The sequence below is a fragment of the Protopterus annectens genome, chromosome 6.part0, assembly GCF_019279795.1.
Source record: "Protopterus annectens isolate FY-2018-M chromosome 6.part0, PAN1.0, whole genome shotgun sequence".
Lineage (NCBI taxonomy): Eukaryota > Metazoa > Chordata > Ceratodontiformes > Protopteridae > Protopterus > Protopterus annectens.
This window is the reverse complement of record NC_056737.1, coordinates 675348311-675492489: the sequence shown is the minus strand read 5'-3', so window position 1 is coordinate 675492489 and position 144179 is coordinate 675348311. Positions and strand designations below refer to the sequence as shown.

The 144179-nt window shown below is 39.7% G+C and overlaps 1 protein-coding gene across 1 annotated transcript; it reads left to right on the top strand.

The window, feature by feature from the left end:
- The first annotated feature begins 42516 nt into the window (after nt 1-42516).
- CDCA4 (cell division cycle associated 4) lies at nt 42517-113701 on the top strand. The gene is made up of 3 exons (XM_044074360.1): nt 42517-42736; nt 63577-63648; nt 105941-113701. The coding sequence occupies exon 3, from the start codon at nt 105946-105948 to the stop codon at nt 106699-106701; it is 756 nt and encodes a 251-aa protein (XP_043930295.1). The 5' UTR covers nt 42517-42736; nt 63577-63648; nt 105941-105945; the 3' UTR covers nt 106702-113701.
- The last annotated feature ends 30478 nt before the right edge of the window (nt 113702-144179 follow it).

Sequence of the window (144179 nt, the reverse complement as noted above, 5' to 3'; positions counted from 1 at the left end):
AGGTAAAATACCCCTCCACATCATCTCTAGGAACCCTACTATGAGCCAGGAGAAGCACACCACCTACCTGGACTTGCTAGAGTCACTCAGTATACAGCTAAACACCTTGGTCATGGGAGATTTCAACTATCCTTCCATTGAATGGGTGACTTTTATATGAGCACAAACATGATCACTATGAGGTTCCTGGGCTCTGCTAATTAAAATGCCCTGGAACAGTTGGTCCACACCCTCACAAGGGACTCAAATGTCCTGGGGCTATTGCTCACTACATAGGGGTCACTGCACTACCACATGTGTGTTTCCCTCCTTGGTATGGTCAGACCTTAAATCTGTTTTGTCTGAAGTCCATATCAAACCCGACACCCCCACAGAAATAAAAAAAACTGAAAAATTTCTCCAAAGCAAACTTTTGCCTAACGAAGTGATGGTATAAAAATTTCAAAGCCCCTGCTAACATTGCCAACAATGACTCCTATGCACAGGAATACACAAATGCACTATATACACATTTAAACAAATGCATTGCCTCGGCTGTAAACAACAGGAACAAAAACAGGTCTTCCCAAAAAAAAAAAAAAAAACAAGCCACCCTGGTAGTCTGTAAGTATAAGTAAGCTATACAACAAAAGAAAGAAACTGATAACTAAGAAGAGGAGGGAACTTGCTCAACAGAGAAGAATACCCTCCACAGCTTGAACAAGCAAATCAGATGCCTTGTTAAGTCCTCTAAGGCTAGCTATGAGTCTAAATTAGCATCCCTAGCTAAAGACAGTCATAAGGCATTCTTTAGCTATGTCTAAAACCTAAAAGGGAATGCCCAGCTGTGTACCGAACTTATTGTGGATGGTACCACTCACACTGAGCCTGAGGAAATTACTAACCTGCTAGCTGACAGATTTGGCAATAACTTCACCCCCCCCCCCCATCCCCACCAGACATACCCTGAAGCATTCCTGACACCAGTTCTGTACAGAGTATCTCCACAGAACACATCATGCAGGCACTCTCCAAGGTCAAAAACATGGCCTATATGAGAACATATCCCAGGCTGCTTATTAAACAATCTAAAACAGGACCTAGTGGAACCACTCTGCACTCTCTTTAACCATTGCCTGAAAACTGTCTTTGTCCAAAGGGGGTCCATCAATTGACCCTGGGAACTATCAACCCATAAGCCTAACCAGCCTTATCAACAAGGCAATAGAAAGAATCATTATGGGCCTTATTTAAAAAAGATATAGGTGACCTTCAAATCCTTGACCAGACCCAGTTTGGTTTTGTCAAGTGTAGAGCTTGCTTATTAAACCTAGTGAACTTCTTTAAGAATGTCAACAAAGCACTGAATGAGGGCAAAACAGTACATACCACCTATCTTGATTTAGCCAAGGCTTTTGGCACAATTCCCCATTCAGGTATCACAGAGAAACTCTCCCAGCAAGGGATTAACCCATACTTTACTAGATGGGTAGCAAACTGGCTCACCAACAGAATGCACACTGTCAAAGTTGGGGAGTCCACCTCTACCAGTAGACCAGTTACCAGTGGGGCACCACAACGATCTATGCTGGGCCCTCTATGGTTTAGAATCCATTTCTCTGAAGTCCAGGCAATGGTAGATGGCCTGTGGCTTACCAATTTTACAGAGAAATGTGAACTGGGCACAATCAGAGATTCCCCCAAAGATGTTAACACATTACAGAAAGGGCTTTGGACTCTGCTTCACGTGGATAGGAAGCCTGTTCCAGAGAGTGGGAATTCTCTGACAAACATTCCGTCTCTCCAACAATAATGATTGGTGCCAAACTCACAGACTAAAACTTAATGCAAAGAAATGCTTCATTATCCTCTTTGGCAAAGAAGGAGCCCCTGCTAATTATGATATAGATAGAACCCCTCTAATCTTTTACTCAGTGGTGCAAGACTTGAGAACACAGGTTGATACAGTGTAAACCTCGATCACCATGTGTCCGTAGTGGTAAGAAAAGCACTCTACATTGTGCATCTCATAAATAAGGGTATCGCATCCAAGACCAGGAAGGTTATGGCTCTGCTGTACTCAACCCTTATCAGACCACTAATTGAGTACAATCCTCCCTTCTGTATATACTTCAGCAGACACCTGCAGCAACTGGAGAGACCACAGAGGTATCTAACCAAGAGAATCCAGTCCAAAATATAACATACATGGAAAGACTGAAAGCCCTGTCACTGTACTCTGTATCAGACAGGCTGCTAAGAGTTGACCTGTGCCTGGCCTACAGAGCAGTCTCAGGCCCTGCCCTAATGGAAATGCTGCACATCTGCAAATCAAATGGGACAATAATAACTTGCTCTAGGCATCTCAACCTAGTCTGTGACATTAACAGAACATGCTGGAGAGACAGATATATCTTCCAGTGATTGCTGCTCCTTTGGAATAAGTTCCTACTCCATGTGAAGCAGAGCTCCTCAATGACCCTATTCAAGTGCAGCCCTGACAACTTGATGGGTGACTGTAAATTCACCCGAGGGTGGCACCTATGTCCCTCATGGACAGGGGCAGTCAGTGCTGATCACAGAAGCATTCTGCTACCAATGACCATGTAACTATGGTCAATAAGGGTACTCAGGTTATTACACAGCTAGGCTTGTAAAGGCCCTAGGGCCATTAGACTCATAATGTCCTATGAACCTATACAGTGCCTATGTCCTTACTAAGTAGCTGACATACATTACAAATGCTAGAACTATGACTGGGGATCCCTGCTAGCCTTCAGACAGCACTGAGTTAAACCAAAGTACTCACTGTGGATCATACCAAAGATTAAGCTATAGATGGGACTTCCAAGATGACTGAACACACTGACTAACAGCTTACTTTCAATGTCCCCAGTGTGAAAAAAAGAAAGGGAGAGATAAAGTCTAGTGGTTCTGACAGTTTTAGTAAAATCCATTCATTGGCTAGTAAGTATGCTGCCTGGATGCCAGTAAAGAAGAAACTCTTGAGAGCCTGAAAGAAAATAAACTAGAAAAGGTGGAAAAAAAACACTAACTAGGAGGAATCCTGCAACTGTTCATCAAAAAGGAGTTCAATCTCCAACTTTGGTACAAAAGATGGCTTCCAGAAATTTTGAGGAAAATAAATTTCCTTGCAGATCAGAGTCATTTTATGATGAAGAACAGGCTAAAGAGGAAATGCAAAAGTTTGTCCAACAGAAAGTGAGCCATTAAACAGAAGTGGACTCTGTTTTTCATTCTTCTGATAATAAAGCTCACAGACAGACTTGGAAGTGAAACTTTTCTAATGTTCCAAAGGAAAATGCTTGAGAGTCAGAAAAAAAAGCACAAGAGTTGACTAGAAAAATTGACGTACCTTGGACTTAAACCATAATCTGAGGTTGGGAGAAGGAAATGAATAGAAAGAAGCAATATTGAAATTAGTGAGCAAATGTAAAATTACAAGCATCAAAGTGTTTGTGAAATATAGCTTAACAAGAAAAAGTAGCTCAGAAAGACTGGAATTTTGTTGACTTTGTTAAAATTGTGGGGGACTAAAAAGCATATATACCGTTCATGCCATTAATGTCTGGAAGGACACTAAAAGGAAAAAAGAAAGTAACTGTAAATAAAACAATTTTTTGTTCTTAACAGTATTTGCATAAAACATTTCATAGTATAAATGGCATGTTATATAATAAAGCAGTTTCATTAATTGTTATATATGATAAATGTACTAAACCAACAAGTACTTTTTGGTTTTAAGAAATGTAGGCATCATAAGTTAAAAAGTGAAGAAAGACTGGATAAAAGCATGTTTAAGTTAATATGCTGTAATACTGGGCTGCTAGGGTGGGGGATAGGGTGTAGAAATGCACTGATTATAATATCAGTCAAGTTAATATTTTCTCTTGCTTTTGCACATGTGAATATCTGGATTTATGCTCTTGACTTAATCTAATAACATGTTTTGATGTAAGCATGTGGGCTTTAAAAATAAGAGGACACTGTGAATATAATGAAAAGTTTTCCTTTAGCAAAGGTCAATATATTCTGCAGTTAACAAAGTCTTGTAAAATGTGACATAGGTTCAAACTGAGATGATTTTTTTCTCATAAATATTTACTCTATGTAACATTTTTTTTTTTCTGAATGTGTCTATGTTGGAGCTTTTCTTCTCGGGCCTCCACTGAAAACGGACATGTATCCAGTTGGACTATCCTGGTCAACAAATGTAAAATAAAAACTGTACAAAGGATCAACCTACCAAACAACTGTGGGCTCACATAACACAAAGACTGAAAATAGACATTTAAAAAAGCTGTCAAATATGATAAGTGGTAATAACTTCTCATCATAATGGCTACACAATTCATATTATTTTACAATGTCTTCACAGGTATAGAGGAAATGTAAAAGTATTAAATTATACAAAGCAATGCAGAATACAGATAGCAATGCTACAGGAGACACATTTGGAAAGAAGTGAGCATGTCAATTTTACAAAGAAAAGATTTCAAGGTGGGTATTTAGCAGAATATCATGGACAAAGGAAAGGGGAAGTACTTATTCTATTTGCTAGAGGCACTCCAAATGTGGTAGAAGAGGGAAAAAATAATAATGATTGATAAGTGGCAGTAAGGGGATGCTGGTAATGGAAAAGGAATACACTGTTGTGTAATTATATTTTACCCAAAACTGGTATTATAGAACTTAAGAACATTTTGGGAATAGTTCAGCATGGAATATTACTTATAGGTGTTGACTGGAACTTTATTTGCAATGGTGAAGGTGAATCTGGGGGACCTGGAAGGGAAAATTTAACAAAAGAAGGTAAACTTTTGAAGAAATATATGAAAATATTCGATATGGAAGATGTGAATTCAGTAATTGGAACTCTGAGATAATTTAAATATTATTCCCCAAGGTACAATAACTGGGCTAGACTAGGCAGAAATTATATTTTACAGGATGATGTGCATTTAATTGAAAGCTCTGATATGCATCCATTAACTATTTCAGATAATGCTTCAATAACAAGATAAAAATATAGGGTAATGAAGTAAAAATGAGACAATGGCACTTCCCACCTAGGAATGGATAGCGGAAACTTTTTAGACTTATTAGGGAAGATAGACATTTCTTCAGAAGCTATAGCTAGTGAGTGAGATAAAATAAAAGTAGAGTTTAAAAATAGGGTAGAATAAAAAAAAGAAAGATATGGTTAAGAAGTACAATAATCTTTGTTACCCCTTCTAAATAATTAAAGTATTGTACAATTAGAGAAATCTCACAGAAAAATAAGAGGTGCAACTGTAGAGTTATAATGAGAAAATAAGGGAGTATCTGGATAATATGCAGGAGTTTAGAAAGATTGCTGTTAAGCAATTGATGTTGATATTAAATCCAGAGTACAAAACCTTTAAGCACAATTATTTGGGTGACAGAAAGCAGAAAGGGTTGTTGCCAAACGTAAGGAGTTTAACAAGAAAAATAACCAGATCCTGTAGAGATATTAGAGAAATTTTAGAAAAGTTATGAATATTTGTCTAAAGCAGAAAAATGTACAAATCAAGAAAGAGCACATATGGAAGTATTTATGTAAGACTTAAGTATGCCAAGGTTAGAGGTAGATGACACTCAACAGTTAACAGTTAAGACAGTAAGAGATAAGATAAAAATGGTGGCATACAATCAATTTGCAGGAAAATCTCCAGGAATATATGGTATTCCTGTGGAAGTTTGGAAATTAGGAGGGAAGAAAGTGATAAAGATGTGGAAGATTTTTTTTAACAGTATTTTAAAAGAAGGGAAGAACCAACAACCTGGAAGAAACCTGTGGTGGCCGTTCATGGGTGTATACTAGGCTAATGAGCACTGGGGCCCTTATATGTCTAACTGTGCAACCAAAATGTGGCCCACAAATTTGATTTATACATATGGTCATTTACCAACTGCCTTGGTCCATCACAGAGATAGCAGCCAGACCAGGGATGAGTTTCAGTTTACCCATCCATTGGTCCAAGTTGTGCTTAAATAGGGATGGGGAGGAACTCTACTTCACATGAATGGGGAGCCTGCTCCAGAGAATGGGAATTCCCTGAGAAACATTTCTGTCTCTACAATATGTTCAAATTATGTCACAAGCAAAATGTATGTCTTTTAGTCTCAAAAGCACAAATCTTCAGCATCACAGTAAATCAAGTGAACACGTAAGTAGAAAAAGACACAAGTAAATGAACATGCCCACTGAACCAGGTGTATCTTAATTCATTAAAACAAAAGAATCATGATATTTAAGTCACATATACTAGTAAATTGATTACTTTTGCATAAATGTTTCTTCAGGCAATAAAAACAGCTTTAAAATCCAACAATTAAATACAAAATCATTCTCAGATTTCATTGGTTAAAATTAGAGTACTAAAATAAGATTGGTCAGATCTTTATCCAGCAGTAATAAATGAATAACAAATTCAATACATCTAATAGAAATAAAGATCACACTATCCCCATTGACTTAAATTATTCAAATTTCGTCATGTAATTCCTTCAAAATTGGTTTAATGCTTAGTGTCCCGTTAAGCCCTGGTGATTGGTGGGAAAGGAATTTAGTATCAAATTAAGTTTGGCCTTTTCCGTGAGATTTACTAAATCACCTCCTCTTACTGGATTTAAGACATTTTGTAAAATAGAAAACTTGAAATTGTGCATTTCATCATTTTCTTTTATATATATCTATACAAAGCATTAGTATTTATTTTCCTTGAAATCTCCAACATATGGCCACAAATACGCTCTTTAAGTTTTCTGTTTGTTTTGCCTATATAATAGGCAGAACAAAATAAACATTTCACCATATATATCATGTCCTTACTATTACAATCTCCAAATGCATTAAGTTTAAAGGGCTTCAGTGTAACAGGATGAATTATAGTATCTCTAACAAATATTTGAGAACAATATACACAGTTATGGTATTTATATGGTCCTTTCCTGCTAGATACAGTTCTACTAATTGTTTTGGGTTGTTCCTAATAGCACAAGTGACTTTTTAAGTCCTGTACCTTTTTATATCCAAATGCCAATTTACATGTAGTATCAATTTGAAGTTTTAGAATGTGTTCAATAATGGGCCAATATTTCTTCTTAATACTTTGTATTATATGTGTACATCTATCATATGTTAGCACACGCCTATAATTTATATTTTTACAATTTTCTGTAATATCCAATGATACTATTACTGGGGCTGAGAATATAGGTTTATAATGTGTCCCACTTAGACAATCTATCCTCTTTAATTTCACTAATTCTATCAAAGTTATAGCTCCTGTTCTTAAGATCTACAGTTAAATTATCCATTTGGTGATATAAACTGTTCACATTAGTGTTTAGCCATTTGACTGGTAATAATATTGTCAAAGACAAATGGTGGGTGCATACAAGATGTATACAAATAATTGTTGTTTTATATCTTTCTTATATAAAGATGTACCCAAAGTATCTAGATGCTCCTTATGTATAGTAATATCCAAGAAATCCATTTTATTCTCATCTATATGCTTTTTAAAACATAAAAAGCTAATAGTAGACAAAATAAAAGTATAAAAATTTTCAAATAGGGAATGTCACCAACCCTATATGAGAAAGAGATCATCCACAAATCTGTGATAAAATGCTATATGCTGAAAAGACGGATTATGTTTTGCATTAAGAATAAAATGTTGTTCCCAGTTGTACATTACAATGTTGGCATATGTGTTGGCCATTGGTATACCCATAGCTCCCCCTCAACATTGCTTATAAAACTTATTTTGCAAAATAAAAACATAATTGGTTAAGACAACATCTAATAACTCACAAATAATATCAATGAATGATCCATCAAAATGCGCTGTCGACAATAGCTGTGTATGAATCCTATCAATACCTTCCTTATTTGGAATTACCATAAATAAAAAAGCTACATCTAGAGTGATCAGGAAATATTCACTGCAGTTGTTGGATTGTGACAATTCATAAAGCTGCTTCAAAAAGTCTGGGGTATGTTTCACGATTGTGGGAATATTATTTAAACTCACTTTCAATGCTAATCTAGAAACTTAGATATTTATTCAGTAATCCACCCTCAGGCCGATGCTGTGGGTCTAAAGGGTGGTGAAACAATAGATTTAGGAATTTTTGGATTACCATAAAACGAGGGTATTCTAGGATTATCGACATGAAAATAATTGTACACATCCAAAGTTTTTAGGTTTTGCATTAGCATATCATACAGCATAAGTTCAACATGTTTAATAATGAACATTTGTTTATCTATTTCTTCATAATCTTCTGTTGTTAGCATAAATCTTGTCTAAATACAAGTCACTATCCATCACAACTAAACCTCCACCTTTGTCAGCAGACTTAATTACTATTTGTTCATTATTAGTCAAATCATGAAGTGCTTTCAATTGTTCATCAGTCAAATTATAAAATGAACATTTCTTATTCTTACTATATAAATCATAAATATTGTGCTCAACAGCTTTCTCAAATGCAATATTAAAGGATGTAGTGGAGGCAAATATACTTCTATGTTTGCATTGTGTTTGAACTATATCTTCCTGCTCATGAAAAAAGCTTTTAGATGTAAAGTATAAACAAAATATGTAAAGTCTGTCAGCACCTGTGATACTTCAACATTGTAGGGAGGAGTAAATGATAGACCTTTGTTGAGAACAAAATGTTCATGTTCCAGCAACATGTATTTAGAGAGGTTAAACACTAAAGTTTAAGATTCTGCTACTTCTTGCTCTAACTTCGCATCTGCAGCCGTCGATCTATATGTTGTCCCTTCCTATTGTTCCAGTAACTCTGTTGTACTTTTGGTTGTAGTAGTGGTAAGGGAAGTTGTTGAACTGAGGAAGAATCCACTGGATCCAGTGCTGATAAAGTGTTGGCATCAACAATTGTGGTAGGCTGTTGGACAGGAACTGAAGAGGTGATAACAGTTTCCCTGTTTGCTGATGGGTCAATGGAATACTCATTTCTAGTATGAAAGAACCAAGTAAATACTCATCCAAATTTAAAATAATTTAGGTCACGTTGGATTTTTCTTTTCTTTGTCTCTATTAAACGTTGCTCTAAAGTCAATAAACAGTTTAAAGTGGCTTGTAGAGCAGCAGTATAAGTGTTTTGCTCTATATGTTCTATCAATTTGTTATATAACTGCTCAATCTCAGATGTAAGACTTGCCTCAATGGGTGCAAAAAAGCATTCATGATTGTCATATATTCAAAAGACATATTCAAGTTGACTGTTTGAAGAGGTCAGGGTATTTTGTACAATAAGTTGGCATTTTTAAAATAAGTAGACCTCTAGGGACTATTTTATACTTAAGGTAAACATCAAAGCTCAGACGTTGCCATTGTAATCATTTATAGGCAGTCATTTTCTATTAAAAGTTTTCAAGTTTACCTGTAAAATATTGTAAGTCATACTATCGTGCAGATGCCTCCTCAACACCCATTTTTTTCAAATCCATATTTCATTGAACAGTGGATTAGAAGGAACATCCATAACTTCACATTCACAATGGTTATTGAATGTTCAAATTACTTGTAGAGGGTAGGGCCATATTCTGCACCTGCTTTCTCATGTCCGCAGTGCCTGGGTACAAGGAACTATCACAAAAGAACAAATCCTCAGCACTGCTGTAAATCAAGTATCCATATATGTAGAAAAATAAACAAGTAAATGAAAGTGTCCACTGAACCATGAGTATCTTAATTTATTAAAACAAAAGACTCACAATAGTAAAGTCACAAATGCTAGTAAATTAATTACTTTCACATAAACATTTCTTCAGGCAAGAAAAACAGTTTTTAAAACCCAACAAATTAAATACAAACTCAGTCTCAGATTTCATTAGTTAAAAATAAGGTTCTACAATAATATTTGTCAGATCTTTAACCAACAGTAATAAGTGAATAACAAAATTATATGCATCCAGTAGAAACAAAGATCATACTATCCATTGACTTAAACTATTTAAATCCTGTCATGTAATTTCTTCAGAATTGGTTTAATGCTTAGTGTCCCATTAAACCCTGGTGATTGGTGGGAATGGAATTTAAGTATCCAATTAAGTTCGGCCTTTTCAGTGAGATTAACTAAATTTCTTCCTCTTATCAGATTTAAGACATTTTGCAAAACAGAAAACTTAAATGCGTGCAACTCATCATTTTGTTTTACATATTTATACAAAGCATTAGTATTTATTTTCCTTGAAATCTCCCACATATGGCCACAAATACACTCTGTTAAGTTTTTATTTGTTTTGCCTATATAATAGGCAGCACAGATTAAAAATGTTGCCATATATATCACTTCTTACTATTACAATCTCCAAATGCCTTAAATTTAAAGGGCTTCAGTGTAATGGGATGAATTATAATATCACCAACAAATATTTAGTAGCAATATACACAGTTATGGCATTTATATGTTCCTTAACTGTTAGATACAGTTCTACTAACCATTTTTGGGTTGTTCCTTACAGCACAAGCAACTTTTTAAGTTATGTGCCTTTTTATATCCAAATGCCAATTTACATGTAGTGTCAATTTGACGTTCTGAAATGTGTTCAATAATGGGCCAATATTTCTTCATAATACTTTGGATTCTATTTGTACATCTATCATATGTTAGCATATACCTATAATTTATATTTTTGTGTTTTTCTGTAACATCCAGTGGTACTGTTACTAGGGCTGAGAATATAGGTTTATAATATGTATCCTGCTTAGAAAATATATCCTGTTTAATTTCACTAATTCTATCAAAAGTTGTAGACCCTGTTCCTTAGATCTTCAGTTAAATTATCCAGATAGTGATATAAACTCTTCACATTAGTGTTTAGCCATGATATTCTAGCCATTTGACCAGTAATAATATTATCAAAGACAAATGGGGTGTGCATACTAGATCTATGCAAATAATTGTTGTGTTTTATATCTTTCTTATATAAAGATGCACCCAAAGTACCTAGATGCTCCTTATGTATAGTAATATCCTAGAAATCAATCTTATTCCCCTCTATATGCTTTTTAAAACATAAAAAGTTAGTAGTGTAAGAAATAAAAGTAAAAAGCATATTCTTACAATAGTGAAAGATACCCCAGACTTTTTGAAGCATCTTTATGAATGGTCACTATCTTACGATTGCAGTGAATGTTCTCTTATCACTCTAGATGCAGATTCGTTATTTACGTTAATTCCAAACAAGGAAGGAATAGATTTGGTTCTGACAAAATTATTGCCAACAGCGCATTTTGACAGGTCATTCATTGATATTATTTGTGAGTTATTGAATGATGTCTTAACCAATAATGTTTTTATTTTTCAAAGTAAGTTTTATAAGCAATGTCGAGGAGTAGCTATGCTAATGCCAATGGCCAACAAATATACCAACATTGTAACGTACAACTGTGAACAATGCTTTATTCTTTATGCAGAACATAATCTGTTTTTCAGCATATAGCATTTTATCGCAGATTTGTGGATGATCTCTTTCTAACATGGGATGGAGACATTTCCCTATTTTAATTTTTTTTTACTTTTATTTCTTCCACTACTAGCTTTTTATGTTTTGAAAGGCATATAGATGGGAATAAGATTGATTTTTTGAATATTACTACACATAAGGAGCATCTAGATCTTTGGGTACATCTTTATATAAGAAAGATATAAAACGCAACAATTACTTGCATACATCTTGTATGCACCCACCATTTTCTTTGATAACATTTTTACTGGTCAAATGGATAGAATCTCATGGCTAAACACTATTGTGAACAGTTTATATCACCAAATGGATCATTTAACTGAAGTTCTTAAGAATAGGGGCTATAACTTTGATAGAATTAGTAAAATTAAAGAGGATATATTGTCTAAGTGGGACACATTATAAACCTATATTCTCAGCCCCGGTAATAGTACCAATGGATATTACAGAAAAATACAAAAATATAAATTATAGGTGTATGCTTACATATGATAGATGTACAAATAGAATCCAAAGTATTATGAAGAAATATTGTCCCATTATTGGACAAATTCCAGAACTTCAAATTGACACTACATGTAAATTGACATTTGGATATAAAAAGGCACAGAGCTTAAAAATTTGCTTGAGCTATAAGGAACAACTCAAAATGGTCAGTAGAATTGTATCTGACAGGAAAGGAACATATAAATGCATAACTGTGTATATTGTTCTCGTATATTTGTTGGTGATACTATATTTCATCCTATTACTCTGAAGCCCTTTAAACATAAGACATTTGGAGACTGTAATAGTAATAATATGATATATACAGCAAAATGTTTAGTCTGTGGTACATATTATACTGGCAAAACAAATAGAAAACTTAAAGAGCATATTCATGGCCATATGTCAGAGATCATATAAAAGAAAATGAGACGCATGCATTCATGTTTCTATTTTGCAAAATGTCTTAAATCCAGTAAAAGGGGGCAATTTAGTTACTCTCATGTAGAAAGGCTAGACTAAATTAGCTACTTAAATTCTGTTCCCACCAATCGCCAAGGCTTAATGGGACACTAAGCATTAAACCAATTTTGAAGGAATTACATGACAAGATTTGAATAGTTTAAGTCAGTGGAGAGTGTGATCTCTGTTTCTATTGAATGTATTGAATTTGTTATTCACTGATTACTGTTTACAGATCTGACCAATCTTATTGTAATATCCTATTTTTTAACCAATGAAATCTGAGATTGATTTTGTATTTAATTGTTGGATTTTAAAACTGTTTTTATCACCTTAAGAAGCATTTAAGTGAAAGTAATTAATTTACTGGCATTTGTGACTTTACTATTGTGAATCTTTTGTTTTAATAAATTACATTTGTGGTTCAGTGCACCCGTTCATTAACTTATATTTTTTAATCTAGTAGATCTGATGCTGTTTATTTTGTGGATGTATAAAAGGTTCATCAAAACAGGGTTCAGGGATACCCTGTATGCCCAGCAGAAATCATCTCTCGCAAGTCTGCATGATACTGAGTAAACAGACAGGTCTTTGAGGCGATCTGCATAGGACATTGTGGTTACTCCCTGTATTCTTTTTGCAAGGAACCTTAGTAGACACACCAGCTGCTGCATGTGTCTAGTCAGGTACATACTGAAAGGGACATTATACTCTGCGATGGGTCTGAAGGCCATGTACAGTGATATGATGACCTCTCTGGACCTAGATGCCTTGCCCTTGCTTATAAGTTGAGCAACATAGAAGGATTTTCTTACTACCTTGGACAGAAGTTGGTCAATGGCTAGGTTACTATCTACAAAAGTTCCCAGATCCCTGACTAGTGAATCAACTTTTAAGGGTGTTTTATTAATGGTGCAGTTACCCGGGGTGGCAGACTTCCCAAAAGGTACTGTAATACATTTCTTGTTATTGAGTTTTAAGCCATGACTTTTGCACCACGTTTGTCTGTAGTAGGCCTTCCTGAAGGCTGTTCTCATCTTGGGGTGATTCAATGACTGCTTCCAGTTTGCAATCATCTGTGAACTTGGTCAACCTAAGGCTTTTGTCATTGGCTATGACATCTGAGAAGTGATGCCAAAGAGGTGTGAGCCCAGCACAGTCCCCAGTGGGACTCCACCAGTGACTGGACTCTTTTATGGAGGTAGTCTCACGGATTCTAACCTCCTGGGTCCTATCAGTGAGTGAGCTAGTTCTCCAGCATTTTAGAAAGGAGTCTATACCTAGTTCTCTAAGTTTGTCGACAATGCCTGAGTGGGGTATTGTATCAAATGCTTTAGCCAGATCTAGATAGGCAGTATGCACCATTTCCCCCTCATCCATTGACTTAGTGACCTTTTCAAACAAGTCCACCAGATCCAGTAAGTATTACCTCCCTTTGAAATAGCTAAACTGAGATGAATCCAGTGTATTGCAGTCTCCTATGTCCTTGTTGATAATTTCCATGATAATTATTTCCATGGCTTTGCAAATAAAACTAGTCAGACTAACGGGACCTGTAGCTTACAGGCTCTGGTGAAGGTCCTCTATTATGAAGGGTGATGACTGTTGCAGTCCTCCGATCACATGGCACAAAGTGTGTTTTAATACTACAGTTAAATAAGGACTCCAGGGGTCCTGACAGGTCATATTTTAGACTATTCAGGAGGCATCCTGGGATGTTATTGGGGCCTACTGAGTCTGCATTATTGGCCTTAGTAAGTATAGCCAGTACTTTCTCCCTAGCATGTTTGCGGGTATTTTTGAAAGAGATGGTTGGAGGTGAGAGAGGGTTAAAGCTGGAACTGAATTTGTCTGCTAACAGGTTTGCTATATTGCCAGGCTCAGTGAATGTGGCACTATTAACCATCAGTTCAGCACATTGCTGTGTGCTGCCCTTGAGGTTTCTGACATATTTATCTTTCACTTGGGAGGCTATCTTAACCTCAAAGTTGGATTTGCTTGACCATAATTGACATATGCATTATGAGCTTGACATTGGGGGTGACCTATGGGCTTATATGCATATGGATGATATGGTATTGGCTGTCTCATGATGGAGGGATGATTTTTGTCTAATCTCGCTGTAATCTGGAGGAACTCCAGCTGTCAGGTTTGACAACCCTGTTTGACTAGAGTATGCTTATTGATGACACATCTCCTTTTCTCCTTTAGCCCATGTCTCTGTAGCTACTGGTCTAAAAGTGAGGAAGACACTGTAACCTTGCACTGCCGGGTGATCTCTGCTACTTTAAATTATGTCTCAGTAACTCTGACACACTGATGCTTATATTTGTTAGAGTGTTAGGGCTTGGATGATGGTGTTTTAGTTTTTTTTTGGCTCCCTGGTATTTAACCAGCAGAGTCTTGAGAGGTGATTTTTGATTTTGCTATGTCAGTAGGTTTGTCAGTTTGGCATTGCCTAAAAAAGTACTCTGGGGTAGATAACATTTTACCCAGTATTCAAAATTTAAGAGGAGAGAGGTGCAGACTATCCTTGGCAAAGCAGCATAGTCTGTTAACCATGTCCTGCCAAGTTTACAAATATTGGTACCCCTTACAATGACACCAGAAAGACAACCAGTTGTTGAAATCAATCATTTTTTGCTCAAATTGTAGCACCATCTCTCTTCTCTTCTTTTAACACCCCCAGTACAGGGCCTCAATCCTCACCACTGGCACCAGTAAAGAAAATGGGTCTAAGAGAAACAGGAGGGATAATAATATTCTTCAGATTCAGCTCTCTGCATCAAGCACAATTCATATCTAAGCCAAAGAATAACTGTTCCCCAGCTAACTAGTTAATACAGTGGGAATTCAGAAGAAATGCTGAATGCTTTACAAGACAAGATAAGGGTACTGACTTTTTAACTAAAGACCCACACAACTCCAAGAACTGCTGCTGACCTAGATCATCTTTTCATCAACTGAAAACAAAACAAAAAAACTGCTGTAAGAGTTCCACCTTCTCAGATAAACTTAACTGAAATCATCATCACCTTGATCCTGACTACATTACAATACACCTCAGAGCAAGAAACTATCTGTAAATTCATTGGTTAGTTATAGAACAAATAATCTCAAGTGGTATCGGTCTCAAAAACAACCAGACAAAGTAAAAGTGGAAATAAACCAGAAAAAAAACTCTGTGTGGAAGATCTCTTCAAGTTATATTTCTAGTTAATCACTGTATATTAAGTAGATCAGTTAACAGTAGTAGAAATGTGACGATAAAGTCATGTCGTAAAAATATTAAATAATAGAAATAATATAAATTCTCATGTATTATTAGCATATTCGAACAAGTAAAAGTAACAAGGTTTCCAGTCGAAAATAGTCGAAAAACCTTTACAAAGTAATTAGACCGACATGAAAAATTAACAAAAATAAATTAATATAATCTGGCAGAAAAGAATCTAATATATATAAACTTTTTTATTAGTTGTGGGTTGTTTGTGTGCAAATAAACAAAGTGTTATTATTTAACCACAAATTCACTCCATTCTCTATCAAAATATAATTAGACTTTTTGGAGAAAGTGGGACTAAACTATTTAAAACAATTAAAAATGCACTGGAACTCACATTGAAAATAAATTGTTTACATGACTAATTGTTTTTTTCTTTTATTTTTTTTTTTCTACTGTTTACAATGATACCATTTTTGGAAATTTGAAATTTTTAACATATTTTTTTTTCCACCATCATTTTTTTTTTTGATTACATTTTTTTTTTTTTTTCCATTTCTTTTTTTACTTTATTTCAAATTTTATTCATAACAATACTAATTTTTTATATTTTTATATATAGAGTATTATTTCTTGTTTAGGACATCATAGAATTCTATGAAAGAAATAAGTTAACTAATGTAACAATAGGGTTATAAATGCGTTGTGATTTTTGTACACAGAAGGACATAAAAATATATTATATATAATATTTATATATAAAAATGAATAATTATTGATATATTTCCAGCCATGTAGTATATTGCCTTGGATAAAATCATAGACCCTAATATTCTACTTATTAATAATCATAATAATAATATTCATTAAAATATGTATGTTAAATCTATTCTTAAATTAGGCTACTAGGTGACTGGGACCAAATCGAATTGAACAAAGATGTATTGAGGGATGAGAATTTAACAATTAGGCTGGACACACTTTGTTAAAGGCACAACCAACCACTCCATGCTTTATAAAAGAGATAATAGAACTTTATATATGAGGAAATTATTACACTATTTTTGTTTGAAAGGAATTAAACTTATTGTGTTTTTTAAAATAAAAGGATTTTAGAGCTGGATACAGGTTGCTTGGATTACTTGGATTATTAATGAATACTTTGTATTTTATATATATTTTTCTATGTCTATTATTATACTTTGACCCAGCGAGTTTATTAAGAATGATATACATCTTTTATTACTTCTATTAAATATACATATGGTTGGAAAATCTTCCACACAGAGAAATATTCCACAACTGTTTTGAAAGTACACAAAATTGATTCTTTTAGAAAAATTTCAGAATCTTTTGTTCTTTGTTCAGAATAATTTGTTTAAAAATGTTGTTACATTCCTTGTTGTCAGCTTGTTTTAGTCAGTGTGACACACAAATGTAACAAACAAATTTCACAAACTATTTGACACTATGCTGACATCTGTTACACATGCACTGCCCTTGCTATGCTGATTCTGCTTTATTCTGCAATGCTGAGGCCTTACTTTGGCTTACTACTCATGTAATACTGGATTACTGGGTGGAAAACAAATGTCAAGGAAGAGTAAACAAATGGATGGGACAATAAAGTTAAATAGCTTAAGCAACAGTCTATAGCAGTTGGAAGGGTAAAGGAGGGAATTTTATTATAAAACACACAGCATTATGAGACACAGCATTATTATAAAACAATACCACCAAAAAAGGTAGAGGCTATGGGAATTACAATAAGCTAAGCTAGAATTACAATTAAATCAAAAAATATTTGCTTTCATTCTAAAAACCTTTATTTTTTCTATTCTACCTACCCTATACAAAGACCTACCAGACCCTTTCAATCATAATTATTATTTCAATTTTAAATCAAGATTATAAAAAGTGTTCCATATTATAGCTAAAGAATGGGGAAGTGTTTGGGAATTTGGGATTAATAATTGGGGAGGGGCAAAATTTTGACAACATTAATAGAACAATGTGTTTTAAGTTTTTTTGTTTTTTTTGGAACAGCGATTTTTTTCCAAAAAAAAAATCACTGTTCTGAGGTTTCGACGTTGTAAGCTTTTGCTTACATGGGGTCGAGTATTTATCGTTCTCTTTTGTAAGCATGCAATAATATAATATAGACCCTAATTTTTATGGTATCAAGAAAAGACGACTTTACTTGCAAAAGGTATTATATTATACCTGATAAAACCAGAAAAGGACATCACAGGGTTGTAAAACATTTTGAGACAGTTTCAGTTTCTTTTTGGAGTATAAAATTAATGAAGATAAAACAAAGACTATAGCTGTAAACCATGAACTGGTTCACCAATATCCATATTTATGGGGACATGATAAAATGAAATATAAAGGCGTATGGATTAAAATGATTCCATTAAGGTAGCTACGGATATGTGGGAAGAGATTAAACAAACAACAGTACAAAAACTGAGAAACTAGAAGCTCTTATTTATTTATTTACATTTGTTTACCGAGAAAGTCCGACTGGGCCAGACGCCCATTTTCAGTGGAGGCCCGGGAAGAAAAGCTCCACAGAAATACAAGCAATATACAATAGTTAGATGGTACAAAAGCATACATACAGTAAGATGCAGAATACATATCTTCTAGTTAGTCTATACAAAGTAGTATTCAGTACGGTTTCTAGTAGATACAGGCTCAAAAAGAAAAACACAAGCATTTCAGTGACGATCACTGTGAGAAAAAATAAAGTTAGTGGTGTGTACATATGAAACAATAGTTATGACCAAATGAAATTTCCTTTATATTTATTTTTGAGTAGTAATAAACACTGAGGAGAGGGAGAAAATGAGATAAGGAGTGGACAGTGTGTAGACAGAGTTATAGATATCTTTTGTCAGTCAGGTCTGGCACAGGAGCAATGCCAGCTTTTGGATAGATGTTCAAATAGTAGTTGTTTAAAACTGGTAGATTCAAGTGTGTTTTGGAGGGTGTGGGGTAGACAGTTCCATAATTTGACAATTTGATTTGAGAATAGGGCTTCACTGTGAGTGCTGTTAGCTTTGTTTACTGTGAGAAAGTTTCTGTCTGCAGATCTTAGAATTCATATGTATGAGTAGGGAACAACACGTTACTCAAGGGATGGACAACTGTCAGAATGGAAGATGATATTGTGTGTGAATTTAAGTTGGTAGCGACGAAGAAGGTTAGGTAGCTTGAGCCGATTTAATTTATGTAGAGCAATGCAATGGTGGTTTGGTGGGGAAGGTTAGCTATGATACGGGTTATTTTGTTGTAGCAAGTTTCCAATTTGGTTAAGTCTGATTTTTTTAAGTTGGGAAAGAGGGGGAAAGTATACAGGAGTGTAGAAAAGAGGAAGGTTCTGAATATGGCTAGTCTGGTATTGTCAGTGAGGAATGGCTTGCTTCTGTACAGTGAGCTAAGTTTGATGTGAACTTTCTTAATTGTGGTGGCTATGTGTTGGTAAAATCTGAGTTTGCTGTAAATTGTCACTCCAAGGAGTTTTGTGTGGGGATGAGGATTAGTTGTGATTTACTTAGGTTTCTAAATCATTAAAAGCTTGTTGGGCTACTATTTGGAGGTCGGGTAAGGTATCTGTTGAGCAGATTAAAGTTGAATCATCCGCATACTGAACTACTTTAGTGTGTGTTGTGGATGAGGCTAGATCATTAGAGAAGATGGTGAAAAGAAGGGGTCCTAGTATGGACCCTTGGGGGACTCCAACTGAGACAGGCAGAAGGGGTGAGAGTTTGGATTTCCACCATACCGCTTGTTGTCTGTCAAAAGATAACTTGGAACCAGGAGAAAGAAGACTTTGATAGGTTTAGTGAGGCAAGAGTACTAAGGAGTTTCTGATGGGAGACAGTGTTGAACACTTTTGACATGTCTAAGAAAATTGATGCTACTTGCTGATTTGAATTTCTTAGGTGGTTGATGGTGTTAGAGAAATTAATTAGGACTGTGGTGGTGCTATATTTTCAATGAAACCATGTTGGGAAGGAGTGAAAGATAAGGTTGTGAGATAACAGGTATTGTAGTAATTGAGTGTGGATACATTTTTCCAGAATTTTGACACAGGGGGAAAGGATGGCTATGGGTCTGTAATTGCTTAGTTCTGTTGATGTTCCTCCTTTATGCAGAGGGGTGATATAGGAAATTTTCCATAATTTTGGGACATATTGTTCTGCTATAGACCTATTTACCAGAATGGAGACAGGCAGAGCTGTGGCATCAGCTGACATTTTGAGGTACTCAATGGGGAGTTGGTCAGCTGTTAAGGAAGAAGGTTTCAGTTTTTTCAGCATTGTTCTTATGGTGTTAGTTGGGACAGGTCTGAGGTCAAAAAATTTGCCGTTAGTTTCCACATTAGGTGGAAGAGACAGAGAGGTGCAATTGTTCCCTGTAACTAAGGAGAGGATGGTGTTTATGAAGTAGATGTTGATTTGTGAAGCAATACTCATGCTTTGGTTATTGGTTGTTGGTTCTGGGGTTGTAGCTCTGCCTGGGTAGAGGAATGAGTTAATTGCTTGCCAGAACTGTTTGGGATTGTTTTTCTGTTTGTTTTGCATAGTTGTATAGTATGTTTTTTTGTCTAGTATGAGTTGTTTTTTTGTTTGATTGTAGAGCTGCTGATATGCTAGCAGAGTTTTAGTGCCTTTTGTTTTTTGGTATTGATACCAGGTTTTGTCCCTTAGTTTTTGAAGTTTAATGGTTTCTTTTGATATCCAGGGCACTCTCTTATTTTTAACACAACATGTATGAGTTTGTGCTAAGCTATTTAGAATAGCTAGAAATGTGTCATTGAAGTATGTTATGGCCTGGTCAAGTTGGAGATGATGGAGTGGTGTCTAGTTGCATTTATTGAGCATGTCTATGAATGCTTCGTTGGAGAAGTTTTTGGTATTTCGTACAACTTTGTAAACTATGGTTCTGGGTGAGTTGAGCTGACGACAGATTAAGTAGGTAGGTTTATGGCCACTTAAATTATTTGGATGGCATCTGGAGAGAGAGTTGTGGGTGGTACTGTTGATACGGGACCAGTCTAAGATAGATTCCCTTTTGCTATGTTTATCTATTTGTGTGGGAAACTGGATTGATTGGGAGAAACCATGTAGATTTATGAAGGCAGAAGGGTTATCACCAGTGCAAGTGTTCCAGTCTAAGTTGTAGTCACCTATAATAATGGTTTCATGGGTGTAGGTTTAGGCTGTCCAGGCTATGAGTTCCTCAGTGGCAGTAGGAGTATTATTGGGAGGTATGTAAGTGGCTATTCTGGTAATATTTTTCTTTGGGTTGATTCTGAGCCGTGTTACTAGAACTTCAAAGTTGTTATCATAAGGGTATTTTATGGGTAGGTAGTCTATGCTTAGGTTATCTTTGTAGAAGATTGCAACCCTGACAACATTCTTCCTGATCCTGTCTAACCTGTGTACACTATAACCTTGTTGGAGTATGTCTGGGTCACTTATATGGGGTTGTAGCCAAGTTTCTGTTGCTATAAAAATGTCTGGTGAGTATTGTGCATTGACTGCATGAAAGTCTGTGATCTTGTTAACTAGGTTTCATGTTAAGAATGAGAAAGTCTATAGTTTTAATGTGAGGAAGGGGTGGAATGGTAGCCATGATTGTATGTTGTGCACTATGTGGCCTGGGATTGGGGTGTATAGCACCACTATGGAGAATCTATGATAATAAACATGCATGTTTGTGTGACAATTTGGAGAGTATGTAAAGGTGTTTGCGGAAGTGGTTAGTGGTATTACTAACAACTACATGTTTGAAGTGGAAGTATGCAATAGGTGTGTGATTGTAGAGCTGGGAGGAGATGGCAAGGTAGGAGAGTGAGGAGTGGACGGTATTAGTGTAATATAGTGTGGGGCTATGGACATTTTGTATCTGTAGATGACTGTAGGATGTTAGATAGTATGCAGATAGCAGTAGGGTAATAGAGTGTGGGCAAAAGAAAGAGCATGGTGTGTATTCTTTTTAAAATGTAGGTTACCTGGATGCTGTGATGAAGCTATAGGAAAAGAGGGGTGTTGGTGTAGTGTGGTGGGAGTAGCGTGATTAAGGACTGTTGCAATTAAGTTGTGTGAGGAGAGGGGAGCGTTACAAATAGTGTGATTGGTTAACTGAGGTGTGACTGGTGGATGGAGGCTGATTCTTGATCGTGGAAAGTTAGGGGAGTAGTTAGCATCGGTATGTCTAGGTGATGCAGGGGTGGGTGAGAATGGGTGTAGGGTAGGGGTGCAGAGTGAGCCCAAGCGTAGCGAGGCTAAACAAAGCAAGCTGGCTCCCTCACAAAACAGTGCAAACAAAAACAATCAGTATGAGAAGTAGAAGCTGAGGAGCTATAAGGTAAGTGAAAGCAAGGAAGAGGTAGAGGCAGAAAGGTAGGAGTGTAAGCTGATAGTTGCAGACACACTTACATTTATGGCCTTGGTGTGTAAGTAAGACAAAGGAAGGCAAATCTATCTGGGGACAAAATACACCAAGTAAATGGTACTAGCCTTACTTTACAGGAATTCTAATGGGGAGGCAGATTTAGTTGAGGCAAGATACAGCAAGTATATTGTTAGTTGTGCCACTTAGTGGCAAGAGACCAAGCTATAGTTGCTGGGGGTGGGCGTGGGGGTGGGGCACCCTTGCAGGTGTGCACTCTGGCCAAAGCAATGTTTAAAAATAACTAGTAAAAGTAACAACTATGCTATAAACAGAAATGTAAACAGCCAGTCATAATGTTTAAAACGTAACTATTAAGGACCAAATCTACTAATAACAAGAAACTGCAAACATCCAGTCACCTATGCAGACTTGTCTGGTTGGTGTCCTTATTAAGAGGTGTTACTGTAGTGTAGCAGTGGTTCTATTTGCCAATGTTGTAGTTGCTGTGGGGGGAGACCCGAGCTGTGCTGATACAGGCAGACCAAGTGCGCTGTAAAAGAGATAATAAGTGATGCTAGGAAGATGGCTAGTTATTACAAAGTGCACAACACCTCAGTGAGCAATAAAGTACGAGGAGTGAGGGTGAGCTGACTGAGTGTGGATGTGTGTTGTTAGGAGAGGTACAAAGGAACCTAGAGAAGCTGTAAGGGGACCTTAGGTGTCTGTAGAGTGATTGTGCAATGAGTGAGACAGAGAGAAGTTCAACAGACTGTAATGAATGGACTGCTGACCTCTGGGGCTTGTAGTGGATTAGATAACAGGCAGAAATCATATAATAGTAACAGTAAAACACATATGTATGCAATCATCATTTCTCAAAATAACAGCGCAGTAGGCAATAATTGGTTAGAACACATTTCAGGATAACACAACACACACTTATGCAGGACTGCAATATTAAGTAATACAGAATATAGCACTGATCACTAGAGGCCAAAGAAGCTTACCTGTTGCTAACAGGGAACAAGCATTTCTGTCTCTTGTAATTTAAAACACTGCTTTAGTAAATGGAATATGTAGAGTTGCAGCTTCTACAAATAACTAGGGAAAGGATACTGTAGGTAAGTACACAAAACAGTCAAAACCAGTTAAGGAGCATTACATTACACAAGTCTCCATCCAAAATCCAGTATAAGCATATCAGCATATTTAACAGCAAACAGTTTATGTAGTAGAAGCAGTCACTACTTCAGTTAGTTCCCTAGACTACATAAATGTTATCTAAGTACTTCAGTTGGAAAGTATAAAACTGCCTATTAACCCAGGTGCACCACAAATATTTGAGAATAACTTAAACAGTTGCAGGCACTTACTTGCAGGTGTGCACACTGAAAAGGGGCTGGAGAGAGCTTCCTTACCACGAGCAGGCCAGAAACAACTATTTCAAAATGGCACCACTCAAGAAGACACACTAATATAGACTAGCTAATGTGCATGGGGGAGGGGTGAGTTTGAGGAGGAAAATACAAAATGGGAGAAGATAGAACCAGAACAAGCAGCTAGAGATATGCTCCACCCCCTCACAGAAGAGTGCAAAGATAAACAATCAGTATGAGATGTAGAAGCTTTGGGGCTATAAAGTAAGTGAAAGCAAGGAAGAGGTAGAGGCAGAAAGGTAGGAGTGTAAGCAGATAGTTGCAGACACACTTACATTTATGGCCTTGGTGTGTAAGTAAAACAAAGGAAGGCAAATCTATCTGGGGACAAAATACACCAAGTAAATGGTACTAGCCTTACTTTACAGGAATTCTAATGGGGAGGCAGATTTAGTTGAGACCAGATACAGCAAGTATATTGTTAGTTGTGCCACTTAGTAGCAAGAGACCAAGCTATAGTTGGTGGTGGCAGTGGGGGTGGGGAGCCCTTGCAGGTGTGCACGCCAGCCAAAGCAATGTTTAAAAATAACTAGTAAAAGTAACAAATATGCTATAAACAGAAATGTAAACAACCAATCATAATGTTTAAAACGTAACTATTAAGGACCAAATCTGCTCATAACAAGAAACTGCAAACATCCAGTCACCTATGCAGACTTGTCTGGTGGGTGTCCTTATTAAGAGGTGTTACTCTTGGCTTGCAATAACTGTAGCGTAGCAGTGGTTCTATTTGTCAATGTTGTAGTTGATGGGGGGGATCCAAGCTGTGCTGATACAGGCAGACCAAGTGTGCTATGCAGACTTGTCTGGTGGGTGTCCTTATTAACAGGTGTGACTCTTGGCTTGCAATAACTGTAGCATAGCAGTGGTTCTATTTGCTAATGGTGTAGATGCTGGGGGGGGGGGGGGAGCTGTGCTGATGCAGGCAGACCAAGTGTGTTGCAGGTGTGCACACTGAAAAGGCGCTGAGGCGCTGGAGAGAGCTTCCTCACCACGAGCAGGCCAAAAACAACCATTTCAAAAAATCTTGTTTATGGATATGGTTAGCAAGATAAAAGCAGTGAAAATGTTCTAGTCCATTTAGTTTTATATACAGGTCAGGCATATTTTTATCAACCAGAGGAGAAGTTGTGGACAGCAAATAATAAAGTGTTGAAGGATTTTATCTGGGAGTGGAAAAGGGCAAGGGTCAAGTGAGATAAGCTGATCATTCCAATAGAACACGGAGGTTTAGGGTTACCTGATTTGACTGGATATTTTAGAGCTACACATTTAAAGCGTATATATATATATATATATATATATATATAACACAAGCAAAAAGTTATAATTCAAAATGGAAAGGAATGACAAAGAAGTGGGGTCAGGAAAAAAGGAGAGAGTGAGATTTTGGATGTAAATTAAGAATAACAAAAACCACATAGAATGTTATAATAATAAAGAAGAAAGTATTCTCAGAACTAAGCCAACACAAGAGTGGAGAAAAGTGATTTTGCTGATAGGGATGATGACAATTTGTGGTACAGAGAATAGGCAAGAGGGGCTGGAATTTACTGGAGAAAGCTGGCAAGGAATGCAAAGTATTGGGAGCAAATAACTAGAGAGGGAAAGATAACAGAATGGGAAGAAGCCAAGAAGACATTTGGACTACAGGCTAGAGACTATCTTCCCTATCAGAGATTGATATCAATGTGCAGGAAAAGAGAAAGGGACAGCGGAATCCAACATGAAAGAACTGCTCTGATAGTGTTTTTACTTGAACAAAGAACAGCTGTTGCTGTTAAAAAAGCAATAATTAGTAGGGCATATAAAATATTGCACAATAACTGTAGGAATCGATCAAAGGAGGTTAGAAAAGATTGGGAAGAAAGACTGGATAAGCAATTCACAAGGAAACAATGGGAGGACATATGCATGGCTCCCAGATATGCAACAAAGTCTAGATGATTTACAATTTTTGTGTGGAAGTGTTTGCATTGATATTTTTATACTCCAAGCAGACGCCAAAGAATGTCTCCTCAGGAAGGTGGCATATGTTGGAAGTGTGATGGGGAAGAAAGAGATAAATTGTAACATATTTTGAGATTGCAATGAGTTGGTAAACTTTAAAAATTCCCTACTGAGTACTCTGTCAGAAACACTGGGTGAGCAAATGGGTGTAACTAAGGAAATAATTTTTTGAGTTGGAATACAGGATTTGAATTGCCTAGGCATAGTTAGTCTTTGTTAAGTTTAATTCTGGTGGCTGTCAAAAAAGCAATTATGAGAAAATGGAAATCAAAGTCTAAACCAACTGTGTTTGAAGTACTGCTTCCCTAGACAAGGCACAAATATCGTCAAGACCATGCAACTAAAGAACATGATCTGTCTAAACCTTTTTGCTCGTTTTCCTCTTTTCTTGCTTTCTAAGCTTGTTGTTGGTTGTGCATTAGTTGTGACTGATTTGTATCGCCCCTTTTCCTTACCTTCTAGGTATTCTGACTTACCATTATTGGCATAGGCCCCTCCTTTCCCTCTACCTATTGGTAATTCTTTGATACCATCGCTGGTATCCTTATTCCCCTCGTTTTCCTCTTACCCTCTTTGTGGGTGATCTCAGGTACCATTGTTGGTATATAGATATATATATATAAAAAAAGAAACCTTTATTCTGTACTTCTTGTTTTTCTCGAGTGTTTGTGTCTTTGTGTGTGTGTGTGTGTGTGTGTGTGTGTGTGTGTGTGTGCATGTGCCCTTTTTCTGGCTTGAAAATGGTAGAAAAGCAGAAGGGAACTGAAGGGTTCAAAGAATGTAGGGACTGTGGCAGAAAGATGCCCAATTCTGATGGGCATCTTTCATGCAGTTACTGCTTGGGTGTCCCTCCTCTAGAGATACAACCTCCATGTGAACTCTGCAAGGGTTTCAGTGCTCACACCCTTCCAGAGAGACGAAACAAACTTATTCTTAAGGGATTACTAAAATGCCCATTCAGTAAAGCTTTATCTGAGGTGAAGTCATCTAAATCTCCTAAAATAGATTCAAAGCAAAGGAGCCATTCAGTACCATCATCTCCCAAGGTACACAAATCTCGGACTCCAAAGTCTCAGGTTCCAACTCATCCATCAGAACCAAAGCCTAAAATTTCTAAGACTGCACCAACTCCTATAAAATCCTCCACAGTGCCATGTATTATTGAGACTACCCAGACTCCTATGGTGCTGATCTTGTCTTCGGTACCAATGACCTCCCCAGCACCAACAATAGTCTCCTCAAATATTTTGGTTCCATCTTCCCCTGCCAAGCAAATTTCTGTTCAGCAGACCATGGTGCCAAAGGTTGAGATACTAAGTACCCCCAGGAATAGATATCCCCCTCTAGACACGCATTTTTTGGGTCAGCATTTATGTCCCTTTGTAGATAGACTGGAATCGCCTTTGGGCATGTCTATCCATTCCTCCAGGAGTCTTTCAGAACTGGAAATAGTTAGATTGGTGGATCAGCTCTTGGCAGCCAGAGTTCTTTCTGCTCCCTCTGAGACCTACCTCCCTCCCAGAACTGAGGTTTACTCTCCAAGGACCCCCACATATCTTCCTCCTTCAACCTCTCCGCAGGTCTTGGAGCCCACTAATTTGACGTTCCCGGTACCAACTACCTCGGCACCAACAGTGGATCTCACCTTGGTACCAGAACCGACTCTGTTGTCTTTGGCTCCATTGAAGCAGTCACACCCACTGGACCATGATTTGGCTGCCAGCTCTGGGATCTCAGGATCAGCTCTGATTTTTTTCTATGGCACCATCTATGGTTCCTGGTGACCTGGCAGTTACAAGTCCTCTTGCGGCTACTACTCTTGGAGGTGGCTCATCGGAGCGGGGTGTGACCCAGTTCCAAGGTTGTCTTTCTCGGTTCCTGATTCCCATCCCTCTTCGGGCAGGCATGCCTTCCAGATTACGGAGACAGCCCTAGCCTCAGCAGGCTCACAGTTGGTGCCATCCCCGGAGTGTCACATTTATGTATCCTCTGACTTGCAGCTGTCACAATCTGCTACCTCAGGACAGCAGGCACAAGAGCAGCAAGATACCCTAGTGCAGGGTCCCTTCTCTTCAGAGTCCTCCTCAGATCTTCCTTCTGAGGAGCCACCTTGTAAGAGATTGTGCAAGAGGAAGCACCTGGATTCTCCATAAAAATCAGTCACTGAAGGAATTTTGATGAAGGGTCCCCACAATCACCCCCTGAAGATGTCTCCTTTGGAAACATCCTGGAGATTCTGAAGCAGAAGGGTGATTGGAAGTCTTCAAACCCATCCTCTGAGGAATCTGTCTTCTTGCAGGCTTTTTGTGCCTGACCCTCTACTTCTTGGGTGACCCTGCCTGCAAATGAACTAAACTCATTGTGCAGCATGTGTGGAAGGCTCCTGACACCAAAGAGCCAATTCCCCTGAGACCGGACAAAATTATCTCGGTCCTGGAGGATCAGTCCCATTGGTCGAAAGGTCTAGCAGTGGATGCCATGCTGGTGGCAGCAGCCACTAAAACAGAACTTGCTGAAGAGAGTTCAACTGTCCATCCTACAAACCGAGAGTCTCGGACAATGGACAGATTTGGGAAGTGGGTCTTTGCTTCAACGACCTTCACTATTCAGTCTTTGAACTTCTTGGGACACTACACCCGAGGGATCAGATAACTGAGCTTTCAGATACCTTGGCAGGAGCAGTGTCTGATGAGGTCTGGAATAAGGTTGCCTCCCAGCTTGCCACCCTAGCGTCAATCTCCAACTCGTCTATGTGGCTTACTGCACATACAGCTGAAGGGACATCCATGGTAGTGGGTGCAGGTGTTGTCAATAGGAGCCACGCCTGGATGCACTTGTGTGATTTTGCAGACCTCTTTAAGTCTTCCTTTGTCAAAGCTCCTGTTGATGCTACTTCATTGTTTGACTCAAAAGTCAGAGACACATTAGCCGGATGTGAGAAGGATGGAAAGACCATTTCTGTTGTGGGAGTGCATTTTTCCACTCCTCAGCGACCTTACTCTAGGAATCAGTGGAGTGGAAAGCTGTGGTTCAGGAAGACCTAAGAACCTTTTCAGGACACATGTGGTGAGTATTCCCCCTTGGACAGAGGAAGGAACTCTTTGGGAAGACCCCCCCCTCCCATGGCAGGGGGGGGCATGTGCAACCAGGGTGCCAGGGATTCATTTTCTGGACAACCCTACCAGTGCTCCTGAGTGGAGGCCCGATTGCTTATCTCTGGAAGCAGTCGGGGGAAGATTCTCTCTGCAGCACTCAGCCTGGCTCACAATAACAACGGATTCCTTGGTGCAGACAGTAATTACCAGGGGATACCATATTCCCTTCAATCTTTATCCCAAACCACAAAGGCGAATCCCCAATGTTCCACCCAGTCAGACAGATATAGCAGCACTAGAAATTCAAAAGCTGCTTCAAAAAAGAGTAATCCAAACAGTCTCACCAGACCAGATAGGATCTGGATTTTACTCAAGATTCTTTTTAGTGTCAAAGAAGACAGGGGACTGGAGGCCAATCTTAGACCTCAATGTAGTGAACAGATTTGTGCAACAAACAAAATTCCGGATGGTCACAGTTCAATCTATACTTTCTTTTCTGGAGAAAGATGATTGGATGTGCTCCACAGATCTTTAGGATGCGTATTACCACATAAAGATGGACAAACACTCCAGAAGATATCTCCACTTCCAGCTATGAGCCAGTCATTAACAATTTCAACCACTGCCCTTTGATCTCACTACAGCCCCCAGGGTGTTCACCAAATGCATGGCAGTTGTAGCAGCCCACTTAAGGCTACAGGGATTCGTGTGTTTCCATATTTAGATGACTGACTCCTCACCACCCCCACCAGGCATCTGCTGCTTTCCACCTTGGACTCCATTCTATGTCTTGCCAAATTCTTAGGCATTTCAATAAACAGAAAAAAAATCACAACTAACTCCCACACAGGACATAGAATTCATCGGAGCAAAACTAAACACAAAATCCTGAATGGCTTCCCTTCAACTCCAAGTGATACTCTCTCAAGAGAAAGTCCCTGCTAGTGTAGTCTTACAACTTCTTGGGTCCATGGCAGCGACAATCACCTTAGTCCCCCTAGCAAGGTACCACATGAGGCTGCTTCAATGGCTCCTGGCATCACAATGGTCACTGTTAGCTCACCCAGTGTCCCAACCAATCCTCATAACAAACTGCTGCAGACAGGATTTATCTTGGTGGATGAAGCCAGAAGAGAATTTATGGAGTCACCCTTTCTGCCCCTCTCAGCCCAAGGCCGTAGTGACCACGGATGCTTCCCTGATAGGGGGGGGGGCATTTTCAGGGAAAGACAGTCCAAGGGACTTGGTCCCCTTAAGAGGCCAATCTGCATATCAATGTCCTGGAAATGAGGACAGTGCTTTTAGTGTTGCAAGCATTCCCATCTGCCCTTCCTTTAGGGACAATTACTATCCAGTCAGACAACATGTCAGTAGTTTGGTACATCAACAAATAGGGGGAACCAGGTCCTATCCTCTACGTCAGGGAGCCCTAAGAGTTTGGCAATAGACAATCACCTCCAACTGCTTTCTAACAGCAATGCATTTTCTGGGGAATTCCAATGTGATTGCGGACAAACTAAGCAGGTGTATCCTTCTACCTCACAAGTGGTCTCTCAATCCCAATGTAGCTACGAGAATCTTTCGTTGATGGGGTCAGCCTTGCTGTGACCTGTTTGCCTCTCCCATAAACCACAAATGCAGCAACTACTTTGCCCTAGTCCCACCTTGTGTGGAGTCCCCAAGAGATCCACTTCTCCATGATTGGCCCCTGGGATGTCTATATGCCTTCCCACCAATGCCTCTAATTCCCCAATTTCTGAGGAAAGCCCAGTGGTTGAGAAGCAAAGTGATTCTCATTTCACCTTATTGGCCCCATCAAGTCTGGTTTCCCTTTCTATGGCTTCACCTAGTTCACTGCCTGTGGACTCTGGATCCAACCCCAGATCTGTTATCTCATCCTCAGGGCTTAATCCATCCCAACCTTCAAAATCTCAAGTTGATGGCTTGGTTTCTCCGCTTCCAGTAATTGCCAGGTGAAACATTTTGTCCTCCCTGTGCAAAAGATACTTCTGGCTTCTCATAAACTGTCCACCAGAAAACTTTATCTTAGCAAATGGAAGAGACTTGTTATTTGGTCTGATAAAAACAGTCTTGATCCTTTCTCGGCTCCAGTCGATAAGGTGTTGGAATATTTAGCCAACTTATTTCAATTGGGAGCCTCAATGTCTACCATTAGAATTCATTTAGCTGCCATTTTGAACTTCCATAATGGATTTGATGATCTTATCTCACCATCTTTGCAAAACATTTCTTAAGGTTGCTTTACATCTGAAGCTGCCTTTCAAAGATCCCATAGCGCCTTGGGATTTAAATTTGGTCTTTCAATCCCACAGCAAGCTCAGGACTTGAACCAACACAAAGAAATAAAACAGACAGGCTGGGAGGGAGGTTCATAGAGGAGGCTCCCTTCGCTCAGAGGCTCCAATTCCAGTTCATGTGAGGCCAGAACTTCTGAATCTCAAGAAGATCTAGAATCTCGATAGGTGGATGGGTGGAGCGTAGGTTTGTCCCAGGGATTACTCACTATTAGACAGAGACAGTAAACTAGTAATTAAAACTAAACAAAAAAGGGGCAATCAAGGGAGAAATCAAGGGGTGGCCACAATACAGAATCTCTAGCTAGGGTGCTTTTGCCCAGCAGATAGCCTAGTATGAACCTATGAACCTATGAACCTACGTTTGGTTCATCAGCCTTTCGAGCCAGCAGCCACCTGTGATCTCAAGTTTTTATCTTGGAAGACCCTCTTCCTGGCAGCTATCACGTCTGCCAGGAGAATTTCAGAGTTACAGGCTCTGTGTGTGAAACACCCATATATCATTTTTCACAAAGAGAGAGTATCAGTCAGAACTAATCCCTCCTTTCTGCCTAAAATAGTGTCAGACTTCAATATCAATCAGGCCATAGATTTACCAGTCTTCTTTCCAAATTTCTCAAACAAGAGAGAATATTGCTTGCATTTGTTGGACGTCCACAGACAATTATGTTTTTATTTGGACAGAACAAAATCATCTAGAAAATTGGACCAACTGTTTCTATCCTTTTCAGGTACTAAATTGGGCAAACCAGTTTCAGAGGTCACTCTGTTGAAATGGTTGAGAGACTGCATTACATTTATTTACAGTTGGAATAAACTCGACTTACCAGCAAATGTCAGAGCTCATTCTACCAGATCTGTTTCCACTTCAGTAGTCTTTCATTCCAGAATTTCTGTGGATGATATATGCGCAGCCGCAACGTGGACTACTCCTCATACCTTTATCACTCATTACAAGTTGAACATGGTCTCCTGGGGAAGAGCATCTTTTGGTTCTATGGTCTAAGGAATATCATTTCTTAGGGGCCTCCCAGGATCTAAAGTGGCTGGGGACTCTGTCCCAAAAGTAAAAAATGAATGAATATTGACAACATCAGATAAAGAAGTTATGTTCTTACCATAACTTTCCATCTGTGTTGTCGATCTTCATTCATTCTTGACATCCCACCCTCCGGCCCCCTCCTGAAGATTCGGAACTAGCCCTGGGGTTCTAGTAGGGTTGTTCCTCAGACAGAGCTTCCATAATTTTCTTCATAATGAGAAAACTAGATCTGAGCTAAAGGGAAGAGAGGCAGTACAAGTAGCCTTAGCTTGAGAGTTTTTGGCTGGCGTGACCTTGATATAACAGCTGAGTCGCTTACGAGGATCGGAACTGAACCCAACAGTCAAGAATGAATGAAGATCGACAACACAGATGGAACGTTATGGTAAGAACATAACTTCTTTTTAATTAGTGTCCAGATTTTTGGCCAGTTGTATCTACTTTTTGTGGGCCTTTCTCCAGATTTTTGATGTCTCCATGTTGAGAGGTATGAATACATGTGATTTATGTAACAAAATAAAAATGAAAGGTTAAATCACACACACACACACACAAGTGTGTGTGTGTGTGTGTGTGTGTGTGTGTGTGTATATATATATATATATATATATATATATATATATATATATATATATATATATATATATACATATATATATATATATATATATATATATATATATATACATACATATATATATATATATATATATATATATACATACATATATATATATATATATATACATACATATATATATATATATATATATATATATATACACACACACACACACACACACACATATATATATATATATATATATATATATATATATAGAGAGAGAGAGAGAGAGATTGTTAGCAAATGTTAATAAAAGCATGGGTGAGCTAAAGAATTTAAGCAAAGAATTGAAATAAATACAAATTTAAATGCAACATTGCACAAAACCACAACACTATCTTACATCCTAATATCCAAGTGAAATGTGAAGGGACAAGATACTGAGTTGTGGCATCAAGCAAAGAGTAGTAAATAGGCTAGACCCATGCTACTGACAGTCAAAAAACTAATCAGGCTGAGTACGTTTTTGCAGAGATTTTGGTCACTATTTTCCAGCACTACAGAATGTGCAGTATCCTCTGCCAAGAATAGATTATATTTTCACAACTGTAGTAAGGTAAACAACTTTCAAAAAGCAGCACAAAATAAGAATGTATGTAAATGACAAATGAAAATAAATGATTTTTTTTTAAGTCAAAGGTAAACCTGCTTTTTGGAATTTTATCTGTGGCTCAGTGCTTTCTGTGAAAATGAAAACTCTTCCAAGGAACTCCTCACTATTAATAGAAAAAAGGTTGTTCCAATACAAGAGGCTGATTTTGAAGAGATGTCTATGTTATTTTGCAGCATTTTATGGACAAAGTATTCCAAGGAATTAATGTGCTGTGTTACCAGTGTTATGCCGATGATGGGGGAGAATTAAGAGGACTTGAATAATTTATAAATGACAGCTTAGCAGAGGATGGACATAAGGCAGATAAAAATTAGAATACATTTTTAAATATATTTCCTATGGTGAGTAGGTATTGGCAAGAATGGGTAAAAAAGGTCAAAATAAAATTCAGAGGTCATGCTGGAAACACCATGGTCGTAGAACAAGACAGAACTGAGCTCATACTCAGAACTGGTTGCCTGTAACCATGCATTGCTGCAAAATATCTCAGTTGTACTATAGATATAAAATGCATTGCTACTTGACAAGTCTGAATAGAGATGGTTGCATTTTGGAAGTCCAAAGAAATTATCATAGAATGCAAAGTTTCACCTATTAGATGGCTGTGTGAAGGTTCTTTGAATAGAAGTGACAATAGTCTATCATCCAGGTTCCAAGATGGCACTGCTTAAAGGCTGCTGACTAAAACTGAAAGTAAATGTGTCCAAACAGACAGCAAAATTCATTAGACTGGTCTGGAGAGTGAATGAATTTGACCAGTATCTACATGAACAGATGTTTGTGTTGGTAAGAGACTATAAGCACTGCTAGATTTTTTTTAAATGACATAGACAGATGTCAGTGATTGCAAAGACAGGTTACATTTACAACCCACACTAATGAGGGTCAGTTATACAACACGGAATAAAAAGAAACATGACTGCATGACAATGCTGAAGGACTACCATATTAACTGTATGAAAACTTGGGGACTTAATACATGTGGATCTGTTAAGACTTTTTGTGCACATCACCCATAACACCTTTACTTGTAATGATAGACCACAAGCAAAGCAAAAACTGAAATGATCCAGTATTAGTTTTATGCATGATCTAATTATGAAAGACTGCCCTAAAGATGACTTGCAATATCCTGTCTTTGCTATTACCAGTAGCTATCAGTATGACAAAAAAAATATTACTATATAGCCCCAAAGTTGTGAATCTTTAGCAAGAAATGTGTAAGACTATGTTCCAAAATATTCAACGCAACACATCAGAGGCATCTGGTAACAGCTGTAATGGATGTCTGTTGCCCACACCAGTGTATGATGATCTAGCATGGATAATGAAAATGAAGACTTGTTTGAAGTTGAACTGAATGCAAAATAGTCAAAATGCACACTGTCAGCACTTCTGCGTCTTTCAGAATGACAGTTCTGCTTTGCCAGTCTATTCATATTGATTTTTATGAGTTTCACAGAAGATACATTATTTCTCTTTGTAGCCAACATATAGTACTATACCAGTTATGACAACAGTATTTACAAGGAATGATTTATCTGAGGGTTTTCAGTAGAAACAGTCCTCAGTTTAGGCCAAGAGAACCCATCCATCCACAACCTCTTTTCCCAGCTGACAGACATCTAGTGGCAATCTTAAAAGAGAAGTAAAACATAATGCATTTATCCAATCACCCAGCCACAAATAGGTAAGGCAGTAATAGGTCTGTGCAAATATTCTGCTATGAGCTGCTATGCAAAGCCCCTAAAATGCAAGATACATTTCTTTTTCCTTTTTAATCCATGATGAAAACAAGCAACAATGGTAGACGAGTGATGCCATTTTTAAAGAGGAATTTTTCTCCATAAAGAACTTTATAAAACAAGAGGAGTACAACAAAGGGCAAACTATACAATTTCAGTATCAAGAACATAAGATCTTAAAAAGCTTTGCCATAAATCATCAGTTAAGGAGTAGAGAAAAGCAAGTGGGTCATGCTGTTCAAGAAATGGGACATAAAAGTATGTGCTGGAAATTAGACTTGGTATATGGGCAACACATGCAAACCAGTTAAGAAATGTAAAAAAAGTCAGATATTCCAAAGGTAATAGCTAAACAAGCAAATTGTGAAGATTCAGCTGATGAACATGACAATCCTATGGAAGTATTTATTGCTGCTTCCCAATTTTTGTCAGCTGACTGACCATTGTAATCTTTCCCTCAAGACCTGTGTATGACTAGGCCACTAACTTCACACACAATAGTAACTACACCAAGAAAGCCACAAAAAGACAAATACCAAAAGTGGGATTACATTGGTGAAGTATGAGCATTCCCAGATGAACATAACAAACCACCTTATTCTTATTCTATAGGATATGGAATACCATACAAAAGACGGCCACTTCCAGAGGAAAATGACCAGTACTAAACTACATCCCATGATAAATGACCAGTTAGAATGCTTATAGTAGAATGTTGAAAGATTGTTTAAAATGGCACCTTCTCAGTCTAGGGAAAAGTACTTCTTTACTAAAATTCGACAAAGGGTGCTGCTAAAACGAATATATAGAAATTATAGCCTTATATAATTTGCTTTACTCTGACTCTACACCTGTTTCTCATAAATTACCTTGCATTATTATAGCTTACATACTCAAAACTCTGACTCTCTGCAATCTCCCTCTAAATGTGCCACCACAAAAATAGCTTTTCATAAACTTACCATCTGTATGAAATATCTTATTTGCAGACAGAAAAAAAAAACGTTCCCCATTTCAAGAATACCCTTATAGATCATCTTTCTGTCTATTCTATTTCTTCTGCTTAACATCTACAGTACCTACTTCACAACCTCACCTCATCACTCCCATCTCCTATTTTCATTCTTTCTGCAGCCCTCATCTTCTATTTACTTTGTTCAGTTATTAATTTATTTATTTTTATAAACTGTGTACAATATTGATATGGTTTGCTTTGCTGCAATTGTTATCTGATGTTTATGTATACCCATGTTTTACAATGTATATATTTATATATATATATATATATATATATATATATATATATATATGTTCAAACAAGTAAAGCAGCCATTTCATAGGTTCATAGGTTGGTACTAGGCTATCGGCCCTAAAGCCTATACAAGCCTAGCCATAACAATTCCCTGGCTATTTCTTCCCACAATATTTACTTCCCTGGACCCCTGTCTAGCAGGGCGACTGACGTGATCCCCAATGTAAATTTCCTATCTCCCATCCAGTCATCAAGGTTTCTTTTGAAGAGGGCCAAGGAGGCTTTCTGCTTGACATGTATGGGCAGTCAATTCCAGAGTATGGGGAATCTCTGGGTCAGGAACCTATCCCTCCAGCATGTTTTGGTCATTGTGATGACAAGGTTTAGGTCCCTGGAGTGTGTGGCTCTGATGGATTGGGATTTCTTTAAGTGTAGCATGTCCAACAACTCTGTGTTTGACATGCCCTTGTATGTTAAGCAGAGATCGCCTCTGAGTAGACGATATGCGACAGATTATAGCTGGAGTTTTTTTAGTCGGTCAGCATAGGGCATCTGCTTTAGGCCTGTGATTCTTTTAGTGAGGTGTTTCTGTGGCCTTTCCAGTTGTTGCAGATGTCTTGTGAGGTACATACCAAATGGGGTGCTGTACTATGATGGGTCTAATGAGGGATGAGTACAGTGGGACAATGACCTCCTTTTTTCTGGATGAAAAGCCGTTAGTGATGAGGTGTGCCACATAGGATTTCTTGACTGTTGTGGTGATGTGGTTATCGAAGGTGAGACCACTGTCCACCTGTGCTCCTAAGTCTCTTATCACACTTTCGGTGTTTAGTGTACTGCCACCTATTTGGTAATTTATGGGTACATGCATGGTTTTTCCCAAAAGGGATAACTATACACTTCTTGGCACTGAGCTTGAGCCCATGGTTCTGGAACCAAGCATCTGTTTCTGTAAGGCCCTTTTGTAGAATATCCACATAATTTGGGGATTCAATAAAGGCTCCCAGTTTGCAGTCATCTGCAAACTTTGTCATCCAGAGTCCCTTCGTGTTGGTCTGTACTTCAGAGAAGCAGATGCCAAACAAGAGCGGTCCCAGGACTGAACCCTGAGGTACTCCACTTGTCACTTGTCTGGAGCTGGATTTGGAGTTGGCTACTTTTACAGTGTGGGTTCTGTCAGTATGCCAGTTGGCAACCCATCGAGTGATGTAGAGATTTATGCCCAGCTTAGTAAGTTTATCTATGATTCCAAAGTGGGGGATGGTGTTGAAGGCCTTGGCAAGGTCCAGATAGGCTGTGTGGACCGCTTTACCCTCGTCCACGGCTTTGGAGACTGATTTGAAGAGGTCAATCAGGTTCAGGAGACATGATTGGCCCTTCAAAAACCCAAACTGGGTGGGGTACAGTGTTTGAAGGTTGCCAATGTCTTTGTTTATAAGTTCCATGATAATACGTTCCATGGTCTTGCAGATCAGGTTCATCAGACTGATGGAACGGTAGTTCCCAGGATCCAAGGTGGATCTCCTCTTGTGTAGTGAGATAACTGTAGCTGTGTGCCACTCAGTGGGCACAAAGCCTGAGGTGAGGCTATGATTAAACATGACACTTAGGTGAGGTGCCAGTTCATTTTGTAGCTCATGTAGTACACGGCCCGGGATGTCGTCTGGTCCCATGGATGCTGTATTCTTAGCTTTGGAGAGTGCATTTTTTACCTGTATAGCTGTGATTACTGGAATTTGGCAATCTTTCGATATTGAGATGGGCCCTTTAGGGGGTGAGAGGGGGGGTGAAGTTGGCACTGATCAGTATATTTAATGCCATTCTGTTGTAGCTCAGAGCAAATTTGAGTATTGCCATTTAGATTCTTGACATAGCTATAGAATGCCTTGTGGTTGTCTTTGGAATCTTTGGCAATTTTATTTTCGTAACTAGCTTTGGAGGATTTTATGAGAGATCTCAGCTTCTTACTGAGGCTGGTAAGGGAGTTTTTTGCATTCTGGGATTTTCCTCTTTTCTGCAACAGTTTCTTCCTTCTGTTGTATAGTTTGTTTATGACAGGGGCCACCAGATTGGCTTCCTTTTTTTGGAGGAGAGTGTCTTGGTTCTATTTGGGATGGCACAATGCATGCACAAATGGATGTGCTTGTGCAGTGCTTTAGTGCAGGATTCGTCAGTTGAACTTTCAGTTCCCATGTGCATGGGTGTCATGAAGTTTGTCACTTCTGACTTGAATAGCATGAAGTTGGATTTGGAAGAGTTTTTTACGGATGTTTCCTTACTGGGGGTGGGGGTGAGATGTGGATGTCAAAGGTGATTAGCTTATGGTCAGACCTAACCAACGAGGGGGTGACCACTGGTGTGGAGCATGGATTTCCCATGTTGGTAATGACCAGGTCCAGGATACTGGAGACCCTGCTGGGGCTATGAATTAGTTGATCCAGGGTGTTGGAATTTATGAATTCCAAGAACTGTTGGGCAAAGGTGTTGGTACATGAGTAGTTTTCCCAGTTAATGTCAGGGTAGTAGAAATCACCCAGTATTAGGGTGTTTGGTTGTATCTTAATCTTTTCCAGTATGTTTAGAAAGGTGTAGTGAGAATCTTGGGGCATCGTGGGGGATCTGTAGCAAGCTACAATTTGGATCGCAGTCTTACCTAGGGTTAGTTGCACCTGGAGAATTTCGGATGCATTGTGTTGGGCAACTAGCCTGGAGGCGTGAATATCCTTGGCGAATATGGGCACTCCTCTACCTTTAGTGTTTCGTTCCTGGTTGGGTGGCCGACTGGCCGTAAAGTGTGGTAAGAGTTGTAGCATGGTATTGCAGGGGTACTCTCTGGAGCCTTGAACCAGGTCTCAGTTACTGCACAGATATTGATGTTCTCCATTTTTAGGAGTGCCTCGAGGGAGTGCATTTTGAGGTTTAGCCTTCTAGCATTGAGTAGCATTACCTTCAGATTTTGCATACTTGTACCACCTGTTATGGTGGTGGTTTTGTCCTTTGAGCCTTGCCTAAAAAAGGCACTATAAGGGTGGCAAGAGCCTTGCCACTAATCTGAATCCCAGGGGCAACAGGTGCAGACCATTTCTGGCAAAACATCGTGGTTTGTCGATCATGTTGTCCCAGGCAGACAGATACTGGATCCCCTTTGAATGACACCAGAAGCTTAGCCAATTGTTGAAGTCAATCATTTTGTCCTTATACTGTGGTATCATTCTGGACGAAGGCAGGATGCTATTCAGGGCTAGGGTCATACCTGCCTGGGCCACATAATCCGAGAGCTCTTCCATGTCTCTTTTCATGTAGTCCAGGGAGGTACGTCTCAAGTCATTCACTCCAACATGGACAATGACAGAGTCATATTTGTACTAGTTGTGGAGTGACTTGAATGCATGCATTATGTGGTGGATCCTGGCACCCGACAGGCAGCTGACTGTAATTTTCTCCTTGTTCAGCCTAGTGAGTGGGACATCGGTGTGCCTGACTATAGAGTCACCTATGACTAAAGTGTCGGGTACGTCGTCTTGCCCTAGAGGCTGTTGTTGGGTGGCACACTGGTGTTGTGAGCTATGTGATACTTTGGTTTTGATTGGTGTTTGTGTTTCAGCTTCGGAGGTCCTTGTTGCTTGGGCAGGCTAATGTTAACGGCCTCCACATATGTGGGTTTAGTGTTGCTATGTGTGGGTGTTGGTGGTGAGGGTTTTGAAGGACTGTGTGTTGCTTGAGGTGTAGTGTGGATGTTAACCTTCTCCTTTTGATTGTCTAGCACAATCTTGGTTGGAGAGAGCTTTGCTTCCAGTTTGGCTATGTAAGTGCATCTCTCACAGGCTGTACTGTTGGGTGGTAGGAGAAAAGGGTTGTCTGTGTACATGAGGCAATTGCTGCATTGCCCCAGTATGCCCAGATTCACCAGGTGGACAGGAGAAATCACCGGAAGCTGACCCTTGGACATACCTGGTTAGGTGCTTTTTTTTTTTTTTGTAAAGTACAAGAGCTGTTTTCCCTTACCTTGGCAAGGTACTTTGCAATTATTGTATCTTTAGTGCCTACGATTAATTTCTCCTTATAAACAAGGATAGTTGAGTGCTTGTATCAGTTTAAGGCTTCCTAGTGCTTTCCAGCAGGTTTTAGAGCATACTATACTTTCTCAGCTCAGGTTGTGACTGAAAAAGTGTCCCTGGTCAGCCTTCTTATTGAACAACTAAATGATAAACAAAACAAATGACTAGAAAATGAAGACTACATAGTATGTATAAAGGTTAGTTTTGAGAACTAATACTTTGCTGTATGTTGATAAAGTTGTGATTCAAGGGCAATGGTAGCAAAAACAATAAAGCTAGATCATTAGTGCCCTTGAGTAATGCAAGGATTTGAGACAAATATGCCAATCCTAGCAAAATAACTAGTGCCTTTTGAAGAATTAATGTGAAATGCATGGCATTAAGTAATGGTCCGTTGCCATCACTGGAACTCTCAAGATTTTAGGTAAACCTAAAGGTCTCAAATCTTATACTCAAACACTCAGGGTCATTCAGGCCACAGTGCATTAACTGTTTATCACTAATGGTATACTGCTTGAGTTAGTCTTTTATGTTTTACAATTACAAGGAGCAATCAGAAGCTGTATATTTTTAATATGTAGAAGCATACCTTTCAGCTGTCCCTAATTTTGGACAATGCCCCTAATATTGCTTGGTATTTTTACCTTGCCACTCATAAAGTTTTTGATATTTTGGTAAATCAACTAGTATTACAGTCAATGAATCATGACAAACGTTAGAATTTCATGCTTCTTGTTCAGAAACTGGATACTGATGCAAAACCTATTGTTCTAGTAAAGTTTTAAGTAAATTAGAGTAATATTTAAAAAGAGGTTCCTGCTTTTGGACCATTGTCCTCAATTATTTTTATTTGTTCCTAATGCTGGAGAAAAAAATGTGTAAAAAGGGAAAGGGAAAAAAAATCACCCTTGTTACATTTTTTCACGTCCTCACAAAAATCACCCTTTACAAGCCTGCCTCTGCCAAACCCCTGACTCTAAAGGACCATCTCAGGATCAAGTCGTTCTGAAATATCTCAGCTGTACGCACTATCAATACTCACTCTTTTCAGTGTTTGAATGTACAGGGGTGTTGATTACGTGCATCTACACCTACATAGGATTTGTATGCATACCTGCTTACCATTTTGGCATGCCACTGCATCAAAGTATGAAATAATTAAAGAAGTACCAAAGCCATAGCGCGGGCATACTCGATTTACTTTATTTCACGTTTTTCCAAGCATCTCAGAAACAGAGTGACTTACAGAAGCCACATATTTTCTTTTAACTATCAAGACAAATACAAAATCCTGCAACACATTCTCGTGGACAGAATAAGTTATTCCAAAACAATTTAATTTTTATGGATATAGGAGCGACCCACTGGAAATGGTGCATAATTTCAGTAGTATGTATTGTATAGCACCGGAAAGGTGTTAGATTTCTTAAATGTTGAGGGGACACACAATAACAGGCTGCTTTATGAGCGATTTTTTCCCTATTGTTTGCCCACCGTAATAACGCACTAATGCACAAAACCCATTTTAACCACTGCCTGGAGAACACAAAACCTACAGAACTGCTACGTAGACTTCAGTGCGGGTGTCGAGAAAAAAATTCAGAGCCAAGAAAAAATATAGTAAACGAGTAAATTCACAAATTCTCATACAGTAGCACATGACATAATACCGGATAATTGGCGTTATCTGTAAAAAGTGTAGTTAACAACAAGTATATTCAAAATTCACATTCAGTAGCACTAGCATATGACACAATACCAGATCATTGGTGTTATCTGTTCTCACATACTGTCAGGAGCTGACATTTAATATAAATTACCTGAGGTGTAACAAATACAAATTTAATAAGAATACATTGTATAGAAGACAATACTGACTAAATGTATTTATTAGTTTTATACAGCCACATTCGATCGTACCAAATATGCAGCCACTCCAAAGTTCTGAAATAATTTTGGTGCGATATGCACCGATTTTCTTGTGTGTTTATGCCTACCTACCTTACAATATATCCTATAATAAAATTGCTTCTAGCAAAATGTGTTACCAGTGTATTGTGAATATAACAGTTAAGCCTATTTAACATTCACAGTACAAAACAGTCAATTCAAACGTAGTTGTACGAGTACGACTATAGCTCACTGCAAATCTTCAAAAACTAAAGTTGTGTAACAACCTGAAGTTTAAAGAGACGTTCTGAAAGCAGGAATGAAGTACGCAGCTGCAAGATAGCTTTTCGTATCTGCGCACGCGTAGTGCATCTGGTTTCTGAGACGACTGCGAACAGAGGAAGGCCTTCGAGAGGCTAGATTATTGATTGTGACACAATCATCGGTATTGGTAACTGAAAGACTGAACGAGAAAGCAAGGGACAGCTCAAGAACGGTTGTGATCACTAAATGAGACAACATTAAGCAAAGCTCGATTATAAGGTATGTTATATTTTACAGTGTAAATATATGGTATGTTTGTACAGCTTTGGGCTGTCAAGCACGGAGTCTATCAGTCTATAAGAACTCAGCTGATTGGCTCAGGCAGGCCTAATCGGTGGTCAGTGTTCAGATATAAGCCTTTTCGTTCTCCCCCTAGTTGCATAGTATGCACTTTACTTTGGCGGACTGCTATAGTTCACGTAACGTAAAATAAAAGCACTTGAGACTAGGCATGGGTAATATTCAGAAGTAAGTTTTTTTTTGTTAACTAGGAAACCCAAACTAAATTGGAAAGTAGCTTAACTCTATAGTCAACCGCTCTAACATCTTGTTTAGTGTGTAGCCATTCATTTTCAAGCCACAAACAAATTCAAGTTCGAATCATGTTAGGTGTACATGTTTAAGCAAAGAAGTGTTATTCATAAAATCATCCATACATTTTCTACTTAGAAAATGTGATCACGAAAGTTGTTGCAGGTGGATAGGTGTTTGTGTAGCACAGAGTCCAGGTGTAAATAAATCGTGAGTATGATTTCTGCCCCTGCCATAGTATAGATTGCAGCCAAAATAATACTGCTCTGTCTATAATTATTTTATAGTTCTAAATAATTTATTGCGTAACAAATCACATTTTTGAGAATGATTCAGCTTTTACAGAATCAAATAGGACGCTATAAATTGATCAGTAAATGTACAATTGTACCTAATTGTTATGTAGTTCTATATGATGTAGTGTAACAAATCCCCTTTTTGGGGAAGTAATTAAGCTGTTTTAGAAAATGTTCATTTGGGGAGAGAAGTTAAGACTATAAACAAAATAAAAGTTGTCTGAAGTGTGTTGAACTTTTTCAGGGCAGCAAAGACAGCGATGCAAAAATTACTAACACAGTAGCTAGGGACACCTTTTCTTTTGTCCCAATTACCATCTTCATATTTTTCTAAACTACTTGTCTTGGTGATCATTACTTTGGTAGGAAGCCCAATGAGTAAACCAAACTTCCTTATTTCCAACAACAGTCTCCATGTCATTTTGTGGGATTCCCCAGGTATTTCCGGAGAAGCTGTGAGAAACAGGCATTCTAGTATGTCCTGGATTTTCCTCAGACCCTCCTTCAGTTGTCTGAGCCTGTCGTCCTTTCTTTAGAAAGCACTAGGGAATGGACATCCTCATCACAAGGTACCCAGACCACCTTAAATAATTTCTTACAATGCAAAGGAGTAAGTACCCCCCCCCCCCCACCTCGATAGCTGAGCCTTCCCTGTACCATGGACAGTGATCCCAGTTGGCCTGTAAAACACACTCATTTTTCCTGCCTTTGTTTATAGGTTCATAGGTGTATAATAGGCTAATTGCCCTGGAGCCTTTACAAGCCAAGCCCATAGAAGTGCCCTGGCATCGTGCCACCCAATGTTAGTTCCCAATGCCTCTATCAAGTAGAGCCACTGGAGTGATCCCCAGGGTGAACTTTCTATTACCCACCCAACTCATCAAGATTTCTCCTGAAGAGGGACAGTGAGGTGCTCTTCTTGACATGTATGGAAAGTGTATTCCAGAGCATGGGCAGTCTCTGGGTGAGGAACCTGTACCTCCAGCATGTTCTGTTGATTGTGGTAATGAGATTGAGGGCTCTGTGGTGTGGAGGGATTGTGATTTCTTTAGATGTAGCATTTCTAACAGAACTGGGACAGACATGGCTTTGTAAGTCAAGCAAAGATCGCCTCTAAGTAGGCGATACGAAATAGAGAATAGCTGGAATATTTTCTGTCTGTGTAGGGCATGTGTTTAATTCCTAGGATCCTCTTCGTGAGGTACTTCTGTGGGTTCTCCAGCTGTTGCAGCTATGTAGTGAGGTATACGCCAAATGGGGCATTATACTCAATGATTGGTCTAATGAGGAAAGAGTAGAGAGAGGCGATGACCTCTTTCTTCCTGGATGCAAAACCCTTGGTAATGACATATTAGACATAGAAGGACTTTCTGACCACAGTGGCAGTGTGGTGGTCGAAGGAGAGGTTGCTGTCAACCTGCGTCCCCAGATCTTATAATGCCTTCTGTGTTTAGTGGGCTCCCATCGATGTGGTAATTAGTGGGAAATGAGTTTTTACCAAAGGGGATAACGACACATTTTTTGCCATTAAGCGTAAGGTCGTAGTTTCGACACCAGTCATTGGTCTTAGTGAGGCTTTTCTGTAGGATGTGTGTATCACTTGGGGAGTTAATAATGGCTCCCAGCTTGCAGTCGTCTCTGAACTTGGTCAGCCAGTGTTCCTTTGTGTTAACCTGGACTTCTGAGAAGTAGATGCTGAACAGAAGAGGATCCAGGACTGATCCCTGTGGGACTCCACTTGTGACTGGTCAGCAGTCTGACTTGGAGTCTACTACTTTCACACTGTTTGTTGTATTTGCGAGCCAATTTACAACCCACCTAGTGGTATAGGGGTTAATGCCTTGTTTGGTGAGTTTATCAATAATTCCCGAGTGAGGAATGGTATCAAAGGCCTTGGCCAGATCGAGGTAGGCTGTATGCACTGCCTTACCTTCATCCACAGCCCTGGTGACTGACTCAGAGAAGTCAACCAGGTTGAACAGGTATGATCTACCTTTCATAAAGTCAAATTGCATGGGGTCTTGAGTTTGGAGATTTCCTGTATCTTTGTTAATCAGGTCCATGATGATGCGCTCCATAGCTTTACATATCAGACTCGTCAGGCTAATGTGGCGATAATTCCCAGGGTCTGTAGTTCCTCCCCCTTTATGGAGAGGGATGACTGTAGCAGTGCGCCATTCGGAAGGGACAAAGCCTGAGGTGAGGCTGTAACTAAACAGGGCACACAAATGTGGTGCCAGTTTGCTTTGTAGTTCATGTAGAACACAGCAGGGATGATATCGGGTCCCATGGAAGCTGTATTCTTGGCCTTGGACAATGCAGCTTTAACCCATCCTGCAGTAATGCTGGGTGCCTAGCATTCTTCCGGTATTGTGATTGGTCCTTTGGGGGGGTAAAGTTGGCACTGGATCTGTCGGCCAGTATGTTGGCAATATCTGTTGGCTCAGTATAGGAGGTACCATTGTGCAGTAACTCGAGAGTAAATCTGGGTGTTGCCATGGAGGTTCTTGATATAACAATACAAGGCTTTGTGATTGTTTTTTAGTCTCTGCTGCAATTCTGCCTTCAAAGCTGGCTTTAGAGGATTTGATGAGGGATCTCAACTTTTTGTTGAGGCTAATAAGGGAATTTTTCCAGTCTTGGGACTTCACCTTTTTCTGCAACAGTTTCTTCCTTCTGTTGTAGAGTTTATTAATGGCAGGGAACCACCAGATTAGCTTCCTTTTTTTTTGGCGGAGAGTGTCTTGGTTCTGTTGGGTATTGCTAGTTCCATGCATTTATGTATATGTCCGTACGGTGCATTGGTATATGATTCGGCAGTCATGCAGCTATTTTCCATTGACATGGGTGCTGTGAAGTTAGCCACTTCTGTTTTTAGGAGCCCAAATTGTGCTTTGGAGAAGTTTTTCAAGGTGGTTACCTTTGCAGGGGGGTCTGGATGAGATGTGAATTTCTCTGGTGATTAGTTTATGGTCAGGAATTGGAATTGATGAATTCCAGGAAGCTTTGGGCCAGTGTATTGGAGCTTGAGTAGTAGTCCCAGTTGATGGAGGGGTAGTTGATGTCTCCTAGTATGAGCGTGTTGGATTGGACCTTGATAGATTCCAGGGTGCTTAGGAACATGGAGTGAGAGTCTAGGGACATGGTTGGGGATCTATAGAAGGCTATGACCTGGATTGCCATCTTACCCAGTGTTAGTTGTGCCTGAAGTATCTCAGATACGTTATGCTGGGCTACTAGTCTGAAGGTGTGTGTATCCTTTATGAATGTGGATACACCACTGCCTTTGAACCTACAGCCCATGTTTCGGGACTGAAAGGTGTGGAATGAGTTATAGCCTGGTAGCGCAGGGGTGCTTTCTGCTGCTTTAAATCAGGTCTCCGTTAAGAGCACAAATGTTGATGTTCTCTGTTTTGAGGAGTGCTTCAAGCAAGTGCATCTTGAGATTTAGACTTCTAGCGTTGAGCAGCATGACCCTCAGATTGCATTTATTTATAGCTGTTACAGTGGTAATTTGGTCTTTGAAACACCACTTATAAAATGCACTATAGGGGTGGCAAGAGGCTTAGCCAGTACCTGGAAACCCAGGGGTGACAGATCCAGGCCATCTCTGGCAAAGCATCGAGGTCTGTCATTCATGTCATCCCAACCAGACAGATACTAGATCCCCTTAGAATGACACCAGAAACTTAGCCAATTGTTGAAGTCAATCATTTTTTATTTGTACTGCAGTATCCTTCTGGGTGACAGTAGGATACTGCTCAGGGCTAGGGTCATACAATCCGAGAGCTGCACCATGTCTCTTTTCATGTAGTCCAGAGAGGTGCGTCTCGGGTCATTCACACCCACATGGACAATGACAGAGGGCGTGTGATATGTGTTGGATTCTGGGACCTGATAGAGAGCTGACTGTTAGCTTCTCCTTATTCAACCTAGTGAGTGGGACATCCTGTGTGCCTCACTATTGAGTCACCTATGATTAGTGTATTGGGCAAGGTGTTTAGACTTAGGGGCTTAGGTTGAGGGGCACACTGTGGAGGTGAGCTGTGTGTCTTGTGGTTTGCGCTGTGTTGTGGTGGTCAAGTGCATTTCTGTCTTGGAGGTCTCTGCTGTTTGGGTAATTTCTATTGAGAGCCTCCGTGAATCTGGGTGTGTGGTTTGAGTTTTTATGTGAGAGATGTGATGGTGGGTATTCTGGAGGGCTGTGTGTTCCATGTGGTGTGGTGCTGGTGTTGATCTTCTCCTCTTGACCAGCTAGTCCGATCTTGGCTGGAGAGTGCGTAGCTTCTAATTTGGTGATATAAGTGCATGTCACACAAGCCTGAGTGTTGGGAGGGAAGAGAGAGTTGTCTGTGTACATGAGGCAGTTGCTACACTGCCTCAGAATGCCCAAGTGCATCAGGTTAATATGAGAAAGCACAGGAAACTGCCCTTTAATTATGCCAGGATGGGTGGTCATAACTGCTAAGTACTGGAGCTATTTCCGTGAAGAACGACGAGTGCTGATGGCACTTGGGTGTGCTACAGTAATTGCTACAAAAACCTGTTAGTGCAAAGCAGTTAAGCTATTTGAAGTGCAAGAGAGAAAGAACTAGCAAGATTCAAGGGAAAAACTGAAGAGCAGACTTTCTGGCACCAGTAATAGTTTACCTCAGCTTGGCGCCGCTAGGTGGAGCTTAAACAAGCATAAACCCACACAAATGCAGGCTTTTAAACCAGAAAGTTGAAAGAGATGGAAAAACTGCCCGAACGGCCAATAAACTACAGTTTCTGGGCCAGAAACCACTCCTGTTGTGGAAGATAGGTTACCTAGTGTTTACCACTCCCACTGATAAGCTAGAAGGCTGGGGGGTGGCTCAGAAGTTTACAAATAGTCCTGGATACAGCAAATCTGGATTAGACTAGTTACAGGAAAGGTGGGAAACAAGCTTAGAACTTTTTTTAACAGAAAAGCAGCTAAAACAGCAGTAAAAACAATCCAAATGCAGTGCAAGCTAGCACACTTGAGTGCATAGCAGTATTAAAGCAAATACAGTTTAAATAAACACAGTTAAATTTAAAAAATGACTAAAAACAAATGCAGGAAGCAGTAAATTAGGAAAAAATAAAAATGGAGGCACTTGGATAAAAACGGAGGCACTTGGAGTATCAGAAAACAATGTCAGTCAAGCAAAAATTAAGACAGTGCAGAACTCTGAACAATTAAAAAGTGCCAAAAATATACTTATCAGCTCTGTATTTCCAGATTGTTTGAGAAGCACACTCAGTCAGATCACAGGAGATTCTAGCAATGGAAGTACAACACAGAAAATGCACCTCAGGCAATGACAAAAAGTTAAAATGGGTTGGCTCAACAACCCTTACTTGAAACTAGCTTCCGAGTAACCCTGAGAAACAAAGTGCAGACAACAACGAAGGACAGAAACACTATGCCAAATATATAAATAAAAAAGCAAATAAATACAGCACAGTGCAAACTGAGTTGCAAAAAGTGTACTTAGTTTGGAATATAAGATGGGAAAAGGTTCCAACTCTGCTCACAGACACGAGAATTTGGCTCTCTGCTATGTCAGCTCTGTACAAATTCACAGAAATGCAATGCTCTGAATACTTGGTGGATTTAGGGAGAGCAGGGTTTGATGAGGGTTTGTCTGCAAAAACCTTAAATGTAAAATAACTGGCCTGAAACACAAGTGCTAAAACAAAAACTAAGATGCATAGAATAGCAGACAAATGTAATCAGACTACTAACAATCACTAGTAAGTGCAGAATAAGAGCATACAGAAGAGCAAACTAAGGTAACAAAGGTGGTAGAACACAATTACAGTAAGAGCAGCTGAATAATTTTTTTGTCCAATCTTATGCCTTTAATCACTTACTCATAGTTCATGAATATATGTAAAGATGGGACCATGGCTTGACTTTCATTCCATGTTTCTGTTTTCACTTCAAGTCAGTACTGTTTCTGCTTCACCAGTCTACTGGTATGTCTCCTGATACCTGTGGTGTACAGGGGCTGTGGGCTTTAACTTGTACATTGCTACCATCAGTGTTTGATGTGAGATGATGCAGACAGGATATTGGTTTGAATCCCCCCCCTCCCGGTTGATATCAGTATGTATAAAACAACTGGCCTTGAGTGTGTATGATAAACATGCATTTCTGCCATGATGATGATAATAGTAATATCCAACACCTGCCACACCCAAATAACCTTTACATTGTAGGTGATCATAGATATAAGCAGGATTTCACTCCCCTCACACTGGTTGAGTGCGGTCTAACCAATAGTAGTGAAAACTTGATCAAAATTATTGCGGAAATGTAAATGGTAACTCTCCAGTTTCTTCCCTGTTTTTTTTTTTTTTTTTTTTTACTGGTTTCCATAAAAAAGCTGTAAATATTCAAGTGGTAGAAATTGACGCTGAGCGGGGTGACCTTTCAAACAGTGGAGAACCATACAGTAAGAGGGACCAGTAAAATCTTAAGCTAATAAGTAAAGCATTTGCCACAAACATTCAAGGTTAAATAATAAAATTGCCTGCTTGAAATAATCATTTTATTTTGAAATAAATAAGCAAATTGTGTAGAATTTGTAAAACAGATTCCCTCTCTGCTTGAACATTTTCTTTTTAATGTTCTGGAAAAAAAATGTTTTTAACAGCTAATTACATGAAAGTCCTAAAGAAGGCGATTGATAAACTAATACAAAGAGTAGCAGAAAGTAAGACGGGAGATGAGCAGTTCAAATTCAAATCAGGATGCAGCACAGCAAACCCAATATTTGCCATAAGACAAATAGTTGAGAAGAAGCTAGAGATGAGGAAAGTGTTTAGCTGGCAATGTTAGACTTGAAGAAAGCATATGACAAGGTCCCAAGAAAGGTCATTTGGGCAGTCCTGCAGTGGTTCAAAGTTCCAGAAACATTGGTCGAGTTAGTGCAGGTTATGCATGAACAGTGTTTAGACTTTCAGAGTGGTTCCCAGTAGGAGTGTGTATGCATCAGGGTTCAGCTTTGAGCCCACTCCTGTTTATACTGGTGATGAATAACATTAGCAAACAGGTTAGAGGGGACAAGTCAACAAAGCTGTAGGCAGATGATGTGGCATTACAGGCAGAATAGAATCTGAAGAAGGACGTTGGCAGATGGTAGGGGAATAGAATGCAAAACTGAAGGCACTCAGGATGAAACTAAATGTAGATAGGGCAGTTATAATGGCAGCGAATGGAGGAAAGCAGAAGAAGCTGAGAATTGAGATAGATGGGAAAATTGTTGAACAGGTTAACAACTTTGTGTTTGGGAGGAGTGGTTGTTGAGAAGGTAGGTCTGAATGAGGTGGTCAAAGCTAGTGTCAGAGGGGCTGTAGCCAGCTGGCACTGAGTGTTGGGGGTAGTGTGTGACACAAGAATGCCAAAGAAGCTGAAAAGTTAAGTGTACAAAACAATGGTGAGACAAGTACTACTGTATGGTATGGAAACCTGGGCAGTGAAGGCATAGCAGCTTCAGAAGCTTGAGGTGATGGAGATGAAGTGCCTGAGATGAGTGGTAGTTCGCACACCATGGAACAGATAAAGAAATGAGGACATCGGAAAAGAAGCCTAAGTGGCTCCAACTACAGAGAAGGTCAAAGAGAAGAGATTACGGTGGTTTGTGAGCATGTGCAGGAAAGCAGAAGACTATCTGTTGAAGAAGGCTTGGGATAGTTAGGAAGAAGACAAAAGGAAACAAGGGTGTCCCGCAAAAAGAGGTGGATGAATTTTGTGAAAGAAGACCTGCAACAAGTCTGATATGACTGTCGAAGGTAGGAGAGTGGCATTGAAGCGAGAGAGGTGGGGATTATGATGATGTTTCTAACAGCTAAACTGTGAACTATAACATGCAGTATAATGCAGCCTGAGCCCACTGTTCTCACAAAAAGCAAACTACAGTAGTTTGACTGACTAAATTGAATTAAGAGTCTACCTTTGCTTATGTAAACCCTAAGGAGGAGTTCCTTTAGCTGGTATTTTTCAAATTTTGGAAGATGCCTTCTTGGTTCTATAATCAAATGTCCCATGGGAAGGGTGCAATTCAGTAAGCCATAGTCCAGATGGGGAATCACCCTTGACTTGGCATGCATCTCCAAGCAGTATTAGATTTCATAGTGGTACATGCATTTGCTTAGTTGAGAATTAAATTGCATTTTACTTTTAAAATGTTTACTTTTAAGTTGCATGCAGTTGCATATATATTAACACATTTTCTTTCACATTTTAATTAACTGAAAAGGCAGGTGCAGTGCTTGTTTTCTTTTTAATTTAATTATGTGCGCAAATTGTTTTCAGTTTAGTAAAGCTGTTAACAGCTAGCTCACTTTTTATACACGTTTCATTTTGAAAATAAGTTTTTTTAATCTTACATTTCTTTTCAGAGTCCTCACTCATGAGCAAGAACTGAAGATGTTAAACTCCTCCATGTGATGTAGCTGCTCCCCACCCAGTTGGAGAGAGCAGTCTACTTGCGCTGATTTTCATAACCGCCACTTCAAACTGTGCAGCAAATCATTTTCCTGTACACTGGCAATCAGTCACTTGAAGCTAAACGGATAACATTATCTGTAGGCAGTATAGTGGAGAGGAGAAGGTAACTTCTGTGAGGAACTCCTGAATTCAGGAAACATGCCCTGTTCTGAGTTGGCAGTGTCACAAACAGAAGGTGGAGCTAGATTAATTTCGGTAGTGAGGTCACTTCGGAAGTTATATAATTCCATTTTAGCAAGGCTGTGGGAATATATTAAATATTCTGTAAATGCAGAAGATGCTGAATTTTTTTTAGGATGTTGCTGTTAAAATATATATTGGTTTCCCATTTCAAAAATGGGAACCGGAAGGTGTTTTTCATTTACAGAAAGATCACACTCCTCACCTTCCCTTGGAAATCTTGTGTCAAGAGTGCTGGGAAATCAACTTTTATTTAACAGAAAGGCCTCTCTGATTCAGGATGAGTGGTGCAGGTTCTTCCTGCCTATTGAATAGTGGATGAGATCTTTGTATTTGCACAGATATTTTGTGGGGGGGGGGGTGTATCATGGAAGTTCACCAAAATATTGTGCATGTATTGTTGGACTTAGATGAGGCATAACGTATATCTTCACAATCTTTACCGCCAGAGCAACTGTATGCTTTTAAATAGCTGCTGTTTTTTACCATTCATTACCTGTGTTTGAGTAGTGGGATATGTTTGCATTATTGTATTCTTTGTTTTCAGTTGAATACCTTCATGGTGGGCTTGCAACTCTTGTCTGTGGTATCTTTTGCTTGTAGTGTGTCTCAGTGCAGCACTTTTGTGATTTTCAGTGACAGGATATCCAGGTGCACCTGGTTCTAGAAAGTATCCATTTCAAGATATGATTATTCTTTATTGTTTAGAAATGTTTATGTAGCTGGGAGCTGATTATCACTAGTTTCATCCATTCATGCCCAAACTTCCACTACTAAGTGCTTGGTCAAATTTAAATGGCAGCTACACCATAAAACATCACTGCCGAGTGTATTTCTATCCTTAGAGAATGATCTCCATATTTTCACAAATTTAAAAAAGCGTGATTTGGTGATTTCATCAACTCTTTGGCATTTCTATCCTAATCTGCTTTCTCACTGCACACCATGCTGAGGCTGAAATGTTTAATATTTTCATTATAAATTGATGTACCTTGCTATTGCATTACAAGTCCTATCATGTCTGGAAGCATTTCACTAAGTTAAACTAATGGTAAATGTAGCTTTTTTGTTGTTGTTCCACACTCACTAAGGTCATACATCTATGCTTGCTCAAATTAACAACTTTTTGATTCTGCATGTTGCGCATTTTCCTTCTTCTGGGGGTGCAAGCATGTTAAACCTTTATAAATCGAAAGTCAATAAACCTGATCACCACAGAGAAGCTAACTAACTGAGCTTTGCAAGTCAAGCAGTGTAATGCCTTGGGTAACCCAGGTAAGGAAATAGAACTGAAACTCACAAAATATCCCTTAAAAAAGAATGAAGAAAACAGCAGCAGTAGTACAAAGTACGGCTCCCAAGTAACGTATAAAGTAGACAAATACACTTTTATTGTTAGGCAAGTGCTTTCTCCACCAACTGTGGCTTCATCAGACCATATACAAATATAAAACCAATGTAAAACAGTTTATAAACATTTACTCACAGTAAGACGTCCTGTTCGATTCTCAGCTAGAGCATCTTCTGTGTGGAGACGTGCGTGAATGGGCATACCTTCGTTGAAGGTTGTGCGTCAGAGCTGGCAACTCAGCACATAAAAATCTACTGCCAATCATTAGTGGACCGGAGTTCCGCTGTGGCGACCCCTAAACGGGAAAAGCCGAAAGACACAACAACAACATCATTCCCCAACTAATTAACTTCAAAATTCTAATTCAGCAAATCATTGTACTACGTCCCCACCCCCATAATGTGAATGACAGTCTAGTACATTGCATTAGTCAATTTGTAAAAGTAGTATTACATTCACTACATATCTCTAAAATATGAAAGTACCAACCACTATAATAAGTAACAATCCTTATTTTGTCTTAGTTGTATATTATTTCAATCAGCTTAAAACAATACATGCTCAGATCAATAAAAATGCGCAAGCATCTAAGCATTTCTGACTTTCCATCATTAATTCATGATCTTTTCTATTCCATCTAAACACATGCAACTAAACAAGATGTAGACGCATCCCTATCTTATCTAAAATCAAATGTAGTTAGCAGAATGTACAACATATTGCTTCACCCATTCTTAAAATCTTATTTAAAACGTGTTAGCAGATCACAAAGTGCTGTAGATAAAAGTTTGTATCTGAAAACATATGCTTGTTACCTTATCTGCAGTTATATACATCTACGCACCGGAATCAGAACATTGTATGGTTACATCATTCAGTCGAGGAATAATCCTTCAGATATGTCCATATGCTTGGATATATATGTAAATATATATTGTATGCAAGCCAAATCCTGCATTTATTTACAAAGGCTTCCCAGACTCGCAACTAAGCGTCTATGCACATCTCATAACGTCATTCCGCCAGACTTGTATCTAAGCGTCTATGCACATCTCATAACGTCATTCCGCCAGACTTGTATACATGAGTATACTTTTACACTTTCAATACTACAAAAATCATGTCCTGCAGTAGCGATCCATCCAACAAATAAATAGATGGATACAAGCATCACATAATTCCCCAAAATAGGAGAAAAATGTTTTAATCTAAAATAAACTAAAGTAAGTACATATAGCATCCACTATATCCAAGTATATACAGCTTAAATCAGAATATCCAGCGGAGTATCATTAATTTATTTACTAGATACTAAACAACAATTTTAAACACACCAAACTGCATAATAAACTATATGTACTAAGCAGCATTATAATTATTTGTTTTAAATGAGGGTCAATCAGGATAACTCCCAAATTATTAACCTCATTAGTTCAGAGACATAATCAGTTGGCCTCAATCAGGATAACTCTCAAATTATTAACCTCATTAGTTCAGGGACATAATCAGTTGGCCTCTTTATACTAAAATGAATGGATACTTTTCTAATGTATCATCCTTCAATGATTTGTATATTTACAAGGATATATTATAAGATTTAATCAAATAGGTGACGTCCCATTTCCTTATCTGCTCTTTGTTTAAGTATCCACCTCATTTCACTTTTTTCTGTTAAATTCCTTACATTGCCCATCCTCTGTCCAATTATAACTTCCTCTAGTGCCATAAACTTAAAATCATGATGTCTGCCACTACTCTCTATGTGTTTGGACAAGGCAGTAACTGAATCCCCATTCCTTATGCTAGTAATATGTTCTTTTATACGTTCTCTAAATGTTCTGTTGGTCTTGCCCACATAAAAGTACAAACAACATTCACACTGACACATATATTACACATATATTATGTTTCTACTTCTACAGGTGACTGCTGTTATATTAGGGACAGAGGATGGGCAGTGTAAGGAATTTAACAGAAAAAAGTGAGTTGAGATGGATTATGTCCCTGAACTAATGAGGTTATTGCATGCATTAAAGTATATTCCAGTTGACATTTTAATTTAATTCATCCCAATATATATATATTAATGTTTGAATTGTTAACCTGATGTGAGGTAGATTGCATGTAGGCTATATATTATTGGATGAGATGTGTGGAATTGCTTTTTATATGTAATATGGCATGTATAGCTGTTCCCATCAAAAGTATAGTATGCGTATGCAACTGTCTCATACTAGTAATCTACTGTAAGGATGAGGTTATATAAATTATATTTTGAAACTAATATGTAAAGTTTTTTATATATTTTTGCTTGCTACTAGATGGAGATATCTCTAAGGTTTATTTCATAGCTCGTATATAGTTTTAATAGCCATAAATAATTTGGGAGTTATCCTGATTGACCCTTATTTAAAACAAACAATTATAATGCTGCTTAGTTCATATAATTTATTATGCAGTTTGTGTGTTTAAAATTGGTGTTTAGTATCTGGTAAATAAATTAATGATACTCCGCTGGATACTCTGGTTCTGATTTAAGCTGTATATGCTTGGATATAGTGGATGTTATACGTAGTTATTTTTATTTTCATTTCTGTTTTAGATTAAAACATTTTTCTCCTACTTTGGGGAATTATGCGATGCTTGTATCCATCTATTAATTTGTTGGATGGATCGCTATGCAGGACATGATTTTTGTTAGTATTAAAAATGTAAAAGTATACTCGTGTATACAAGTCTGGCGGAATGACGTTATGAGACATGCGCTTAGACACTTAGTTGCGAGTCTGTGAAGCCTTTGTAAATAAATGCAGGATTTGGCTTGTATACAATATATATTTTTATATATATCCAAGCATATGGATATAATATTTGAAGGATTATTCCTCGATTGAACGATGTTACCATACAGTGTACCGATTCTGGTGTGTAGATGTATATAACTGCAAATAAGGTGACATGCATATGTTTTCAGATACAAACTTTTATCTACAGCACTTTGCGATGTGCTAACACGTTTTAAATAAGCTTTTAAGAATGGGTGAGGCAATATGTTTTGCTAACTACATTTGATTTTAGTTAGATATGCGTCTGCATCTTGTTTAGTTGCATATGTTTACATGGAATAGAAAAGGTCATGAATTAATGACGGAAAGTCAGAAATGCTTAGATGGTTACGCATTTATATTGATCTGAACATGTATTGTTTTAAACTGATTCAAATAATATATAACTAAGACAAAATAAGGATTGTTATTTATTATAGTGGTTGGTGCTTTCATATTTTTAGAGATATGTAGTGAATGTAATACTACTTTTACAAATTGACAGTTGCAATGCACTTGGAGGTGGGGACGTAGTGCAATGATTTGCTGAATGAGAATTTTGAAGTTAATTAGTTGGAGAATAAATGTTTAAAAACGGTTTTAATTGGTTTTATATTTGTATATGGTCTGATGAAGCCACAGTTGGTGGTGAAAGCGCTTACCTAACAATAAAAGTATATTTGTCTACTTTATATGCGACTTGGAGCCGTACTTTGTACTACTGCTGCTGTTTTCTTCATTCTTATTGTTATTCATTTGTGGCAACAGTGTCCATTTACTGGCTGGCTGTTTGTTTTCATCCCGTAAAAAAGGTTACATTATCTCATTTATTTTTTTCCTTTTTCAATAAGTTTTCATAGATAGTGAAATACGTATGTAGGAAGCATATACGTAAGAGTTGCTGCAAAATAGTCATTTTTACTGAGAATTCTCAAACTTTACAGTATTTTACACCACCATTCTGAGTGAAGAGGACTGATCTGACAACTAAAGCAAACCGTAATGATATAATCAGCTGCACCCTCACCGTCCGTTATGGGTAAGAAATAGCTTTCCAAAAAATTGATCACATCAGCATGTCTGCCTCCCATGAAGGCATTTGGGGTAAGGAAAAAGTTAAAAATAGTAAGCAGCTATTGTGGTGCTGGCAGATTTTGGTTAAATAGAAGTTTGTGATAAAGTTATAAAACACATGTATTTTTCTGTTTTTGCCTGTAGCGATGCATTAATTTTGTACCTAATAATGTTAATTGTTTGTCATGAAAACGCCTCTGTTTGCATTTAAAACATTGTAGCTGTGTCATGTGACTCAACCTTAAGCAGACTGATTTGCAAACCTCAGTTGCTTTGGAGGTGGTAGTTTAGCATACATACTCTGTAACAACATCCTAAAAATACAGCCTGCTAAACTTGCTGGAAAAAACCTGTGCAACAGTTCACTACAGAAACAGGTTATTGTAAATGTGTCTCCAAAACTGTTGAGTACTAAAACTAGATTTAAAAAGTTTAAATAGAGGCTGAAGAAGTTGTACATAATTTTATTCTTCATCCTTGAGAAGTAGTTGGCAACCGTTTTCTTGGAGCAAATAGGAAAAAATGTGGTTTTCAAACCCCAGCAAAGGAGCCATTGCTTTCATGGCTTTGGCAGCATTTGCTATAGCATAGAATGACAGGTGATGCTCAGCTTAAAAAACTTGATACGTTTCATAATGTCTAGGTTGTAGTGTCTGGGTAAGTAATGTAGAGATGCTGGGATGTGGTCTGCACTCATCCGAGTTGTGTATTTGGACTGATGCTGCTCTTGGAGCAAATAGGAAAAAATGTGGTTTTCAAACCCCAGCAAAGGAGCCATTGCTTTCATGGCTTTGGCAGCATTTGCTATAGCATAGAATGACAGGTGATGCTCAGCTTAAAAAACTTGATACGTTTCATAATGTCTAGGTTGTAGTGTCTGGGTAAGTAATGTAGAGATGCTGAGATGTGGTCTGCACTCATCCGAGTTGTGTATTTGGACTGATGCTGCTAGAACATGTGCAATCCTTAACTGTTGGTGAACATATAAAGTTGTATACATCTAAAATCTTACTTTTCATTCTATACAAAGTATATTTAGAATGTTAAGTGTTTTTTAAGTACTTCACTAAAGCAGCACAAGATGGATGTACTTCAGAATATTGAAATGCAACTTTTAAGTGTTTTGGAAAATTTTAACCATAACATTCCTTATATATGTTTCACATATGGACAGGTAGAACACATGATTTTGCTTTTTGGGCACCTCTCACTTCCTTAAACCTTTACTTGGAGATGCATCTTCAGGGTTTCTACAATCTTTGGCTGTCACAGTTGTGGCAGTATCTTATTTTCTTTGAAGTGGCACTCTTTTGACTTTGATGTATTTGTAGATGTTTGCATTTTCTCCTGTGCAGCTTTTAATCTATATGTGGAAACACAGGATCTTATTTCAAGTGTTTTACTATGCATTTTAGAATGTGGACTTTTACTGTTTCTTTTGTTCATTCTTCATCTTTCTTAATCTGTCTACAAACTGTAAGAGTAGCAGTCTTCTGCAGTTTCATTTACAGTAGTATTTCTGCTCCTGATTTATTTCCAGCTTAGCCTTTATTTTTGTTTTGATTTTGTTTTTTAGTTCTCTGTAATGTAGTTGAAGTGCTATTTTGTTTTTCAGCATTCTGTCCGTTATCAGTTAAAGTAGTGAGTGCTTGAGTACTCCTGTATTCCAAAATTGAAATGACAGTCCTTATAGCTTTTGCTACTTCCCTCTCTCTTCTTTAAAATAATGATTCTCACTGTTTGGATGGCTGTCTCCACTTGCCTGTTGCGTTGTAGGTAGTGTGGATTAAGTCACTCGTGCACAGATCTTACTTGACGTAACTGTTCTATGCAGTTGCTTACTTGACGTAACTGCTATATGCAGTTGCTTACTTGATCCAGAGGGTACATTTGGTAGGTTAAAATCCTTCTCCATCACAGAAGTATTTTGTACAGGGACTTTCTGAATGCACTTATTTGCCTTTTCCACCTGTACTTATAAACGTTTGTGTATCTGTACACTATTGCTAATGACTTTTCTGTTTTTCCTGTGGCAGCATAGCTGCTGTTTATCTGTAAATGCTGTTGGCCCAAAGGCAGCTGGTATATACTGTAATAGTCTCATGCCATGAAATTCTGACTGCATTTAGCTTGTAACACGGCTGACTGAGGCGTATCATAGTATGTTAACATTGATGCATTTGTAATTAAGATTCTCAAGCATCTAAAAACCTTTCCTTTTCACAACCCCTTTCCCATGTTAAAGTTAACTGTGTGTCTCAGAAAGCTGTTAGACTAGAGTAATTTCATATGTATTGTGCATAGACTTTTGAAAGGCGTTATGGCATTCTTGGAAACCTCAGTGTATGTTTGTTTTCTGGCTTTGGTGTCTGCACTAGTGCAGTTTTATTTCAGTAATCTGGCTTTGGTTCTTCTTACGTTCCTGGAATTGTGTCTAATGCCAACTCATCTTCTGGCATTGATATTTGTAGTACTGCTCTGATTTTTTCCTTTTTTTTTTTTTTTTAATCTGGCTTCAGTTCTTATGCTAGAATGATACACAAATTTCACACTTTCACTGGTGTTATGTTCATATTTTATGAATTATGCACAGTCTGTTTAGCAGCTGAATTTGCCTCTTGCCATGCTCTTTTGTCTGTCCCTCATGATCTAAAGGTCATTAGTTATGTCTGCAGTATCTTCAATTACCTTTCAATCTGCTGTTTGTAACATCTCTGTTGCTAATAAAGACACTTGGCTTTTCCCGGTTAGGGGTTGCCACAGCGGAACTCTGGTCCGCTCATGATTGGCAGTGGATTTTTGCGGTGCCGAGTTGCCACCTCGACGTCCGACCTTCAATGAAGGCACGCCCATTCACGCTCGCACCTACCTGCATGTCTTTAATGTCACTCGACTGCGGGAGGACATGCAGACTCCACACAGAAGGCGGTCCAGCCGAGAATCGAACAGGAAAACCTCTTGCTGTGAGGTGACAATGCTAACCGCTGCACCAACACTGCTGCAATAAAATTGTCAAATTAATGTCTAAGTAATCTGTTCATTAAATTAATATAATTTGAAGCTGTCCTTTATCTGCAAGAGTGTTTTTTTTTTCCTCTCTCCAGTAGTTGTTCTGAGGGCGTCATTAAGTGAAGGAAAAGTTATCATTTGGGAAGCTTCTCATTGTATGGTGTTTATGCCTGCATACAAGATTGCTTACAGGGAGGAGCAGTACCTCAAGTTTAATAAAGTAGAGTGATGAGAAAAAGTGTCCCTGTACATTACTGATTAGCCAGTTGCTGTCACTGAGTATTTTGCAGTGGTGTACAAGAGAATCTGCTATAAGAATGAATTCTAAGTTTTTGTTGTGTGTGACATATCTGTGCATTGTAAGAGGAATGCAGATGGCATTCTGGACAAATGGTGAAAGTTTGTGATTCTGAAATAGAGCCCCCTAAATTTCTTGGTAACTTTATCTGTGTGAGTTGTAAAGGAGAGTGATGGGTCAAGTGTCGGTCCAAAGTATTTCTGCTCCAAGACATTGAGAATGGCGTACCCCTTGTTTTTATTTTCTTGGGGTTGATTAAGTGAAATTGCTTGTAATTTAGTATGTAGGTCAGAATGTGTGTTGTATTCAGGAAGAATGTCATCACTGTACATGACAGTGTTGAGCTGTGGAAGATTGTTGAAAGTGAAGAGTAGTGACCCTATTACTAAGTTTTGGGGACTCCTGGGTTGCAGTGCCAGAGAATAGATTATTATGTTATTTTGCCCATCAGGTAGCTTTGGAACCATGTCTCTGTACTGCTCCCGAAGTTTAGTTTTTTTAGTTACATTAAGAAGAAGCTTATGATGATTAGATTCATAAATTGTGGTCATATCAATAAATAGAGCAGCATTAATGAGCCCATCATGGATTTTATTGGAAGCACAGTCAGTGGTGATGAAGTCAACTGTCAGGATGCTGAATACTGTGTTCATAGCAGACAAAGCTGTATAGCTATCAGTGCTGTCTGCATTAATAATTTTTGGAAGAGTTTTGTAATGAGACATAGATTTGTTATTGGCCTGTAGTCTTTAGGGTCACTGGTAGAGGTTGTTTTGGGACTGGGATTACTATAATGTGTTTTAAAAAGAGCAGGAACTGTATCATTTGAGTGAAGGGATTTGGCTATCTGCTGTTAATCTGAATAAAGATGAATGGAACTTACTGAACATAGACATGGTACAGTCTTTCATCGTAGTACTCCATTTCTGTCATTCTTGCCTTTTGCACAGTTTTCACTCAAAAGGCAGCAAAGTCCTCCATTAAGGCCTTTTTTAAAGTGAACTATATTCAGGATCTTCTGGAAGACTTGTACTATTTGAGACTTATGTTGGAAAAGTTATGTCTGCATCCCTTTGAGCCTGCTGACCTTGTGGATGTTAAGTGCACTTCTTGTTTCTGTAACTTAAGAAAACGTGCACTAGAGCTTGTAACTCTGACTTCGTCTTTCATAAGCATTTTTGTAATGAAAGGATTCCTCTAAAGACTAAACCATCGTTTATGCCCAGACTTGTCCGTATCTCTTAACCAAGCCTTAGATAGCTCTCAGTCTTCTCTCCAAACTACCAAGGTGGAGGAGTAGTTTCAACATATGCCGGATGTCAACTTGAAAAAAAAAAAGAAATTACAGGAAAATGATCTTTCTCCTTTATTGCTTGTAACCAAGCTTTATGAAAGTGTATGACCTATGATGCTACTTTTTTCTGTGTTTAGTACAGTACACTATTACAAGTTATTGTTAGAACACGCTAGGATAGCAGCAACTTCATCATAAAATATTTTCCATGTGAGATGTTTTGGAGACTGTCACTTGGACTACTGTTAGCACCTTCACCATATGGTATAAGTTGAAAGCATAGCCTAGAGGAGGGCAAATGTTTGGCATGCTTTGCTGCAGGATCATCTAGCTGTCATCCTGTCTGGGTAAAAACAAAAGCAAAATTTGGACTTATTTATAGATTTTATGTAATGTTAGTGGCCCTACTTCTTAACGCTAGAGTTTCGAAGCAGTTACAGGTGCAGTAAAGCTTTGTTCCCATGTTTGACATTTACTTGTTAATATTTTTGGTTGAGCCATTTGTTTACCACAATTTAAATTTACATTTGGGTCCTGTAAGCTAAAAGAACAAGAGTGCTTATGGTTGTGCTGGCTTTGTGGTATTCTCTTGCCACTTGCATATTTGTCTTCATATGTGTGAAATTGGCACTAGTTTTGCAAGGCAATATGCATAACTTGTGCAAAATAGGCTGGATTATAGCAAACAGATGTTAACTAAACCCAGATGTTTTAGTAATTATGACCTTTCATAGGTAGGTACTAGGCTATTGGCCCTAGGGCCTATACAAGCCTAGCCAAAAATGTACCCTGGCTTTTGCCACCCAAGAAAATTATTTTCCTGTGCCCCCTGTCAAGCAGAACCACAGAAGTGATCCCCAGGGTGAATTTCCTATTACCCATCCAATCCTCAAGATTTTTCTTGAAGAGTGCTAATGAGGAGCTCTGTTTGACATAGATAGGTAGTCTGTTCTAGTGTATGGGAAGTCTCTGGGACAGGAATCTATCCCTCCAGCATGTTCTGTTTATTGTGGTGACAAGGTTTAGATCCCTAGAGCGTGTAGCTCGGAGGGATTGGGATTTCTTTAAGTGGAGCACGTCCAACAGCTCTGGGTTTGACAATTTTTACCAAAGGGGATGACAATGCACTTTTTGGTAAAAATTCTGTACCCATGAACTACCACATAGGCGGTAGTCTACTTAACACCGAAAGTGTGATAAGAGACCTTTGGACACAGGTGGACAGTAGTTTCTCCTTTGATAATCACATAATCAAAGATGTACAGTTGCAGTAAGTATCCTACATTTTTTCTTAACTTGTAGTGAAGTTTTTTTTAATCAAAGCTTTAGTGGAGTGGGAGGGAAATCCAATGAGCATTTATTTTTGTCTCTATAAGGCTGTCCTAGAATTATTGAGAGGGTGAGTTTAGGTTTACAACAGGCTAGCATATTTAATTCCATGGGTAGACTAGTCTTTTTTATCAATTTTTTTAGACTTATTGGTTTTAATGACCCTTGCCATTCGATGATGACATTTACCTTTACTTTATTTGAATTATTTTAGTATGATATGCAATGCCCTTTTTCAGACTTCAGTATCCTGTATTTAACCTTATGAATGTCATAACTTGTCAACTACAACTTTTACATCTTGTTTGGAATCCTGATTAAAAAAACATCATTTTCCTTGTCACTCCACAGTGTACAGTACCAGTTCAAGAACAAACCGTGTACATCTCAGTTAATCAAGTTGGTGGAGTCAACCATCTGCAGGTAAGTGTTGCTCCTCTCTGACCAGTATGTCTTATTTTCTTAACACACATCCTGAACCACTACCAAACAGTTTGCAGAAACTGTATCCAGCCATATTTTGAACTTCCTTAAATTGGCTTTTTTTTATAGTTTTGTTAGCGAGGTATGTGAGCTGCTCGTTATTGGTCCCTTTTCATGTATAACCCAAGTCATAGAGAAATTACAGAGCATTATTTAGGATGTAAATGTAAATCCAGAATAAAGACTTTTTCAGAAATTAGAGCTTTATTGTATATGCAGAGGTATTCATAGGTTCATAGCTAGGTATTGGGCTATCTGCCCAAAGGCATTTATAAGCCTAGCCAGAATGCGTTGGCTTTTGCCACCCCCTTAGATTAGTTCCCTGTGCCTCTGTCCAGCAGAGCCACTGAAGTGATCCCCGAGGTAAACTTTCTGTTTCCCATCCACTCGTTAAGATTTCTTTTGAAGAGTGTTAGCGAGGAGCTCTGCCTAATGTAGATTGGGATCTTGTTCCAAAGCATGGTAAGTCTCTGGGACAGGAATCTATCCCTCCAACACGTCCTATTTATTGTTGTGGTGAGGTTTAGATCCCTAGAGCGTGTGGCTCGCAGGGATAAGGTTTTCTTTAGGTGGAGCATGTCCATCAGTTCTGGGTTGGACATGGACTTGTATGTCAGGCAGAGATCACCCCTGAATAGGTGGTATGCAACAGAGTACAGCTGTCATTTCTTCAGTCTAGCTGCATAGGGCATCTGTTTGAGGCCAGTGATCCTCTTGGTGAAGTACTTCTGTGGTCTTTCCAGCTGTTGCAGGTGTCTTGTAAGGTACATAACAAATGGAGCGTTGAACTCTATGATGGGTCTGAGTAGAGTGGCACAATGACCTCTTTTGATCTGGATGCGAACGCTTTTGTGATTAGGTGGGCCACGTAGAAGGATTTTCTAACCACTTTGGCAATGTGATTATCAAAGGTGAGATTGCTATCTACTTGGGTCCCCAGATCCCTTATTATGTCTTCCGTATTTAGGGGGACTAACACTTATGTGGTAGTTTGTGGGTACTTTGTTTTTTCCAAAGGGGATGACTATGCACTTTTTAGCATTTAGCTTAAGGCCATGATTTTGACACCAGGTATCCGTCTCAGTGAGACCCTTTTGGAGGATGTCTGTGTCAGCCGGAGAGTCAATTATATCCCCTAGTTTGCAGTTGTCTGCGCATTGGTCAGTCATAGTCCTCCTGTGCTTGCCTGTACCACTGAGAAATATATGCCGAACAGGAAGGGTCCTAGGACTGAGACCTGGGGAACTCCACTTGTAACCGATTTAGAGTTGGACCTAGCTCCTGCAACTCTCACCATGTAGGTTCTGTCCGTGAGCCAGTTGGCAACCCATCGTGTGATGTAGGAGTTTATGTTCAGGCTGGTGAACTTGTCTATAATACCAGAATGGGAAATGGTGTTGAAGGCCTTTGTGAGGTCTAGGTAGGCTGTGTGTACTACCTTTCCCTCATCTATAGCCTTGGTAACTGTCTCAAAGAAGTCCACCAGGTTTAGGAGGCATGATCTGCCCTTGACAAAGCCGAACTGGGTAGGGTCCAGTGTTTGGAGGTTCCCAATGTCTCTGTTAATGAGTTCCATGATGATGCGCTCCATAGCCTTGCAGACAAAGCTAGTCAGGCTTATAGGGCGATAGTTCCCGGGATCTGTTGTGGCTCCATCTTTGTGGAGCGGAATAACCGCTACTGAGCGCAACTCTATGGGTACGTAGCCTGTGGATAGGCTGAGTTTGAACAGTGTGTTTAGGTGAGGGGTTAGTTCATCTTTGAGCTTGTGTAGGACTCAGCCTGGGATACCATCCGGTCCCATTGATGCTGTGTTTTTGGCTTTGGAGAGGGCTGTTTTAACCTGAGTGTCTGTGATTTCAGGGACTCTACATTCTTTTGGTATGCTTATGGGCCCTCTTGGGGGTGAGAGGGGGGTGAAGTTTGTGCTGAACCTGTCTGCCAGGATGTTGGTGATACCGGTCGGTTCAGTGTATTTTGTGCCATTCTGCACTAACTCTGAGCATTGCCACTTAGATTCTTGACATACCTAAAGAATGGCTTGTGGTTATCTTTGGAGTCATTGGCAATTTTTCTTTCAAAGCTCTACTTGGATGATTTTATGAGGGATCATAGTTTCTTGCTGATACTGATCAGGGATGTCTTCCCTTCTTGGGATTTTACTCTCTTCTGTACTAGTTTCCTCCTTCTTTTATATAGCTTGTTTATGGCAGGAGTCCACCAGACTGGTTTCCTTTTCTTGGAGGAGTGAGTCTTGGTTTTGCTTGGGATGGCATGATCCATGCATTCTTGTAGGTGCCCGTAGAATGCATTAGTAAAGGATTTTGCAGCTTGGACAGTGTTATCCTTCAGCATGGGGGCTTTGAAACTTTCCACCTCTGTCTTAAGTTACGTGAAGTTTGCTTTTGAAAAGTTTTTCACGGTGGTTTTCTTGTCTGGGGATGGGAGCGGAATGTGGGTATCCAAAGTGATTTGTTTATGTTCAGATCTAACCAGCGAGGGGTTGACCTCCGGTGTGGAACACCGGTCACCCATGTTGGTGATGACTAGGTCCAATATGTTGTCACCTCTGGTGGGAGTGTTGACCAGTTGAACCAGGGCATTTGAGTTAATAAATTCTAGGAAATGTTGGGCAAGGGAGTTAGTACTTGAGTAGTTCTCTCAGTTAATGTTTGGGTAATTGAAATCACCCAATATTAGGGTGTTTGGTAGGACCTTTATGTTTCCCAATATTTCCAGAAATGTGGAGTGGGAGTCCTGGGACATGGTGGGTGATCTGTAGTAAGCTACAATTTGAATTGCAGTTTTGCCCATTGTTAGTTGCATGTGGATGATCTCTGAAGCTGTGCTGTGCCACTAAGCTGGAGGTGTATGTAACGTTGATGAATATGGATACGCCCAGCCTTTTATATTTCGGTTTGGGTTCTGTGGCCGAAATGTATGGTATGAGTTGTAGCCTGGTAGTGCTGGGGTGCTCTCTGGAGCCTTAAACCAGGTTTCTGTTACTGCACATATATCAATTTCCTCCATACTGAGGAGTGCCTGCATTTTGAGGTTCAGACTTCTGGCATTGAGTACCATTGCCCTCAGCTTTTTGTTACTTGTGCTATTTACTGCGGTGGGTTTGTCTTTTGAGCCTTACCTAAAAAAGGCACTATGGGGGTGGCAAGAGCCTTGGCCAGTATTTGAAAGCCTAAGGATGACAGGTGCAAGCCGTCTCTAGCCAAGCAGCGTGGCTTATCGAGCATGTCATCCCAGGCGGACAGACACTGGATCCCCTTTGAATGATACCAGAAACTTAGCCAATTGTTGAAGTTGGGAATTTTTTCTTTATACCGTGGTGTCATTCTTGGTGATGGCAGGATGCTGCTCGTGGTCAGGGTTATACCGGCCTGGGCTACGTGATTAGAGAGCTCTTCCATGTCTCTCTTCATGAAGTCCAGAGAGGTATGGCTCAGGTCATTCACACCAACATGGACAATGACAGAGTCATATTTGTATTTGTTCTGTAGTGACCTGAGTGCTTGTGTTATGTGGCGGATCCTGGCGCCCGACGGGCAGCTAACAGTAACCTTCTCCTTATTCAGCCTAGTGAGTGGGACGTCAGTGTGCCTGACTATAGAGTCACCTATTACTAGTATGTTGGATATGTTATTTTGCCTTAAGGGCTGTGATTGTATGGCACACTGATTTTGTGAAGTATGTGTTTCATGGTTTGTGGAGGTTGCTTGGATGTTTGCTTTGGAGATCTCTGTTGGTTTTGCAGATTTTTATTTAGAGCCTCCAAGTATGTTTTCATGTATTTATGTGTTTTTTTCTAGTGCTGCTTTAATGGGTATATGTGAGACTGGTGGTGTGATGCAAGTATTTCCCTTCTCCTCTTGACTGTCTGATCCAGTCTTGGTTTGAGAGCTTAGCCTCCAGTTTATCTGTATAATTGCATCTCTCGCATGTATTAGTGTTTGGTGTTGGGAGGAGGGGGGTTGTCTGTGTGCATGAGGCAGTTGTAACATTGCCTCAAAATGCCCAGATTCACCAGTTGGACTGGAGAGTACACCAGATTCACCAATTGGACTGGAGAGTACACCTGAAACTGCCCTTTGGACATGCCTGGATAGGTACAGTGAATTGTTTTACTGGATGGCTGGTAAGGTCGAATAGAGTGCCTTGTCCTTCTGTACAGTACAGGAGGGTCTAGTGCTAGGGTTTATAAGTGCTTGCTATAAGTTTTGAGTTCAGAATTATTTGGTGTATACAGTCACAAGGCACAACAGTTTTCAAAACAAGTTTATCAGTACATGTCACAGATGTAGTAGCTCACATGAAAATGACAGTAAATGTATTGAGATGGCTGTTTGTAGAAGTTGAGCATCTGTAGGTGGAAAATTGTCTAAGCATATGTGCAACAAAAATTGTGGGGACTGTAGGTGTTGAAGCTAGGTATGTCTATGTGCATGCAAAAAAGCATGAGGGAACAGTAAAAAATGGCAAACTGTAGTTTGAAGTATATTAGCAGCTCCCACAGTAAACATTGCTGACCTTTTGACATTAAGGGCACTCATGAAAACAGAAGGGTGACAAGTAATTAGTTGTAGTGGATGAGGTGCTGTGCAAAAAAAATAAAGGAATTTTGAAGGCAGATAAAATTGATGTATCATTACAGTGAGCTTAATGTGAGGGTAGAGAAGTATAGTCGTGCAGACCTTATGAATAAATGTAGAGTTGAACTGTTGCTATCCTGTCTTAGAAAACCATATTCAGGTTGAGGAACGAGTATAGTTTTGCCAGTGGTCTTAATCTTGCATGTAAGAAGGCTGCTGATAAGTGTATGGAAGTATTTAGAAATAAGATTGTGTACCATTTTGCCTCTAAGGCATCAAATGTGTTTCTGAAAAATTTAGGCAAAATGTGAGTCATTTTCTGACATGACTAAGACGAGAAATATAAAATAGTTTGACTAAAGATTTGGATGTGGCAGTTACACTGGGATGAAGAAGGTCTACTAAGGGGTACCAAGTAACAGAAGCAAATAACACAGTACAAACCAGGAACAGTCCACAAATAGCAAATAATTCTCCACTCCAGCTCCTAGAAATGTGCAGCGTCTTCACAGTAAACAATGCAGGCAGTACTTGAAGTATAAAAATCCTTTATTCACACTTAAACAAGTTAAGCGCTTTCATCACCAAGTGACTTCTTCAGAACAATTTCATTAATAAAATACACATCCCTTTATACTCAGTAAGGGTCACATGATAGTAATTACTAACAATTAACATCCTACATTAAATAATTATCTATATTAATTAAAACCTGCTCCTTAATAGTACTGACTGCTGCATACTGCTAAGAACACCCTAGCCATCAATACATATACTGTTTATATACATTAATATTACTAAAAAGTATTAATCTATTCTATGTTTCAACATAAAAATGCATGTTGATTTAATGCATGTATGTAAAATGTACCTAATTTGTAAACATTATACAATACCCTATCCTAACTTAAAAACATTTACTCTACACCACATTTCTAACCCCTCCTTTTTTGTCACAACTTTCTTGCCGTGCTACATAAATTGCTGCACTCCCTTTTACCTTTGTGTTACTACCTACAGTTGTCCAGTATGGGTTTGATAGATATGTGGTCATTTATTCCCGGGTAAACTGAAGCATTTAATTTAATTTGCCACCTTACCTCCTTGTCACTCACAGCCTTTTTCGGGTCACCCCCTCTTATTTTTTCCTCAACTACTTCCAGAATTCCAAATTTGAATGAAGAACAACCCACACTGTTTTTTATATGCCTCCACAGGGCATTATTTTCATCATTCTTCTTTATACTGTAATTATGGTCGTAGATTCTATTCCTCAAACAACGAATAGTTTTTCCTACATAATAACATGGGCACTGGGAGCAACAAGCCAGGTACACTAAATTCTTGGTCCTACAATTTCCTTTGGCAAAAGTAATTTTAACTTTATTATAGTTCATTAAAGTGATATCCTTTTCTTCCAATATGTAATGACATTGCTGGCAAGTCCCACATTTTTTGGTTCCCCCATTATTTCCTACCTTATTTACATTTGTCTTTCTCTCCAATAACCCTTTCAAGTTGGAGCCATTTTTATGTACAAAATTAGGTCCGGTCCCTACTATCCTAGATATTTCACTATCAGCTTTTAGTACCGTCCAATTTCTTTGTATAATATCCTTTATCTCCCTACAATGAATTGAATACTGAAGGACACAAGCCTTCTTGAACTTGTTGTCCATCCTTCCTGCATTTTGGTCCCTCTTACCTACATTTGAATTATCGGACCCTGCTCCTAGAAGTGGCTTATATTTTCTTCCCCATTCGTTCCCAACATAATCACTAATATCATTAACCATATACTCAGGATACCCCCTTTCCATAAAATATTTTTTTACCCTCTCAAGTTCATCCTTCAAGTCATTTCCATTGGAGGTCATCCGCGCTACCCTGATACATTGCCCCTTTATGATGTTCCTTTTTTGAACCCAAGGATGGTTGCTCGAAAAATGCAAATAATTGTTGCTGAAGGTTTCCTTCCTGTGTATATTTGACTTGAATTCCCCGTTTACCATTGTAATCCTCACATCCAAATATGGAATAGTGGTCCTGTTCTTATTAAATGTGAACTTAAAGTTCTTACTACAAGTGTTGAGATATCCACAAAACTGTTCTAACTCATCATTACTTCCCTTCCATAATACAAAGATGTCGTCCAAGAAACGCAGGTAGCAGCTCATGAGCTTATACCATTCGGACTCAAAAATATGTTGTTTTTCCCAATCATACACTACGAGGTTAGCATATATGGGGGCACAAGCGGCCCCCATGGCTACTCCCTTAATCTGTTGATGGTACTCCCCCTCGTAGAAAATATAATTGTGGGCCAAAACTGTCTCCATATACTCAAGTGTCAGTATACTCTTGTCTCCAGTCACTACCCCTAGACTATGTATACTCTCATGGAACCTCTGTAAACCTTCCTCCTTGGGTATATTAGAAAAGAGGTCTATGACATCTATGGTAACTAGCCAGTTGACTCCTTTGGCCAACCCTGGTTTTAGCCTCCCTAGAAAGTCCCAGGAGTCCCTTACCAAATGGGGTATTTTGTTCAATGATGGTTTAAGCCATTTGTCAATAACCTTCCCAAAAGGGAAGGTTTTACTCTGGCTGCCTGAAATTATAGGCCTAAAGGGGGGGTCTTGTATGTCCTTATGGACTTTTGGGATACCGACAATGGTTCCTATTATAGGATTCTCAACTTTCAAAAACTTATACTGGTCCATATCTATTCTTTCCTCAATCAATAAATCTTCCAACATCATATCTACTTTGTGATATCCTATATGTACCTCGTTTCTAGAGGAAATCACATATTTACCAGATTTCAATAACAGGTCCATTATCTTGTTTTTATAATCATTAGCTGGAAAAAGTACAGCCCCTCCCCCCTTATCCGGTTTCATAATCCGTATATTCTTGTCCCCCTGTAATTCTTTCAAGGTAGCATGCTCTTCCTTAGTTAGATTGAATCTCTTCTTAGTGTGACTCTTTTTACTATAATTGTATATGTCATGTATCACAAGTTTCTCGAACGTGTCCAATAACTTGTCAAGGGGTGGTGTATATGTACTTGCAGTTTTGAACTCATTATGTACCAACTCCTTCCCATGATATTTCACACCTAAATTCATTTTTCTCACAAATTTCTTTACATCCACAATACTGTCCACTGTATTAAACGGAACATGGGGTATATATTTCATCCCCTTACTAAGGAGTGTAAAATGTTCCTTCCTTAGTTGAACATCTGTGTAATTGTATATAAAAAAATTCTCAAATGAACTAACAATTTCATTCACCTTGACTATTTTTGGGACACTACCATTAGGGACTACCTCTATTACCTTCTTCACCTTCTCCCTCTCCCCTCCATGCGTCCATCCCTTCCTTGATTGTACATCCTTCGTTCCCCCTCCATTTCCATTCCATCTTCTAAAAAATCCCTGTGATTAGGTTGATTATATCGTTTATAAGAATCATTATTTTCATAATTCTTATACCTATTCTGTTTTTGAGGCCAAAAGGAATTTCTATTACTAAAGTGTCTTCCATAGCCCCCCTTCCCCTTGTCATTATTGAATTTTTCAAATCCATCATTGTGTGCATTACTTGGTACTTCTTTTTTCTCCCATCTATACACTTCTCCCTTCTTGTACTGTTCCAAATCCCTGTTAAATTTGTTGCATTTGCGTTCAAATTGCTTTTCAATGACGCCTGCAACCCAGTTAAACTGTGATTCGTAGTACATCTCACATTCATCATATACCAGGTCATTCACTATCGTATTGTTCAATTCATTTAACTCATTCAGCAATACACATATCCGTTGGTCATTACACTCAATTATAAACTTCATAAATGACAGTCCAAACCCATCAAATAACTTAGAACATTCTTTTTTTCTATTTTCATCTAGTATTACACCCATAGGAACCTTAAAAAATCTAAGGCCCATGGGTACTATTCCTTTGTCAATACAGTTCTTTAAGTATTTATTATCAAGTTGAAGGCTTTTTAAAACCTTTAACTTCTTTCCAAAAAGAAAAATAATGTCCTTCAAACTCTGCTCACCAAGCACGTCATCATTGTTATTATTAACACATCCTCCGGTGTCCCCAAACTCAAATTGACTGTCCAAAAATGTGTTAAAATTAAACCGCCTACCCCCCTGTCCATTGCTGGAGGGTAGTGTTTTCACAGTACCTTTCTCTTTCCCATACGCCGAAAATGCGTAAGTTTTTTTAGGAACTGTCCGCTTGGGCCTGGCACCAGACGAACAAAAGTCCCCCTCCGATCCATTTCTCCTTGTTGTAACAGGAATACGATGTTCACCTATTTCCTCCGACCTCGACCGGTTGTTTGCTGGATTGTCCGTCTCATTACCAGCATGGCTTACACCATCCGTCTCCTCACAGCCCTCGCGCCTGCTCCTCCCGCACGTCGACGTCACCGGAATGGCGTTCACAACCCTTGGGTTAGGTTGAGACATCATCTCTATCAGTCGCGTAAGCTCCCCCTTCATTATTGCCATTTCGGATTGCATTCCCCTTAACTCCTCACGTCTAGGGGAAAAGATTGATGGCAATTCGTCGAGCGAGTCCATCCCCGCTCCACAACTAAATAACACAGTACAAACCAGGAACAGTCCACAAATAGCAAATAATTCTCCACTCCAGCTCCTAGAAATGTGCAGCGTCTTCACAGTAAACAATGCAGGCAGTACTTGAAGTATAAAAATCCTTTATTCACACTTAAACAAGTTAAGCACTTTCATCACCAAGTGACTTCTTCAGAACAATTTCATTAATAAAATACACATCCCTTTATACTCAGTAAGGGTCACATGATAGTAATTACTAACAATTAACATCCTACATTAAATAATTATCTATATTAATTAAAACCTGCTCCTTAATAGTACTGACTGCTGCATACTGCTAAGAACACCCTAGCCATCAATACATATACTGTTTATATACATTAATATTACTAAAAAGTATTAATCTATTCTATGTTTCAACATAAAAATGCATGTTGATTTAATGCATGTATGTAAAATGTACCTAATTTGTAAACATTATACAATACCCTATCCTAACTTAAAAAACTTTAGCTCTACACCACATTTCTAACCCCTCCTTTTTTGTCACAACTTTCTTGCCGTGCTACATAAATTACTGCACTCCCCTTTACCTTTATATTACTACCTACAGTTGTCCAGTATGGGTTTGATAGATATGTGGTCATTGATTCCCGGGTAAACTGAAGCATTTAATTTAATTTGCCACCTTACCTCCTTGTCACTCACAGCCTTTTTCGGGTCACCCCCTCTTATTTTTTCCTCAACTACTTCCAGAATTCCAAATTTGAATGAAGAACAACCCACACTGTTTTTTATATGCCTCCACAGGGCATTATTTTCATCATTCTTCCTTATACTGTAATTATGGTCGTAGATTCTATTCCTCAAACAACGAATAGTTTTTCCTACATAATAACATGGGCACTGGGAGCAACAAGCCAGGTACACTAAATTCTTGGTCCTACAATTTCCTTTGGCAAAAGTAATTTTAACTTTATTATAGTTCATTAAAGTGATATCCTTTTCTTCCAATATGTAATGACATTGCTGGCAAGTCCCACATTTTTTGGTTCCCCCATTATTTCCTACCTTATTTACATTTGTCTTTCTCTCCAATAACCCTTTCAAGTTGGAGCCATTTTTATGTACAAAATTAGGTCCGGTCCCTACTATCCTAGATATTTCACTATCAGCTTTTAGTACCGTCCAATTTCTTTGTATAATATCCTTTATCTCCCTACAATGAATTGAATACTGAAGGACACAGGCCTTCTTGAACTTGTTGTCCATCCTTTCTACATTTTGGTCCCTCTTACCTACATTTGAATTATCGGACCCTGCTCCTAGAAGTGGCTTATATTTTCTTCCCCATTCGTTCCCAACATAATCACTAATATCATTAACCATATACTCAGGATACCCCCTTTCCATAAAATATTTTTTTACCCTCTCAAGTTCATCCTTCAAGTCATTTCCATTGGAGGTCATCCGCGCTACCCTGATACATTGCCCCTTTATGATGTTCCTTTTTTGAACCCAAGGATGGTTGCTCGAAAAATGCAAATAATTGTTGCTGAAGGTTTCCTTCCTGTGTATATTTGACTTGAATTCCCCGTTTACCATTGTAATCCTCACATCCAAATATGGAATAGTGGTCCTGTTCTTATTAAATGTGAACTTAAAGTTCTTACTACAAGTGTTGAGATATCCACAAAACTGTTCTAACTCATCATTACTTCCCTTCCATAATACAAAGATGTCGTCCAAGAAGCAGGTAGCAGCTCATGAGCTTATACCATTCGGACTCAAAAATATGTTGTTTTTCCCAATCATACACTACGAGGTTAGCATATATGGGGGCACAAGCGGCCCCCATGGCTACTCCCTTAATCTGTTGATGGTACTCCCCCTCGTAGAAAATATAATTGTGGGCCAAAACTGTCTCCATATACTCAAGTGTCAGTATACTCTTGTCTCCAGTCACTACCCCTAGACTATGTATACTCTCATGGAACCTCTGTAAACCTTCCTCCTTGGGTATATTAGAAAAGAGGTCTATGACATCTATGGTAACTAGCCAGTTGACTCCTTTGGCCAACCCTGGTTTTAGCCTCCCTAGAAAGTCCCAGGAGTCCCTTACCAAATGGGGTATTTTTGTTCAATGATGGTTTAAGCCATTTGTCAATAACCTTCCCAAAAGGGAAGGTTTTACTCTGGCTGCCTGAAATTATAGGCCTAAAGGGGGGGTCTTGTATGTCCTTATGGACTTTTGGGATACCGACAATGGTTCCTATTATAGGATTCTCAACTTTCAAAAACTTATACTGGTCCATATCTATTCTTTCCTCAATCAATAAATCTTCCAACATCATATCTACTTTGTGATATCCTATATGTACCTCGTTTCTAGAGGAAATCACATATTTACCAGATTTCAATAACAGGTCCATTATCTTGTTTTTATAATCATTAGCTGGAAAAAGTACAGCCCCTCCCCCCTTATCCGGTTTCATAATCCGTATATTCTTGTCCCCCTGTAATTCTTTCAAGGTAGCATGCTCTTCCTTAGTTAGATTGAATCTCTTCTTAGTGTGACTCTTTTACTATAATTGTATATGTCATGTATCACAAGTTTCTCGAACGTGTCCAATAACTTGTCAAGGGGTGGTGTATATGTACTTGCAGTTTTGAACTCATTATGTACCAACTCCTTCCCATGATATTTCACACCTAAATTCATTTTTCTCACAAATTTCTTTACATCCACAATACTGTCCACTGTATTAAACGGAACATGGGGTATATATTTCATCCCCTTACTAAGGAGTGTAAAATGTTCCTTCCTTAGTTGAACATCTGTGTAATTGTATATAAAAAAATTCTCAAATGAACTAACAATTTCATTCACCTTGACTATTTTTGGGACACTACCATTAGGGACTACCTCTATTACCTTCTTCACCTTCTCCCTCCCTCCCAAACTGTAGTTTGAAGTATATTAGCAGCTCCCACAGTAAACATTGCTGACCTTTTGACATTAAGGGCACTCATGAAAACAGAAGGGTGACAAGTAATTAGTTGTAGCGGATGAGGTGCTGTGCAAAAAAAATAAAGGAATTTGAAGGCAGATAAAATAGATGTATCATTACAGTGAGCTTAATGTGAGGGTAGAGAAGTATAGTCGTGCAGACTTTATGAATATATGTAGAGTTGAACTGTTGCTATCCTGTCTTAGAAAACCATATTCAGGTTGAGGAACGAGTATAGTTTTGCCAGTGGTCTTAATCTTGCATGTAAGAAGGCTGCTGATAAGTGTATGGAAGTATTTAGAAGTAAGATTGTGTACCATTTTGCCTCTAAGGCATCAAATGTGTTTCTGAAAAATTTAGGCAAAATGTGAGTCATTTTCTGACATGACTAAGACGAGAAATATAAAATAGTTTGACTAAAGGTTTGGATGTGGCAGTTACACTGGGATGAAGAAGGTCTACTAAGGGGTACCAAGTAACAGAAGCACTTATCGCATGTAGAACTACCTGCATGGAAGATGATCTATCTTCAGGGAAGAAAGGTCACTTTGAAGTAGATATTTTGTGAAGGTTGTAGTTCTCGGAAATCAGGGAAGATGAAGTTAATGAAAAGTGGAATAGATTTTTGAGGAACAAAGTTTTTTCTCCTCCCATTCACTGTACTGCTGGCTCATCAGAATATATGTTACTACAGAAAACAAAATACTGAGTTTCATTTATGTGTAGTAGAAATGAACATCACTGTATGACTAAGTTAGTACAAGTGTCTTCCCATAATGTTGACCTCACTGTGATTTCCTAAACACATCTTACGTTTAATAAGCTGGCTCTTCAGGAGCAGTCATAATCTCTTCACGGCTTTTAAGGAGTTTCGTAAAAGTTGGACCCTTTCAAACTTTCTGTTGCTGAACAAGCTTTTAGCAAACTTGCACCAGCTTGCTCGAATAATATCTGTACTGGTATTGGACAAATTGATAATGTCTTTCAGTTCAGGCAGAAACGAAGAGATCATATGTTCAAGGGAACTCGTGTATTTGTTTACAGATCCTGGCAAAGTAGTGCATGCCATTTGTTCTTGGGTTTTTGTGTACATACAACCATGAGTGATAGCTAGTCTTTCAAAGAGTATCATATGTTACATATTGCAGTTGACAATGTCTCTACTCCATTCGCCTTTTGGCAAAAATATACTTTACGAATGTTTATGGTGCTCCCTTTTAACTCTTTCCGTGTGTATTTGCTAAATGATCATTGGCATATTCGTCTTGTGTTTCTTTTATTATGATTACATATGTGTGTTTTCTTGGAATTGTGGTCTCTGCCTTCTTGACCCATGTTGTAGCTGAAAAGGGTTCTGTGGACCAGTTCATTTACCTGGTTAACACAAGCATGTGTGTCCTTCAAGGATGCATCTGCAGTCCTAACAAATGGGTTGTCCTGCCTCAGGCAGCCCTTCGGTCGGCCGGATTCCAAAGTCTGGGTCTGGCCTTGGCTGATGTCGCACTTCACCCGACGTCATAGCTGCAGTTCAGCGGGTATAAAGGCATCAGCCAACGCCATTTTCCCCGTCTTTCTTGCCGCGTGGCGCCCGAAGCAGAAGCTGTTCGCAAGTGCCGGTCAGTCAGAACCAGAGATTGCTACTACCGAAGACTTCTAAAAAGCTAAGTACCCCGTTGGGGACTCTTTCTTGCCTCAGCCGATGTCAGAAAAAGTGAATAACTGTTTAACTTGTGGGAAACAAATACCTCATAAAGATTTCCACTCTTATTGCCTACCTTGTTTAGGCCCAGACCACGACGTAGCAGCCTGTCTAGCCTGTGCTTCTTTCAACCGACGGACACTTAGACGTCGGTCGGAATTTGCTGAGGAGTTTTTCGCCCGCTTTTGCTTACAACATGCCGCCGAAACTCCGACTTCACAATTAGCTAAAAGCGCAAGGAAAAGGACCGACACTCGCGGTCCGCGGTTTCGGCCGAAACCGCGGTTAAGTCAACCGTGAGTGTCTTGGTTTCGGCTGAAACCGAGCCCTCGGTTCTTCCTTCGGCCGAAAGCTTGCCTCCCACCGAGGCCTCATCCAGCATGGCTGAATCTGCTACTGAAATTCCACCTGCTCTTACAGGTTCACAGGATTTATCTGATACTATCCCTTTAGATATATCCACTCCTTCACGTGGAGCTGCTAGGCCCCCTGCATCCATGTCGTTTAAGGCTTTTGCCAGGGCTAAAGCAGCAAAATCAACCAAGACTGTGCCTACTAAGACCCCCTCACAGGCCTAGCTCTAGTACTCAAATGCTTAGTCTAGCAGAGGATCTCATTTCTTTGATCAGGGGATCCCAACCTCTCCCTGACAGGGCCTCTCACCCACCTCCAGAGAAGAGGCCTAGAGCAGAGCCCCCTGAGCCAGTTTCTTCAGATTTCTCTTCTGATGATTCAGAAAATACAGACCCTCCAGAAGGCCCTTATTCTCCTTATGAGGACTCTGATACAGAAGACTCCATTCCTTCTGCCTCTCCGCCTGAGGAATTTTCTTTTGGGGAAACCTTGCATGCTATGAGGGAACAATTTCAATGGCAGGGCCAGGATTTTTCAGACTCTAGGAAAAGGCTTAGGACCTTTTTGCATTTGCCACAGCATAGGCCTTTAGCCATTCCTCCAGTACTTACTGTTGTGGATGATGCATTCAATGATGCTTGTACTGCCCCTGATTCACTTCCTCCGGCCCCTGCTAAGCCCGACAGGTACTACAGGGTTCCGGACACACATTATCATTTGTATAAGGCTCCTTTTGCAGATCCTGAAACTATTTCGCAGGGACTCAAGGCTGCAGCAGCTACCTCTGCCAAAAACCCCCTCCCCTCTGAAAGGGAATCTAGGGCCTTAGAGAGATGGGGTAAAAAAGTTTATACTTCTGCTACTCTTTCGGCTAGGGCCTTAAACTGTCAGTTCCACATGATTCAGTATCAGGAATTTATGTTAGACCAGTTAACTAAAAAACTGTCCTCGCCTGAACCATTAGACAAAAAGTCTCTTCAGGAAATGGTACATAACATACAGCAGGTCAGTAATCATTCCTTAAAATGCGGTTATGATGCACTGGAGGCTTGCTTTAGATCAGCAATGACTGGTACAGTGATCAGAAGGCATGCATGGTTAAAAGAGCAGTCCTTGCCAGACCATGTAAAATCAAAGCTCCTAGATGCTCCCATGGATAAGCACAATTTGTTTGGCTCACCTGCACAGCAGGTGCTGAAGAAGGTGGAAGAGAAAGCAAAATCTGTCCAGACAGTCAAGGATTTCTTACAGGTCCAGCCTCCAAGGTTTAGTAGGAACTGGCCTTCCAAGAATTGGTCCTTTCCAGACACCACCAGAGCACAGAGAGGCAGGAATAGGCGCCCAAGAGGCAGGGGTCAATCCAGAGGTGCCTACAGGGGACGTCAGTGGCAGCCTAACAACCAGTGAAGTACTGCCACAGATCCAGCCACTACCACTTCCATAGGACAATCACAGTGACTTGGCTCTGAGACCGCCTACCAGGGAACAACTAGATGCACCCTTAGGCGGAAAGCTAGCCTTATTTTCAGTAAACTGGCATTACATCACAGGAGACAAATGGATTTTACAGACAATAGACAAAGGTTACAGGTTTCACTTCCATACTCTACCAAGGAAGAGAGGAATGCCAAACCTACTTCCAAATCAAAGGACAAAAGCTCTAGAACAAATAGACAACTTAATAAGGATGAGAGCTATAGAAAAGGTACCGTCTATGGAACAAGGGCAAGGATTTTACTCCAGACTTTTCCTGGTGCCAAGAAAAGAAAACCAATGGAGACCTATTCTAGACCTGTCCGCTCTGAACACATATCTCATTGTTCCAAAATTCAAGATGCTGACCCTACAGCAGCTTCTTCCCATGCTGGGCAAGGAGTCTTGGCTGGTAACTCTAGATCTCAAGGAGGTATACCTGCACGTCCACATACGACCAAATTGCAGAAGATACCTCAGATTTCTTGCAGGATCAGAGCATTATCAATTCTCAGCATTGCCCTTTGGCTTATCTACTGCGCCCAGAGTATTCACGAAATGCCTGGCATCAGTAATTGCTCATTGCAGGCTTCAGGGAATTCAAATTTACCCTTACCTGGACGACTGCCTGCTGCAAGCGGACAACAAAAACAAATTAGCAACAGATTTGAAAAGGTCATTCATCTGCTACAAGCCCTGGGATACACAGTCAATATAAAAAAGTCAAGGCTGATACCATCCCAGAGGATAACTTTCTTGGGTGCAGAACTGGACACATCAAATCAAATGGCATCCCTCACAGCAGAAAAGCAGAAGCACCTTCCTCTCTATTTCATGGCATTAACAGCAGAACCAGCTAACAGCAAGGAAAGTCCTGCAAGCCCTGGGTTACATGGCATCCTGCATAATATTGATTCCACATGCCAGACTACATATGAGGAAGTTGCAATGGTACCTAAGGAATTTATGGTCTCGGCACAAGCACAGCCTAGAAACCCAAATTCCAATAATTCCATGCCTGAAGCAAGAATTCCAACGGTGGGCTCAGGCCTGTCAATTGAACAAAGGACTGCCCTTCCACAGCCCTCAACCAAGCCAGACTATCACCACGGACGCCTCAGACCTCGGTTGGGGGGCACACATGCTGGACAAGTGCATACAAGGCTTATGGACTCAAGACCAGCTGAACCTACACATAAATCAAAAGGAGATGCTGGCAGTAAAACTGGCAATTCAGACATTCAGACCATTTCTTCAACAGGGTCAATTGCTGATAAGGACGGACAACACCACAGTTATGTGGTACATCAACAAACAGGGAGGCACACATTCATACCCTCTATGCCGGATGGCAATGGACCTCTGAATGTGGCCCTGAGCTTCAACATTCAGCTGCAGGCAATATTTGTACCAGGAAAAGAAAATATACTAGCAGACATCCTAAGCAGAACTACCACGGATGCCCACGAATGGATGCTGCATCCAGACATCTTCAAATCCATTACAAGGAAATGGGGACTACCAGAAATAGACTTATTCGCATCCCCACACAACCACCAATTGAAAAATTCTGCACAAGGACATACCACCCTCTGGCTTGGAAGGTGGACTCCTATCTTCAGTTGGGAAAACCTGACAGCATATGCATTCCCACCTCTTCCTTTGATGCACAAGGTGCTATTGAAGATCAAAGAAGACCGTCCAAGGATCATCCTGATAGCTCCAGACTGGCCGAGGCAGCATTGGTACCCATTACTGAGGAGTATGTCTCGGGAACAAATATGGCCTCTGCCCCTAGTTCCCTTACTGCTAACACAGAACAACTTCACAACCCTGCATCCAAACTTGAAAACATTGCAGCTAGTTGCCTGGAACATTGCATAAGACAAAATAACCCAGATTTATCTCAAAGGGTTAAAGACCTTATCTTGGAGGCTTGCAGACCCTCAACAAGGAAAACTTATTCAGCAAAATGGAAAAGATATCTCATTTGGAGTGCAGCTAAAGGAGAGAATGTGTCACTGGTAAACATAGCTAACATCCTGGAATACTTGGCAGAACTTTTCCACAATAGCCTGTCCTATTCTTCCATTAAGATTCATGCATCAATATGGACCCTCCAGTCTTCTCTTATCCTCTACTCAGGCAGTTTCTGAGAGGAATTAAAAATGTAAAGCCACCAAGGAAGCCACCATTGCCCGCATGGGACTTGAACTTTGTGCTGGAAAAGTTGACACTCCCTCCTTTTGAACCAGCAGCAACAGCAGAATTACAGTACTTATCATGGAAAACTGCTTTCCTGCTTGCAATCACTTCAGCAAGAAGGGTTTATGAATTACAGGCATTAATGGCAGTACAGCCCTTCCTTATCTTCCATCAAGATAGAGTGTCCATGAGAACTAATCCTACTTTTATGTCAAAGGTGGTCTCCAGGGTATCTCTAAACCAAGCTATCCACCTACCTACATTCTTCCCCAAACCACAGAACAGGGGAGAAAGATTATTACATACCTTGGATGTACATAGGCAATTGCGCTACTACCTGGACAGAACCAAGAGCAATAGAAAAACTGACCAGCTACTGGTAGCATATGCAACAGGAATGGAAGGAAAAGCAATTTCAAAACGGACAATCTCAAAGTGGATAGGAAATTGCATTAGATTTTGTTACTCTTACCATGGAAAGACAACTCCAGAGAACATCAGACCTCACTCCACAAGGGCTACAGCCACTACTACAGCTTTTTACGAGGAGTGGCTACCAAAGACATTTTAGAGGCTGCTACTTGGAGCTCCGTGCATACATTTGCCAAGCATTATAATCTACCCTTATACTCCAGATCCCGAGCAGGTTTTCCCACTGCTGTTTTGCAAGGGATCTTAACTACACCATAATCTTATTATTGCCTCCTCCCCCAGTTTGGCTATGGTATTCTACCCATTTGTTAAGACTGCAGATGCATCCTTGAAGGACATAGTACAGTTTTGTACCTACCATAAATGTAGATGTCCGAGAGGTATGCATCTGCAGTCAGGATTACCCACCCTCCTTCCCCTCTGTGGTACTCCTAGGGTATTTGCCCATCTTGTAGCTAGCTGGGGGAATCTATTATGGTGTATTTGTTTGTAGATATGTATATACATGTTTATTTCTAATTGCTCTCTATTGTTTGGAAACATTTGCATTTATCCAAATTTAGCCTTCCTAGAGGGCACCTGGCATCTGGGGCAAGAAACACTGAGGAAAATGGCGTCGGCTGATGCCTTTATACCCGCTGAACTGCAGCTATGACGTCGGGTGAAGTGCGACATCAGCCGAGGCCAGACCCAGACTTTGGAATCCGGCCGACCGAAGGGCTGCCTGAGGCAGGACAACCCATTTGTTAGGACTGCAGATGCATACCTCTCGGACATCTACATTTATGGTAGGTACAAAACTGTACTTTTTGTTATTTTAATGCTGAGCTTGGATTACATGTGTTAACTAGTAACAGCAAAGAATCCAAGCTCACCATGTGTCTTTGGTTTTTGCATTGTTATTTTAATGCTGAACTCTGATTTCCTTGGGCTGTTGGTTAACCCACATAATAAGTAAATAAAATAGCTGTATGTTATATCCTGCCAAGGATATCTGTTATATCTTTGGCAGGCTATAACCCATATAGTTAAGGGTACTGCAGTAGTGATCGTTTGAACATCTTCTATCGTAGCAAATTTACTTACACAACTGTACTTCCTACCTTATTTTAATCAATATTGTATGCATTTTTTGGTGACTTGAGTAAATCTGGATAGGTCTTGGTAAGTTGTGTTCAGATAATTTCTGGGGAGTAAAAGCATGTAGACACTGCCTCACTGCAGAGAAAGTAGTTAGTTCTTTTTGACTAGCCTTTGTTGGATATGGAGAAGGAGCTCTTTAAGTAGAAGCAGGCCCTCACTAGTGCGAGGACCTTTTGATCCTCTTTCACTCCTCCTCCTCCCTTTCAGATAAAGGCTGTTTAAGTATTGCCCACTTAAGTCACCCAAAATAACAACCCTGCCTGCCCAGTGGTCACAGTTCACCACATTTTCTCAGATTTGAGAAGCATCCGAAAGGACTGGGAGTGTTCCCAATCAGCCATGTCTTATGAGCTGCTTAGAGCATTTAGATCCTTCCAGAAAGATCTCAACAAAGAGTATCCAGTACATCAGGCTGTAAGTGGTGCCACTGCATGGGGTCATAATCTTGGTACCACAAAGTACTTGGATGACATCAGTGAACATGATGGATGCGTTTTCATTCATAGATGTATCTGATTCTCTCCAGAACTTCCTTATTTTCATAATGGATGTCACTTTTAGTGTTCAGGGCTGCTATTTGAACTTTCCTTTGTGTCTAGTGTGTTCACAGAGTTGTTGCCTGTGGTTATCAAAGCCTTGCAAGAGGAGACTTGTCTGATATTCTTCGTGTTTCACTGTTGCAGTCATCACATTTGGGTTATCTGCCGGCAGGTAGGCCTCAGCTGGCCTGAATACCAGAGTCTTGGGATTTCTGCGTCGGATGCTGTTGCTTCTTCTATGATGTCAGGTCGTCGGGGGTATAAAACATGCAGCCGACGCCATTACATCAGTCTTTCTTGCCGTTTGGTGCCCGAAGCAGAAGCGGTTCGCAAGTGCCAGTTGGCCGACTCCTGAAGTTTTCGTTTTCGAGTTTCAGACCTGAAGTCTTCTAAAAGATAAGTACCCTGTTGGGGATCCTTTTTTCTTGCTCTAACCAATGTCAGAAAAAAATTAATAATGGTCTTGCCTGTGAAAAGCAAATACCTCATAGAGATTTTCATTCTTACTGCGTCACCTGTTTAGGCCCAGACCACGACATCCCTCGCTGTCAGTTTTGTGCCTTGTACAATGCCCAAACTATCCGTCCGGCAATTTTTGTAGCTAAATATTTTCGCTCTCGATCTCCGTACTCTGAAATGGTGTCAGTAAGCCATCCGACTACCGATCTTTCGAAAAAAATGTAAGGATAAAGACAGAGACAGACCTCATACATCCAAAACTGCCGACAACGCTACCGTTAAGCTAGTTGCCAGTCCGCTAGTACTCAGTGAGGTGCTTTCGCAGTCCCTGATACCCACTTCTACAGATTCGCAGGCCTCTACTGAGACCCATTCGGAGTCCAGTATGCCACAAGATGTTTCTTCGACTATGGAACCTGCAGATGTCTCTACCTTGGATGGGTCCAGAGCTGCTGTGCAGGCACCAGCTTCTGAGGGTGTATTCAGGATACCAATTTTCATATTAAACCAACGACTTCTTTTCTAGCCAAAAATACTGAATTTCTCAGGCCTAAAGTTCGCAGTACGCCTAGGAAACTGACAACCAAATCACATTCTCAGACGCATAGGCCTCAAAAACAAATGATTAGAATGGCTGAAGACCTTTATTACCTTAATTAGGGGAAGCCAGCCTTCCTCCTCAAAGAAACCTAGAACTGATTTTCCTTCTGATTCTTCTGATCAGGAATCTGATATCTCTGTTCCTTCTGACTATCAGGACATACCCTTATCTACCTATGAGGATTCTATTCCCTCTGCTTCCCCTTCAGAAGATCTTTCTTTTGGGGAAACCCTGCATACCCTTAGGGAGCATTTCTGCTGGGAAAGCCAGGACTACTTACATTCCAAAAAGAGACTCGGGGAATTTTTAAACCTGCCTCAGCACAGGCTTCTAGCTATCCCTCCTGTTCTGGAGATTGTAGAGGATGTTTTCTTGGGAGTCCAGCCTTACCCCGGATACTTTGCCTCCAGCTTCCAGGAAGCCTGACAGGTACTATAGCTTACCTGACTCTCTCAAATTCCTTTTCAAGAATCCTACTGTGGATCCAGAGACCATTTCCCAAGGACCAAAAGGCATTAAGTCTACTACTGCCAAGAATCCTACCCCTTCTGACAGGGATTCTAGGGCTTTAGACAGATGGGGTAAGAAGGTGTACACCTCTGCTCCTCTGACCATTAGGGCTTTAAATTGTCAATTTCATATGTTAAAGTATCAGTAGCATATTATGGGGCTAATTAAACAGAAAATGATGTTGATTCCTGACTGTGCAAAACACAAAAGATTTACAAGAGTTAATGCATTCTGCCTGCCAAGTTGGTAAACATACTTTGCAGTGTGGTTTTGATGCTTTAGAAGCATCTTGTAGGGCTGCTGTCACTGGGTCTGTTCTTAGAAGGCATGCTTGGCTTAAGGAACAAAACTTGCCAGATCATGTCAAAGCAAAATTACTGGATGCACCCTTAAACCAAGAGCGCCTATTTGGCAATAAAGCAGAAGTTCTCAAAAGGATGGAGGAGAAAGCTAAATCTATGCAAACTGTTAAAGATTTCTTACAAGTACAACCACCTAGATTCTGTAGGCATTGGCCTTCAAAAAACTGGTCCTTTCCAGTCCCTTCCAGGCCTTCTCAGTCCAAACCCAGGGCAAGCAGACCCCCCCAAGACTTCAGTCTCAGGTTGTGCACAGATCTAAGCAGTGGGGTGCTCCCACATCCAAAACAGGGAGTAGTAAGCCATCCCCCCATGGTAAACTTGCGCAATGACTTATCCTTAACTTCCCCAAGCCTTGCTCAAGTACTTGCACCTTTAGGAGGAAAACTCGCCCTGAATGCAAAAAAACTGGGAATACATTACCCAAGACAAATGGGTTTTAAACATTGTTTCCCTAGGATAGAGATTCCACTTCCACTCACTCCCAGCCCTAAGTAGATGGCCAGACCTCCCCCCAAACCAGTGGGCGGAGACCCAAAAGCAAGTACTTTCTCTCCTCGGCATCAAGGCTATTCAACCCGTCCCAGCAGAACAAAGGGGACAAGGCTTTTATTCAAGACTGTTCCTGGTTCCCAGAAAAGAAAACTCCTGGCGTCCTATCCTGGATTTATCTATTCTCAACACCTTTCTTGTGGTTCCAAAATTCAAAATGCTAACTCCAGCAGCTGCTTCCTATGCTAGCCAAGGATGCCTGGCTGGCAATTCTAGACTTAAAAGAAGATTACCTGCACATCCCCATAAGGGAATCTTACAGGAAATACCTTTGCTTCAGGGCAGGCTCAGGTTCTATGCACTATCAGTTGTCTGCACTTCCCTTTGGCTTATCTACTGCACCCAGGGTATTCACAAAGTGCCTAGCTCCAGCCATTGTTTTTTGCAGGCAGAGAAGTATTCAGATTTACCCATACTTGGACGATTGCCTGATTCAGGCGGAAAGTCAAGACTTGCTACTACAGCACCTGGCATTTGTAAAGAGACTTCTAACTTCACTGGGGTGCACCATCAACGAAAAGAAATCACACCTAGTACCCTGCCAACAGATTGTATTCCTGTGAGCAAGCTTGAACACATCTTCCCAGATGGCATTCCTCACTCCAGAGAAACAAATTTGTTTGACAAACTTACTTCAACCGACTGACCACAAAAACCCAGCTGTCTGCAAGGAAACTACTGCAAGCTCTGGGGTTCATGGCCTTTTGCATTCTGTTAATTCCATATGTGAGACTGCATATGAGGAAACTTCAATGGTATCTAAAAAGTCTATGGTGTCAACATTCTCAGGACCTGGAAACAATAATTCCTATCATTCCGTGTCTAAGGGCAGAGATCCTTTGGTGGACAGATGCCTGCAACCACAACAAGGGACACTCTTTCACTCTACCTCCTGCCGCCCAAACCCTAACAGACGCATCAGACTATGCATGGGAGGCTCACATGGCAGGGCAGTGCATTCAGGGCAAATGGAACCCAAAGCAGATGCACCTGCATATCAGTCAAAAAGAAATGTTAGCTGTACAGAATGCTCTGACAGCCTTCAAAGGCCTTATTTTTCCAGGGCAACTGTTGGTAAAGACAGACAACACCACAGTTATGTGGTACATAAACAAGCAGGGAGGAACACATTCCTACCCACTCTGCAGACTAGCCATGGCCCTGTGGAACACAGCCTTGAGCAACCAAGTGCCCCTAAAAGCTCAATTCCTGCCAGTCAAACTAAATTCACTGGCAGACGACTTGAGCAGAAATCTCATGGACCCACACAAATGGAAACCGGAACCCGAAATATTCAAGCACTTGGGGAACAGATGGACACCAGAGGTGGACCTGTTTGCTTCTCTTCAGAACTATCAATTGAACAAGTACTGCACCAGAAATCCCCACAGCCAAGCTTGGAAGGCGGATGCCCTGTCCTTTTCCTGGGAAAGCCTCTCAGTCTATGCCTTTCCCCTCTGCATCTCCTCTCGAAGGTTCTACTAAAGATCAAATGGGATAAGCCAAGGACAATCCTGATTGCACCAGACTGGCCATGCCAGCACTGGTATCCTCTTTTGCGCAGTCTGACAGTGCTACAACCGTGGCACCTGCCTCAGACCCCTTCCCTGCTGTCCCAGCAGGGGGGCCAAATTCTGCACCCTCAGCTTCAGACCCTGAACCTTGTAGCCTGGCTAATCCCCTGAACTCACCTCTAGCAGCAGTCAGTAAGTAGGTGCTGGATGTCATTCTTGAGGCAAGGAGGCCTAGTACTAGAAAATCCTGTTCAGAAAAGTGGAAAAGATACTGTTCCTGGAGCCAATCTCAAGGGATGGGCACAACTGTGCCCATCTTACCTCGTATACTAGATTACTTAATGGAAATGCTCCACAAGGGCCTATCCTTCTCTTCAATTAAGATTCATGCCTCTGCCATCTCAGCTCATTATAATACTGAGCCACCCCTCTTCTCTCATCCTCTGGTAAAACTGTTCCTCAGAGGAGCCAAAAATTTAAGACCCCCCCCCCCCAGGAGAGCTCCCACTCCAGCCTGGGACCTTAACTTTGTATTGGAAAAACTTAACCCCCCCCCCCCCTTTGAACCAGCTGCTACAGCAGAGTTGAAATTCCTCTCATGGAAAACAGCTTTACTTCTAGCCATCACTTCAGCAAGAAGAGTGTCTGAACTGCAGGCCCTTATGGCAGTGGAACCCTTCATTATCTTCCATGCGGATAGGGTTTCCCTCAGGACTAACCCATCTTTTATGCCCAAGGTGGTGTCAAGTATGTCTTTAAATCAGTCCATTCTTTTGCCTACTTTTTTCCCCTAATCCTCAAAATAAAGGGGAAAGGAAACTGCATTCTTTAGACGTGCACAGACAGCTTAGATTCTATTTGGACAGGACTAAGCCTCTCAGAAAATCTGACCAGCTCCTAGTCAGCTTTGCTGCAGGGGCAGAGGGGAAGGCCATTTCAAAGCAAACCATATATAAATGGATAGCAGACTTTATCCATTTCTGCTACAAGCACCATGGAAAACTTTCCCCACAGGGGATAAGAACACATTCCACTAGGGCTACATCTACCTCTACTGCATTTCTCAGAGGAGTCCCTACCAGGGACATCCTGTGAGCTGCAACCTGGAGTTCTGTACACACTTTCACCAAGCATTACCACTTGCCTGTCTTCTCTAAATCCAGAGCTAGATTTGCCACAGCAGTCTTACAGGGCCTGCTTGCCAGGCCTAATGCTTCTTAGTCTACCTCCACCCTTCCTTAGCTTTGGGAATCAAACCAAATGTGATGACTGCAACAGTGAAACACAAAGAACATAGTACAGTTGTGTACACTTACCATAAATGTAGATGTTTGAGTATATTCACTGTTTCAGTCCTGGTTCCCCTCCCTCCAGCTCCCTGATTGTCTTTGCTTTCACCTAACCTTTTTGGTTTGGCATATCTTATACTATGTGTATTTGCTTTTTGCTGGGGGTGTTCCACACCATATAATTGCTTCCTATTTTGGGGGCACCTGACATCTGGGGCAAGAAAAACTGATGTAATGGCGTTGGCTGCATGTTTTATACCCCTGAAGACCTGACGTCATGGAAGAAGCGACAGCATCTGACGCAGAAATCCCAAGACTCTGGTGTTCAGGCCGGCTGAGGGCTACCTGCAGGCAGATAACCCAAATGTGATGACTGCAACAGTGAATACACTCGAACATCTACATTTATGGTAAGTGTACAGAACTGTACTTTTCCCTGTGTGTATGATGGGCTTCTGCTGGCCCCTTCAGGAGACTCCCTGGTAGTATCCCTGGAGTGAGTGCTCCAGTTGCAGGTACTGAATGGGGACCTATAAATTGGGAAAGTCTTATCTGTTCCTTTTTCAAATAATTGCTTTCATTAGTCTGGAATCAGGCACTTCTTCATTCCTACTCTAAGACAAGGTCCAAGAGATCAAGAATCAGCTTGTCTGAGGGAGGACACAGAAGAGATTCCAGGCTCATATTCTTTAATGTCTTCTGGGTTTGCTGACTGTCATGATCTTTATGGTATCACTTGCATGCCTGAGATTTGAGTGCTACATATGCTTGTGAGCTCTCTGTAATTGTAGAGTTTCTACACATTCATGGGTCTTACTCCAGACCAGTTAGTAGCCTTCATCTGATAGACAGTACACACCAGTCTTCATGCGGTCCTCCCTTTCCTGCAGCCAAACCCATAGCAAGTTCTTATGATTGACTTATTCGGTGATGAGGTAGTGTGTTTTTTAGACAAGCTATTTTGACCATATAGAATAGATTTTTGTATGCCTGACCCTTTTTAACACTGGAAAGTGACAGTTGGTACTAATACAGGTTGGAGTAGAATCCTTATTTTTGCTTGTGACTGTTCCTAGTTTCAACTTGCGTTCACTGTTTCCATTCTGGAGTTTCCAGAGGGTTTCATAAAGTTTCTGTCATTAAAACTGTTCTTGCATTTTTTGAATATTTTCTGCTCTGTATGTGTGATATGAAGAACTCCTCTCATCTGCTTCTCCTTGCAAGACAACAACATCAGCCAAATGGAGCTACAGGCAGCCATCTTAGCTGCCTAAAAGTCTTGCAGGGAGGCTGCTTAAGGAGGTCTCTACAGATTCATTCTCTCTGGCAAGCATTCTGTCATGCAACACGTAAAAAAAAATGAGAGGGTAGGCAGTCTTGGAAGAGAGGTAATGTATGTATGATGCTGGGCCATAGAGTGTGTTATCACAGTTCATATCTCAGTGGAATTGACCTTCCAGAGTACCTTCCAGATGCACTGAAATATCTTCTGTTCTTCTGTAGAGCTGCAGTTTCTAGACTGGGTACTTCCCATTGTCTTCTAGTTTGCTACTTAGGAGAATGTAGTGCTTTTCTTCCCTTCTGCTCGGTGCAGTATAGCGAGGGACATTTTTTGGTGGTATTATTCGCCACTTTGTGGCAGGGAAAATTGCTGTGTACCTACTCAGTTTCTACCATTTCCATTCCTTATTGCAAATTCACGGATGAAAAGCCAAAGCTTTTTGTCACTTTATTTTGGCTGAGAAGGATTGATTTTTAGGTGCTTAGGTCCTTAGCAAATCTTGAAACTCTTAACAGTTCCAGCCAAGAAAATAGCTCCCCATTGTTAATGAAACAACTGGCTCCAGTGTAGAATGGAATTCTCATAAACTGATCCTCTTCCAAATATTTCTAGCTAAAAGATTAAAATAAAAGTGATGGAACCCCTCCCAGTCATTGTTGGAGGAGGAGCCTTTGCCCCCCTCCTGAGAGATGAACACAGAGACAGCTAGTGAGCCCCCAAGGTCACTGTCCTTAGGCTTAGGGACTAATGGGGACTCGGCAGCAGGTAGGGGGGATAGTGCACATCACAGTGGCTATAATCTCAACTCAGCATGCACCAGAACTGATTCTATGGAAAGATTTTAAAAAAGACAGCAGTAATGAACTGTCAACCCTACCGCCGGAGATGTCTGTCCTGTCTGTTTAGGCGGGGCATCCTGTTTCCTTCAGTCTAGTCAACTGTATAAAATATAGAATGGATAGGACTCAATATAGTATACAACTGCATCTGTCTTCTGTTAAGTTGAGGGTATGGTGTCAAACCATGCACAGAATGCTTATAGTAATAAAGTGGTTTCCTCTTCCTTATCTGTTTGTCTCACACTGGTGGAGCAGATCTTGGTGGAGCTAGGCGATGCCAGCGATATTGCTCCATGCCTTGGCAAGCTGGTGCAAGGTATCCGTTTAACAGAGGGGGGGTATCATACTTTTCCAAGCATTGTCCTTGTGCGGCAAATGAAGATCATGGCTTCCTGACAGCGCTAAGTGATCCCTTCTGTGCACAACACCAGATTGCAGGTGAGAACACTGAAGAAAATTTTAGCCTAATGTACATGGACTCGCATACTGAACACCATTGTCTGATAGTTACCCAAAAGGAACACCATTGCATCTAGATGATGTAGGTTTGCAGTGCATATACATGTACCTGCATCTGTTATACATGGGAGAACAGGCAGACAGTAGCATTGTAGCACTGATTGTGGCTGATATTGCATCATGTTATAGCCTTGACTGAAAGACAACTGCATTAAATCTCCTCATTAACATAATTACTACATTGAGAAGACATTTTAGCATTATTAAAAATACAATTACTGTATTGCAAGACATTATTACAACAAAGAACTAACAAAATTGCAATATAGTGGATAACAGAGTATGTTCAAACATACATCACTGTTACTGTAGCCTAAGTTATGAGTCCTAACCCCAGTACAGCCAGACAGCTCTTTTAAACTAAAAGTGCCTTCCAAACCATCCAGCTCTCAGGAGCTTGAGTAGAGTTCGACCATCTGAACAGTGTGTTATTTGCATGCCTGCTTAGTTTCCACTGGTGGAGTCTCCAGCACAGCAGGTCATACATGCTAGATATTAACAAATCACTAGTGACTGACAGTGATGGCACTATGCACATGATACCGTCAGCAACACTAACCTAGGAAGGAATGCTTGCATCACCCACAGCTGAAATGATGGTGGAAAGCCAAGTCGAACTTCTGTCATCCCCTGTGCTTAATGTTAGACATCCTGTCCATGACAGCCTTGCCCAAGCTATACAGGTGTCAATAACATCGAAAGGCAGCACTGCTTTCTGTGGTACATGCATCCAGCATAAGTTAGATCCATGCAGGTGGCCATTGCTACCATGCCTCCAGGACATTCCCTGACCTGGATGTCAGTCTTGCCATCAAGTCAGCAGATGTGCAGGTCAGTAATCCAGGCACAGACACACTACTCATGCTGTGTCAGAGATGTTGAATGAATTGCCTGGCCTGCATGGGGAATTGGAACTGTTTCATAGATTGCTGACCATCTTGCAAAACTGGGAGTGACATACCTATAGAGACCTAAGGTAGACATGCTTGTTGAGGCAGTGGTGACTCAGTTGTCAGCAATTGCTATATCTATGAGAATAATGTCAAATGTCTGTAGTGACAGTGCTGGGGGGGGGGGTGAATGCACAGTGCAGCGTCACACGCCAGGCTTTGGTAGACAGCATTCACCTTTCTGCAGGCAGAATCATTGTCCTTGTCTGGTTCTGCCCCTTGACGTGGAAACTGCCGTTTTTGTAGCCAGTATTCTTTTCCACGTGGGGACACCCCACTGAGTAGATCACACAGTTCAGTGTCATCCCATTCCCATGTAAGCCTGCCAAGTGCCACATCTACCCATGGCCATTCGTAGGGTTATAGATACCAACATTCTGCTGCCACACTGCATGGGGTCCACATCAGGGTTTCAGCACATGCTTCTAATGTGTGCTACACAGGAATAGCTTCTGGTATTTGGCTGTAATGGCAGTGCTTGTGGGGGGGGGGGTTGAAGCTGCATTGCCGTCCCCACAAAAGCAAAATCAGCAAATAAATACTATTAAGTTGTTTTTAAATTAACATAGTATACTTTCCAACTTTCTGTTCTTGATGCTTGGAACTCTGTGCACACATGGAGTTGTAAGGAGATCCAGAACACACACAATTCTGGTCAAGCCTCTTTCTGGGCTGTTTTCAAAACAGTCCGGCGTCATCTGTTTCTCCACCAATTGGCAAGGTTCTTGAGGACTTTATAAATATCTCTTAATTAGCATCTCGCTGGGGTGCTGCTTGGAGCAGTGAGAGTTGCTTCCTATTGGTTCAGTCTGCTGTCTGACCAAGACAGCCTGAGTGCAGGAACCAGGAAGAAGTTAACATATAAATCATAAGCATGTGAGCAAGATGTTGTTATGCAGGCACTCTGCCTACTACTGATGGCTTCATGTAGGAAGGCAAGTAGTTATATTTGTGGTATATTGAGATTCATTTGAGCACAGCTCCTCTGTTATGTGTTTTGCTAGAAAGTTATAGTAACACAGCTCAGAGGTTTATTAATTTAAATGCCAGGTGGCGTAGCTGGTAGTATTGTTACCTCACAGCAAAGAAATTCTCCGGTTTGATTTTCAGCTAGGATGCCTTCTGTGTGGAAGGTTTTCTTCAAATTCCTCCTACATTGCAAAGACATGCAGAAGGTGGATTGGCCAGTCCAAATTGACTGTAGGTATGTGTGCACATGTGTGAGTTGCATGGAGGAATATCTGTGGCAGGGTTCATCACCCTGTGTTGTGTTGTGAACATTGACTCTAGATGATTGTCACTGAAGTGACACCGCCAACCTCATGCAGAAATGAAGAAAAGGGGGTTGTGGATGGATGGATATGTTTTGGTGGTCTTTTCCTCATAAAGTTTGTGTTTTTTTGGCAAATTCAAGACTGCATTCTGTGAATAATGTTGACAGACATAGGAGTCTCGGATGTAATAGCTTTCAAAAAAAAAAAAAAAGCAAGTTAATGCAATGTGTGTTATCAAGTTTCTAAGTGTATAAAGGCCATAGTTGTCCTTGGTTGCTATCCTTTGTCTTCCATTATTTGTAATTTTCTCCTTGATTTGAGAGATAAGAGGTTGAAATGTATGGGGATAGGGGGATTGCACATTGTATTCTAAGAAGTGAGCTGAGAAGATAAATTCCCGTGCATCTGAAAGTAGCAAGTTGGCCATGACTTTTTTTTTTTTCCACCTCGCAGTCAGACTTCAGTGCTGTTCTCGGTAAGTGGCTGGCTGTGAAAGTCTGGGAGCATGTATGCGATAGCAGTTGATCATTGGCAGAGTGTTGCAATGAGTAGTGTCACTGTCTAACAGTGCTTCATTCTCTGGTTTTATTGCTGTCATTCCTTCTGTGTAGAGTCTGCATGTGCTTCCTCTCTCTGTGTTGCGTTTATCCTTGTACTTTGGTTTCTTCTTCCAGACCCTTAGTTGCATAATGTATGCTTCTGACTATTTGTACTTTAACTTTCATTCCAGTCTAGTACCAGAGGCATACACAGAACGTAACTGCCCCTGTCTGCATGGGCAGGAAAGTATGCACTATTTCCAGATTTTTATTTGTCTTCTCAGATGTTCATTTAGTCACTGCTGTAAAAGCCTTGGATATATGGGTTAATTGCCCAGCAGTAGAGAGCAATTAGCCAACTGTCTATCCTTGAAAGCCTGCAAGAGGTGCGCTGTTCAGTGACAGGAAGGCTCTGAAGGGTGTGGCACCCAAACCATTGTTTTCCTTCAGTTCTGTTCAAGCTGATAATGGTTTGGTACATGGAAGATGCCCTTACGCTTTGGAAGATGTCTGTCTGGCTAAGTCCTTTGGATATAACCCATATAGCTAAGGCCACTGCAGCAGTGAACTTTCAGATATCTACTCTTTAATGGTAAGTTTACTTCACAACTGTATTTTTTTGGGGAGACTAAGGTTTTGTTAGCTTTGAAGATGAACTTTGGCTACAACTTGTTTTTCTTGGGGGGGATGACTAGATTTCTTTCCACTTATGATTTTTTTGTTTAGCCCATCATTAAATCAAAAAGTAGTGTTAGAAAATCAAAAGGTTGGCCCTATAAAATGAACTTGTGACTTCTGGGCGCATTATGACCCCTAGGTCCGTAGCTTAATTCCATTACATCCTTCAGACTTCTTGGCCAGATTGGCTGGTGAAAGCACAATGGAAACTAACAATTTAAGACGGTGTGTGGAAATAAAAAAAAGCCTAGATAGAATTAATCAACTATGTGAGGGTGTCATGATGAGGAGAACACAGGTGATGGCACTGGGAAAGTGCATGGAGGCAGATGTGCAGCAGAAGGGCCCTTGGAGTCACCAAAAGTTGGTCTTGAGTGCAGTCAGACATGAGGTGCATATCATCAATAAGTAGTTATAATGAATGGGTTCATACAGTAAGTAGTTATAATGAATGGGTTCATACTGAGGCAGTATGTGGATGAAAATGAATGGCCATATCTGTTGTTTGATCTCAAGTAATGGTCAATGACCTGCAGTAAACAAGCTCTACCCAGTTTTAGTTAGCTCCACCCATTCAGTTGTTTACTTCTTTGAAGTCACCAAGTGCCGATGGGTACACCATCTGTTGGACAGAATGCCTCCAGTTCTCATTCTGCAAGATCACATAGTGCATGCAGCCAGCATTCAACTTATGGAAGCTTCACCCTGTGACTGGATACTATGATCCCTGAATCTGTCATACCTCCTGGCCATCTGCTTGGCTATCTCCTTCACCACCCACAACTGTTCCACCTATTCCAGCAGTGCTGTGTCCTGTCACTGTGCCCCACCTCACTTGTGCAAATCATCGCTGTGCCTTGCCCACTCTTGTGTCTTAAGTGGGTATGGTAATGTGCATATCATGGCCAAACAAGGTTTCATGCTGCACAGACTGGGGTTTTACTGTTTGCATCATTTTTATTCTATATTGTCCTTGTCATGGCCCATAGCTGTGGAAAAAAAAAAATGACACCTTTTAGCCAGAGCCGCCATGTTTCGTGCCACCTCTCTCACATAGGGTACTGTTGCAGATGGTTCCTCTGGCTGTTTCTCCTGTGTTGCCATAGGTGTTTCTGGTACTGCTATGGTGTTCCACACTGTAACTGTTGTTCCTGCACCATATTGTGCAGTGGGGTACATATCACAAATATCTTGGTTTTGGTCATTGGAGCATATTGTAGTATGCTACAGGATGTATGCAAGCTGAAGAAGTGGGCCTTCAAAATTCTGAATGCATTAAAACAGTATTCCACATCAGCAGCAGTGTGGCTTGCTATGTCATTTCTGACATGGCCTGAGCAGTGTGGATGTGAGTCATCAGCCATGGTTCCAAAGCATATGCTGCAAAACCTGCTACACAGCAATGGACACCATTGAGGGACCTGCTCCCTACATGTGTGGGACCAGCATATCGGTCTGTGGTGGTTTGTGTACCTTTTCAACTAGATGACCTTGTGAAAATTCACTCCACACAAAATGCTGGTGTAGGCTGCATATATGCCATATGTCAGAGTCATGTATTGGGAGGATACTAATATAAATATTAGATTGATACTTGCTGAAAAAATTACTTTGCTGCTGCTTTGCTTTCTTGCTGCTGCTTACTTGCTGTGGGATGGATCTCTGATCTCTTCAGCTGGCTGGCTCTTGCTCTTGCTAATTCTGCTAAAATTCAAGTCTGGTTATATTTTTCTATTGCATACAGAAACTTGCAGAAAACTTGCAGAATATACAATATACTTTGCAGCATCAACTTAGTAACAAATAAAACAAATTTAATTTTATACTATAATAAAACGAAACGGAACCACGTTGCAAAAGTACTGTACTTCCTCATACTTTACTTCTCATATGAGAGATATAACATTTACCTTAGGACACATTATAACACATACCGCCACCTACCATACCTCTAACATAACTGGATTTATACAGCTCTTTTTAGTCCTCTTTAGTCCTCTTTTTATTTTATTTTTTTTGCCTGTAGAAACAAACAATACTAAGCCTCCTTGTTTAACAATGTCTTGTAAGAGACCTTTTTTTACACAGTGTGAATATCCCTGTAACAGTGTCCAGTGTCCCATGTAGAAAAAAATTTTTTTTTTTGAAACACATTGTTGTATTATTCTATTTGATCTGTGTATAGGAACATATGTTCTTGTACCAATGCTGATAAGCATATCCTGTTTTCCATGCAGAAAAACATATTTTTGAGAAAACACATGTCAGAGATCAGCTTTTCTGACAGTGTGAACATCCTGTATTTTATTTGGATCTTTGTATAAAACATCTGTCATTGTCACAGTGTCATTGTCCATTCTTTAAAGTTTTAAGTCTGTAAAAAAATGTCCATTCTTTAAAAGCAGATTTTGTATTTTGTTGCATACATCCTGTTTTAAGTCTGTAAGGGAAAAATGTCCATTCAGCAGATTCCTTTTCCAAGCCATGGTCATTTAGTATGACTGCTGATCACATATTACTAAACTCTGTTTCTGCATTTAAGCAAGCCTTTTCTTCCAGCTTATTTACAACATAATTAATTTCAGACTAATATTCATAAAATCTAACACTTGCATATAAATCCCCATCTTTAGACCATGCATTCCATATATTAGGTGATCTGGATTGTCCCCATTTCGACTGTACAGCTTACACCTCCAAGTTTGAACGAGAACCTATATTCATTCCATGTTACTGAATGGATTCAAGCAGTTGGTCACTGTGCCTACTCGGGGGTGGTTTGGACAGCTTCTTGGACTTTATTACATCTAACTGCAATGGCTTAACTCCTACTATTAAATATTTACCACCTTAGGGGGAATTCTGACCTGTTTGCCTTATTAACCCATTTGAAGTCATATTAGCATGAGCTTATGAAGTCATACACTAGTAAGAAGATTGATATCAGACTTACCAAAACAAACTACTTCTTCAGCTAACTGGAATTATGTCACTTTGAGTCTTACATTTGTTACTTAAACTTTAAAAAAAAATATTTTTGACTGTAGCCATTTCTGGTGATGTTGGGAGCTAAAACAACAAAAAAAAATCAAGTTTCCTTTTTGGCAGAACATGAATTTAATTAAACTTTATGAGAAAAAAAATCTATATATATGCATTACAAGAAACATCCTATATCAAGAAATGAAAGAAATTGAAATAAAATTCATAAGAAATTCAAATCTGTACTTCACTATGAAAAAATCTTTATGAAATCAGTAACTCAAAAAAAATCCAAACTGCGGAAAATCCAACTTCACAAACAGCAGATATTCCAAAGCAAAAAGTACGAAAGTTTATTAAGATAAGAGCTATCGTCCAAATGTAAACAGTGGACTTTCAGATCTTCATCAGGCTTTTGGAAATCAAGTTAGCTGACGGTCACACTAATAGAAAGTTGTATTGAGGGTTATGATCGGGTTTCCAATTGTAGCCACTTTATTTGTTCATAGGAAGTTATTAGGCTATTGGTCCTGAGGCCCTTACAAGCCTAGCCAAGAATTTAGCCCATGTTCCAACAAGTCAGCACCCTATGCCACTGTCCAGCAGGGACATGGGTGGAATTCCAGGGGTGTATTTTCTGTTCCCCATCCAGTTATCCAGGGGTGTATTTTCTGTTCCCTATCCAGTTATCCAGGTTGTGCTTAAAAAGGTTCAATGATGTACTCTGCTTTACGTGGAGAAGGGAGTCTATTCCACAAAAGGGGGAGTCTCTGGGACACAAATCTGTCCTGCCGACAAGTCCTGTTGATGTCACAGACCAGGTTGAGGTATCGCATGTGGGTTACTTGAGTGGCGCTTGAGTTATGGATATGCAGCAGTCCCATCAGGGCAGGGTCTGAGATTGCTTTGTATGCCAGACAGAGGTCACCTCTGAGGAGTCTGTAGGAGAGTAGAGGGACAGGGTTTTTAGCCTATCTGTGTAGGGTAGATGTTTGAGGCCCTGGATTCTGTGGGTGAGGAATCTCAGTGGTCTCTCCAGCTGCTGCTGTTCAAGATATTGATGCCAAAAAATTCAGTCATGTCATCCATGTCAAGAAGACGTAATAACTGGTTATGATTGGTGAGTCACGATCATAACTCTTTGTAGTGCATGAAGTTTTATCTACTCATCGGTTACAGTAGAAAAATAATTTACTGTGTTCATTGTTTCATAGATTAGTACTAGGTTAACTGCCCTTCTGGGCCATTTTAAGCTTAGTCAATTACTCCTTGTGAAAATCAAACCCTGCACTTTATGCCTGTAAGGTAAACACCTTAACCATCATGCCAACCTCCCACCCATATTATAGGTTCATAGATAAATACTAGGCTCAGTACTGTTGTGGGCCATTGAAAGCCTAGCCAGTTTCCCCTCAAAGGTGCGAATCAAACCCTGTACCTTGTGTCTGTGAGATAAACGCCTTAACCATTATGCCAAATCCCATTTATTTTATAGCCAGTAAAGCACTTGGCGAGTGCTGTCGCAAAGACAGGAAGTAAGGAAAAAGTCATAGATACCTAATTCAAATAAGTTACTTACAGACTGACGCATGTAAATTTCCATGGGCACAGGAAAAATATTTTGGGACAGAAGGAATGTCCCTTCCCTTATATCTGATCATAATAGAACTTTTTTCAGAACTTTAAAAGTACTGTGATGGTCAGGTCTCACTCTACAGTAGCTCGTAACAGGTTTATTTATTTATATATATTTTTTCAATTTTTGGCAAGTAATCATAGTGCTCCACACACAGTAATATGTTAACTCTCTTGTTTTGATATCAGCAATCAAATTTCCATGATTAATCATAAAGTTAGATGTGTGATCCAAATCAAACAGATATATTATTTACTTATTTCTCATTTTGTTAATACAGTGTTTACTTCTTGCAGAGGCATATTTAGATTCCTGTCTCGATTTATAGCGCAAGATGCATTAAAAGTGATGTGTAGTAAGAGCTGAATGGGGCCTGATAACATTCCCAGTTTATCGATTGGTAACCTATTGTCTGAGCTGGTCAATGTATTGTATGTTATTTTTAATGGCTTACCAAAGGAAGGTTTATTTCCTACTATGTGGAACATTTTTTTTTTTTTTGAGTAGTTCTCAACTTGTCATTTGGCAACATGGGTTTACTGTTGATAAGTAAACTTTGCCAAGTCTAGTAGAGTTTTTTTGATCAAGTTAGAATTGCCATGGATCTTGGTCTGACTGATGGAGCAGTTTACCTGGATCTTACCAAAGCTTTTGGCACCTGTTTTGAAAGATCTTACCAAAGCTTTTGGCACCTGTTTTGAAAGTAATGTTGAAGTGTAGATTTTATCTCTCCATCATTAACTGGGTACCTTTATGGCTCACTGATCACTCACAATGTGTTTCTACCAAAGGGTTTACTTCTACTGCAGGTATCAGTTTTGGGCCCACTTTTGTTTAATTTAGGTTTTTCTACAACACTGTTAAATCAGTCATTTTGAGTGAATAAATATTTGCATGATAGAAAGCTAGGATTTTAGTACAATCCAGTGACAGTTAAATAGCATAAACAAAGTGTTAACCTGACTTCAGTAAGTGGGCTAATGAATGTGGTCTTTCTTTTATTTCTGACATTTAAGATTCAGTTCTTCAGACAGATTTATCCTTTAATGTTTATATTTCTGAGTAGTACAGCCTTGGAAGTGGCTTAGCTTGCTATTGATTAGCATGTTGCCTGTATCAAAAGTCTGACTATTATGCCAAAATCTACATCTCTTTGGGATGAATGTCATCTTCAACTTTTGTCTCTCTCATTCTCTGTTTGAATATAATAACACCTTTTGCGTTTATACAAACAGTTGCTTTGAATGGAGTCTGTACAGTGCAATTTACCGTGCATATTCCATCTTAGAGACTTTAATTACCATGAGAAATGTTATATGTATTCATGTCTGTATCTCTCTTTGTCTGTCTCTGTGTGTCTCTCTCTCTCCTTCCCTTGTCTTGATATTGATAGATATAAATTTGTTTATCGGAATAGTGCACTGATCAATATTGACCAATTTCTTGCTCAGCCCAGGTGAAATACAAAAATTTAACAAACAAAAATGCAGACGTAATCAGTAATAGAGTAGTTCAGACTAATTACATAGAAAAAACTGTACATACACATTCCATTGAACAAGCACAGTGCAATGTACAATCAAGGAGAGTGTATTGTACAGTATATACATTAGTTTCTAAAGTGGATCAGTCTTAAGTGAATCTTGAGAGAGGAGAGACTCTGAAGGGGAGATAGGTTAGGTGATGTGACCAGTGTTGAAGCAGCAGCATTCGGCTTGGAAGAAGTGCTTTTTGAGTTGCATTCTGAATTTGGAATAATTGTTGATTTCCTTAATGTCAGTGGGGAGAGCTTGCCAATTAAATTTCTGCTATTTTGGAAGGAAAGTAATATTAACATTCAGAGTATTAAATCTTTTACTGTCACTTTTTATCTATAAGAATGCCATAGTAAAACCTCCCCTTACCCTAGGAAATATTCTGGAAAATTACTTTATTTGCAACACACTATCATCTCTCTCTCTCTCTCTCTCTCTCTCTCTTTCTTTCTCTCTTCCTTTCTCTCGTTCTCTTTCTCTCTCTCTCTTTCTTTCTTTCTCTCTCTGTCTCTTTCTCTCTCTCTCTCTCAAAATTAGCATGGCTTTTGTTCTGTTCACAATACTTCCACAGCTCTCTGGACACACTGTCCATTCCAAGAAGAATGTAGTGACAGAGGTCTAATTACTAGAGCAATTGTTGTTGACCTTGTTGGTCACTCAGTTCTCCTAGACTAACTCTCTGAAATAGGCATTAGTAATGGCACACTGCCATAGTTAAAAAACTAACCCATCCAACGGTCATTTCTCAATTTCAATTCATCAACCTCTGTAGAAAAGTGTTCCTCAAGAATCTACTCTGGCACCTGTCCTCTTTTTCTGTCTACATTAACAAACTTTCTTTTGGCTTACCCCATCTTCCTCTCATGCTTTATGCTGATAACATGGTCCTATTCCTTTCCAACCATTCTGTCTCTTCTCTTGAACTCTTAATTTCAGGCTGATTTTCATGCCATTATTCAGTGGGTCAGTGATAAACCATTACTGCTATACTCCTCTAAAACAAAAAACTTGCTTTTTGGCATTAGGGAAAAACTTACTTCAATCTCCAGGTCTCTAAAAATCCTTGATCGTCTTAATAAAACTGCAATCAAATAGCTAGGGGTTTGGTTGGACTCTTTCCGAAATTTCCAACTCCATCTGGACAAGACACTCAAAAAAATTAACTCTTTCTTATCCTCGGCTAATAATCAACCAAGTCAAGCAGAGATAGCCTCTAAGTAGGCGATATGAGAGCATGGGTAGTAGGATCTCTGCTTTTCTATCCAGACCCTATAGAAATACTATAGGTAAAGTTATCTTATTGGCTTATCTAGGATATTGTCTCTCACTAATTACTACAACTTAATGTAGTCAGTCCATTTCAAATACCATTTACAGATTCATCACTCTCTCCCTGAGAAATGAACACCACTGCAAAACCATTGGCGAAAAAAAAAACAGACTACCTGTGAAACAATGTGCTGACTTTCTACTTGCCTCTCAACTATTTAAACTCATCAGGACTGACACCTTCCCTCCACTAGTTTCCAGACCTGAGATGCACCAGTCTTGAACATCTTAATCAGTCGTGTCCTCTTCTGCTACCCCCCTCCCCCCAACTAGGCTTCACTGCACAGGCTATTCTTTTTCAGTCTTTTGTCCCAAGCACTGGGGACTTTTAAACCAAATTTCAGGGAGTCAATGTTTTTCAAACTGCCTTAAGCCTATAACACTGGATGATGACCTATGAATCTTTGAAAACTGCCTGAGGAATGCACAGACCCATTGTATGTAATATTCTGTGCATTGCACACAACCTGAAGTTGGAGTAGAAGCCCGCCAGGTTAAAATGGAGTAGGTGGCACCCTTGGTAGCAGTGTGGGAACAGCCAGTGGCCCCCATAACTACAGAGAACCGGTCTGAGTTTTAGAAAGGCTGCATAGTGGTGGTTCTCTCCTGTGCTCTTTGTTGAAACTAAATATGCTTTTCCACATGCTGCAACAGTAAGTCAAGGAACTGCTTTAAAATTTGTGAGGCCAGTACCTGCAAGTCTCATAATGTGTCCCCTGTCAGATGGTAAAAGGTCCCTGTATTAAGGGAGAGGAGTACTATACAAACCTTCAGGTCCACTGGGATAAGCATGCCATGTCAGTGTTGCATGTCTCCTAACTCACACATGGGATCTCTGCCCACGCAGTAGTCTTCAGAAGTGGTTTATTCATGGAGGTGATAGTGTGTTTGCCACTTGCAATGCAGAGGGTCACAGTGTGCAACATCATGGACTCTGGCTCTAAAGGCAGCCACTAAAGCATGCTGTTCTGTTAGTGCTCATGCAGCAACTAGCATTATAATACTAGTGAAGCTCTTCTCCACAGGAAAACCCAGGCATTCAGAATAAATGATTGCTTTGACTCATCATGCTAATTGTATACATTCCTGAATCTCTTCTCAATGTTCGATTTCATCATTCGTTTATGTGATTGCTCTTATTAGTATGTTGACACCCCTTCGTATATTATGTGTTGCACTCTGTTTCTCTGATAGTGTGGTTGTATTGCATGCATCTCTGAATCACTCTCCTCCTTGCTTGTCACTGCTGACCCCTGCTCTATGCTATACTACATACATTTTTCAAATGATACTGGAAGCTGTAAATAAGTTTGATGTGGTTCGTCTGACATGGTCACTTATCAGTGAGTCACGGTTAGACCAGCTCAGATGCTAGAAATGTTGACACTATCACCCTTGAGCCAGCAGCAACAGCAGACCTACAGCATTATGTGAAATTAATCCATCAAAGTTCCTTGCTTGGAGGGCAGGCCATTAAATGAGGGTTATGTTTCCATGAATCCATTTAGTTCTGTTAACTCCTGAGGTCACAAAGCCTTGGTGCTAATAAGTAAAGAAAGCTTTCAGCTGCCACTAATTCATAAAAACCGTGTCCATTTAATTTAAAATTTTCTGAAAAGCAGCTTTCTCTGATAACCAGAAATTTATTTCCATTCCCTTATCAAACTGTATCTGTGGCTTTACATGCTCTGTATTTGGCGTGACATTTCTGAATGCAATTGTAAGGATCATTCCAACAGAGACATGGTCTTATGTGTAGTCAGTAGCTGTAAAGATTAGCAGCCATACTTTTAACAACCCTTCAAAGTCATGGTATAGTTGCTAATTCTGGAGTGAATCCTTTTATTTATTTATTTTTTAAACAGAATTACTTCATCAGTTGCATAACTATTAAAAATGAAGTGCTTATGCCTGAGGACGCAACCCTGTTTACAGACTGTATGTCTATTTTGTAAGTTTGGCTGACACCAACCTGCCCAGTTTGTACTTAGGTGTACTTGTAGTTCTAACAAAAAAAAGAGGTGGGGGTGAAGGGAGCATGGAAGCATTTTTGGAAAATACAGCAGTTATATGTAATGTGAATTTCTTCTAAATTACCCTGCTGATTCCAAGGGTGAGGTTTAACATAATAGAGTAAGACTGCGGATGTTTGGGGCACTTCCATCTCGTGACTAACCATGTACCAATTACAGTCTGTCTCACTTTTCCGTGACTGTCCCCCACACACACACACACACACACACACACACACACACACACACTTCTGTCCAGTAAATTCTTTAGGAAATATAATTGCTCCACCTGTTAACTACTGCAGGAATAATCCTTATTTTAAAATAATTTGCCAGTAAAGTTGAACTAACCCATCTGTGTTCACCATATATTTGCCCCCCCCCCCCCAAGTGACTGTCAAGCCCCTTGTTAGCTCACTCATTTCATTCAATCTCTTGTATCCTAAAGCAGAATGAGATTGAGGCAACAGCAGGGGCTAGAATTGTTTTCCTTCTAACACACCACCACCACCTTATTCACTAAAAAGTGTGGCGCAGTGCCTTTTACTTTGGCCCTTGTGTAAGTGTGCACACCATACAGCCACAGTTCCAGCTTGAATGCATGTGCACTCCTTGGTGGATTTATGCTTCTCTGAGATTGTAGTTGCAGATGCTGCAGTCCTGAGCTTTACCCTGGGTGGAGCTCTTGCCACAGCACTCTTGCCATCACCCTGTCCTGGGGTCCTGGGATATGGTGGGAACAAGCACTGGCCACACACTCCCATGCCTCCCTCACTGGTGGCTTCTCCAGTGTCTTGGCCACTAGATGAAATTAAATCTTCTGGGCTTAGTAGCATATAGCAGTTTTATGGTGTGGAGATTCCTGTAGGTTGTCTTAAGGGTCTATTTCCTGCCACAGTCTCTGCTACCCTCTTGTTCCCATCCCGTGAGCCTGTTGTCTGTCCCACCTCTTACACATACTCGACAGTCTTTTTTTTTTTTCTCCTGCTGCTGCTTTCCGCTAATCTTTACTAGAAATGGAGAAAAATTGTGCATACCATCTACCTGTGTAAGATTAGGATCATCACCTGTGATGCTGGGTTGTATATGATCATCTGCTACAAAATGATTTCTGTAGTTCATGTTGGTATTTGCCTGTTAGCCAAGTTCAGATGGGCTGCTTGCAGTGACCACTTTCATAAAATGTAAGTTTTGTCTTTCTGTTACTGTGCTTAATTTTCAGAAATGTTTAGTGTTTACTTTAAATTGATATTTTAATTTCTTTATCAAGTTGTTACACATCACTGTAATCTAACAGTTTTTTTCCTTTATTACAGTGAGGATGTTAACAAAGGGTGCAAAACGAAAATATTTGGATGATGTAACTGACAGTGGAAATGCAGTTGACCCTGGGATAGTTCCTTCATATGATCTGCAGCGGCAGTCACTCCTGGATATGTCCTTGATCAAGCTGCAGCTATGCCACATGCTTGTAGAACCTGATCTTTGTCGTTCTGTCCTTATAGCCAACACAGTACGACAGATTCGAGAGGAAATGACACAGGATGGAAGCTGGCAGTTAGCAAATACACAAAAGTCATTTCAGACTTGTTTTGACCGTTTACTCGCTACAGATATTCTCTGTCGTGCATCACCAAGTTTTCAAACAGAAGAGTTAATTACTTCTAATATTGACAGTTCTAATGATACTGCAGTTAATCAGGTTCAAGATGAACTTTCTTTACCTGCAGCAGTATCCCCAGTTCAAACACAAGAAAGCAAACCATTTTTCTGCCACTGGAAAACAGAGGACCATCAGAAATGTCAAGTAGAACTTTGTAAATCTGGGGACCCAGTGTTTGCAACATTAGAAGTTAAAAGTTCAGACCTGTTTGAAAGCCCTTTGGATGATTTATTTTCAGATGTTGATACATCTCAGTATGATTTGGACTCTATGCTAACTGGAATGTTAGGTGGTTCTAGAATTGGGCATTATGACTTGTTGGACAGTTTGTCTACTGCATCACCATCAGGCTCAAGTCGTAAGGTTGATCTCAGTGAGCTTGATCATATTATGGAAATTCTTGTGGGATCTTAACTAATTGTAGTATATTTAAAATAATTTTAATTGCAGTTATTCGAGGACCTGTTGCTTCTGAACTCAGAAAGTAATATACATTTGTTTTGCTAAATAATATATTTTTGAACAATTCTTTAAAATGAATCCTCTTATCCGGCAGTACTAGAATTCTTTTATGGATCTAGTATGCAGTTTCACAGCCATATAGATTTTTTAAGTAAGTTCTGTTATGGTGGTGACAATGTCTTATAGATTAGTAGGTAGTGATGAAAGCATTCACTGAAGATGCTTGTAAAAGTCGATCTTTTAGTTGAAGTGGCTTTTTACAAAGAAAGAATTGTAGACTGTCATTTTGAACTTTACCAGGCCTAAAGTCTAGTATTCATTTAGAGTAACAGTTGGCTTATTGTCTGCTGTGTTCATATGTTACCACCTAATGCAGTGAAGACCCTTAAAGATTTGTGCAGCACTGACATCACCAAAATCACGTTTTTAAAAATATATTTTTTCTACAGTTGTTTACTACATGCATGAATAGCCGCTCAAATTTGTAAAAAGGGCTCTTGCAGAAGATACTAAAATTAGCTGTATACCTGCCACTTATTTGTAAATGTTTTCCCACTAACAGTTGCAGCCTGTCATTCACACATACCATCTGTATGCATGGGCATGTGTGCATGTAAGTAATTCATGAGTGGACCCATACTTCTCTCCAGTTAAATTTGTAATTTAGCAGTAGCTGTAGCTTGTGTTGTGTAACAGTATGTTAGCATGATTTCTCTCGGAAGAAAAACTAGATTTAACTGTTGCCATATCCTGGTTTGAAAAATGTAGTCAGTCACCACTTATTTGTCCTGGAGGGATTCATTGCCTCACAGGCAGCTTTACAGAAGCAAATTTGCAGTGATGTTTAAGTTTGTCGTCCGTCTGTCTCTCTGTCATCTGCTGCATTTGCTAACAAAATCTGGTTATATTGTGGATAGTCTAATAATGGGTTAGCAATTGTTCCACCATGTTATTTCACCAACTGTAACAACTTTCCAGTGCTTGTAACTTGTCATTTATTTGGAGGAGTATATGTAGACACTCCACTGTCTGTAACCCAAGGCTTCTTTATTCCCTGTACAGCAAAGCACCAGTTCATACGTGTAAATCTAGGTGGCAGTTTTGATGTTCTGATGGGAAGCCTTCACCCTGTAGAAATTTGCAGTTGGATGCCTTTTCTCTTCATCTTCTTACACCTTGACTTTTCCACAAACAAGATGAACCTTTTTGAAATGGATATCTACCTCATTGACCTCAATTGCTGTCATCTTGCTCACTTTGAAAGTATGTTACTTTTGAGGTGGCTATACCAGTAACAATTACTTTGAGATGAGCTATTGATGGAAGGATGTAATGCTCCTGAAAAAGATATCATAGTTTACAGGTAGAGACCCCAGTCCTGTGTCTCTCCATTCATTGAGTTATCAGTTTGTCTGGTGGTGTGACACCCAGACTGCACCCTTTCTAGACAGATATGGATGGCTTTCTAGACCTGTTGCACAACCGTCTGGTGCCCATATGTAGTCTTAGTTTATGATATTGTTCATCTCTGAAGCATTGTTCATCTCTGAGGCATTCTGTTTCTCTCTGTCTCACAGTCTACTGATAAGTACATATGCTCTGAGATATTAACTCCCTTTCTTACCAGAAATTTCAGTTTTGTCATGTTTGCCTTCCCGAAAAAAGGGATGGGTTGAGAGATTGAAATTAACCTAGTGCAGTAAGGTAAGTTTATGGACGTAACTGGTTTGGTGTGCCAAACCTCGGTACACTGACAGATGACTGCAAGACCGCAGTGGATCCTCAAGAGGTTTGAGAATGTGTTTTGCTAAGAAAAGATGCTTCTGATGGCCTTTTGTGGAGAAAGTTAAGTTCATTGTTTAGTTTTTTTAAGCTGAGACCATTAAAACTTACATTTGGCAAAGTAACTGGTAATTCTAATGGGTTACACCATAGTATTCTGCTACCTTGCTGTCATTGAAATTAATGTTGAAGTGCCGAAGCTACCCCATTCCAAATTGGTGGCAGTCCTTGAAGGGCTTCTTCTCTTGGCAGCTGTTGCACAAAGACAGTCCAGGTAGTGACAGCATTGGCTTTATGCTTTCTCTGTGCAAAAAATGATTTTAATCTAAACTCTCAAGTATGTTTGTTCATCAGCATAGATTCTGTTCCTGTTGAAATCCTTTCTGTGTTTGCTTGAGAAAGCCTCTTGAAGATCTGTTGCACCTACAAGGGCACCCTGCCTCCACATTTCCTGTAGGTTTCTTGCAGTTGACCCTTGAGGTTTGTAGTGAGACATCATTTTTCCCCTTGCTCTTTTGTTTATTTGTTCTCTACACCAGAGACTTTGAGAATACATAGCTTTAGTAGTTGGAGAACTGTGGATACAAGAAAAGTCAGTTTACCTTTATTTGAAATTTTGGCACCTGGTGGTTGCTGCCCAGTGCCCACTGTAGCAACTTGATTCTCAGGTTCTTTGACTTTCAGCAATTAGCTATTCTCTTTCTACTAACATCTCTGCATCTTAGGTATGTTGTCATCTTGTCCAGAATGCAACTCTAAACGAGAAAAAGTCATCTTCTGTGTTGGGATGTTTTGACTTCTGCTTCCTGTTTCTTCAAGCTGTGAAAAAAGAACTTTGGTGGACTAATCCAGCTAAGTTGATGAAAGGTTCCCACTACCCCTACCATTCTCACCCAGTTTATCTACTTTATAAACACAGACCCATCAGATAACAAGGTGATATGGGCTAACTTTTCACATCTGTAAAAGATGGTTGAGTGCTGCTTGTACTGTGAAAGTGATAGCTGTGTGGACAGCTTGTTCCTCTGTCATTTGTTGTGCTTTACTGCCAGACTCCTTGATTGTGCTTTAACGTAAATGAGGTTTTGTGAAGCAGGCTTTAGTAATGAACGCGCTGCCAAAACCACTCTTGTCATTTTGCATCTCATTAGTGGTGGGTGATGCTAGCAGATATTAAGCACAGTCTTTTTCTTTTGGAATTATCAGTTTGGCCACAATTTAGGACAGAGTGCTGCATGTAATTGTAAAGTAAATAAATGCTGCTTTTCTAGCTTTGTCTTCATTCTTTCTTACGAGTTCAGGTATGTACATATGTAGGGAGAACGATTCATACCATTTTTTTTTAATACAGGGAGGCTTATTATTTCAGGATTAGGTAGTATGCAATGGGGCAGCCACGGTGGTGCAGCGGTTAGCGTTGCTGCCTCACAACAAGAGGTTCTGCGGTTCGATTTTCAGCTAGGGTGCCTTCAGTGCGGACTCTACATATCCTCCCTGTGGTCACGTGGGTTTCCTCCGGGTGCTCTGGTTTCCTCCCACATCCCAAAAACATGCTGTAGGTGGATTGGACTAAATTGGCCCTAGGCGTGAGTGCGTGCATGTGTCTGCCTTCTGTGGAAAGTTGGGTGCCAGGCTGGCAACTCGACACCGTAAAACTCTCCCTTTTGATATGTGCAGCCCACTTGCAAATAGTCTGAGCATGAGCAGAACTTCAGCCTTGCTGCCAGTGTGGTAGGTAACATGATCCATATTCAGCCATTTTAACACTGTTGTCAAGCCCTCCATCACTTTGATTTTTTTAGAGTCTGTGCCTGCTTAAACTGCAACTTTGGCTGCATTTACTAGGCCGCAAAGGCAAAAGCAGTGGATACATTCTTATCCGAGAAAAACTGCTGCATATATCTCCCTTTTTCCTTCAGAAAGTTCATCTCAATTTGAGATTGTGCTGAAAATTTCATTCCTCTAGGCCTCTTCCGACCCAAACAAGACTGGCTTCCCAGTCTCCTTTAAACCACCTGTATAGTTGATCCCAGAGCCTGTCTCATAGCACACAAGTTCAGTGACTCATCCTTGCGTAGATTTGATTTAGTCTTGGTCTTCTGTATGGCATGCTTCTAAATCTGGAGTTAGGTAGCCAAACATTGCCAATTAGTTTTTCCAGAGGAATAGGGAGTAGCACTTCACCCGTGCCTAAAGTGGTATTTTCCTTTACTCTTAATCAATCCATCCAAGTACCAGTGTTCTATTCATGCAGAACAAAACATGAATTATCTCCATTTTCTCTGCTGGCCGTAGACATTTATGCTTCTTCCCTTGTCAGGCAAATAAAGCAGTTCTGAGACTCTGGCAAGTCCTTTCTATTCGTAGAGTGAATGACTTGATATCCAGTGCTGAAAAATGTTTTTTTGTTTTGTTTTTATTTGTTAAGTAATGACTTAAAAATACTGTTAAGTTGCTAATATTGAGTGAAATGACAGTTGGTTACATGACTGCTGAGACTGTTCTTAGATGATTCATTAGCTGTGTCTGTTTAAATGTCACTGTCTGATCCTGTCTACACACTTATTAATTGGTTAGGAACGCATTCCATAACAGGTGAAATGGTGGCCTACCAGAGGTATTATTATACCAGTCACTTGTTGGGGTTATATCCCATATGTTAGTACCTTCTGCATGAGTTTTTAAGAGAGGTAGCATGTTTTTGTGAACCAGTGTGCCATAAGAGTACATCTTTGATAAAGGAATGGTAAGATCAGGTACTGCAGTCCTTTTCCTGTCAACTGTAGCCTGGTACTGCAGAACTAGATAAGTGTACTAAATGAAATGTGTGCACGCACACACATGCAATGAAAATACCCCTCCCGAATGCTTCCACTTTTATTAGCTGTATTGTGTTAAGTGCCACTATGCACTGCTGCCTTGTACAGTTGGCAAACACTAGAAAAGGGGATACAAGGCACACCCCTTATGTGTAAATACTTTGGGGGTGGGTAATCCTCTGCACTGAGATGCAGTTTGCATGGAAAATGTTGCAGTGTCAGGCAATCCAGTTGTTGGTACTTACTGCAGTGTCCTTTTTCTTGACTGTATGTTGCTGCATGAATTATTTCACTTGGCTTTACTTCACTGCACCTGGTTTAACCATATAGATGGAATACTTTCAGACCATAGAAGTATTAGATGAATTTTTCTAACTTTTGGGCCTTTTTGTTTGCAAATGTTTTGTGCCAACTGAACAGCAACACTTATATGGAATGTTTACTGTACGTGACCTTTTTTTATAAAATTGAGCATAGATGTGGATAAACTGAAAACTGATGTATTTTCTTAAATTTATTCACATATTTTGTTAGAAAAATATTTTAATACATGTAACCATTGGCTATATAATTGCTGGAATGTATTTTGTAAAAATGATTCTTTTGTTAAGCGTATTTAAACATTTTTATAGTCTTCCATTTTGATACACTGAATTAGGGAGCCCTTAGAAACCAATTTTATACAGTTTTTGCAACCAAATTGAAGTTCATACATGTTGGATATGATGTTTGTCAGTTTGTTATACAAATGAATTGCTGCCTTTTGTATGTAGAGGATGCAGAAGCTCCCTATACCTAGCCATTGATCATTGCCCTTATTTAACAAACAGTTGTTTTAGAGCAGTTTAATGTTTTGATAAAACTGGGTTCAAATTGATTTGGTTTCATTGCTGTTGGTAACTAGTATATTTAAGTACAGAATTACTGCTGCACAGAATGTGAAGGGTATACATCCTGTGTAGTAAGAGATGTATTGTTGATTAGCCAGGTAATATACACATTTTGATTTTATTTATTTTATTTATTGTATGTTAGTGCATCTGATCTGCAGCATCAACATCTTGCTATGATCAGAAGTTGTAAATAAAAAAAACATTTTGTCATTGTATTACACAAATGTTAAAGTAGCCTGTATAGTGTAAAAAAAGGTTATGTTTTTTTGGGATTTCACCAGGTTTAGAGATTGCCAGAGGTTTTTTAGTACAGTTTCTGTATGGATTAATTCCTGTTGTAAAATGGGAGCCTCAGGGTTATTTTCATCAGCAGCTCCATCAAACAGCATCCCCTTTTTAATATGCTATGATTCCAAGTATTTTGATGTGAAGAAGACAATGCCTCACCAGATCTTCAGTTATCCTGTTTCCAAAAAAACATTTGTCGCCATGCATGTAAGCTTTAGTGTAGTGATTCAGAAAGTTAGCTTTGTAGACATCAAGAGATGCACTTGTTCACTCCCTGAAATTCCATACTTTCCAGTTTGTGCTTGTTTAAGTATAGAGTGGTGAACTTTAATCACTTTTCATTTGCCAATTTTGTATTTGTAGCATTCCCAGGGAAAATGTTTGTTTCTCAGAAGTTTGCATTAGCAAAGTGTTGTGGGTACTAAAGAAGCCATTTAGGGTTCATAACACGAGAAGTGTAGATGGCACGGCTTTTGTGCATTTTCACCACAGTAATTGGAGGGGACCGTGTGTGGGTTGTTCCTTACAGTGTTATTCAACACAGTGTCTAATATTTTATTTATAAATTTATTTGCTTCAGCTTCGCTGTAAGCAGACCAATTTTGCCATACATTTTCACCATCTTCTGTGCTCATGAGTTAGAGGTTAGAATTGTGCTTAAGTCATTCTGTTCATTTTTTTTCCCTCCTTGCATCATCATCATCATGTGCTGCAAATGAGATCCCTCAAGAATTGTAAGCTCTCCCTTCCATTAGTAGGGTATGACAGTAACTTTTTTTGCACGTTGTAAGCACACTTAAGTGCAAGAAAGCTGTTTATCCACAGCATGGCCAGTAATCCGCACCACTTACAAGGTATTACATTCTGGAGGTGGATTCCAGAGCAACAAGCTTCGCCAGAGCTGTATTGCATTGCCTTTTTGTTTTAAGGATCCATGGTAAGATCTTTCATTCCATAATACTGCTATTTCTAACTAACGTTCTTTAAGACATTTTGTCATCACACCCAACCCCCTTCAAAAAAAAGGTAGCTGTCTTTAACACCTTTCTGGACATGCAGTATTATTCCAGGTGCCTGCCAGTACTTGAAAGATCTGTGCAGTTTCTTTGTACCTTTCTTGTCTTTCAGAGTCATCTAAGGCTTGTATGACGTTCTTAGTGTTCACACACACACACATTTTATATATATATATATATATATATATATATATATATATATATATATATATATATATATATGTATATAGAGAGAGAGATACACACACACATACATATATATGTGCACACACATACATATATATGTGTGTGTGTGTGTTACATACATTTTATATATATATAAAATATGTAGATAGATGTAGAAAAAATATGTAAAATATACATGTGTTTACCTGTATTTATAACCTTGCGTTCAGTTTTATTGGAGTCTTTTGGTGAGGGGGGGGGTCTAGGAAACTGGAACAAGAGTGGGTCATTCAAACGTCTTTGCCAAAAGGCATGTTTCTGATTTACTGATTGATTTGACTTTGGTAGGTGGTTCTCCATTTGATTTTGCTTGGATTCCACTGTTAAAGCAATTCCTGGTAACTGGATGATCTTATGATGGAACTGCTGAATGAAATTGCCTAAGAAATCAGATGTAAAGTTATGTACTCCTCGACCTGTTTGTAGTATGCATTCAGTGTAGGTTAAGAATACATCTGATTTGTTTGACTTGACAAGTATGCAGAAAATCAGATTTTTTTGGTACTTTAAAGACATCATGATGTGTTCCTACAGATGAGATGTGTGAGATCATCACATTAACAAGAGCTTGAACAAGAGAATTTCTTTCTGCCTTGTTTTTTTACCTCTTTGTTTGTATATTAAGTGCATATCAAGTCATTTTAAAGTTTCTCACTTTCCTTAGCAAATATAAATAACCAACCCTTAGTGATGAGTGCAACGTCCTTACCATATACCATATCAAATTGTATAGTGTTTAAAGTAAAAAAGTGTGCTTTGCAATTAATTTTAAGTACTGACCCTAGAAAGTTTTCTTAAAGCTAAAATCTCCTGACATGACGTTATGAAATAGTGTACTTCTAATTCTATACAACTTGTGTTACTGTATAAGCTACTGTATTTCTGTGCTATTCCAAACTATGTACAGCAACAGGGGAGTCTTGTATCATAGTTAGGCAGTTTGTCAGCCATATCTAACAGCACCATGTTGAAAATTAACAGATTTGATGGTCTCTTAGTGAAACCATAATGTAAGTAAGTAGCTATTCCTCTAAAGTAGTACAGTGGTGATGATTACTTGGAATGTTTTGCAAGGGTATGTAAGTTATTGCCAATACCCGCTTTAACACCACTCTGTCAGTGTGGTGATGAGGAAAAACAGTGAAACTGAAGTCTCAGAAAACATGTCATGATCACGGTTTAATTTTCAAACCATAAGTAACTTTAACATGAAGAGTGAATCCAGAAGTTAAATTAACTGTAAAACACGGATTTATCAGAAGTGTAACAATACATTTTAGTTGTGATTTAAAGTAAGTGTGAGAAAATTTGCATTTTTGTACTCTTAAGATTTGTATTTTAGCAGTTTTACTTTGTCTTCAAGTGTGACCTTCTTTGATAATAGAGAAGCAAATGCAGTACATGAATTCAAATCTTCATTTACAAAAAAATAGTTGAGGTTGAATGCTTGGATCTCACTTGAAACTTTTATTCACTTTGCTGTAGAAATTTCCTGCCCTTTACCAGAAAGATTTCAGTTTTTATACTGTGTTATCTGCATGGTGTTTTTCAACCATATGTTCATATGCATATTATGTTGCACCAGTAAAATGGAGGTTGTACAAGTATAACTATACATTTTGACCATGGTTTTCGTCATTATATGAAAGCTTGTAATCATTAAATTTAGTTTCATTTATGGAAGGAATATTGGGTAAATTTTACAGCACAAGTCTGAATCAAAAGGTTTTATTTGGGAGTGAGTACAGAATAATAATAAAAAAAAAACCCTCTTCTGTTGCATAAAATTGCTTCCTGTAATTAAGCACAGTAATATAGTTTAATACCCTAAAATGTATTTGGAAGGAGGTAGCATGGTAATGAGATTGCTCTGCTTTGAACTGTAATTGGAATATAGAAGGCAACAGCATGGAGAGGTTTTTAAACAGAAATGCAATAATGTTTTATTTTTTCAGTATCAGGTTTATCCTATTAATGTTCATGGGAGCAATGCATCAATAAATGGTATTGTTTACAACATTCTAGCAGTGTGATGCCTTTTTTTTAGACTGACTTATTGCTTATTTAGTCCAGCATCCATACACTCTTTTTAAGTGTGTAAGAATAGAAACATTGGTTGCTTGTTCTACAGTTTTTATTAAGGATGCAAGCATTACTGTCAGCTACTCTCATTCTTCTGACTAATGACAGTTAATAAGAAAACAATTGCTTAAAATGGATAGAATACTTATTGCCTTCATTATTTTATTTTGCAAGTTCAACTTTGTGTGCTATTTGATTTCACAGTAATGGGGGAGATAGTAAAATTCCTTTCTGGACCCAACTTGTCAGATTGGCATGCCATCAGTAAATGAGTGTATCTGGAGCCTGTGTCTTTTGCAGCAGTAATTGTGTAGCTCCATCCCATGATACTTGTTACCATAACCCTTTCTGGCAGATAACTAAATGTAGGGGCTAGATCCCTTTCCTTTTTTTTTCATTTTGATGCAGCAAGAAATACAGATCTTATAAATATTTGAAGCTGTATGTTAAGACCTCATTAAGCTCAAGACTACTAACCAGAAAGTAAACCAGATTTAAACTCTCTATGTTAGTCTCCAACTCTCACGTTCTACAGAAGCAGTACCTCAAAAGAAGAAAGGAAAATGTATCAGAGGGACATATGCACACAGAAAACTAGGAGGCAAATTGTTTTGTCCTACATCAACATTTCAGCCACAGAAGACCCGACATCTGTGTCTTCAGAGCTCAGAAACCTTCCCCCTCCAGGTTTGGCTAACGTCAGTCACTCATACAACAGCAGTTTCTGTATAAAACCAAAAGCTACATTGCCACTTTAGAGCATTATTTCCACAGTTTGCTGTATATGCTCACCTATTGCATTCAAAGGCACTTTTCAACCTTCTCCAGAGCATTGTACATGTACGTACCTCTTTTTTTCTTATTTTATTTTTAATTTATTTATTGTTGTGGTTGGAAGCCATGGATATTCTAGTGCAGTCAGATGTGAGTATGACAGTGTTTTAGTGCATGTCCACCCTTAAGAAAGCCAGATGATGTGGTCAATAAATTCCATATAAAAATTACTCTCAACTGTGGGTTTTGTTAAGACAAAGAATATAGTGTTGAGGGCTTTCTGGTTTGCCAGGGTATACTTAAAAAAACTCTTAGGAGTTAACAGCATTCTCTTGCAACTATTTAGACAAGAAGAGGTCTAAGACGTACAACCATTCCATTATGGCATGTTCCAGTTTTTTTCCTTGGCCTTCAATGGCCCGCCACCCCACCCAAAGAAGAAAAAGCATAATTAAGGAAGAAGGCTAGTAAAGACTTGCAGTGTCCCATTTACCTTGAATGTTTATTCCAGTGAGGTACATTCTCAGCACCCAGAGCAATTTGGTAGCACCATGCTGAAGGATGCAGGCATATCTCACTAAGATGAATATTGTCTATCTTTTGGGTTTGACACCTTATCGCATATGGACTGTAGCTAAAGCTTGCTTTATAATTTCAAAAGGGGAGAATGGTCAACATTTTTTTTTGTGGTGCGTGTTTGTGACACTCCAGGTTGTGGTGTGATGGTCCAGTATTCATGTCCTCAGGCCTAGACCTCCAAGAAACATGATGCAAAGAAGATGACTTAGAAGTGGAAACCTAAGAAGCCCACTGTAGGCTCCCTGCAGTTGTCTGGACCCCAGGCTTTTTCAGGGCCTCATTGCCTCCCATTTAAATCTGGATATTCCCTAACAATATGTATTGGCTCAAAGATTCCTTCAGGCCTTGCCGAGTGTGCAGCAAAGTCTAGGTCCACTTTCTGTACCTAAGAGAGTAGAGATGACTCCTTAGAGAATGAGGGAGAAAATATTTATTTTTGCTTATTTACACTTTTTTGAGTTAGTCCCACTACGGCAGGACCCTCTCTTTAGGAGAGACTTGATATGGTGTTCTTATTGACAAAGCGAAATTTGATCAGAGCACTGAGCAAATTCTTCTACTGTGCGATGGAATCCTTTTATATCCATCTGAGCTACCCTCTGCTCAGGCAGAGATAGGACCTTGGTTTAACGTGTCATCCAAAGAACAACATGCGCAGGAATGCAACACTCTCATTATGCTGCACTGCATTGCCAATAGTGGAAAATGAATCCAAGCACTTAGTGTGAGAATAGAATCAATAGTTTGGCAAGTGTGCTGCTATTGAGACACTGACATTTCAATGAATTATAAGAACTTTATTCTACCTTCCAAAGGTCTTGTTCTGTGGTTTAGGATGATGCAGACATAGAGGACAACATGTCCTTTGCTTCACACACATAGGATCTTTGAAAGATACTGTGTATGAAGAAATGCTGTTCAAATGGAAACAAAAGAGGTGTGAGGTGCCTAAAAATGACTATTTTGATTTATTGGGTCTGGATATCCCTGAACTTGTGGTAGTTCCTTCAGTTGTAGGAGCTCTTGAGGATATTTTCTTGGCTAACTCTAAGGAACTGGCCACCCAACTCACTACCTCAAAGAAACAAGATAGATTTTACAAGGTTCAGGATTCCCACAGTTTTCTGCACAAAACCCTATGGCAGATCCAGTAGTGTTTTCTGTAGATCCAGTGAATGTGCATCCTTCTCCAAGTACTGTCTCAAATGGTAGGAAAAAATAGCACTAAACTGATTTGAGAAGAAATTGTACACATTTGCCACTCTGGTCAGCATTACCATAAAGGAGAAATTTGGAGAAGTGTCTAATGTAGACTAGAGAGCAAAATTACTTTATCTCACCATTATTCAGCTGGCAAACACTCTAGGGTGACTGCCCTAGGGTCTATGATAGATTACAGACCCTGCTAGATGATGTAACAGAGCAGTTTTTTGTGCACCTCTAGACAATGAACTGTTTTTTGGACATCCCACTGGTGAAGTCTTTAAAAAAGTGGAAGAAGGGGGTAAGACTAGTCATTGAAATGTCTTCATCACCCCATCCCATTATACAACACGAGTTGCCTGTCTCAACCTGGCATCTACTATTAAAGGCAAGAAAAAAGGCAAATAAGTAAAAGGCTAAGGATCATTGCAAAAAGAAATGAAAGGGAAACTAGAAAGAGATGCCTTGGTACCCCAGAGTGTAGCCATGGCTGCATGTTATCCCCCCATAAGACAATCCAAGGTGTTAAAACATTCCACCTTACCAAAACTACAAGTGCATCTGGTCTCCTCTGTACTGCAGGAGCTACTGCTACTGGAAGTAAAAGATTCTATACCAAGACAGGATCAAAACACTGGGTTCTACGCAGTGTTGGTAGTGCCCAGAAGGGAAGGACTGTATGGAGGCCATTTCCAGACCTCAAGTCTCAATACCTGCTCAGTACCCAGAAATTCAAAATGTTGACATTGCAAGCCTCTTTGTCACTCCTTTTCCCTTAACCAAGATGGTTATCTTAGACCTCAGGGATAGCTCTCATCACATACCTATCCGTAGAGACTATGGGTGTTTCCTCAGGTTCAAGGTGAGAGCGGCTCAAACTAGCAGCTGATGAGCTTGTCATTTGGATTGGCTGCCGCCTAGGGTTTTCACCACATATCTGGCCGTGGGAATTGTGTACTGCAGAACAAAATACATTTGCATACATCTTATCTGGGTGATGGCCTCATCCAATTCACTATCCCAGAAGGAGACAGAGAAGGCTGTGAAGTTCACAGTGGGCTGCTGCTGCTAAAACCATACATTTTCCTGCAACATCCATAAATCAGGTCTTACCCTTTCAACAGTGTAGTATTCCTCTCGAGTCTTAAAGACAGAGGACCGATCTCCCCTGAGCAAAAGTGGAATATCTGGTGCAGTACTTGCAGAAGATTGAAGAGGAAACAATTGTCCAAGCCAGGGAATGCTTTGGGGTGCTAGGGTACATGGCCTACTCGCTCTAGCCTGGATGCTCATAAGAGAACTTCAGTGACACCTCAGATCCACTTTGGATCAACATTCCCAGTCCCTGAAGAGATGATTCCTTACATTTCAATGCAATTACAATGGTGGTCCAGCCAGGTTAGACAATCTGGGGTGCTCATCTTCTGCAAATCCCATAATTAGTCCCCCTCTAACTACAGATCCCTCAGACCCTAGCTTGGGAAGGAAAACACATTCAGGGAAACCTCAAAATTCAAGCAGTCTGGAATGTGACCCAGAAGCACATAAATGTGAATTGGAGCCATCATCTCTCTCAAACATTCAATGTCTTCAAAGTTATTTGGAAAAAAAGGGATCCTGCAAATGATGACACTACGGTAATGTGATATATCAGCAAATGGGGGTGGGGATGTAACCCATTCATGCTACTTTGCGCAGGCAGGCTATGATTGCATGGGAGATACCTTTACAGTTACATAGATCACCTTAAAGGCAGCTACATCCTATCTTTGTTGATATGAAGGAGTGTCCCAAAGAGAGACTATTTTGCCTCTGTGCAACAAACCAGTGACAAAGTTGTACTCCAGAGCACCAGTCAATGAGATTTTACCAGTGAATGCTGCCTTCTTCAAATGGACAGGTCCCTTATCTGTGTACCACCTCTAAGCCCCCAACTTCTAAGTTTGATTAAGGAAGAAAAGCCAAGGATGCTTTCAATAATCACCCTTTTGGCCTAGGCAGCAGTGGTTCTTCCTTCTCTTGCAGATGACCATAGTGTAAGCAAGTGTGCTGTCTTTGCAAATGTACTTTTTGTCACATAACTAGGTGGCCTTAATGCATCCTATCCTAGAAACAATGCAGCTCACCCTTTGGGTAATTAAACTTTTTTTTTTTTTTTTTTTGCCATTCAGGCATTACTTTAATGAGGATACGGTAACACACTTAAAAAGACTTGGACGTCTGGCAGAAGGAAATCCCTATCCAAATGGAAAAGGTTCTCTCTGTTGTAAAAAAAAATAATAATGAACATTGCACTATACCAAGGTGCATTGATTATGCACTGCTTAACTGAGATGTTTAGTTCAGGCCTGACGCAGCCACCATTTGTGTGTGGTGCTACAGTCCCCTCAAGTATCTGACCTGGAAAACTATATGGTTACTTGCTGTCACATCTGTTATAGTATCAGATCTACAGGAAACACAACACACCAGAAAATAGCAAAAAGCTTTCCGGTACCTCTGCTTACGCCTTCAAGGTTGAAGGCGTAACCCGAGGTACTGGAGACATCAGTAAAGCTTTTTGCTATTTTCTGGTGTATTGTGTGTTTCTTGAATTTTGGGATTAGTGTGTGTTTTGGGCATCAGATCTACAGGCCCTTGTGTGCAGACAGCCCTTCTTGGCCTTCCATAAGGACGAAATCAGCCTTAAGAGAAAACCCACCTTTATGTCCATAGTAAAGGTCTCTTAATCAAGCTACTCGGTTAGTTGTCTTCTTCCCCAACCATTGGAACAAAGGAGAAATAAGCCTATGCTTCCTAGATGTGCAAAAATGATTGAGGTAATACCTTCAGAAGCTCTTTCTTTTGCAACGTGGAAAACATTTTCAATCATTCTCCAAGTCGCTGGCCATTAATATCATGTTCTGTTATCCTTCCTATGGTAGAAAACTAAGAAGGAACTGCAAAAGCCTGCAATACTAAGACAGAACTACAACTACCATTATGACTTTTTTTGCAAAAATGACTAATCAGTCAATCTAGGAGGCAGTTAGATGCTCTTCATTTCAAACATTTTCCAAAACACTATAGACTGAATATCTCTTCATAGCATGAGCTGGGTTTGCTATTGCCATTCTTTAAGGCTTGTTGCCACCCAACCCTTCTACTCCTGTAACTTCTTTCCTTATGAGCAACATCATCCCAGATGTAATGACTCTTGTAAGAGAGAAACCAAGTATAAGTCCACACACGTTTGTAATTCAAAGGGAGTTATCTACCTGGTACATTGTCAAGGGTGCCCCGCTTTCTGTATCGGGAAAACCGATAGGAAGCTTAAGGAAAGGTTATACAAGCATGTGTACAGTATATGCACTGGGAAGCAGGTTAGTGCAATACCTAAGCACATAGAAGAATATCCTACCCACTCCTTTGAGTTCAGAGCTATTGATTGTGTGTTGGTGGATAAGAGGGGAGGTCCAGTGACCCTACTACTGGAAAAACTAGAATTGAAATGGCAATTTCGGTCCAAAGCATGCCAGTACCTGGGTCCGAATGAAATTTATTCAGTAGCCTGTATCCCAAAATTAAGGAGTCTTGCATGGTAACATCACGGGAGCAATAAGAACAACAACAATTGCATCATAAAATGGAGAAAAAAAAGAGAAGAAAAAAAGGGGTAGGGGACTATTCATTTAATCCAGTTGTATTCATTTTTCATCTAATTTATCGACCTCATTTATGCAAGTAGGATTATTTATTCATTATTGTTTTAATATTAACTAGTAGAAATATGAATTTACATGAGGGTATGAGTTTTTTGTTATTTAATGTGGAATATTAAATATTATATATCAAATTTTATTTCAAATGTATGAATGATATTTTTAGAATAGCAAACATCGGGGAGTTGTATGTAGATATTTTATATGTCAATATTTTCATATTAAATATATTCCCTTAATAGTTGTAGATGCATAAATAGGTTACATATGCATGTATATTTATATAGAGGTTTTTATAGTTGCTAATAGCAAGCTGATTAGATATGTGTACCTTAATCCAAGAGGTTTAGGTTGGATGAACTGTTATGAATGATAGGACTAATCAATGTTTACAGCAGTACATTATAGGGAAATTGATTTATTATTTATCAAACGTTAACTGAATGTAACAGTTTGTGGAAAAAAACATTACTGGGTGTTCGATTGATGGTTGGGATAAGTGTTTTAATTGTTTCAATCATTTTAATTGTTTTAACAAATAATTGTTTTATCTAATAATCAATAATTAGTTTTAATCATATATTTAGGGTGGCCATGGTGGTGCAGCGGTTAGCGTTGCCGCCTCACAGCAAGAGGTTCTCCGGTTCGATCCTTGGCTGGGGTGCCTTCTGTGCGGAGTCTGCATGTCCTCCCTGTGGTCGTGTTGGTTTCCTCCGGGTGCTGCGATTTCCTCCCACATCCCAAAGACAATGCAGTAGGTGGATTGGACACTCTAAATTGCCCCTAGGTGTGAGTATGTGCATGTGTGTGCCTTCTGTGGAAGGTTGGGCGCCGGGCTGGCAACTCGACACTGTAAAACTCCACTGCCAATCATGAGTGGACAGATGATCCGCTGTGGCAACCCCTAACTGGGAAAAGCCGAAAGAAGAAGTAGTTTTAATCATATATATAAAGTTTTAGGTTGGTTGTTAGTGTTGTCTGAAGAAGTCTTGCTAATAGCAGGACGAAAAGCACTTTATGTAAATAAAGGTTTATTTTAATTCTAAGTGGTGACCGTCTTTACAGCTTAACAGTTTGGATGGTGTTTGGTGTCTTGTACTCTCCGGCTGGCCTTTGTGCCTCTAAGTCTACCTTTGGCTTCTAGCATTGAAGTCAAACAATTTTTAAAAGGTTTCCTTCATATCCAGCCTGTAAAAAAAACTTACTCATCCCTCTTGGGACCTTAATTTTCTTTTTGAGAAATTTGACACAGTTCCCGAGTTTGCAGTTTCATCTTCCCTATAATGTACTTGGAACATTGTATTGCTGGTGGCTCTTACTTCTGTCAAGGGGTCTCTGAACTGCAAGCATTCATGGCAGTCCCTCCTTTTTATGTTTTTCACAAGGACAGTGCGTCTCTTATCAGTCTTTCTTTTATGCCCATGGTAGTTAATGATTTGTCCTGAAATCAATCCATTCATCTTCCTTTTTTTTCTTCTCCACAGAATTCTAGCGAAAAGGCTCTTCACACCTTCGATTTACACTGACAGCTCAGACATTACCTGAACAAAACAAAGCGCATCAGGAAATCTGAGAAAAATTTTGTTTCCTTTCTTGCCAGTAAATTGGGTTCGGCAGTGTCTAAGCTAACCATCCCTTCCTGGATTTCTAAGGCCATTTCCTTTTTTCTATTCTTTTCATGACAAGCAGCTTTCCTGTTCTATTCATATTCATTTTACTAGGGCAGTGGCCACTACTTGTGCTTTTTTTCAAGGGTTTGGATACTAGAGCCATCTTGTAAGCTATTACTTGGTCTTTTGTTCACACTTTTACCAAACATTAAACATTGGATGTCCTTTCCAGGGCCATCCTTCTTGGGTTTGTGGAGGACTCTTTTATGCCTTCCTGCTCCTATACTTTACAGTAGTCTCTGTATTGTCCCAGTAGTAAAGAATACTGAAACAGAGATAAGGAAGGGCATAGTACAGCTGTGTAAGCTGTTACCATAACAGTAGATGTTCCACTTCTCACTGTTGCAGTATTCTGTCCCTCCTTACTGCCCACTCATACTTTCTGTTACCCTTCGTCTAGCTAAGGAGTCTTTCTTACATCCTTTTCTTCTTTTTGTCTTCCCTTCCTGAATGTACATGTTCATTGCCTTTTTCTGGGGCTGCTTTGGTTCTTCTGGGGCACTTCAGTTCTGAGGATTAGGCATTTGTACATCACGTATGTACCTTATGTATTGCATGTAGGGCATATGTTTGACATACCATGTCTGGAAATTGTAAATGCTATAGTATGCTGGCCAGATGTTCAGCTATCCTTGGCAAGGTATCCCAAGAGCAAAGAATACTGCAGCAGTGAGAAGGAGGAAATCTATTGTTATATTAAGCCCTTACATAATTGTACTTTCTCTCAATTTTAATGGTCTCATCAGAAGAAGAAGGTGAGGCATTTTAAAAGGATTACCATTTTTGGTTCATTGCTGCAGACCCCTAGATGTGAATCTTCTCTGACTGAATTAGGTCTTTTATCTCCTCTCTAGGTTGGAGTCTCTTTTCTGAAACAGGATTAGTAGAAATGTTCATCTTTAGATTGCTGTTGCAGTAGCCTAAGCTATATGAGACATATCATACGAAGGATTGGATAAGTGTCCATCTTTCAAAGCTTTAGGGCTCTTTCCACATGCCGTAACCATGGTGTACAGCTCAAGGAGGGCAGTATAAAGTCAGAGTTTAGGGTACCAAAACCTTCAGAACTTTCTTGCTGAAGGGCACTCTTCCCTGCAAGCTTCCAGTGAAGAAAGTTTGGCTAGTGCTTCAAGACTGGGAAAATAATAACCCTGTTGGGGGCTAACTTCCATTTTTTTGAGGAAAAGGTTTTCTTCTTTCAGATTTTTTCCTAGGAGCTAGGGCTAGTGATTTTGTTGGTTGTCAGTAAAAATATTTTCCGCAAAAACTTAATTTTTGGTCAGGAGGTAAGATGGCCTTACCAAAGCTCCTCTATCTGCTTGTAAGCCACACTTTTTGGTAGAGACATGAACCCTGGTTGTTCCTTCTCTGATCTGCAAATAGCAAATGTGTAGGAGGCTTTTATCTTGACCCTGGCTTCCTCTTTGCCTGTCTCCAATGTTTCTCAGGTTTCTCATACCATTGATCAGTTTCTCTTTGTCTCTGTGGTGGTGCTCTTCAAGAGTCCACTAAGGACCAAGAGTCAGGCACATCCTCTGTAGCTGTTCAACTGCCCTCTTTGGGCAAAGGGCAAACCACTGTTGTCAGAATCAGAGGAGGGAATGGCTTGTAAGGCTTGTCTTAGAACATCTCCAGAGAGTTAGGTAACCAGCCTCTGCTCCTCTGTACAATCCAAAGCAACTGAGAGATCTACAAACGCCAAGTTCAATTTAAACTGTATTTTTGCATTTGTGATTGCATTTCAACTTAACTTCTGATTTTTTATAAAAAAAAAACTGTACTGCATTTTTTCTGTAAGTTCTGTTGCACTTCTGTTGTTTGTAGTATAGCTTGGATTTAGACCTGCTGGATCCAGTTCTGTTTGTAGATTAAGTACCAAAACCAGGATATCTTTTTTGGAGAGGTTCTCCCCAACCCTGTGCCCTTGTGGCAGGAGAGTACAGTTTGGATTAATCTAATTGAAGGTTATTGGTTCAGGGCTCTGTTTTGAGCTTTGTTATTGGTTTGTTTGATTTATTTATTTTGCTATTGCTTGCATATAGCGCACCAATATGCACCATTGAGCACTACAGCACAGAGAGGGTAACCCTTGGCAGTTATAGATGCAAAAGTGCTAATGTACAATTTTTTCCCTCAGAAGCGGCTGCTATCCAGCAGAGTAGTTCTTAAACAGCACCCAGCTGTTCAGTGAACCCTTCAGCAGTGCTGTTACCACTTAATCCAGTAACATGAGACTCTCTAGTTATCCATCTTTAGTATAAACCTCCTGTTGTACATCTCATAGGTTAGTCCCCATAAAAAGCTCCTTTCCAGACCCCTCCTTTTCTCCCCCTCCTGAGATATCCCGTTCAAACCTTGCATTATGGACTGCCAGTTCCCCTCTTTTTCTCCTGCCAGCCTGGTTGACATGGGTTTTCTGAGGCGGTGAAGCAACTGCCTCATGTATACTGACAATCCTTTACTCCTAAATCACTCAAGTACAAATTGCGAGAGATGCACCTACACAAAGAATCTGGAATTTTTGCTCTCTCACGACCAGAACAGTAACACTGAAAGGCTTGTCAGCTTACTCAACACAACTCCTACTCATAATATGCATCCAATACACAAACCATCATATGCGGAGGTACTTTCCAGAAACCTTCCTAAACACCACGGACCTCCAAAACACAAACATGCTACACCTAACACAACACCCACACCACCCAATACACACAAAAAACACAAGCAGCAGTGTCTCACCAATAAGCCCTTAAGGCAATGCACATCTAATCTAAATTTCTTAGTCATAGGTGGCTAGACTGTTGTGAGACACAAACACATCCCACTCACCCGGTTAGATAAGGAGAAAGTTACAGTCAGTTATCTGTCAGTATGCCAGGATTTGTCAGATCACACATGCAGTCAAGTCTCAACAACAAGTACTGTTATGACTCCATCATAGTTCATGTTGGTGTGAACAACGTCAGACGGACTTCACTGGACTATATGGAGAGATATGATTGAGCTCTCTGATTATGTGCCCCAGGTAGGTGTGTCCATAGCTTTGAGCAGCATTTTACCCTCACCTAGGATCACACCACAATATAAACAGAAAATGATTGACTTCAATAATTGGCTTAGTTACTGGTATCATTCTAAGGGGTTCCAGTTCCTGTCAGCCTGGGATGACATGGTTGATAGACCACACTGCTTTGCCAGAGATGGTCTTCACGTGGCACCTCTAAGCTTTTGGTTGCTGGCTAAGGAATTTGCTTTCCCCATAGTGCCCTTTAGACAAGGTCACAACAACAAAATTCTTGACATGAAAATATCAAACACAAAGAAACAGAGAACTAAGGGTCATGCAGCTAAATGCTAGGAGTTTGAATCAGAAACCGCACTTTCTGAAAGTGCTCCACTCCCTGAAAAATGTTGGTGTCTGTGCAGTCACAGAAACCTGGTTCAAGGCTGCAGAGAGTACCCTGTCCTTGCAGAGCTACATTGCCTTCCACACTCAGTCAGCAAAATGAAGGTGTGAAAAGCAAAGGAGGAGGATTATCTATCTTCATTAAAGATAAATACATCTCTCGACTGGTTAGACAGGATAACTCTTTGGAGTTGCTCCATGTTCAAATTACCACGGGTAAGTCTCCCCTTCATATCATCATCAGCTACAGGTCCCCTTCCATGAACCAAGATGATCACACAGTGTACTTAGACCTACTTGGGTCAATCCAATTACAGCCTAACACTCTAGTCATGGGTGATTTCAACTTCCCCTCCATTAATTGGGAAACCTGTACGAGCCCAAACTCACTCGCACAAAACTTCCTGGACTTTATTAACTCAAATGCCCTGGAACAAATAGTGCACAACCCTCAAGGGGCTCAAATATTCTAGACCTGGTCCTCACTAATATGAATGACCATTGCAACACCTCAAGTGTAGGGCCCACACTTGTTAAATCCGACCATAAATCAGTCACACGTGAAGTAACAATAACACCTGAACCCCCCCCCCCCAAGGAGACATCAGACTAAAAAAACTTCACCAAAGCTAACTATATTGTCCCATAGGATGGTCTAAATGACTTACAAGCTCCTGTTCCCACAGATGGCATTGACAGCTATACTAAAGTATACACTGATGCCCTATACAAACATTTACACAAATGTATAGCCCTAGCATGCCTGACAGGATCAAAGCAAGATTCTCAAGAAAAAAACAAGCCACCCTGGTCGACATCTAGCATTAATAGATTATAAAACAAGCAAATGAAGCTGATGTCTAAGAATGTAAAAGTGACATCCCAACATTGGAAGGTCACCCTCCTTGGCCTAAACAAGCAAATAAGACAACTTGTAAAATCCTCAAAGAGTAATTATGAGAGAAATTTAGCAGCCATAGCCAAGGATAACGATAAGGCTTTCTTTAGCTACGTCCGCAGCCTAAAAGGTAGCACTCAGATGTGTGCTGAACTAGCAGTGGATGGTATCACACACACACTGATCCTGTGGAAATAGCTAACCTGCTAGCAGACAGTTTTGGTGAAAATTTCACGCCCATCCCCCACAAACATATAACAAACCATATCTTCATCATCACCTCCACCCCACATCTCCAAAGAGAAAGTCATCAATGTTCTCTCCAAGGCCAAGAACACAGCCTTTGTGGGACCAGATGGCATTCTGGGATGCATTTTAAATGTATTAAAACATGAGCTAGCTACTCCATTAGGCACTCCATTCAACAACAGACCGAGTACTGGCTTTGTCCCCACTGAATGGAAAACACAGACTATTATCCCTCTTCACAAATGTGGTACAGCTACATACCTGAGTAACTATAGGCCCTTAAGCTTAACTAGCTTCATCTATAAGGCAATGGAACAAATCATCATGGACCTCATAAATAATGATATAGGTGACCTCCAAACCCTTGATCCGACCCAGTTCGGTTTTGTCAAGGGCAGGTCATGTCTGCTAAACCTAGTGGATTTCTTCAGAAATGTAACCAGAGCCATAGATGAAGGCACATCAGTTCACATAGCCTATCTTGACTTGACCAAGGCCTTTGACACAGTGCCACATTCAGGTATCATTGACCAACTTACCCAGTTGAATATCAACACCTATGTTGTCAAGTGGGTTGCAAACTGTCTCACAGACTAATCACACTCTGTCAAAGTTGGAGACTTTACCTCAACCAGCAGACCTGTCACCAATGGGTTCCCACCAGTGTCAGTGCTCGGCCCCCTCTTGTTTGGCATATACTTCTCAGAAGTACAGGCCAAAACAGAGGGGCTGTGGCTAACCAATTTTACAGATTATTGCAAATTAGTTGCAATAATCGAATCCCCAAACAATGTCAGTGTACTTCAAAAGGGGCTTACACAGACCAATAATTGGTGTCAAAGCCATGGACTTAAGCTAAACTCTAAATAATGCAGCATCATTCCCTTCTGTAAAAACAGTGTCCCTGCTGACTATCAGATAAACAATAATATTCTAAGTACCAGTTCAGTGGTGAGAGACTTGGGAAAACAAGTTGACTGTGACCTCAACTTTGACCACCATGTGTCTACTGTGGTGAGGAGCAGCAGAAAAACAAATTCAACACCTTGTCAAAATAAAAAGCATTTAATAAGATCAACAAAGCTTTCACAAACCCTTCAGTGTTAAAAATATTTAAATAACATCCAAATCGCACAGCCAATAAACATTCACCATCAATAACTCTATTAAAACAATACATTCAAAAGAGTAATGTATTGTCCATTTATAACAATTTTTTTTACATAAAGTTTGGACAATAGAATTATCTCAAGCAGGACTGTTTAAATTTAAACAGAGGTTTAAGTGTAACAGTTTGGTTGATACCTGGTAGACAGTCTGCTTGTAATTCTAAAGTCCAATTATTTTCAAGCTTGTTAATCACCCCCTTATGTTTTTGACAATCATATCTATGACTCTAAAAGTAAAAGTATGAGATGAACTGGTATCACTAATATGTTTAGCCAGTGAGTTAATGTATTCCTTCTTATATTAGAGGTGTGTTCTATAATCCTATCCTTCAACCATCTAGTAGACTTTCCATTATAAAAGCTGGAACATACCTTACATGTTGCAAGATAAATAACATTGTTGAGTTGGTTTTTCTGCTGCTATTGTATGAGTCTCTACCTCATCCAGCCTGTCATTTGTGCTTTCCTTACTGTGGTGAGGAAGGCATTTTACATCACTCACCTGATTAGCAAAGGCATTGGTTCAAGGGAGAAGGAGGTTATAACTCCCATGTACTCGTCCCTCATCAAGCCTATTGAATATAATGCTCCCTTTGGTATGTACTGTACCAGACACCTGCAGCAACTTGAGAGACCTCAGAGATTTTTAACCAAGAAAATTCAGGGTCTTCAGCACATGTCCTGTATGGACAGACTGAAGTTGGTGTCACTGTACTCAGAAGCATACTGACTACTTAGAGGTGACTTATTTCTGGCTTACATGACTATCTCTGACCCAAAACTAATGGATTTAATTGCTGCATATCCATAGATGAAATGGGACTAGAGTCACCAACTCCAGGGACCTTAATCTAGTTTGTGGCATAAGTAGGACCTGCTGGAGAGACAGATACATCTCTCAGAGGTTGCCACTCCAATTCATGTCATGCAGATCACCTCTATGAGCCTGTTTAAGCACAACCTAGATGACTGGATGGGAAACTGTAAATGTCTGCTGGGGATTGCCCCTACTTCTCTCTTAGATATGGGTAGTCTTTGCTAGAAAAATCTTGGACAATGGCAATACCTCTTATCTAGTATTACACTGGGTTTAAATGGCCTAGTAACATTCTATGAACCCATGAATGGACATTGTTCTTTTACAAAGCCAAACTGAGCCACTTGATTTCTGCGGAAAGGATTGTTCTTCAGGGCACTTTTATTTTCAGAGGGTCTCCCCTGGAAAGGAAACATGAAAAAAAAGGTATTTTATTCAGATTTGTCCATATTGCCTAGGTCAGGCAAAGGGGATTAGATGTGTTTTGTTACCTGCTACCCAGGTACTCAAACAATCTAATGAAAGAGGGAAGCTCATTCAGGGGTCTATTAGATTTTTCAGTCCTTCTTTTCTAAGGCTTCAAAATCTTTGGCACCTTTTTTTTCCCAAAAAAGCAAAACAAGCAAACCCAGCAATCCTCTGCCAAGCAGAGTTTTTTGATCAAGTGACAAGAAAGGTTAAACAAAAAGGAGAGAACCTTCAAGAAAAAGGGCATTCCACAAGATATGAATGACTCTTACAACATTATTCCTTTCCCCTCCCTGCCACTCTCTTAAATCTGCCCCAGAGCCTGGTTCTTTATTTTTCATTTTGGCAAAAGTTTCTCAAAGACAATTTGGTTCCAGGAATTGTACAGCAGGGCCACAAATGAGGTGGAAAAGCCTACCACTTTTTCAGGGAATTCATACTCATCATTCAGATACTGGCCTAAAGAGTCATAGAGCTAGTTCCCCCAGATCAATCAAGCAAAGGGTTTATTCAATAAATGTTTTGGTACCAACAAAGGAACCGTCATAGAGACCTACCTTTCTCAATCTGTGATAAAGGTCCCAAAGTTTAACATATTGACACTGTTACCTTTCATTCCGCTTGCGTTTTGTGGTAATAGTAGATTTAAAAGATTCTTATCACATTCCCATTGCCAGGTATTTCAGAAGATTTCTAAGATTTTCTGTGGCTGGGTTTCATTATCGGTTCTCTGTATTGCCATTTGGGTTATCTACTGCTCCAAGGATGTTTACAAATTTTCTAGCTCCAATGATGGCTCATGCATTGCATCCACATATTTCCTTATTTAGAGGACTTATCTGTTCAGAGTCTTTTTTCAAGTGTCAGGAGCCTCTTACGTTGGTAAGAAATCTTATGGATCTAGGTTTTCAGATAAACAATCAAAAATCCTTTTTCATGCCGTCTCACAGAATTGTGTTTCTATGATTCCTTCTGGACTAGTTTATGCAAAAGGCATTCTTGACTCATCAGAAAATTGACCTGTATCTGAAGATTTTCCAGAATTTCCTGAATTTCTCCCATCAGTCTAAGACTCCTGCAAGAGAAATTTTCAGGATATTAAGATTCATGGCTTCTAGGATTGTCATGATTCCTAAGGCCAGGTTACACATGAAAATAATTCAGTCATTTCTAAGAACTGTTTGGACTTAACATTCTCACCCATTCACATTCCACTTTTAAGAGGAGAGAAATTCTTTGGTGGACGGACAATATTTCTGCAAATCCAGGCCAACCATGCTCTTTCTCATCCCATAATCAGTATGTGCCAATAGGTGCATCAGATTTTGTATGGGGAGCTGTACCTATTGGGTATTATGCAGGCTCTTTGGAAAAAACGTAACAGGCCAAAACAAATAAATGTGACTGAGATGTTAACTGTGGTCCATGCTCATCCCCATGGCCTCTGCAAGTGTTTTTGGACAACACCACAGTGATGTGGAGCATGTACAATGAGTGCTTTGTTTTATCCTCTTTGATGGCTGTCTGGTAGATTTGGAGGTTGCAGTTTAGCACTGTTTAACCCTAGAAGCTTGACAAATTCTGTCAGAGCAAAATGTAGTGGCAGACTGTCCTGAATGAAAATGAAATTAATCCAATTGTCAGGAATGCCTCAAGTAAATTTGTTTGCCTCCTCTCAGAAAGGATAACTCAAAAAATTTGCTCTGGAATGCCTTGCAGGCTGGCCTGTAAAACCAATGCTTTTTTTATTCCCTTGGATGGGAATGTTCCTGTATGCATTTCCACTCCTTCTGCTGATGATATAGGGCCATTGTGAAGATTCAGAGGGACTCTCAGTGATCATTGTGGTGACTTCCTTATGACCAAGGCAACAGTGGTTCTTCCAGCTTATGGAACTGATCAAGGGAAATTACCGCAAGCTTGTTCACAGATTGGATCTACTCGAACAAAACAGTAGATCTTAGATACATACCAGTCTGAAGTAACTAGAAATGACTGCCTGGATGATTCAGTATTGACTACTTTTAGATACCTTTTATCTGAGAACATACAGCAGGTATTGAAGGAGACAAAGAAACCTGCTACTATGAAATCTTATATTAGTAAATGGAAAAGATTTGATAGTTGGTGCCACATTGAGATTCAGGTCCCTGTCAGGGCCTCTGTGCCACTGCTTTTATAATATTTGTGTGAGTTACTACCCTCAGTCTATCCTACTTTTCTATCAAGGTTAATCTTTTGGCCATTTCAGCATGGAAATAGGCTACTAACTTAATAGGACAAACCTGGTTAACAAAGGATAAATAAAAAAAAATATTTGGAGGGAGCCAAAGGCTTTTGAAGGTTGCCAAATGCTATATCTTTGACAAGGCATAACCCATATTGCTAACGCTACTGCAGCAGTGATTTAATCGAGCATCTACATTTATAGTAATGCACTGTTTCATTCTACCTTAGGTCAAATTTTATTCCAGGGAGTTATAGAACATGTTCCCCCAGATCAAGTAGGGAAAGATTTTTGTTCAAATCTTTCTGGTGCCAAAGGAAGTAAGGAACTTGGAGATATGTCCCAGATCTTTCCTTTCTAAATCTTGACATCAAAATCCCACAATTCAAAATATTGTCTGTACAGTCTCTGTTATCTCACAATCCATCTCTCAGTTTTCTAGTAACTCTACATTCAAAATATGCTTATCATCACATTCCATTTCTTAAAGATTTTAAACCCCTTTTACATTTTCATTTTGTTTTACCCTTTGAGTTGTAAACAGTTCCAAGAGTGTTTATAAAGAGGTTGGCTCCTGTAATAGCCCATTGCTGGCTGCAGGGCATTCATGTGTTTCTATATTCAGATTACTGCATTTAACTTCTTTTACAACTTTTCAAGAATGTCTGGTTTGGGTAAAAAATCTTTTTCTCAGTCTGGGATTTTAGGTGAACATAGAAAAATCATCTCATACAGAATAGTGTTTCTGGGATGTTTGCTAGTTACATCCCTTATGATGACTTTTCTTCCTCAAGGCAAAGTGGAATTTTCCAAAGAACATTTCTGATATGCCAGGGAATATCTCAGGATTATATGTTTCTTGGCTTCCACGATTCTTTTTTTTTCCTCATAAATACCTTTTATTTTTAATGATAATAACAATAGTAAAATGTATACAATCAGAATAGAAAATAACTATGTACAGATTCAATAACAAAGTTAAATTAACATATATATTCAGGAAATCATTTGAAAATTTTTCAGTAATAAGTATAGCTTTTCCCAGGCAATTAATTTGTGTGTTAGATTTCTTGTTTTAAGCTTTATGGTAGAAATGTCTTTTTCACATAGAGCTGTAGCTAAGTATATAAATTATTTTTTTAAAAGAGAGAGGAGAGTTAGTTTTCCAATTTTTTGTTACAACTTTTCTTGCAACTGCAAGAATTGACAATAATATATGTACTTGAGTTTTGGGTATAACCTCCGGTATTGGTACATTAAACAGAATGAGTGAATTTGAAATTATACAATTATCGTTCCACAAGGCTTTACAAAAATGTCTAAATTCATTCCAAAATTGAGATAACACTGTACATGTAACAATCATATGATACCAATCAGCGTCTTTTGCTTTACATCTCCAATATTCCATATCACTTTTTTTTATACATTTTTGCAAGTCTTTGTGGTATGAAATAACAACTGTGGAGGAATTTCCAAATATATATTTTCAAGTAAGGAGAGAGAGTTGTTTTCCCTATTGATTTTTGGAGAAGTTTTTTTATTGTTAGTAGTAAATTCTTCTTTATTTTAGTGGAGTTCTCCTAATAAGAAGCATATATAAAACTAAAATCAGATCTAATAGCTTTATAAATTAAGGATATAAATGATGTGCCTTTCAAAGAACCACTTATAATATTCAACATTAATTCCAATATTTTAGGTTTGTTATTTCCTTACGTTTGCAAGGTGAATATAGGTTTTTATTGTAAATAAATTGTCTACAAGTTTGTATGTCTATCCAGTTATTATTGTGTAATCCACACCTGGCAATTAAGTAGTTAGCTGGATGAATTTTATTAGATGACAAAAACCTGATTCCAGTATAATAAATCACTATTTTTAAATTCAAGCATTTTATTAATATCAAAGGTAGTTAAGCACTCATTAGTGCGGGCAATTAGAAAGGCAGATATTAATATGTTTTTGACTAACTGGTTGGATTGAGTAAATCTCTTAAAGTTTCTTAGTATTAGATTAATGAAGGAGCAGGATTGTAATTTCTGTTTGTTTTATACATATATATATATATATATATATATATATATATATATATATATATATATATATTTTTAGGGATCATATAAAGACATTTGTGTGTATTATAGTGAGAGGTTCAATTAGACTTTTGTTATTGGTTAATAAAATTTTTTTTCATGTATTAATTTCCAGTATGAATTATATGAGAAATCCAACCATAGAAAGATTGTATTAAACATAGCATTTATGTAAAAGTAAATATTGGGGAAACAAATGCCTCCTTCTTCCCAACTTGCAGTGTGTCTTTGCAAAGGTTTTCGGGAGTGCTAGAGGAATTTTAATAGAATGTTATTGATCTTTTTTGTAATTTTCTTGGGTGGAGGAATGATCAGAGATTGACTAATATAAAGAATTCTGGGTAGTAAAATCATTTTGACTAACATTAGCCTATCTTCAAAGGTAAAATAAAGTTTGTTCCAGTTATCTATGAGATTGGTGATTGAATTTAAGTTACTATAATTTATAGTTACAGTTTCCTTAATATTTGAATTAATGTAGACACCTAGATATTTAATATGTGCAGTATCTCAATTGAAATGTTTATAATTTTTCATTTTAGCAGTTACATTTTTATGTATTAAGAGAATTTGTGTTTTGTTATGATTGAATTTTAATCCTAACAAGTTTTCAAATAAATCTAGAGCTTTAAGAAGGTGATCCAAAGATGTTGCAATATCTCCACTAGTTAGTAATAGATCATCAGCAAACAGTTGAATCTTTGGGGATAGGTCATTATTGAGATCATAGCCTTTTATATGCGGGTTATTCCTAACATAATTAGCCAGTGGTTCTATGGCTAGTGTTGGCCTCCACAATTCTCCTCATTCCTTTGGCCTGATTTCACATGAGGCAAGCTGATGATTCATTGAATCAGTTTGGTCCCAACACCAGCACCCTCTATCATTTTAGATCCCAGAGCTGGGTTTGTAAAAAAGGAGCTACTCTGATGGAGAATTGATTTATCAACCAAGGTCTCCCTTTTTCAGTTCCAGACCGTACTCAGCCTGTATCCATAAAAGCCTCAGACATTCCTTGGAGAGCTGTATCCAGGCATGAAAGTTAAGGCCTGTGAAACAAGCAGGATATATTATACCCAAGAAAAAGATCAATGTAGGGAAGAACAAATGCACAACTACAGTCACCAGAAAATATATATTTATTGAGAGCTTTCGTCTGAATGTTAGACTTCATCAGAATAAAAACCATGACTCTTTCACATCTTTAAATACACATTATCAAACTCCAGTTGGTTGAAACAAAACTGTAGGTCCGCCCTACTTTACAAAATATTACATCTTGTAAACAATGTAAAAACTATGTAAAAAAACAGCATATGATTCATTAGACCCATTATTCAAGATGTCAATCTTGAACTTAAAACTCACGTATTAAAAAAATGACATATTATAAAAAAATAACAAGACTTTAATTTCAACAATGAGCTTATTGAAAGCTTGTCATTAAGTCATCGACTGATCCCCCTCGGGAACCCAGGTCTACATGGTCAATAGCACAAAATTTAAAACTGTGAGTGGGAAACAAGCTAATATGCTTGAAAAGGGCATTATTCTCATTCTTGCAATTAATGTCATTAATGTGTTTGTAAACCGTTTGCCTTAAATGTCCTTTTTGCTTTTCCCACATAAAATCCTTCAGAAGAGTTGCAGATTGTGACATAAGCCACTCCTTTTGAGTAGCAGTAATATTTATTGGCAGGTTTAATAATGCCAAAACTCTTAATAAAAATGTCATCTTTGTTGACCATGAAAGAACACTGGGGACACCTCCCACATTTAAAACTACCACAGTACAAAGTTTTTTTTCTTTTTCTTTTCCAACAACCCTTTCAGGAAAATCTCTTTCTTATACATCTACTGTTTTTCCCCAACACGGAACTAATAACACTGTCGGTGCTGAACAGTCCCCAGAATTTGGAAATAATATTCCTAATATCATAAAAGTCAATACTGAAGAGCAAGACAAGGGCCCTACTGAAATTGTTTTCTCTATTGTGTTCCACCCTACTCATTACATCCATACTGTTTGACAAAAGGGGGAAGAAGGTGCCTGTGAAGATTGGGGGAAGATGGGCTAATGCTGCCAACCTAGTCAGATAGAATTTGATACATAAGTCTATCATTTGTAAATATAAATGTAAAATACAGGCTTGTTTTCTTAAATGAAACAAAACACTGCAAAATGTGAACTTCAAGATTGTAGCAACATTGCCATGTGTTGTAAGGAAAACTAAGCTAAGCATTTCAAATGTTTTTTTGAAGTAAAATTATCTAAATAGTGGTGCCGAAGTGGCTAGCTGAACACATTCTTTGTATTGTCTTAACTTAAGGCATAATTGCTAGAGTGTACGTGTGAAATGTCTTTTATTGTTGTAATTTCCTGAGCAGGTGTTAGATTGCTAAATAATGCAGTTTGTTGGCCTGGGAACGCGAGACTAAGTGTCAAAATGATGAAATGTGTATACTGGGAAAACCTAAGTGTCAAAATTATGTAATTTGGGAGGGCCTAGCAACAATTTTGCTAGTGAGTTTAAAAACTATTGGTCAGAGAGAGTCTGTGAGCATTTTCATCTTGATATCCCACTTATCAGCACTCTGCCTGTTGTCTTATGTAAGTAATGTCTTAGAAGTATGTTTTCTTGTAGTAATAGCTAGGAACTTAGAAGGAAGTTAGACAAATGTTTTTCTGTTATACCAGAACTTTCCTACTGCATTGTTTTAAGTTTCTGTGTGATCTCTGAACTCTTAGATATCACTGTGGTGTAGTAGCATTGTCTTGTGTTTTTAATTATTTATTATTAAATATTTTTAAAAGCTTTACCTGTGTCTGGTTTGTGCAGAGCTAAGTAAGCTGTAGTTACATTGCATGTTTATAGAGTTTATTGTAATAAGCCACTCTGGGCAGCCACGGTGGTGCAGCGGTTAGCATTGACACCTCACAGCAAGAGGTTCTCTGGTTCGATCCTTGGCTGGGGTGCCTTCTGTGTGGAGTCTGCATGTCCTCCCTGTGGTCGCGTGGGTTTCCTCTGGGTGCTCCAGTTTCCTCCCACATCCCAAAGACATGTGTAGGTGGATTGGATACTCAAAATTGGCCCTAGTTGTGTGTGTGTGTGTGTGTGTGTGTGTGTGTGTGTGTGTGTGTGTGTGTGTGTGTGTGTGTGTGTGTGTGCATGTGTGTGCCTTCTGTGGAAGGTTGGGTGCTGGGCTGGCAACTCGACACTGTAAAACTCCACTGCCAATCATGAGTGGACAGGTGATCTGCTGTGGTGACCTCTAACAGGGAAAAGCTGAAAGAAGAAGAAGAAGAAGAAGATTGTAATAAGCCACTCTAATAAGCCTTAGACTGAATAGTCACATTACCAATTGGATAACAATATTGCACAGTGATAACTGGACACCCTTTTAAGGGCCTTTGGGTAGCTGATAAGTATTAGCTGGTGGTGGCAGAAATTACTACTGTATAGTCTGGGTAAAAGGGCACAGCTGGAGTATCTGTGTCAACCTTTCCCAGGAGAGTCTGCGAAGTTGTATAAATACTTATCTCAAAGTGTGTGTGGTGTGTCAGCTACCTGGGCAGGGACAGCTAGGCTGAGATTTGGACCCTATAGCTGTGCCAGTGGGGAGTCTTATTGGGGACCTGGAGAGCAAGGGAGCAACCAGCCCCAGACTGACTGTGATCTCTGTGTACACAAGGGAAATTGTACTTTACTGTGTATATTTGTTATCCTTTCCTGTTATATGAGACGCCCTTCCTGGTGTTAGTGGTGAGGATTGATGCTTCTTGATTGCTGGACCAGGGCACAGTCATCACATTTCTGGTGGTAGTGGTTGGGATAAGATATCCTCACATTTGTGGTTCACAGTTGTGGGATAAGATATCCTCACATTTGTGGTTGGGATAAGATATCCTCAGTGTTTTGTACTCTAAATCAGCCACACAGTGTATACTCACAGTTCAGATCACAATTGTTTTATTTCTTTTGTTAGCTTAGTTAGTCAGGGTGAGCAGGCAGCATGTCATCAGAAGAGTATGGAAAGCTGACAAGGAGCCAGCTGGTGATGTGCCAGGCTAGGGGACTGGTGCATGGAAACCTGACTAAGGCAGACCAGATTGCAGCCTTGGTTACAGCTGCATCAGAAAACAACATCCAGGAGGATGATCAGACTGGCAGTGGAGATACAATATCCTCGGAGAATGGACAGCTCAACCTTTCTCCAGTGGACTTAACAATCCAGCTGGAGCTAAAGAAACTTGAGTTGGAGGCCAGGCATTTGGAGATAGAAGCTGAAGAAAAGGAGCGTCAGAGGAAGCATGAGAGGGAAATGCTGACTCTTCACCAGAGTCATGGAGGTAATGGGGAAGGGAGTAACTGGACCCCAGAAGCACAACAGGTCAGTAAATTTCTTCCGCAATTTAAAGAGGAGGATCATTTTGATAGTTTCATTCACATGTCTGAAAGGGTATGAAAACAGTATAGTGTTGATCAAAGGCTCTGGGTACGGTTCCTGAACCCCTTACTCCATGAGAAAGCTGTAACTTGTATATCACAAATGCCTGACTCTGTTTTGATTATACTGCTGTAAAAAATGTCTGTTAGAATGTTTTAAGCTAACACCTGAAATGTACAGGGAAAACGTTTTGTGAGCATAGACGCAAGGCAGATGAAAATGTATGTGAATATGTTGCTGAAGTGAGCACTTATTTTCATAGCTGGGTGAGTGGATGTCAGGTCACCACTTTTGAAGGGCTAGCCCTTAGCACTTTGCCTGAGGACATGAGGATCTGGTTAGCTGATAGACAATGTGCTACTTTAGATGAGTTGGGGAAGAAGGGAGACCTATACCTGGCCAGCAGGGCAGCCCTGCACAGAAAGGGGACCCCCAGTACTGCTCATGGGTCTAAAGGAACCCATGGTGGGCAGCACAGACTGTCCCAACAGAATCTGCCAGTAGCAGGGGAAGCCACTACTCCAGGTACATGTCCAGGAGCTAGGGTGAAATGTTTTGAATGCAACCAGTGGGGCCATGTGGCATACAGGTGTCCACGGAGGCAAGGTAGGGAACCAAAGGTGAGGGAGCCAGTAAGTTGGAAGGACAAAATGCCAATAGTAGGTTGTCTGAAGAAAACAAGGGTACGGAACTACCATTCTGCAGATGTATTGAAAGGGAAGGATTTGGATGAGGCAGTCCCATGTACTTATGCAGTTATACACAGTGAGGCTAGGAGACAAGCTTGTGGATCTGGTAGCCTAGGGGAGACCCAGACAGACTGCATACTTGCAGCCAGGACTGCTGAGGTGGTTACTTCAGGGAGTGAGCTACACTGTAGCAGTGAGACTGAAGTTGAGCCACAGCTGCTTGTAGGTATTGATGATCCCTTGGACAGGGTAAATGTAAAGGTTGAGTTGAGTAGTAGTACCCAGGCTGACAGTGAGGCACCGCTGTCAGAGTATGCCAGACTTACTGTAGAAGGGGAGCTGGGAAGGGTTACAAGGAGAGAGAGATGAGACAGGCTCAGCTCTCAGACCCTACATTGCAAGGCCTGAGGCAGGTAGCTAGGGAGGCACCTGATTTTCAAGGGAAGGTGGAATCTGTATGCTGGGACTAAGGTTTACTATACAGAGAGTGGACCCCTGAGGGAGGGTTAGAAGGCGAGCGAGTACAGCAGTTGGTAGTGCCTAGACCCTACTGTCTAGTGGTTCTAGCCATAGCCCATGATATTCCCTTTGCGGATCATATGGGCATAAAACATACAAAGAGGCATATTATGCAAAACTTCTATTGGCCTGGAATTTCCAGAGATGTAACAGGGTACTACAGGACCTGTGAGCAGTGCCAAAAGGTAGGCATGGCAGGAGACAAGGTGAGAGCTCCTTTGATGCCTTTGCCTGTGATTGAAGAGCCATTTCAGGGGGTAGCTATGGATATTGTGGGGCCTCTGAGTACCCCAAGTTTCACAGGGAAAGAGTATATCCTAGTGGTAGTGGATTATGCTACACGATACCCTGAGGCAGTGGCTTTGTCCTCCATTGAGACAGAGAAGGTGGCAAAAAAAATTTTTGGTTTGCAATTTTTACATTAATGTTCCCTACTTACTGCTTTTTTTGTAAAATTGTATGTAACAATGTCTATGTTCTGTTTCCTATATGTTTTTTATATCTGTAATCTACACTTGGAGCTTTTCTCCCCGGGCCTCTACTGAAAATGGACATATATCCAGCTAGACTAGCCCGGTCAACAAATGTAAAATAAATAAAAAAAATAAAAAATAAAAAATGCTTTGTTAGAGATTTTCAGCAGGGTAGGTTTCCCAAAAGAAATACTGAACGACTGAGGTGCCAATTTCATGTCAGACCTGCTGGCCTGTCTGTGGAAGTCCAGTGGGGTGAAGCACATGAAGACCACCCCCTACCATCCCCAGACTAATGGTCTTGTTGAGAGGTTAAACTCTACAATCAAGTCCATGCTACGGGCATTTGCAGATCAGTTTAAGAGGGAGTGGGACAAATATTTGCCCCATCTGTTGTTTGCTTACAGAGAGGTTCCCCAGGAGTCCACAGGTTTTTCATGATTTGAGTTGCTTTATGGGCATAGGGTGAGGGGACCTCTAAATTTAATTCGAGATGAGAGGGAAAGTGAGTGTGAGTCTCACAAGGAGTCTGTTGTGGCATACATCCTAAACCTCAGAACAAGGCTCAGGGAACTCATGGGCTTGGCCCAGGAGAACCTGGCAGAAGCCCAACAACAGAAAAAGGTGTGGTATGACAGGAATGCTCGAGCTAGAGAGTATGCTGTGGGGCAGCAGGTAATGGTTCTCATTCTTGTCAGACACAACAAGCTGCAAGCAGCTTGGGAGGGACCCTACAAGGTGGTAAGAAAGGTAAATGGTATTAACTACATGGTGGAAGTGCTAGGCAGATGGCAGGGGCACAAATTGTACCATGTTAACATGATGAAACCTTACCATGATAGGGAGGCCCTTGTGCTGAGCATTTGCAGTGGATGGCAGGAGTCTGCGGGAGATCTAGGAACTGATCTCCTCAGTGAGGCTTGGGCTGACACCTCGGTGGAAGGGGTAGCAATGTCCCAGCAGTTATCTCCTACCCAGGTTTGAGAAATCCAAGCAGTGTTGCAGGAATTTGGGGACATGTTCACTGAGAAACCAGGGAGCACCCACCTGGTGCAGCATCAGGTGGATACAGGACCCCAAAGGCCTATTAGGCAGGCCCCTTATAGGATGCCTGAGAGAGTCAGACAGACTCTGAGGGAGGAAGTGCAGGAGATGTTGGAACTAGGGGTGATTCAATAGTCCAACAGTCCCTGGGCCTCCCCAGTGGTGTTGGTGCCAAAGAAGGATGGCAGCACCAGGTTCTGTTGCTTACAGGAAATTAAATAGTCACACAGAATCAGATGCTTACCCTATGCCTTGGACAGATGATGCCCGGGAGCAGCTGGGTGGGGCTAAGTATCACAACCATTGATCTTACCATGGGTTACTGGCAGGTGCCCTTGACTCCCAGTGCTAGAGAGAAGTCAGCCTTTGTGACTCCTTTTGACTTGTATGAGTTCACAAAGATGCCCTTTGGAATAAAGAATGCCCCAGCGACTTTCCAGAGACTGGTGGATAATATCCTAGCAGGAGGGTTTCCCCTTGCTTACCTAGATGATATTGCCATCTACAGCCGTTCCTGGCCAGAGCACCTTCAGCATGTCAGGGAGGTGTTGGGCAGACTACAGAGGGCAGGGTTGACCATTAAGCCGAGCAAATGTCAGGTGGGTATGGCAGAGGTCTCTTACCTAGGACATAGAGTGGGGAGTGGTAGGATAAGGCCAGAACCTGCCAAAGTGGAAGCTATTCAGGCATGGCCTGCACCTGTTACCAAAAAGCAGGTGAAGGCATTCTTAGAGACAGCAGGGTACAACAGAAAGTTCGTCCTCAGTTATAGTACCATAGCTGCTCCCCTCACAGTCCTGACAAGGAAGAACAGGCCAGATAAGATAGTGTGGACCCCAGCATGTGAGCAGGCATTTCAGAAGCTTAAAGAAGCTTTGGGAGGACCCCCTGTGTTAGCCAGTCCAGATTACAGCAAAGAATCTGTTGTGCAAGTGGATGCTTCGAACCATGGGGTGAGGGCTGTACTTAGCCAGATTTCTTCAGAGGGGGAAGAGCACCCAGTGGTTTATCTCAGTCATAGGCTCCAACCCAGGGAGGAATGCTATGCAGCTGTAGAAAAGGAAGGTCTAGCCATAGTGTGTGCACTGCAAAAACTTCAGCCTTATCTGTATGGAAGAAAATTCGCTGTAATGACAGATCACAACCCTCTAACATAGTTAAACAGAGCCAGTCAGCAAAATAACAAGTTGCTAAGATGGAGTCTGGGGTTGCAAGTATATTATATGTCAGTGCAGCACCGCCGTGGGATTAGGAATGCCAATGCAGATGGGCTCCTGAGATAGGGAATGGGGTGAGGTACCCTCAGATAACCCTCTCAAGTGGCGTTTCTCAAGGGTCACTTGAAAAACTAGCTTGAGTTCTCCAGGGAGGAAGAAATGTGAAGATTGGGGGAAGATGGACGAAGGCTGCCAGCCTAGTCAAATAGAATTTCATACATAATTATATAATTTTTATATATATATATATATATATATATATATATATATATATATATATATATATATATATATATATAAATGTAAAATACAGGCTTGTGTTCTTAAATGAAAGAAAACACTGTAAAATGTGAACTTCAAGATTGTAGCAACATTACCATCTGCTGTAAGGAATTCTAAGTCAAGCAATTCAAATGTTCTTTGAAGTAAAATTATCTAAACAGTGGTGCTGAAGCAGCTGGCTGAACACATTCTTTCTATTATCTTAACTGAAGGAATAATTGCTAGAGTGTACATGTGAAAAGTCTTTTATTGTAGTTTCCTGAACAAGTGTTATATTTCTAAATAATGCAGTTTGTTGGTCTGGGAACTCCAGACTAAGTGTCAAAATGATGAAATGTGTATACTGGGAAAACCTAAGTGTCAAAATTATGTAATTTGGGAGGGCCTAGCAA

What these genes read in the sequence shown, in the direction of transcription:
- CDCA4 (XM_044074360.1), top strand. Translation starts at nt 105,946, where the DNA reads ATGTTAACAAAGGGTGCAAAACGAAAATATTTGGATGATGTAACTGAC.